The sequence below is a fragment of the Mesocricetus auratus genome, unplaced genomic scaffold, assembly GCF_017639785.1.
Source record: "Mesocricetus auratus isolate SY011 unplaced genomic scaffold, BCM_Maur_2.0 Super-Scaffold_100013, whole genome shotgun sequence".
Classification (NCBI taxonomy): domain Eukaryota; kingdom Metazoa; phylum Chordata; class Mammalia; order Rodentia; family Cricetidae; genus Mesocricetus; species Mesocricetus auratus.
This window is the reverse complement of record NW_024429196.1, coordinates 10788516-10913052: the sequence shown is the minus strand read 5'-3', so window position 1 is coordinate 10913052 and position 124537 is coordinate 10788516. Positions and strand designations below refer to the sequence as shown.

Sequence of the window (124537 nt, the reverse complement as noted above, 5' to 3'; positions counted from 1 at the left end):
TCTGGGCACAGTTCTTCATTGAGCTACCCATCAGACCTGGACCCAAGATATGACATATGAGAGTCACACCTGTTGCCAGGAGGTAGTGGCACACACCTTTAATCCCAACACTCAAGAGGCAGAGGCAAGCAGATCTCTGTAAGTTTGAGGCCAGCCTGATCTACTTAGCAAGTTCCAGGACAGCCAAAACTATACAAAAAAAAACTGTCTCAGAAAGAGGGGAGAGGAGAGGGGAAGAGAGAGGGAGATGAAGACGGAGAGGGAGGAGAGGGAAAGGGATAAAGATGTCACAGAACAGTAGATCAGGGTGGGATGTGTGTGACCCAAAGCAGTAAGTGCAGGTAGACAATTTCACAAGACAACCTGCCAGGAGGCTGAGACAGACCTCTAGGCCTACGGCTGAAATGAGAAGGAGCTCAGAGGAGGTCAAGGTGTCCTTGGCACTGAAATACCTTCAGGAATTAGACCGTCAGTTGTTGAGAACCTAAAGAGAGAGTCCAAGCTGAGTTGGGAGCCAGAAATTCCATACGCAAGCCACTGAGAATAAGATTGGCCATGGAGCCTGGCGTGGAGGCTCACACCTGCAGTCACAGCACTCAGGAGACGGAGGCTGGATGATTTCCACAAGTGTGAGATCATCCTGAATGCACCGTGAGATCTAGGCCAGCCTGGACTGCAGAGTGAGACCTTGTATGCAAAGGGAACCCTGAGCCAGGTGCACGACTTTAATACCAGCACATGGGAGGTGAACACAGGCCGGTCTCTGAGTTCCAGACTCAGATCAGCCAGGGCTGTATAGTGAGAGCCTGTCGTACAAATTAAATGTGAGTTGGGTGGGCAGGGAAGACTATATGAATCCTGGGCCAATGAGAGAGCTCCTGCCACTCAGCCTGAGTTTTACAAATTAATAAAATATGTAATAGGGCTATGGGATGGCTCAGTGGGTAAGGGCATTTGCTGTACCGAATTTGGTCCCCAGAACCCACATAAATGTGAAAGGAGAAAACAAACTCTTTTATGAAGTTGTCTTCTATCCTCCAAGTTAGTAGACAGTGAACATCTCTCTCCTTTTACACACACACACACACACACACACACAGGGGCTGGAAAGAAACAGCATTTGCTGCTCTTGAGAAGGATCCTAGTTCGGTTAGTCGAACCCTCCTTCATGCGGCTCACCACCACCTGTAACTCAGTTCAGAACTCCTAGCACCCCCTTCTGGCCTCCTCAAGTATCTGCATAAACGTGCACATGCCAACATAGAAATAATCTTTTGTAAAATGCATAATAATACAATTAAAATATTTTTGAGCCAAGGTCTCATTATGTAGCTCTGGCTGTCCTGGAACTCACTTATGTAGACCAGGTTGGCCTCCAACCATAGAAATCTTCCTGCCTCTGCCTCCTGAGTTCTAGGATTAAAGGTGTGCACCACTACATCTGACCTATTGGAAATTTACATGGAAAATTACAGTGGAGAATTCTAGTGATACTTTCTATTATGGATTCATGTCCTGAGAGACAATCCATGACTGTGACTTTGTCTATCTCTGGGAAGTTACAAATTTGGTAGTGAAACCTACTGAGAAAATGGATGGATCAACTGAACCTGAATCTTAGAATTATTGCTGCAGTTAAAAAAGAAAGCCAGAGGCCGGGCGTTGGTGGCGCACGCCTTTAATCCCAGCACTTGGGAGGCAGAGGCAGGCAGATCTCTGTGAGTTCAAGGCCAGCCTGGTCTAGAGAGAGAGTTCCAAGACAACCTTCAAAGCTATAGAGAGACCCTGTCTCAAAAATCCAGAAGAAAAAAAAAAGCCAGAATAAGGTCTGTAAAGGAAAGTCTGCATTTCCAGGACTGGGCATGCACAGATTACCAGCCTGATTATTCCCAGTGGCCAACATTTGCTGAGGTCACCCTCCAGTCACCTTCAGTCACATGTATCCTCAGAGACATGCCAGAGAGATTTTCCCATCAGGCAACTACAGTATCATCAAAGCAACGGCTGTGGACAGGTATGCAGGGGAGGGGATCCAGAAGATCCCCAGCTCAGCAACAAGACCTTCACAGCAAAAATGGTTAATGTAGACACCTTGCTGGAGCAAGAAGGTGTCTGTTCTTCTGTCAGAGAGCACGACTCACCAAAGAATTGTCCACTTGGTGATACACCCGTTCTATTATGAGATTGACAGCCAGTCCTCCACCCTCCTGGCCAAGTGCCTGGGGGGTGGGGCACACACTGCACTAGTCGAGCATCATCTTCTAAAGTTCAGGGCTATGCCTCACCAAGCAACCATGGTGGACTGGGTTCCCGTGCCTAGGCCATTTAGGACCCTTGAGTAAGCGCCTGCCTCTAATCCTTGACATCACTTGAGACAGCTGGTTCCTGATGAAACCCGTGGTCAATGGGCTTCATGAGGAAGGAATTGTCTTAAACTCAGCGTCCTACAGAATCTGATCACCATCTACCATCCTCCTTCTATTCTGTGTACTCCACACAGAAGGGATCTGAGGGATGCTGGGACTGAGTTCTGCTGATGAGCAGCCCCTGTGAAACCGAATGACCAAACCCTTAGAAACCCTGATTCTGGCCAGGCGGTGGTGATGCACGCCTTTAATCCCAGCACTCGGGGAGCAGAGGCAGGCGGATCTCTGTGAGTTCGAGGCCGGGCTGGACCGACAGCCTCCAAAACAATACAGAGAAACCCTGTCTCATAAAACCAAAAAAAGAAAAAAGAAAAAGAAAGAAAGAAAGAAAAGAAACCCTGATTCTGATCAAGTCCTCCCAGGCACCAATATATCCAACGTCTTGCTGGCCAGTGTTCTGCTGGCACTTGGTGGCCAGGGTCACTTGGTTGAGACTGGGGCTTGCAATCTCCTCTTCATGGGTTCCTCATACCTTGCTTACTAGATTGTGCCCATTTTTGTTCCCACACTCTGGAAGAGTCTGGCAGCCACTAAAAGTATTTCTCTAAGGACTCTGGGATCACAGACGGCAACTCTTACCTTGTCCTCTGCCCTCTGAGATGGGGTCAGCGCTTCTCCCACAGGATGATTGTCACTGCTGCCTTCCACTGTGCTCCAAAAACCTTCATTCTAGTGATCCATGACTGTGGCAGGTTGGCAATTAAAATTAGCCATCACGCAGGTTCACTGGAGTTTAAAAACTGTCTGGAGACCGTACCAGTTCCATTATACAGTGCCCCTTTGCTTTTGCCCAGTATTCTGTGGTCATACTCAATTTCATTCCACTCCACGGCCTTCACCAAACTCATCTCTTTTCCAGGTGTTTGTCACTGGCTGTGCCCATGCATAAATATGCTGTTATGAAGATTGTCCTGTGTCGGGTTTCTTGCCACGTGATCTCCACATCATGTCCCCAGAGAAGCATTTCCAATAACCCCTTCTGCTGCAACAGAATCACTTTCATCTGTTACTATGGTTACTTTTCATTACAATATTCATCACTAGATTAGATGGTATTTTCCAGTTATCTGATTTTCATCTGTCTCTTTTTACTGGAATGTAAGTTCATTGAACACAGAACCCTGCTGTGCCCAGTATCCTCATAGCATAGCATGTTAGAGCTAGAACATTGCATGGGGTAGTAGTATAACATATTGTAGATGTATAGTAATGGTGTAATAAATTAGTGAATAAAAGATAGAGGCCAGACATGGTGGTCCACACCAGTAATTCCAGCTACTCAGAGTCTGAAACAGGAATATCAAAAGTTCAAGGCCTACTTCGGCACATTAGCAGTCTGAGAAGGTAACTCAATAGTGGAGCATCTGCCTAGCAAACTCAAAACCTGAAAAACCAAAAAGGCAATTTCAATGGATGAGAAAATATAAAATTCTATCTGATCAAAATATTCTGCCTGATTAGAAATAGTTATTCTCTAAATGATGTATACTTACGTGACAGCTAACAAGTTATGGGACACCCAGGAAGCCCAGTAAGGAAATTCACATAAACAACATGGAGCTGAGGTCTTCTGTCCACATTTGCTAAGGAATGGAGGGTTCCTGCCAAGAGTGAGGCAAATGAATCTGGATGGAGACCCTCCTCCACACAAGATGATGACAGTCCTGTACCTTGATTGAAAACACCAGAAATTCAAATAAGTCATGCCCACTATTCTCGGGAAGATGGAAAGAGAGTTCTAGTTATTCCAGGTAGGGAAACAAGACAAAACATAGTAATGTTACAAGCAAAGTCCAACTTGGTGACCCAATTAGGTTTTTGCAGTTGCTTACAAGATTATGGGTGAAGGTTTCCTTAGAAGAGCAGAAATGACTCAAATGTTGCAATTCAAGTGACACTTCATGAAAGCTGAAAACATGGAGCTCAATACACAATTTGCAGGTGGCTCAACAGGTTGGAAAGTGTCTCTCTTCAAGTGCTCAGTTAGTCAGAGTGTCTTCCTGGTAAAGGCTCAGTCTAGGAAGCTTTACTTAAATGAGTCTTCTAGGCAGTTTTCAGGTGCCTTGGCTGTCTGAGAGTGTCTCCCAGAAGTCCTTCTGCTTATGTGTACTTTAGAGATCTGGTTATTGTTTCCTTTGGGTTTTTTGTTTGTTTATTGTTTGTTTTTCAAGACAGGGTCCCTCTGTATAGCTCTGGCTGTCCTGGAACTTGCTCTGTGGATCAGGTTGGACTTGAACTCAGAGGGATCCAGCTGTCTCTGCCTCCCAAGTGCTGGGATTAAAGGCATGAAGCACCATCACCTGGCTATTGTTTCCATTTGAAAATAAAGCATGACATAAGGAGATGTGATTATGTGTCAAGGGCCTGTGATGGCTAATCTTAGTTGTCAACTTCACTGCATCTGGGACTAAGACACAAGCTGCCACTAATTCCTGTGAGGTCTCTTCTTGATCAGATTATTTGTGGCAGAAGATCTACTCTAAATCTGGGTGACATCTGGTAACTGAGATAAAAGAACTTTGGAGATTGGAGAAAGAAACATTGCTTTTGTCTGTTTGCCTTCACTCTGACTGGTTCATCAATCTGTCCCATTGTTGTGGCATCCTTAACCATAATTAGAACCAACTTGTTAGTGATTCCAACAGAGATTGAAAACCAGCAGCTCCACAGGAATTCTCCAGACCTTCAGTGTCTCATTGGGACTACAGAAACATCTAGGCTTTTGGACTGAACAACTACTGGATTCCCAGTCTCTCTAACATAATTTATACGCACACACACACATATATATATGTATGTATACATATATTTTATAACCACTATATATAAAATGAATAATATAAATATAATTATAAATCACCATGCATAGGTATAGTTTTATAGTTGTATATATATAGTTATAAATTTTGTTAGATTGGCTTACAGGATGTGATGTAGGTAGTATAACAATGACTATCTCACAATGGAGAGACTAGGATATATATGAGTGTGTGTGTGTGGGTATATATAAAACTATATATATATATATATAAGACCTATAACTATATATACCATATGTATATGTATATGATTTATACATATGTGTGTGTATATTATACACACACACACACACACACACACACACATTCTATTCTGGCCCTTTAGAGAACCCTGAGTAATACAGAGAAGGAAGAGTTTAATGTATCTGGTCAGTTTCAGCGGCTTCCTGAGACCTTTGAGTTATTTACTCCTTGAGATTAGCAAGCTTCTCGGTAAGATGGAATGTTTCACCTCCCTGTAGAATATCCTGTGTCTTATTTAAATTTAAATTTATCTGAGAATTTCATACACAAGTACTCTATATTATTTCTACCCTTCCATCTCCTCCAACTTTTCCAGTGTATCTTCTTTGCTCTCTTAATGACTTATTCTTCTTTATTTATAATTGCTACATATACACTTAAGCATATTCATATACACACACAGCAACCTACTGAGTCCATTTAGTGTTTTTCACATGTATGTATTCTTTTTTGTTTGTTTTCATTTTTGTTTTTCAAAAGAGACAGGGTTTGTTTGTGGCTTTGGAGGCTGTCCTGGAACTAGCTCTTTGACCAGGCTAGCCTCAAACTCGGAGATCCACCTGCCTCTGCCTCCCAAGTGCTGGGATTAAAGGCGTGCACCACCACCGCCGCCGGGCTCATGAGGATGTATTCTAATCCTAACCCTAACCCTAACTCTGAACATTTGGGATTATATAACCTGTAAGTAGCCTCATGCCTAGAGAAGACTGATTCTCCTTCCCTTAGCAGCTATTGAAGGCCTGTAGCTCTTCATCTAGAGGTGGGACATTGTGAGACTTCTTCCATACACGATGATAGTCAACTGGGGTCAGTATGCAGGTCTTGTTGAGGCAGCTATATTGTTGAGATTTCATGGGTCACTTCCCTGTTTTATATAGAAGACACCAGCTCCCAGATGATGTCCTTGAGTTCATGCAATTTTTCATTTTTTCTTCTGCAGTGATTCCCAGCTTTAGCTGTTGGGGTTTCATTGTAGATATGTTAGTGTGGGAAACTCCCCAATCTGTTGTTTTCTGCATTCTGACCAGTTGTAGATCTCTGTAATAGTCTCCATCAACTGCAACAAAGCAAAACAAAACCTTTTGAGATGAGGGGCAAGAGATATACTTATCTGTGGACTTAGAATCCAGCTAAATATTATATTGGTTTAGGAAAGTGTCAGATATAGGATTTCCTCTAGCAAGGTGTGTGTGTGTGTGTGTGTGTGTGTGTGTGTGTGTGTGTGTGTGTGTGTCCCTATCAAAGGGCTTTGCTCTGTATTTATTGAACAGCACAGGAAGCAGCACATGGGGGACGGATGGGATACTTTACAGAAATCTTTAACAGAGTTTTACAAGGGATTAAGTCACAGACTCCTATTGACACTGACTGACCCAGATAACAGACAAATACCATGGAGCAATAGCTGTATGTCATCACCACCATTTGTGGCAGATGTTCATTTTATAAGATTGATTTCAACATATAGTTGCTGTTTCCAGTGTTTATTATCATAACATATACATACACATGCATTTTACTCTGGGTCCATGGGCATGAAAGAATATGTAATTTAAGATTACAGCTACATAATTTAATTTAAGATTACAGCTATTCATTACCTTAGATTGTAAAAGTTAATTACACGGGAAATCCAAGGTAAGAGAAGTTGGTTGTTACTAGTTCTCTTAAAGGCAGGTTAAATAAACAGGCTGAGTACACAGCATGATGGCAGTCTTAAGTGGCCTCACCATGTATTGTTAACTTTGGCTGTAAGGTCCAGCAGAAGTTCCAACGTCTTAGAATGTAGGAGACATTTGTGTAGTAATGTATTGCTACAGGGTAGCTACCCTCCAAGGTTTGTCTTGGAGGAAATATTTACACAGTGAGGTAGAAGGAGAGAACCAACTCCCCAAAGATGTCTCTTCTACTACTGTTAAAACACACACATACACACACACACACACACACACACACACACACATACACTCACTACTACTACTAGTAGTAGTTATTATAATTATAATAACAATAATAAAAATTTAAAAATAAAAGAAGCAATAACTTTAGTAATGGTAAAAGTATAGAAGTAGGAGCAAGGTCTTCTAGCTGGTCTTGTTTTGAGACAGGGTCTTACACTGTAACCCAGGCTAGCCTCAAATCTATTCAATCCTTCTGTCTCAAGCTTCTGAGTGCTGGAATTATAGGTATGAACCATTATGACTGCTTCTTTTTTTTTTTTTTTTTTGAGACAGAGTCTCACTATATAGCCCTGTCAAGACAAAAGATTACTCGGTTGATCAGGCTAGTCTGGAATTCACAGAGATATACCTGTTTCTGCTTCCTGAGTGCTGAGATTAAAGCTGTGTGTCACCATGCCTGGTCTGGCCCCGCCCTACTTTTCTTGTGTGTGCATAGTACTCTCAGAGGCCAAAGAGGCTGTTGAATCTGCTGGAGCTGGAGATAGAGGCAGCTGTGAGAGTACACCTCAGACTGAAGGGAGCTACTGTCCTGGAACTCCATCTGTAGACCAGGCTGGTCTTGAACTCACAGAGATCCACCTGCCTCTGCCTCCTGAGTGCAGGGATTAAAGACGTGCACCACCAACGTCCAGCTGCATTAGAATTTTTAAAGTCTCTATTTATGTGTTTAGAGACAGGGTCTCATGCAGCCCCAGCGGGCCTCACCTCCCTAAGTAACTGAAAATGACTTTTAACTTTTAACATTCCTGCCTACACCTTCCAAGAGCTATCATGGCTGACAGGCACTATTGTTGCCAATTGTGGGCATCACACTGGTTTGTGAGGGTTGAACTTGGGGCTTTTGCATGCAAGGCAAACATACTTCAGAGTTATAACAGCCAGAGTTCTCTGCCCTCAAAAGGAGTTTCTAGAAAGACAGGTTCAGAAATACACCTGCTGGACTGTTAAAATTTATTTTAATTTTATTTGTTGTATATATTTAATACAACAAAATAAACTCATGAAATAAAACCTTAAATTTTGGATATAGCTCAGTAATAGACCTTACCTTTTTCAGAAAACAGGTTTTGTTTTGTTTTGTTATGTTTTGTTTTCTATCAAAGGAGGTTAGCCTGCCAGGGGCCAATAGTCCACAAATCTCGACAACCTTGCAAAACCTTTTATGTAATTTTTTATTTCTTCCACTTGGTGAAATGTGTGTTTACATAAAGGCTTTTTTACATTCCCAGAATGATGACCCAGAGCAGTTGACCTCTTACCTCATTCCTTCATTTCCTGTTCTCCAATTATAAACTAACCAATTACATTAGATTGTGAGATAAAACTCCCATTAATGGGATAAACCACCTATGTCAGAATAAAAACAGAGTGAACTCCCTGTCTTGATGTGTTTGCTAGTCTGGTTCGGGTTGCATCAAGCCATTTTCACAAAGAGAAATAGCTTTGCCAGGTTATTATCACTTTTTTCCCCAGTGTTTCTTTGTGCAACACCAAGAATATTCTTTTCTTTTCTGGAGGGGTGGGGTTTCGAGGCAGGATTTCTCTGTGGCTTTGGAGGCTGTCCTGGAACTAGCTCTTGTAGATCACACTGGTCTGGAACTCACAGAGATCTGCCTGCCTCTGCCTCTTGAGTGCTGGGATTAAAGATGTGCGCCACCACTGCCCAGTCAAGAATATTCTTTTCTAACACCTCCCATGAGAGAGATGTTAGGTTCCATCTCCAGTAAAAGGAGGTGGATGGGGCTAAGAACATCGTCTTAGAACTAAGCATGCACTGGCTGGAGCTCAGAAATGCTCAGAGTTAATGGAAGAAAGGAGATACTGAAGGACAGCAGCAATAGAGCAGAGGGCTAGATAGATGACTGTGGGCCTTGGCTTGCACACAGTACACTAACATACATGCAGGCAAAACACTCATGTGCATGAAATAAAAATATATCTTTAAGAATGCAAAACAGAAAAATAAGTGTTTTTTAAAAACTGAAAAATGTAGTGGTATATGTCTTGAATCCAGCACTTGGAAGGAGAAGAAAGCAAAGTCATATCTGTGATTTTGTTTATGATCTAACATATAAAGCTTACCTGAGGATCAGGGTGTGATGGGGGATGTCCTTCTGTGTGTTGTGGACTATGTTTATCATATTGGTTGATGAATAAAACTGTTTTAATCAATGGACAGGCAGGATTTAGCCAAGTGGAAAATCCAATTAGGGATAGAGAAAGGTAGTAAGTGGAGTCAGACAGACACCATGTAGTTACCAGGAAGTTAGGATGCCAGGGCATTCTCCAACAAGCCAAGATACATAGAGATACACAGATTAATAGTTATGGGTTGATAATTGAGAGAGAGCTAGCCAGTAAGAAGCCTAAGCCATACGCCAAACAGTTTACAATTAATATAAGCCTCTGTGTGTTTATTTGGGACTAAATGGCTATGGGATCTGGTGGGACAGAAACCTCCTTTTACAAGAGTGCAAAGCTAGCCACACTAGTTAGCCTTAGAGTCACCTTTAATCCCAGCGCTGAGAGACAGAGGCAAATGGATCTCTGTTAGTTTAAGGCCATCCTGAGCTACACAAAATTGATTCAGTCTAAAAGAGAAACAGAGCTCATACAAAGGTGATCCTAGCACTTTGGGATCCAACACCTTTAATCCTAGTACTAGAGAGGAATACAAGGTGGGAGGAGACAGGAGCTCAGTGCGGACTGAGGCTTGGTGTAGATAGATACAGTCTGCAGATGCAGTCTGAGGACAGGATTGCCCATATGGTCTGAGCATTGGTAGAGGTGAGAGCTCTCTAAAGCTGTTTTGCTCCCTGGTCTTCAGCTTTAACCCCTATATCTGTCTCTGGGCTTTTATTATTAATACCAATTATAATTCGTGCTATATGTATCCTCTTTCCTGTACCCTCTAAATACTGGGGTTGCAATCATAAATCCTAATAGCTGACTTGTTTTGAGGCTTGTGCCTGTAAATTCTTAATTTTTGTTTGTTTTTAAAAATCACTGTGTAGTTCTGGCTGTGTTTGAACTCATGAAGATCTGTCAACCTCTGTTTCCTGGGTAAGCTTCTCTCTCTCTCTCTCTCTCTCTCTCTCTCTCTCTCTCTCTCTCTCTCTCTGTCTGTCTGTCTCCTTTTCTCATATGAGAAAGAACGCATAATATCTCAAGACTTACTCAAAACATCATATGTAGCCAAGGATGACCTTGAATGCCTGAATTTCCTGCCATGAAGGTCTTACTCTGCAGCCTTGGCTGGTCTGGAGCTCACAGAGGTCCTCATGTGCCTCAGTTGTCCTAGTGCTGAGATTAAAAACTTGTGCCTTCAGATCTCCTGAGCAGATTGGGAGCATTGGGGGAGGGGAAAATGAAGGGGGTGAGTGGGAGAAGAGGAGAGGAGAGGAAGACATGTAGGAACAGGAAGGTTGAGTTGGGGAAGAATAGAGAAAAGCAGGATGAGAGATACCATAATACCATTATAAGCTTAAGGAGAGTACTGACACTAGTGGGATTTCCAGAGATCTACAAGGATGACACCAACTGGCAAACTAAGCAATAGTGGAGAGACTACCTTAATTGCCCCTCCTGATAATGAGATTGACGACTACCTCATATGCCATCCTAGAACCTTCATGCAGTAACTGATGGAAGCAGAGGCAGATACCCACAGCTAAACACTGAACTGAACTCCTGGAACCCAGCGACAGAGAGGGGGGAGTGATGAGCAAAGGGGTCAAGACCATGATGACGAAACCCACAGAGACAGCTGACCTGACAAGGGGGAGCTCTTGGACCCCAGACTGATGGCTGAGAGGCCAGCATGGGACTGATCCAGTCCCCCTGAATGTGGTGTCAGTGAGGAGGCCTCAGCAATCTCTGGGGCCTTGGGTAGTAGATCAGTGTTTACCATGGAGTATGAATGAACTTTGGGAGCCCACTCCACATAGAAGGATGCTCTCTCAGCCTGGACACGTGGGGGAGGGCCTAGGCCCTGCCCTTGATGAAATGACAGACTGTGGAGATCCCCCATAGAAGGCCTCACCCTCCCTGGGAATGGTGTGGGGATTGGGTGGGGGGCTAGGGACCTGGTGAAGGGACAAGGGAGGAGGGGTGGGAGAGGGAGCTGGGATTGACATGTGAAGCAAGCAAGTTTCTAATTTAAATAAGAAATATATTGGAATAAAATAAAACAAAACGTGTGCCTTTGTGCCTGCTATGTGGTATGAAAGAAAATGGCCCCCAAAAGGAGTGGCACTATTAGAAGGTGTGGCCTTGTTGAAGTAGGTGGGGTTTTTGTTTGTTTGGTTTTGGTTTTATTTTGTTTTGTTTTTGTTTTTGTTTTTGTTTTTTGTTTTTTCGAGACAGGCTGTGGAGCCTGTCCTGGAACTAGCTCTTGTAGACCAAGCTGGTTTCGAACTCACAGAGATCTGCCTGCCTCTGCCTCCCAAGTGCTGAGATTAAAGGCGTGTGCCACCAACGCCTGGCTAGTAGGTGTGGTCTTGTTGGAAGAAATGTGTCACTGTGGAGGCAGGTTTTGAGATCTCATGTAGACGCAAGCCACACCAGTGAGACAGACCACTTCCTATTGCCTGTAAGATGAGGGCTCTCAGCCACTTTTCCGCACCATGTCCCACCGTGATGACAATGTACTGAACCTCTGAAACCATGAGCGAGTCACCCTGGTCACATGTTTTCCCGTTATAAGACTTGCTGTGACTCGGAAGGCAGAGGCAGGCAGATCTCTGTGAGTTTGAGGCCAGCCTGGTCTACAGAGTGAGTTCCAGGACGGGCTCCAAAACACCAAAACAATAAAGAGAAACCCTGTCTTGGAAAAACAAAAACAAACAAACAAACAAAAACTTGCTGTGGTCATGGTGTCTCCTCACAGCAGTAGAAATCTTTTTTTTTTTTTTTTTTTTTTTGGTTTTTCGAGACAGGGTTTCTCTGTGGCTTTGGAGGCTGTCCTGGAACTCGATTGGTAGCCCAGGCTGGTCTCGAACTCACAGAGATCCGCCTGCCTCTGCCTCCTGAGTGCTGGGATTAAAGGCGTGCACCACCAACACCCGGACAGCAGTAGAAATCTTAAGACACCAATTTTGTTTGTTTTGTTCTGGGCTTTGCATGTATTTGAGATAGGATCACACTTGGAGCCCTGTGGGTGGCCTGGAACTCATTAGAGCCTTGAACTCAGAAACCTTTCCTGCATCTGCCTCTGTTGTGCTGGGATTAAAACCTTGTGCCTCTTTACCAGCTCAATCCCAGGGCCTTGCACATGCTAAACTTTAAGTTTACACAGGGAAATTGGTCAGATAATAGTCTCCCCTCCCTCCCTCCCTCCCTCCCTCCCTTCCTTCCTTCCTTCCTTCCTAAAAAAAATTTCCAAAACAGGGTTTCTCTGTGTAGTCCTGGTTGTCCTAGAACTTGTTTTGTACTCCAGCTGGCCTTAAACTCAGAGATCTGCCTGCCTCTGCCTCCCAAATTAAAGGCATATGCCACCACACCTGGTTCACATAATGGTTTTTTTGCCTTCGTACCTATAATTTTTTTTTTTTTTTTGGTTTTTCAAGACAGGGTTTCTCTGTGGCTTTGGAGGCTGTCCTGGAACTCGCTTGGTAGTCCAGGCTGGTCTCGAACTCACAGAGATCCGCCTGCCTCTGCCTCCCGAGTGCTGGGATTAAAGGCGTGCGCCACCAACGCCCGGCCGTACCTATAATTTTAATGACTTGCCCTATGTCCCCAGCTTAAGGAGTTTAAAATTGATGTCATATCAATGAATTAAAAGGTAGAATTTTTTGTTCTTTCGATTTATTTATTTTATGTTGTATTAGTGTTTTGCCTGCATGTAAGTCTATATACCACTTGCATGCCTGGTGCCTGAAGAAGGCAGAAGAGGTCATCAGATTCCTAAAAACTAGAGTGCTGACAGTTGAGAGGTGTCATATGGGTGCTGGGAACCAACACAGGTCCCTCTGCAAGATCTACAAAAACTTTTAACATTGAGCCACCTCTCTAGTTTGGGTGATTTAATCTAATTATGGATTTAGTTTCTCACTGTGGCCTTCAGAGCTAATATGATTGGATAAAGTCATTAGGGTGGAGCTCCATGGGTGTATTCCCACCATGACTTTATAAGGAAAGGGAGGAGGCCCTATGTATCTCTAGTCTCTCTGAACCATCGACTCCTCCTGCTCAGGACCAGAAGAGATTTGAGACTTCAACACTTCACCGCTGGAGGCTTGACTACTGCTGAATTGGTATGGTAATTAAACCCCTTTAAATTTAAGTGCCCCACCAAAGGGTGATAGTGGTGCACACCTTTAATCCTGGCACTCAAAATTCAGAGGCAGGATTGGGGTGGGGGGATCCACTTGCTTCTGCCTCCTAAGTGGCTGGGATGTAAGGAATGTGCCTTTACTTTTTGACATATCATGTATAGCTGTATTCGGCCTGGAACCCATTGTGTAGGCAGACTGCTGATGTTGCTGACTTGGTTTCCCAGGTATTGGGAAGACAGGCAGATGCCCCCAGACCTGCCAATAGCGTTCCATTCCTAAAAAAACTGAGTGCACGGAAGGGAGTAGGATGCAAGCGGGTGAGTTTGAGATTTCAGTGGTTATTTCTGCCAGGTTGCCAGTGTAGCTGTTGTTCTGTACCACTGTCAGCTCAGATAGAAAACCAGTAAGAAAGACAAAGAGCATTGTGTATCATATTATTAAAATGTTTTTCGGAAACAGTCATGCTGTATAGCTCAGGCTGACCTGACACTTGTCTTTCTAAGTCCTGGGGTTTTTAGGAGTGCTACATCACACCTTGCTACATGAAAATGATTTTTAGTCTAGGGTCTACTGAAAAAGTCTTTAGGAGGTCTTGACATTGCACTCTGAGGATTCATGAATGAGTGTGTTGCTGCAGTATGATCATGAATTAAAGGCCCGCCTCATCTGAATAGGGAGTTTGAGGCCAGTCTGGGCTGTGTCAGACCTTGTCTCAAAAAAAGAAAAAGAAAAAAGAAAAAAAAGTACACTTTCAAGTGCTATGAGAAGAGAGATTGGTAGAATTTATTGCATCTGGAAATAAGATTTTATTTTGAGAAGGGGGTGGGGGTGGGGAGATGGGGGATGGGAGTGGTGGCACACGCCTTTAATCCCAGCACTTGGAAGGTGCAGTGGCTGGCGGATCTCTGTGAGTTCGAGACCAGCCTGGTCTACAAGAGCTAGTTCCAGGACAGGCTCCAAAGCCATAGAGAAACCCTGTCTCGAAAAAAACAAAACAAAGACCCTAAAAAAAGAAAAATCAGTTGTAAAGAAATATTTAGGTCTTTGAATTTGTCCGAGGGTAAAAATAACAGCCAGAGCTGGGCGTAGTAGTCATATACTTTCAATCCCAGCACTCAGGAGGCAGAGGCAGGCGGATTTCTAGTTCGAGGCCAGCTTGGTTTACAGAGTGAGCCCCAGGACAAGCTCCAAAGTGACACAGAGAAACCCCAGCCAGGAGTGGTGGCTTAATGGCGAGGCTGAGACAGGAAGATTGCTAGTTCAATGCCAGCTCAGGCTGTAAAAGGAGTACCAGGCCTGCAAGAGTCACCTAGCTCAAAAAAAAAAACAAAACCTCATACAAATGAAGCAAAGAGAAACCCTCTCCCCGTTGTAATTTGGGTATCAATAGTTGCCAAATTTTGTGGGTACTGCACCCCTTGAGCTCAGGGAACTGCGATTGCCTCATTGACAAGTATGCTGGGCAATGAATTACTTTGACAATTGATTGCAAGGGCTTCGCGATTCTCGAAGCGTGGCTCCCTGCGCTTGCCGTAACCTGGACTGGACCATTGCATCCTGCGGGTGTGTGAGTGCAAGAGTCTGGGAGAGCAGAGCGGAGGGCGTGTGTCGGGCAAAGCCCGGAGCCCTGGAGGACGACTGGCTCCCCGATCCCGACACCTGTCCGTCCTACTTCCCTGACCCCCGTCCTGCCCCGCGGCAGCGGCCTTGTCTGTACGGCTCCCTCGGGAGCAGGTGAGTGGCGGCGCCTTGCTCCGGGCACCCCCGTGGCACCGGGGTGGTGGCGGTGGCCGGCCGGGGAGGCGGCCTCGGCGCACAGTAATGGCAGCGCTGTGAGCCGGGGAACGCGAGCTGACAGCCGCCGCCGCCGCCCACCCTCAGAGCCGGGGGCTTCGTCCTTCACGCCTGCGGGTTGCCTCCCTCCCCGGGCCCTTGCCCTCGCCCTGCTTCCGCAGAAGGTAACCCCGCTGAAAGCTGGGGAGCCCGGCTGCGGGCGCAGGGAAACTTCCCTTCCCGGCGAATGGGTGGCGGGGATGGGGCGGAGGAACGGAGTTAGGGGCGACCTGGCGGAGGGGAGCGGGCTGAGAGCTGGAGGCCCAGCAAGATGGTGTCCTGTGAGTGACCTCGGCTCCTTCGACTGCTGACTCTTAAGCCAGGCAACCCCTGGATCGGATCCCGGGCCTCCCCGATCCACTGCCGGCCGCCCCTCCCTCGGCCTCATTTTCCTCCTAAGGAGGGAAGGTGAGAGTGTGCTCTCCCGCTTATTTACATGCGCACACGGAGACCACAGTCTCTATTGAAGGGGGTGGCATCAATCTCATACATCCTAGCCACGAGTATTTTCACTTTTGTTTCCGCAGACAGTGAAGATTGATAGCTTTGGGGAGGAGTAGTCTACGTGCATGCTGCACCTCCTGCCTCGACACTTACGGGCTGGTGAAATAAGAGCCACAGACTCTCTCCAGCACTTGTTTACGTACTAGAGTCTAGACCCTTCCCTACCATTACGGTGCATGCAAGTAGAACATCTTTGAATTTAAAGTTACCCTCTGTCCTCCTTGGTTACTATTACTGGCTGGATGGCAGTGCCCTCTGCGTTTCTATTTGAAAATAAGATGTAAAGTACTAAATTGGAGATATAGCTCAATGCTTCAGCATTTGTCTAGCATGCAAGAAGCCCTGGGTTCAACTCCAGCACCGCCTTCTGGAAAAAAAAAGTGTGGTGTGTGTGTCTGTCTTTACTGATTTCAATAGAAAAGATACTTGCCCTAAAACTTACCTCAAACCCAGCCGGGCGGTGGTGGCACACGCCTTTAATCCCAGCACTCGGGAGGCAGAGGCAGACAGATCTCTGAGTTCGAGGCCAGCTTGGTCTACAAAGAGTTCCAGGACCCTCTAAAACAATACAGAGAAACCCTGTCTTTAAAAGCAAAAACAAAACAAAAAAACAAAAACAAAAACAAAAAAAAGTGATCTAATCAACTAAACTTCGGCTCTTTTGCCCATATACAGTATTTGGAAGTCTCTTCCCCAAGAGTCACAAATGAATTTTAACAGTAGTGCACAGTTTTGTTTTGTTTTTTTAAAATTACATTCCCCTTCCTCATGTTATTTGTGAGTTGTTGGACTGTTTCGGTGGTTTTTTTTAGGGGGGAGGGGGTTGATTTTTTGTTTTCTTGCTTGCTTTGCTTTTTGAGACAAAGTCTCTCTATAATGTATTCCCAGCTGTCTCTGTCTTCCTAGTGCTGGGATTAAAAGCATGTGCTATCACACCCCGGTCTCTTGAAGGGTTTTTGTTGTATAGCCCTGACTGGTCTGTAACTCACTGTGTAGCTCAGCTAACCTCACATTCCTGGGAGTCCTACCTCACCAGGCCCTGCTTTCTTTTACCAATATGTTAATGTGTAAAATCATATATCCATGTCTTTTCATCTTTCATCCTCAGTAATTGAGCTTCAAGTGTATGAACCATCTTTAAAGTTAGTTTTCTGATAGGAAGAACTGATCCCTGTGCTAAACTGTATTGCAGGAGTTAGGGATATATCTATGAACTCTGCTTTCTTTAATGCTTCAGGATAGTGCTCCAAAAGAAAATAAGGAATTGTAGTGATTGGGATAAATTATTTCAGATTCTGTGGTAAGGAAAGGCATGTCTAAGGTGACATTTGACATATCTGAAAAAGCAGAAACCTTCTGAAAGAAATGCAAATGGATGAGCCCCGAGGTGGAATAGAATTTGAAGCTCAATGAAGGTAGACCCTGTAAGAGAGCTGGAGTAGCTAGGGGCCAGAGTTTAGTTTTAAAAACATTTTAATTTTGGAATTTGAAAGCCAAGAGTAATAGTCTGATTTATGTTCTATAGATTATGTTCTATGTCAAAAGTCACCCCCACTTGGGGTCAGAGTTTTGGCCTTGGACCATTAAAAGACATGTAACACGGTTTCCAGCTATGTTGAAGATGCTTGTTGAACATGTTATAGTTTGGATAAGAGTGGAGTTGGTGGAGATAGGGTGTCTTTTGGGTTTTAGAGCTCATGTACAGGGTTGGGGAAAAGGTAAGAGAAACATGACTTTATTTTATTTATTTATTTATTTTAAATGATTTTATTTATATTATACATACAGTATTCTGGCATTCAGGCCAGAAGAGGGTATAAGATCTCATTACAGATGGTTGTGAGCTACCATATGGTTGCTGGGAACTGAACTCAGAACCTCTGGAAGACTAGTCAGTGCTCTTAACCTCTGAGCCATCTCTCCAGCCCGAAACATGACTTTATATAGGATGGAGTTGGATTAGATGTCTTGAGTTGAGCAGTTAAGTGTTAGACAAGTGTAAAATTTAGTGCGAAAGTTAAGCAGTCATACAGTTCATTCATTGATTTGAGTAGTGTTTTTCAAGCAACAGCTATGGATCCATCAACTGGGATAGTGAGAGATAAGACAGATCTCTGCCTTCATGAAACATGGGGAAAGATGGGAGAGAGAGGTTTTAATCAGTCTTTAACTAGTGGTCCACTGAATATAAATAATACTTACATTCAAAATTGAAAATGTTCAATAGGGCATAGAATTAAAACCCTCTTGTTTCCCTGGAGCCAAACAATCTTAACTTTCTTACATGTTTCCAAAGATATGTTTTTGTGCCTTTAGGCATGTATGTATATGTTCTTTGCAAAAAAGAAAAAGAAAAAAGAAAAGAAAGAAAAAAAAGGAAGGAAGAAAGAAAGAGTAGCACACTTTACTCTGACACTTTGTATTTTTCGGAGAACTAAATAGTACTTTAAAAGTTACAAATAGGTGAGCCTAGGAGGAAATGGAGAAAACTGCAGGGATTTGTACCATTTTCTGATCTGCTATTTGCCACAGTTGAACGTTTGACTTACAGATAGGAATTCTGGGGGGAAGAGTATGCTTTTAATGCAGGTCTACCATATGTGCAACGTAACTCAGGCTGCTCTTTACTCTTGGGTATTTCCTGTGTCAGCTCCTTTCCAGAAGTACAGGGATTACTAGTGTTTTCACATTGCTGGTTCAGATGTTTGTTCTGTATGTTCTTTGAAGAATATTACTTAATTTACAAGAAACTTGTACTTTTCTACTTTGCCTGCCATTTCTTCAAATGTGCCAGAAAGTGTTTGATACTGATTAAAAGGAACATTTTCTTTCTTTCTTTTTTTTTTTTTTTGTTTGTTTGTTTTTCGAGACAGGGTTTCTCTATATTGTTGTGGAGGCTGTCCTGGCACTCGCTCTGTAGACCAGGCTGGCCTCGAACTCACAGAGATCTGCCTGCCTCTGCCTCCCGAAGGGACATTTTCTTTTTTTTTTTTTTTGGTTTTTCAAGACAGGGTTTCTCTATTGTTTTGGAGGCTGTCCTGGAACTCACTCTGGCTGACCTCGAACTCACAGAGATCTTCGGGCCTCTGCCTCCCGAGTGCTGGGATTAAAGGCGTGTACCATCACACCCCACACCTCCCTGCCTGCCTGCCTGCCTGCAGTTTCTTTTTTTTTTCTCCAGGCAAGGTCTCACCATGTAGCCCTGGCTAGCCTAGAAGTCTAAGAATCTACCTGTCTCAGCGTGCCTAGTTCTGGGATTAAAAGATGTGTGCCACCACACCTGGACCTGAATACATTTTTATTAATCAGATGACTTGGTCAGAGTGATCTGCATAGATTTCAATTTTAGTCATATATCATGTTAAATTGCAGAAGTTGGCATAATTTTTGTTGTTGTTGGTTTTTTTTTTTTCCTCGAGACAGGGTTTGCCTGTAGGTTTGGAGACTGTCCTAGAACTCTCTTTGTAGACCAGGCTGGCCTAGAAGTCAGAGAGATACTCCTGCCTCTGCCTTCCAAGTTCTGGGATTAAAGGTGTGTACCCACCACCACCACCACCACCACCACCTGGTAGTTAGCATAATTCTTGTGTTGCCATATTTAAGAGTTTTTGAAACATCCAGACTGGAGTTGTGGTTGGTAGAGTTTTGCCTAGTGTACATGAAGACCTGGGTTAGATCCTAACACTGCTGGGCAGGCCTGTATATAATCCCAGCACTGGGGAGATGGAGACCAGATCTAAATTCAAGGACCTGTGCTATCTTATCTTATCTAAGACCTTACCTCAAAAAAAGGTACATCTTAAGTCACTACTTATATTTAGTTTTTAATTGGGACAGACTTATTGGGATATTAGAATATTATGAGTCTTAAAGCTTTAGGACAATTATTACTGCTGAGGTTGTTGCTTATTTTTTGAGACAGGGTTTCTCTGCATAGTCCTGGCTCTGCTGGAACTCTGTATGCAGACCAGGCTGGCCTCAAACTTAGAAATCTGCCTGCCTCTTCGCACTGAGTCTTTAGATGAAAGACTTAAAATTCCTAAAAAAATTTTTTGGGGGGGTTTTGAGACTGGGTTTCTTCTGGCATAACCCAGGGTTGGAGAGTAACCTTGAACCCTCCCCCAACCCTCACTGACCCCAAACCCTCACCTCCACCTCTGAAGTGGGATATCCCAGCCTGCTGCCACACCCTGCCTGTCTCTGGTTGTGTTTGGGTCTCCTGGAATGTTGTTTACCACTTTGAATTCTGTCTGCTGAACATTTTAGAGAGGAGATAGAAGTTTTCTTTAAGTTGCTTTAAGTTTTATTTATTTTGATTTGAGACCTGGTTTTGCTGCACACCCAGGCTTGCCTAGAATTCATTATATACACTTGCCTAGCCTCACACCCATAACCCTCCCTGCCTCAGCCTCTGTAGTGGCTGGGTTTCAGGTGTGTGCAACTAGATGTTTGCAAAGTCTTATTATTTTGAAGAATTAATCCAGACTCCTGAATTGCATTTGTTCTTTATTTTATTTTTAACATTCAGTTAGCTGTCTTAGATATTTCTGTACAAAATTGATCTAATTTTTGAGACTGCTAGATCTCTTCATCCCCTCCCCCACAGTGGCTTGTAGTTTGAGCTGGCTTCAAACTCAGTCTCCTGAATGGTTTTATGACCCATGGTTTCCTACATGCTAGGCCAGCACTCTTACCAACCAAGCTTCACCCCATCCCCAAATGGTCCTAGACTAAAAACTATTTGGTTCATGTGGACTTTTTGTTGTTAACTGCTGTTACCTTTGCCTCATTTTGTTTTATGCAAGAGTTAAACAGTAAATTTCTAGGGCAGAGAAACAATCTTTGGTAGTATTTTTTTTAAGCATTAGACACCAGTGACTGTATAAGATAGGATATTAAATATGTTGTGTGTTATGCTTATAACACTCAAGTGTGCAGGTGTTAATGTCCACTTTGAAGGTTTCAGTTAATCAAAGGGCTTTTTTTTTTTTTTTTTTGAAGACAGGGTTTCTCTATGTAGCTTTTGGAGCCTATCCTGGCCCATGCTATGTAGACCAGGCTAGCCTCAAACTCAGATCCGCCTGCCTCTGCTTTCCAAGTGCTGGTATTAAAGGTGTGTGCCACCAACACCCGACAGGGTTTTCTTTTATATATGTAAACATTTACTGTTAACCATTGTTAGTCATTAACATTCGTTAAAAGTTTTCATAAAACAAGTTGACAGTTTCTTATGTTTATGTTTTATTTCTCTAATCTGCTATAAACTTAAGTTTAGCAACATCTCTAGCATCCTTTGGAAGTCTGGAATACACTAAATATTTAATAAGTATCTATTAACTCAGTAAAATCTTCGTTCTAACAGAAGCTTTTTTTTTTTAATACTGGGTGTGTGGTGGAGAGTACTTGATAAGACCTGATCTGTGAATGAAGCAGCAGCTTGCACTGCATTAGCTTTGGCATTATCAATTTAATGTAAGTTGCTTTTCAAGGAAGGAAATGCTCAAGTTACCATATTTATATATTTTGTTTGTTAGAAAGTATTATAGGGGGCTGGAGAGATGGCTCAGAGGTTAAGAGCACTGACTGCTCTTCCAGAGGTCCTGAGTTCAATTCCCAGCAACCACATGGTGGCTCACAACCATCCATAATGAGATCTGGTGCCCTCTTCTGGTGTGCAGACATACATGGAGGCAGGATGTTGTATTCATAATAAATAAATAAAATCTTTAAAAAAAAAAGAAAGTATTATAGGGTACTTTTTTAAATAATTGGAATAATTATAGGTATACAGAAAACTTAATAAAAGGCCCAAGTATTCTCATTAATCAGCATTTCCTATTATCTAACTGAAAAGTCAGTACACCCCATAAGCCTATGCAGCAATCCAAATCAGGCCAAATCAAACCTAATTAGAAAAAAAAAGCCCACGTTTAATGAATACAACGCTCTCAGATGGCCTTCCAGCTCCCAGAGAGGAGATGGGAAAGAGAGACTGGGAAACCAGGAGTCTGTTTTCTGAGGGACAGTTTAAATACCCTGTGAGAGTGGTCTTAAGCATCTCTGGGGGAGATGCAGCAGGGTTTGGAGAGAGATAGGGGAGGGGGCTTGGGTGGGACTTCCACCATAACACTAACAGTTTACCTGACCCAGGTCCAATGATCAAAACTTAGAGATTATACTTAGTATGATGATAAAGCCTCTAATTTCTGCTCTAGGAGTTAAGAGAATCATTCAGAATTCAAGGACATTCAGCGCCCCTTGGCTAAACTCTCGTCTGTCTGTCTGTATCTATCTGACTCCCCTCCCCCCCACATACACACTCAAGAAGTTAGGACTGGGGATGTTGCCCAGTGATAGAATATTTGCTACCTCTGTGGATTTCTGAATTTAATTCCTCATACTGTAGGCCAGGAGATAACATTGGTACAGTACTAGTAAATATGTTTCCTCTAATGCCCTTACTCTATTTCCAGATTCTATCCAAGATCAAGCATTAGTTTTGGTTGAGTCTTCTCAATGAGTTTCTTTTTATTTTTTGAACTTCAAGCTTGTGATAAATGCAGTCAGTTATATTGCAGAATCTTTTTCTAGTTTGAGTTTGGGTATTTCCTGTTTACATGAAGGATGTGTCTTTACATGGGGGACAGGGGCTCAGGGCTCAGTAAAAGTCTTGATCTCATTGTATCCCCTGAGCTTAGGTTTCAGGCAGTTGTGAACCACTCAACCTCAGTGCTGGGAACTGAACTCAGATCTTACTCCTTTTTGTGTGATTTACTAATTTTTACTTTATGATTATGAATGTTTTGCCTGCACGCATATGTGTGCACTGTGTGCATGACTGTTGAGTCCCTTGTAACTGGGATTACAGATGGTTGTGAGCCACCCGATGGGTACTGGGAATTGAACTCAGGTCCTTTGTAAGAGCAACATGTGGTCTCAAATCTTTTTTTTTTTTTTTTTTGGTTTTTCGAGACAGGGTTTCTCTATGGCTTTGGAGGCTGTCCTGGAACTCACTTGGTAGTCCAGGCTGGTCTCGAACTCACAGAGATCCGCCTGCCTCTGCCTCCCGAGTGCTGGGACTAAAGGCGTGTGCCACCAACGCCCGGCGTGGTCTCTAATCTTAAGCCACATCTCCAGACCCAGTAAAATCTTATATAGGAAATACAGACATAAAGTAAGAGAAAAAGTTAAAGACATATTGGTTTCAGCTGTAGTTTTTGTCTTTTTAAAAGATGAATGTGTGGATAGAAAAATAAGATTGCAGAGAAGAGCAAAAAACACCACCTTTGAACAATACATTTGATGTGTACTTTTTTCTTTCTTTTTTTTTTTTTTTTTTTGGTTTTATGGGACAGGGTTTCTCTGTATTGTTTTGGAGGCTATTGGTCCAGCCCGGCCTTGAACTCACAGAGATCCGCCTGCCTCTGCCTCCTGAGTGCTGGGATTAAAGGTGTGTGCCACCAACGCCTGGCTTGATGTGTACTTGTAAATATTGCTTTTTGTAATACTTTTATGCTGTTAAATGGAGAAGTTGCAGGAGCAACTAGGTGGGACCGGAAGCCTGTTGAGAGTATTACTTATATAGCCATCACTTAGCTCATGCATGTGTGTGCATGTCAGATTACCTTTGTGGAAGTAAGAGGACAACTGGAGTCACTTCTTTCCACCATGTGGCAATCCAGGGATTAAACTCAGGTTGTTGGGTTTGGAGACAAGCAAGTTTATTCCTGACACATCTCACCAGCCCACGACCTGTTTTTCTTATTTTGGTGGCCAGGCTGAGATTCTTCCTGCTGGCTTGGAGAGAGAGGGATCCTCTGTCTCATTCTGAGTAAAAAGATGAGTTTTACTTTGGAGCCCTGTCTGGAATTCTCCTTCTTCTCCCAAGTGCTAAACTTTGAGGTGTGCACTACCATTACAGTTCCAAAAGCGGCGCATGGCGAGGGCTGTGAAAAAATAAGAGCTTTGTGGAAGTCAGATGTGTTTGCTAGTTATGTGTAAATGTTAGTCTGTTTTGTTTGTTTATTTGTTTAATTATTTGGTTTTCAGGACAAGATTTCTTTTTGTAACAGCCCTACCTGTCCTGGAACGTTCTCTGTAGACCAGGCTGGCCTGGAACTCACAGAGATCTGCCTGCCTCTGCCTCCTGAGTGCTGGGATTAAGGTGAGTGCCACCACCGCCCTGGCTTTTTTTTTTTTAACAGTCTTGGATTGAATTCAACATGGCCTTGCCTATGTCAGACCAGTGTGTTACCACTGATAGAATAAATGCTCAGTCAAACCTGTCTGTTTATTTTTATTTATTATTGTTTTTTGCATAGCACATACATGTAGATTTTTCTTTTTTCTTTTTTAAGGAAAAGTGAGAAAGAACTCTTGAGTGTGAAGAGTGTGGGGCTCAGAGGAATTATTTCTGGTGGTGTTTGAAGACATGGTCTCATGGAGCCCAGGCTGTCCTCAAACTCATACTGTAGCTAAGGATGGTCTTAAATTCTTAAAACTCTTGCCTCTGCTTTCAAAGTACCAAGATTGCAGGAAGGGTCACCAGCCAGGACTTTTATCCTTTAAAATGGAAAGAATAATAGTTTCCACATATGACTTATATGAGGAATTAAGAGATAACATGTAATTAAGGAGTATATATGCATCATGTATATATACATTCATACATATATGTATACACATATAATGTCTGAAATATATGTAGTTTATAAGGTTGTTACTATTGTTATTAATGGTTCTGTAATGGTGAAGCTGCTCAGTGTCCCTCTGTTAGGAAACTCTGTGTGTGTGCTTGTGTATGTGACTAAGGATGTCACCAAGGACCTCAGGCTTGGTAGAGACTTAGTTTGCTGCAGAGCTACCTTTAGCTGGTCAGATTTCTTTTCATAACTTGCTATGTTGGATTGTTCTTATTTATTATTATTACTTTTATTGAAAATTTTCAGGATTCATTATTATTATTATTATTTTAAGACAGGGTCTCACTGTGTAGCTCTGGCTGTCCTGGAACTTACTATTTAGACCAGGCCTAGAACTTAATAAAGATCTGCCTGCCTCCATCTCAGGTGTTGGAATTAAAAGAGTGTGCCACTATGCCTAGCACTATTGTTTGTGGTTTGCCTCTGCGTGTCTGTGCACTGTGCATGTGGTGCTCACAGAGCCCAGAAGGTGTTGGATGCTCTGAAACTGAGTCAACAGGTGGCTGTCAACCCCAAGTGAATTCTGGGAATTGAACTTACACCCACTGAAGAGCAGCCAGTAACTGCTGAGCTTGTCTGTCTCCATCCTGTGTTTTGATTACTGTAGACTATGGGAGGGGGACGACACTATGTGCACATGAGTGTAAGTACCTGTGGAGGTATCAGATTCCTTGGAGCTGAAATTTTAGGTGATTGTGAGCTGCCTGACCTGGGTGCCGGGAACTGAACTTCAGTCTTGGAAGAGCTGCAAATGGTAAACTATTTCTCTAGTACCTTCCTCCCCTGATTTGTGTGAGGGAGAGCCTCATTATGTAGCCCAGGCTAGATTCAAACTTACCATCTTCTTTACTCTCTGATTCTGGGATTACAGGCAGTTTTGGTTTTAATACTTTATAAGTTATGTGCATGAGTACTGTGTATATTCCTGGTGCCCACAGAGGCCAGAAGAGGGTGATAGATTCTCTGAAACTGGAGCTATGGATGTGTATTGTGTGTTCTGAGAACTGAAACTAGGTCCTGCAAGAGCAGCAAGTGTTCTTAACCACTAACTAGAACAAGGGAGACATGTTTCAGAACTATTTGCCATGTGATGTGCTGATGGACTCTCCCACCTAACCCTAGTAAATGGCTTACACAGGGTTGCTAAAAATTGCATAAGCCAGTTAATGTATGAAAGCTTTATTGAATTATATTTTACTAATTCAGTGGCTTGTAGCTTTTTGTTTTTGTTGTTGATTTTTCAAGACAGGGTTTCTCTGTGTAGCCCTAGCTGTTCTGGAACTCACTCTGTAGATCATACTGTCCTTGAACTCAGAGATTCACCTACCTCTGTCTCCAGAGTACTGGGATTAAAGGTGTATACCACCACCACTTGGCTGTGATCTACTTTTGTATATTGTTATTTATCATGCATATTTAAATAGTGCTATAAGTGGAAATTTAGTATAAAAGTGTTATCAAATGTAATACAAAATTTTCTTTATGATTAGGGTTGATATTTTTTAGCAATAATTAAATATCTTTGTAGCTTTCTTTTTCTTTTTTTCCTTTTTGAGAGTCGTGCTATGTGACCAAGGTTGGCTTAGAACTCACAATGCTCCTTTTTACCTTCTTCAGTGCTGTGATTATAGATGCCATAGGCATATGTTACCACACCTAACTTAATTTGGAAATATTTGGAGCCTGTGATTTTATTTTTTAAGATGGATCTCACACTGTAACTAAGGCTAACTTGAAACTCATAGCTTAGACGGTCTATATAGTCTCAGCCTCTGGATTACATACAGGCATGTGCAACTACATCTGGGTCTGGAGGTTTTGTAAGGGCTCATGGTGCTCATGGGGCCTTGGGTTATATGCTGTTAAAACAAACAAAACAAAAAACTGCCTCACCAAATCAAGAATGAAATTCAAAAAAAGCTAAAAAATTGAATTTTTGCAGGCATTCAGTGGGACACAATTTTATTGGGAATGGGAAGTGTATTGTGGTCCCTATTAAAGAGCAAGAATGAAGAATTCACACAGACATGTATTTAAACTGTGTTTCAGCCAGTGATGGATTGATATGCAATGATGGTCCCTTGGAGATTATATTGCCCTGTGACATCATAGCCTTAGTTTGTGTGAGTATGCTCTATGATGTTCACACTATAGAATAGCCTATTAAATATTTTGGAATATATCCCTGTTAAGTGATGCATGATGGTATATCTTTGGAGATTGAGCCCAGGGCCTTTCACATGCTAGGAAAGTACACAGCCCATATTTATATAAGCTTTTCAGTAGCCTAGGACGCAGAAAATCGTATTGTGGTTGTGATTCTGATTTGTTTCTTTGCCCTGTCTCCCAATCCTTGTGTAAGTTTTCCATGAATAAGTCATTTAAAGGGTTTAGAGAAAATGAAGCAATTTAAAAAGGTGTTCTTTGAGGTTTTTAGAGGATTAAACCATCTAACAGATTATTTTTGCATGTTCTGTATTGGTTAAAATGTTTGGTGTTTCACTAGGTTGGTGGAAACACTGGTAGTTCTGTTTTTCCTCCACGCATGGATTATCACTTCATCACTACTACCTATTCTGAGCATCCGTCTCAGCAGGGAAGCCTCAGTCTGATTCTGTAAAGATAAATGCAGACTGCAGCCATTAAAATTACACTTTAAGGATAATTTTCATGCCTGGTGTGTATCTCCCTTACCAAGAAAGTTTGTTGTTGTTTTTATGAAGCAGAGTTGGAAATTTTATTGAAAGCGTTTTCATATGCTTTAGACAGAGAGGTTAAGAGAAAGAAGTGATGAGAAGAAAGTAGGACACTCGGTTGTGAGTCTGGACTCAGGGTTTCTTGAAAGTAGTTGGACATGGATCCAGGCTATATTTCATAGGAGTCTGGTGAATGTGTGTGGAGGGAGTATTAAGAAAAAGAGCATTTTAGGTAGAGAATCAGGAAGGATAAAGGCAAGATTTATGAGTCAGGTTTGTGAGTCAGTCAAGTGCCCTCTAAGCAGAGAAGTGACTAGATTACTGTGTCAAGAGAGAGCTCCTGCCAGAGGAAGTTGTAAAGCTGCCTTATCTAGGGCCTTTTCATGGAAGCTTGGAGTATCATGTTGTAAACTAGTCTAAACTGTGCTTCCTGTAGAGTGGGACACGGCAGGGAATGACTAGGTCTGGGAGTGAATCGGTCAACTTTTCACTTAGGTTATTTTATCTTTGATTATAGCAAGATCTAAAATCTTTTTAAAAAGAAGACTGTAACAGTTACGTGTTTAGGTGTGTATACATCCGAGTGCTCCTGCTCACAGGGTCTGGAAGAGTGTCTTGGATCCCCAGCACCAGACATGTGTTGGAAGCTGCACATGAGGGGAACTGAATTTGGGTCCTCTTTAAAAAAATATGCATTCTAAACTACTAACCTGCTTCATTCCCCAAGATCTGAAATTCTAATGTTAAGAATTTTGGACTAATATGTTTTGTTATCATCATAATTATTTTGATGGCTTTTTTTTTTTTTTTTTTGGTTTTTTGAGACAGGGTTTCTCTGTAGCTTTGGAGGCTGTCCTGGAACTCACTTTGTAGACCAGGCTGGCCTCGAACTCACAGAGATCTGCCTGCCTCTGCCTCCCGAGTGCTGGCAATAAAGGTGTGCGCCACCAACGCCCGGCTCCATTTTGATGCCTTAATCACAGTAGGCAAGCACTCTCCCACTGAACTTTGTTGGCCCCAGCCCAGAGCTCGGGTTTTTACAGTACATCCACAGAACCTGGAATGGTGAATGGGAATGCTAGGTATTCTCTAAAATTGGGAGTGAGGCCATCTAAGAGCTGAAAGAAAGGACCTAACCCAGGTGTTGCCTCCTGATGTTTCTCAATCTTCCTGTGACTCTTACCCAGAAGGTGGCAAGAGCAGTGGGATCTACTTGGTTTATTGGTAGGATTAAAGGAGTATGGTAGTTTATGTCTATAATCCCTGTAAATAGAAATAGACTGGGGCAATGTGAGTTTGAGTCTAGCTTGGGCTACAGAATTAGACCCTGTTTCAGAAAAAAACAAAAGTGGAATGTAGACTTAGGCTAATGTGGGGCTCCTATAAGTACTATACAGATGTCAACAAGGGTTTCTGCTGAGGGCTGGAGACATCAGCATTTGTACATGACATAAAAGTGGAGAGGTTCAGAAAATACTGAGAGTGTTGTAGTTGGCTAGGGTGTTGTCTTAGTTACCTTTCTTGTTGCTATGATAAAATACCTTCACAAAAGTACTGTAAGGGAACAAGACAGTCACTCATGGTTGGAAAGTGATGGTGGCAGGGCCTTGAGGCAGGCTGTCACATTGTGTCCTGTCAAGTCCTGTCAAGCTGAGAACTAGGAATGCTTGTGCTTTGTGTGCGTGCGTGCGTGCGTGCGTGCGTGCGTGCGTGTGTGTGTGTGTGTGTGTGTGTACATATGGAGGTTAGAGGACAACCTGTGAGCATTGCTTCCTGGGTCCCAAAGTCTTCAAAGTTCCTTCCTGCTATTTTTTTTTTTTTTGAGACAGGGTTTCTCTGTATTGCTTTGGAGGCTGTCTTGGAACTCGCTATGTAGACCAGAGCTGGCCTCTAACTCACAGAGATCTGCCTGCCTCTGTCTCCCGAGTGCTGGGCCTGCTTATTTTTTTAATCTTTAAAGTTTTTATTGCATGTTTGCCTGGATATATGTATGCAAACCACATGCATTCTTGCTGCCCATGAATACCAGAAAAGGATGTCATCCCTTTGAATTGGAGTTACATATGGTTGTGAATAGCCATGTGGGTACTGGGAACCAGGGTCCTCTGTGAAAGGAGCCGGAGCTCTTAACTGCTGAGCCATCTCTCCAGCTCCTCCTTGTTGTTTGGTTGGTTGTTTGGTTGGTTGTTTTGGTTTTTCGAGACAGGGTTTCTCTGTGGCTTTGGAGCCTGTCCTGGAACTCACTGGTAGTAGACCAGACTGGTCTCGAACTCACAGAAATCCGCCTGCCTCTGCCTCCTGAGTGCTGGTATTAAAGGCGTGGGCCTCCTGTTTGTTTATATAAATGTAAATGATCTTTTTCTAGAATATGTGTTGTAAGAAGATAAACCCTTTCACTGTTGATATTTTATATTCCCTTGTGTACTAATCATTGTCCAGATGAAGGACACTGAGTTAATGTCAAAGTCTTTATTCAGTGTCTTTGCCTGTTCTTTATGATGAGAGTCAGTCATGTTTACCTACCTAATTTTTTCTACAGCATATTAAATGAAGCTTATCAGTCTTTCAAACCACACACTGCTCAAACAATTTGACTGTGAAACGATGGTAGCTAACGTTTATTGTGTTTCTGAGTTCATTTTGTTTCTACTTCTTTTACATAGCATGCAGTTCAATTCTATGGGGCTTTAAATATTTTTATTATTTTTAATTGTGTGTATGTGTGTTTGAATATGTGCACATGTGCAGATGCCTGTGGATGCCAGAGGCATAGGATCCCCTGTAACTGGAGTTGCATGAAGTGGGAGCTATCTGTCGTGGGTGCTGGGAATTGAGCTCTGGTCCTCCACAAGAGTAGTATGTGCCCGTAACCTCTGAACCACCTCCCCAGACCAAATTAAGTGGTATTTTAAAAATATAACCACTCTTATTGGGATTCATGCTAACGTGGATTTTGTTTTTAATTAACAGGTTTCAACACTAAGCTTGCACAATGTCTTTAAAACCAAGAGTAGTGGATTTTGATGAGACATGGAACAAACTTCTAACTACAATCAAGGCTGTTGTTATGTTGGAGTATGTCGAGAGAGCAACATGGAACGACCGCTTCTCGTATCCTTTAGTAGAAGCTACAAGAAACACTAAATTAAAGCTTTTTTTTTTTTTTTAAATCAAAGCTTGTTAAATGAAAACAGGTTTAGAATCTTAGGTGTAACTGTTTTGGGATATATTTATGTTTATTTTATGGAAATCAGTTTTTCACAGCCTTCCTTCCATTTAACAAATCCTGAGTGAGTGTGTCTGGTACTACTGTATGTAGTCTTTGGGAGTGTAGCCAACAAACCAAACTATAGACAATAAACATAAAATCTTTAATGTAGGATCTCATGCTTTTAAACTCACAGGGTCTCAAAAGTGCTATTATTTTAGATGCAAGTCACCGTACCTGGCTTTAGCAACAACAAAAATCTGGTGTCAGCGCTTCTAGTAAGAAGATTTAATAGCTATTGTTGAGAAAAATAGAGCAGGGTAAACAACTGAGCCATCTCTTCTATCCCCCCGTACTGTGTTCTTTTAACCAGGTAATTTAGTTTATAAGGTTTATTATACTGCAGGTAACGTGTGTGTAGGTGATTTAACTGCCTGTGCTTTTATGGCACATAGCATGCTTCATTCCCAGGGAGACCGGAAAAGGATATCTGCCGCTGGAGTTAATAGACGGTTGTGAGCTATCGTGGATGCTAGGAACCGAACTCAGGTCCTCTGACAGCAGCAGCAAATGTCTTTCCAGCCCTTTCTATGTTGTCATGTTTTTCTGGTCTTTGTATTTAAAGTATAAATGCATGATTCCACCCTGTATTTTCAGTTTGTTTTTGCAATTTTGGTCTTGATGGTGTGCACCTGTATTCTCAGCACTGGAGAGGAGATGCAGGAGTTCAGGGTTACAGGGAACTGTGACACCCAGCTTGATGTTTCCTTTTTTGATGCCAAACATAAGTATCATGATTTGACTATGGGATCCTTAATAATCTATCTAGAGATATCTATGCTTTATGTGTAGCCTATCCCGAACCACTTGGAGAAAGACTTTATGCGGAAACAAAGACTTTTTTGGAAAAACACGTTCAGCATTTGCACAAGGTAAGTAAGGGATAATATAGTTGTGATACATATGCTTACAGCTGCAGAGTTATTTGACTAGCTCACTGATTTTCAGAGAAAAACATCCATCCAATTAGGGTTTTTTGATCTTGTTTTTTTTTAATTTTAAATTTTATTTAAAAATGATACAGATTTAAAATAATACACATGAAATTGACCAAACTTAAATTTATCTATTATTTGTTTGTTTCTTCAAGACAGGGTTTCTCAGTGTAGTTCTGACTGTCCTTGAACTCACTCTGAAGACCAGGGTGGCCTCAAACTTACAGAGACCTGCCTCTGCTTTCTGAGTGCTGGGTTTAAAGGCATGCCACCACTGCCTGGCTGACCTAAATTTCTTAAATAGTATTGTTATTTGGTTCACAGGGAAAGTCAGTTTGGTTCTTCAGGGTTTTTGCCTGATAATATAATGGAGTCATCATCACAAATCTCACTCATTAAACAAACTTCTGTGTCCCCTGCATGGTCTCTAAAGACCATCGGAATTGGAGGAGATTAATTACAGCCTAAGCTGGAATCTTGCCCTCTTCCTTGACTAGTAGCTGGGGGCAACCATCAGATCTCACTTAATGATCAAACAACACAGCCTCTTCCTTGAGAAGGAATAGATACCCTATTGAGCCAGAGAGCCGAACAATTAATATTTTCCTTAAGACATGTGGAGGAAATATACTGCTTTTAATGCATGTTTATTGTCCATTGCATGTACTCTTTAGTGTTTGAGTGCATGCATTTATTAGCATGGCAGTGGTTTTGGTATCAAGTTCTTTAAAATTGTTTCAATGCTTAATATGTTATATTGGGTCAAAGTTTGACTATTATAGTGAACTTGGCTATACATTGGTCATAATCGTGTAAGATATTTATTAATGTTGGAATTTGTTAAGTTAGGCTATTTGGTTTTGTTTTTTGAGACAAGGTATCATGTTATCCAAGATAGCCTCAAAATGCTAAGTAGACCAAGCTGACTGATCTTGAACTCCTGATCAGCCCTATCTCCCAAACTCTGGGATGATAGGAGTGTACTGTTTAGGTTATGTGGGCTTTATTGTTTGTTTGTTTTGTTTCTTTTGAGAGACAGGATCTCACTCTAGCCCTGGTTAGCCTAGAAATCACAGAGATTTGGATTAAAGATGCATGTCACCATGCCCAGCACAAATTCTTTGAGAATTAGAATTGAAGCTGCTTATGGCTCAAGCCTATAATCCCATCACTGGGGAGGGTGAGATAGAAGGGTTGCTGTGAGTATAAGGTGATCCTAGGCTTTCAAAGTGTTCTGGACCAGTTTAGCCTACAAAGTCACATTATCTTAAAGAATAGTTGAAGGCTGGTTTACTCAGTTGGTGGACTGCTTATCTAACATGAAAACTAGGTTTGATCGCCAGCAGAGTACACACTGGTTGTGCTGTTGTATACCTGTAAGCCCAGCTTAGGGGAGTGTCATTACAAGTTACAGGACAACCTAAGCTGTAAGAGGTCCTGTCTCAAAACAATTTTTAAAATAACTTCTATGCAGAAATCCATGAATATAATAGAATTGTTTTCGGTGGCTCCTACTTCACCTTGTATTGTAAATGGTCTATAGGCTGTCATTAAAAAAAAAGGTTTTCTATTTTATTTATGTGGTGCTACAAATTGAACACAGGGCTTTGCTCATGCTAAGTGAGCATGCTGCCACTGAGCTACAGTCTAATCCCATGTTCTCTATCTCAAAAAGAAAAATCTAGCTATGATTATTTGTCCTTTTATTTTGGAGAAATCTTTGGATAGTCATTTTCTATTCTAAGGCTCACATTTTCCCACAGTTTCATTTGTACTAAATATAACTAAAATATAATTTATGAATGTGGGTGGTAATGCTTGATTTATACTATCTTTAGAAGTTTGATTCCATATATTTTATAATTTCATTGTAATGAAAATGATTAGTACTTTCAAAGCAAAAATATTTTTTCTGTCTAGAGAGTTCTGGAGTCTGAAGAACAAGTGCTTGTTATGTATCATAGGTATTGGGAAGAGTACAGCAAGGGTGCCGACTACATGGACTGCTTATATAGGTGAGTGCTTTAAAATCTTGACCACTTGGCAGGCAATACTGCCTGCATTAATAGCTATTTTTAAGATTATTTCTGTGTATATGGATATTTTACCTGCATATGTCTCTAGCATTTACATGCCTAGTGTCCTGGGGCCAGAAGGGCATCAGATCCCTTTGGTTGTGGGTATTAGGACTGGAAGAGTAGCCAGTGCTCTTAATCACTGGGCTCTCTCTCTATACCAGTAATTTATTTTTAATTAGTGCAAATTATACTAATGGGTTTAATTATGAAGGAGTAATTTACAGTATTTCCCTTTGGAATATGGATTACTAATAGAGACAGGCAGGTACACAGACAGTTAACCCTGTGCAAAAGAAAAGAAGTAAATGTAGCTCTGTTTCTTCAAATTGTCTGGAACACATGTTCAGTTCCCACAGAGATGGGTGCAAAAGCTCAGGTTGGATGAAGCTTAGTGGGGTAAATCTAAGCCACGGTCCCACATACATTTCCATAATTCCATAAGACTGAAATGCATTTCAGGCTTTATGAGGCCACTGTTAAAATACTTGGTCTGGGGCATATTGATTCAGCCATAGTTGTGCTCCCCTGCTCTCCTTTCTTCCTGTCTTTCCCTCACTGCTCCATCTGGCTGCACTCTGGATGACTAATTTTGGCACATTCTTCTTATATTCCCCTTTCTAAATTTTCATCTTTTCTGCATCATCTCCAGTTTAGGTCTTGTATTTCCATGGTTCTCTGGGCTGCTCCTATTTGATTCAGTCTCTTAGACCGTAGAAATAAGAACAATTGTCTGTTGCATAAAGACAGAGCTTAGAAACATTCTAAGAAATGTTATTGTTTCAACAGCAAAGTTTGCGCATACATAAGCTAATGTGGCTGTGCTGTAACTAAGCACTGTAGTCTTAGGGATCCTTGTACAAGTAGTCCATCTTTGAATATGTCCATGACTATTGTTGAATAAAGCAGACATTTGTTTATTGTCTTAGTTAGGGTTTTTCTTGCTGTGAAGAGACACTATGACCACAGCAGCTCTTATAAAGGATGTTTTAGAGGTTTAGTTCATTATCATGGCAGGGAGCATATAGGCTGGGAGTATGGTGGAGTGCAGGCAGACACGGAGCTGGAGGAGCTGAGAATTCTGCATCTTATGGGCAACAGGAAGTAGTCTGAGACAATATTTTGAGCATTTATGAGACCTCAAAGCTTGCTTCCACAGTGACACAGACTTCTTCCAACAAGACCTCACCTACTCCAACAAGGCCACACCTCCCAATAATGCTGTGCCCTATGAGATTATGGGGCAAATTACATTCAAACTATCATTCCACTCCCTGGCCCCAAGTCCCCATAGTCTATCACAGTCTCAATGTTTAAAAGTCCAAAATTCAAAGTCTCTACTGAGATTCAGGCAATCTCTTAACCTTAAGACCTATAAATAAACAAACAAACAAACAGACAAACTGGGTGGTGGTGGTGCACACCTTTAATCCCAGCACTTGGAAGGCAGAGGCAGGCTGTACCAGATCACACCCTTCCAATATGTAATGGCACCAGATATACATTACCATTCTAAAACAGCTACCACATTTATTGACAGATAGTAAACAATTCCAAACACTGACATAGACATAAAGTACATGTTTCTCTTATTCTTGGACCTCGAGAGTCCACTATTACAATGATTATGGCCCGAGACGAATGCAGTGATAATTTTGCCCTGTGTTTTGTGGCTTGGGCCTCAGTGGACCCAAGTTTCAGTATGTCACTTTGGAGAAGCTCAACACTTGAGGTAGTTCTACAGGCATAGTCTGCCATTCTACCTTGCTCTGTGACAGTACCTACCATATTGCCAAAGCAGCTCTCAGTTCTCCTGGCTTGTTGGTTCAACGGAAGTATAGTTAGCTTAATCTAAGTTGCCAGTATAGAAACTGGGCTTCACAATGGCATAGTGGCTTTTAGAAGAGCCAAAATATAGTTAAAAACTCAGTTTACTTGGAGTGCAGGTTTATTGTGTTAATTTCCATGAAACACTTCCTGTGCATTAGACATCGCAAGATTTTATTAAGGTAATCCCTAGCTAGATTGTAGTATTGTGGGATTTGAAGAGTGAGTGTGCGTGCATGCTTTTGTCATTGTTTATGCACGTGGGCCTTTAGTGTGGAATATACCATAGCAAGTTTCCTTAGCTGAAGTGGTTTGGTAAAGGCTGCTTTTCTCCTTGTTAGTTTCCTTTGATGTAAGTTGCTTTGCAGTCCTATTCATCAAGGTGGATTGATAATTTAGTACTACTTAAATTCATACTTTTATGCTAGTACTAGTTATGAGCACCTGCACATGTAAAACCATATGAGATCAGCCAGTTGCTAATTGAGGCAGAATTTAAACTCCTTATCAGTCAGACTTCAGGGGTCATTCATTTTATTATTCTGTAGTCTTTCTACATGCCTATTTTGTTTTTAATTTTTGAAACAAGGTCTTATGAGGCCAGGCTGACCTCTGACCTCTGTAGACCAGTCTGTAATTGATTACTTCCCAAGCGCTAGGATTATAGGTGTATGCCACCATACCTGGGTTATGAATCTTATTAAAAGTATCCTTGATTGCTGTCTAAAATCCCTGACTTTCCGCTGTCTATAGCACAGTCATAGAGCTGATGCCTATGGGAGTCAATTAATTGTCCTTTGTTGTTTTGGTTAACTGGTGGTCATTCTTTTAATTTTACTGATAGGGTAATTAGTAATGAGATCTTTTCACAGATGCCATTGTTGAGACTAATCAGATGGAAACACATAGAGTTTTTCTTGGGTAGTATACTGGTCATGTCATCTAGGCCATTCCTTGTTTCTAGTCATAGTCTGTAAGAAAATGTATAATGAAATCAATATAAAGAGATAAGTACCAGTTTTACCAAGCAGTTTTGTTTGTTCTCAGTGTGTTCCCCAACCTGATCTAGAATTCTTTGGACACAGGCTTCCCTCTTGTTTTAGCCTTACCAGTTACATAATTTCTTTAAAATTATGTAAAATTATTTAAATAATCCACTTTAAAATTATTGTTACTTGTTTTAAAACAGGTTCTTGCTAGCTTAGCCTGTCCTTGAACTTGTGATCCTCCTTTGCCAGCTTCCCAAGTGCTATGGTTGTGAATATGAACTTACTTTCTTTTTTGAGTCAGGGTTTCTCTGTGTGACAACTCTTGCTGTCCTGCAACTTGCTCTGTCGACCAAGCTGGCCTTGAACTCAGAGATCCATTTGCCTCTGTCTCCTGAGTGCTGAGATTAGCATGTGCCACCATCACCTGGCTGTAGATGTGTACTCTTCAGCCGACATTACCAATTAATTGCTTATTTCTGGTATTTATGACTTTTACAGTCTGGCTTAGGCTGCTTGTCTAAATTAGTGTTCTAATGTTAACTGTTTCTAGCCCTGCAGTTTAGATTATTACCATTCATTTAAAATATATTAAAAAGGACTTTTTTTAGAACTTGTTATTTGCCTGCTGCAATTTTTTGATTGATGTAAGAAAAGACCCTTATTTATCCAGCCTTATATTCCAGAGAAGAACTGGGAATACAAAAACATTTGTCAGTAAAAGAAAAGGATAGCCAGGTGTTAGTGGCAAATACCTTTAATCCCAGTACTCAGGAGGTGGAGGCAGAGGCAGACAGAGCTCTGTGAGTTCAAGGCCAGCCTGGTCTACAGAGTGAGTTCCAGGACAGCCCCCAAAACAATACAGAGAAACCCTGTCTCAAAAAACCAAAAGAAAAGAATTGTATGTAGTATCAAGTACTGTGCAGTTGGTAAAACATCATTTTGTTTGATGTGGGAAGGTAAAGTTAATTCAGTAGATCAAGGCAGGTCTGAAAGGCCTGAATGAGAGAGGCCAGGCATTACAATCTCGACCACAGGACATTGTGGACTGTAGATTGATCATATATATAAAAATATTTGTTGTTGTTTGTTCGTTTTGTTTTCTAAGACAAGGTTTCTCTGGCTTTGAAGGCTGTCCTGGTCTCAAACTCACAGAGATCTGCCTGGCTCTACCTCTGGAGTGCTGGGATTAAAGGCGTGCGCCACTACTGCCCAGCCTTTTGATATCTTTTATTCCTGTATGTAAATCCTTGCCTTAGCAGAAAGGCATTGTTAGAAATACAACTTGAAGGACTGGATGGTGGTGCACACCTATCCCAGCACTAAGGAGGCAGAGGCAGGCAGATCTCTGAATTCAAGTCCAGCCTGGTCTACAGCTTGTTCCAGGATAGCCATGGGTACACAGAGAAACACTGTCTCAAAAAACTAATAAGTAAATAAATTAATGAATGAAAAGAAAAGAGAAATGAGCATTACAGTGAGAACTGAGGCAAAAGCATACTTTCTCCAGTACTGAGGCTTAAACCCAGGGTTGGTAGTCATACAGGGAAAATTCTTTTTGTTGTCTTAATTCCTGCTGCCTGAAAATGCTAAGTAAACTGTTTATGGTGTAATTCTTGAGGAAAGTCCAAGGTTAATAATATATTCTTTTCTTCATTTATTTCTAACTTGTATGTAATGGCCTTTGGAGTTATCACTGAATTAGTCTTTAAGCTTACAAATTACTATTCTAGATTCATAAATTATTTTCCTAACTGATTTTGAGTTTACATCCGTTGTACTTGTCTTTATTTTCAGATATCTCAATACCCAATATATTAAAAAAAATAAATTGACAGAAGCCGATTTACAATACGGCTATGGCGGAGTAGATATGAATGAACCACTTATGGAAATAGGAGAGGTAAGAAATTCTTTAAGTGATGCAAACATAAATTTGTTTTCAAATGTAAATTTGATTTATTGTGTGTATATGTGTATGACGTACATGAGTATCTGCCCCTTGGCCAGAGGACAACTCTGTGGCATGGTTTCTCCCCTTCTGCCTGTATGTGAGTTACAGGGGTTAACCCATCTTTGTCTAATACATAAATATTTAACAATCAGTAAAGGATTTTATAAAACAGCTATTTTAGTAAGATTTTCTGTGACTGTTAAAGCCATAGAGGGGGTGAGATGACTCTGTGGGTAAAGTTCTTGCCTCCTGACCATGTAAGGCTGGCAAGCTGGTTTGATCCCTGGAGCCCATCTAGTGGTGGGAAGAGGGAATCAGCTCCAGAAACTTGTGCTGACCTCCATGTGGGCACTCTAGCAACAACAATAACAATAGCAACGCTATGCAATCATGCAGGCACACACACAATAATAATGTTTTTAATCTTATAATTCTGGTGTGATAGCGGTTACTTTAAATGAAAAGTTACTTTTCCTTCAGTTTTCACTTGTATTTTAAAATACCAATAATATTTGTGTTGATGGATATTTCTGTTTTACAAGATCCTAGAATGAATGTTAAGGGAAAATCTACCTAATTCAGCCTTGATGATTTCTGTTTTTCCTGGCAGCTAGCATTGGATATGTGGAGGAAGTTAATGGTTGAACCCCTTCAGGACATCCTCATCCGAATGCTGCTTAAAGAAATCAAAAAGTGAGTATGGGGTTTTAATCTCAGCAAGTTAATGTTTAGTTTATTGACTGATCTGATATGTTGTTCTTTATTAGCATTTAGTGTTTCTGTCAATTCTGACTAATTTTGCGTTCACTTTAATTTCTTTCATCGGTTTTTCATTCTTAAGGTTTTTCTGATTATTTCTTAAAGCAAATACAAAATGAGATTACCTTCTTGATTTTTGATTCAGGTAGTTTGCTTTGGCCAACAACAGCACTACTGATTTCTGTATGTTCATTCTGTTCTGCAAATGAATTCAGTTACTTTTTTGATGTTGTATAAACTGTGATATATGTCCTGTTCCCCCAAGGTCATCTGTAAACCAATGCTTTTACTTCCCTCACCCCCCAGTTTGAATGTTATTTAGTTCTTCCTGTCTGATTGCACACCGTTTTCTATCAAATCACATTTATTGAGATGATTTCTAATGTATATTAGCTATAATGATGATGATGATAATTCAAAACTGTTTCAAGCTTCATGCCTGTGTTTTGACCTTGTAATTTTTTATTAGGGCATTAAGTTAGCAGCTTTTTTTGGCATACTTGGGTATAAGTCCACAGATGTCTGTGTTTTCAAGCATTTTTGTGTTATACTTTGTTTCAGTGATCGTGGTGGAGAAGACCCAAACCAGAAAGTAATCCATGGGGTTATTAACTCCTTTGTTCATGTTGAACAGTATAAGAAAAAATTTCCCTTAAAGGTAAAAAGTCTACTTCAAAACATGATGAGACCTTTAATTTCTGAAATTGTTCCAGTTTTTACTAATACAATTTTAATTGATTTTCAGTTTTATCAGGGAATCTTTGTGTCTCCCTTTCTGACTGAAACAGGAGAATATTACAAGCAAGAAGCTTCAAATTTATTACAAGAATCAAATTGTTCACAGTATATGGAAAAGGTAAAAAAAGCAAAAAGCAAAACCCAAAAAACTACCTCATGTACATTTACCTGTTGCACAACTGTTTATTTAGCACCATCGTATTTAATATTGCTTTAGTGGAAAAGATCTGTTGTATTATTTCTCCTAAGGAAAAAATGCTATTTTAGTTACATTATTAAAGTTAATATAATATGGGCTAGATAGATTCCTCAGTGATTAACAGCCTGTATACCTCATGTAGAGGACCTGCATTTAGTTCCCATAACAACCACTTGTAACATTAGTTCCAGAGGATCTAACGATGTCCTTTTCTGAACTCCATGGGCACATGTAGTCTGGTGCGCGCACACAAACTCTCTCTCTCTCTCTCTCTCTCTCTCTCTCTCTCTCTCTCTCTCTCTCTCTCTCTCTCTCTCTCTCTCTCTCTCTCTCTCTCATATGTACACATATTTTAAAAATAGTTTTAAAAAGTTAATATAAAGTGGATATTGTGCCACTGTTCAGGTGTGGTGATCAGAGAACAACTTGGTGGTGGATTTGATCTTTCTATCATGTGGATTCTGAGAATCAATTTTAGGTCCTTAGGCTTGACTGTGAATGCCTTGACTCACAGTCATTGCGAGACCCAGGTTCAACCCCTAGCACTGCATAACCTGGCATGGTGATGCATGCCTATAATGTCAGTATCTCCAGACAGAGGCAGGAAGAAAGTTCAAGGTTCTCAGCTATATAAGGAATATCAGGCCAGCCCTGGAAACATATGACTGTTTCTAGTATAAATAAATAAGATAAAAATAACAAAGTAGAAAGAAAAAGTGGAGAGAAAATAAAATAATCTGAGTCTTGGTAAGTCTTGATATCCTGAATCCTGAACATTGTATCAAACTTCCAGAAGGAATTTTCAACCCTATTAATAGTTTCATGATAATAAGAATGAATGATAAAGCCATTATAAAGAGACATGAGAAGTTTATCTAGATTTTGTAAGTTTTAGTTTCTTGATATTTTGAAACAGAGCCTTGCTTGGCCTTCAAGTCATAGCAATCCTCCTGTCTTCACCTCCTAAGTTATGAGATCACAGATGTGCATCTCTGTGTCTTGATTAACCAGCTTTTGGTTTGCAGTGTTAAGGTTCAAGCATTTTGGTAGTGAATGATTTTTGCTAGCTGGTTTAACCGGGAAGATAAAATATTGTAAGAGGACTAGCAAAACAACGTAGTGAGCACCTTTTAAAATCTATGAGACTTTATTTTCTCTAACTACTCATTACTCTAGGTATCCAATAGAATAGAGCCTCATTGAGTGTTCAAATGAGATATTTCATTGTATTTCCAATAATTCCCTGTTCTTATTTCCAGGTAGACAACCACGAGTCTCTAACAGCCCCATTTACATAATTCCTTGGGGTCAATTAAGTCCAGAAACTTTATTTCCTTAGCTTCACATCACATAGTGGTTTCCTAGTCACACAACTGTATATGTGTCAGCTAGCATACTCTTCATGGCTATAATATTGTAATTTTGTTTTGTTACAGAATTAGTCAGGTTCTTTACCTCCTATCTTTACTAACTTTTTATTGAGCTGCATTTTTATTTGGACTTGATTTCTTCCCATACAGAATAACCATTAATAAAAGGTCTCGGCTAACATGTTTGACTCACTAGAAAAGTCTTTAAGCCAGGCAGTGGTGGTGCATACCTTTAATCCCAGCATTCAGGAGGCAGAGGCAGGTGGATCTATGTGAGTTGGAGACTGGCGTGGTCTATAGATTGAGTTCCAGGACAGCCAGGACTGTTACACAGAGGGACTATCTTGGATGGGGTGTCTTTAATTTGACAGTTAAGGATGGTTTGTGTAGTTTGTTCCATTTCATAAAATGGAAACAAGAAGAATTTACTTTATGTATTGATCTTTACACTTTACTCCTGTTGGGTGTTGGGTTCCCAATACAGCGGATGATTTGGGCTGATTAGTGAAAGTAGTTCTCATTCAGAATGTAGTGGGGGGATGTTGGTGACAATCAGTAACCTAAGTAGATCGATCTGAAATGACTTATTTGAGTTGAAGTTGTGTTAAGCTTTTCCATAACCTTCTCTGCATTCCCCTAGAGGTAGTAAGAGTTGGCTGATGTTAAGCTTTGTGTCTTAGTTCATAATTGTAAGGATATATTTCTGTAGGTTCTAGGTAGATTAAAAGATGAAGAAATTAGATGTCGAAAATACTTGCATCCAAGTTCATATACTAAAGTGATTCATGAGTGTCAGCAGCGGATGGTAGCAGACCACTTACAGTTTTTACATGCAGAGTGCCACAACATCATTCGGCAAGAAAGAAAAAATGGTAAGTGCACCCTGTGGATATGTGAGTGGGAATTGAATGATACATCCAAGATTTCTATCGTTTGTTACTTACCTTGCACACTTTAACACTTCTAGATATGTTATATGTTCTTTTCTGACTCAATATAGTTTACACTTTTGGAAAAGCATTTTCAACGTACAGTCTAAAGTAAAAAGATGAACTAGGGACATGTGTTTATGTTTTAAATATCTCAAAATTACTTTGCTTAATTTGAGAATTCCTTATCTACAATAGGAAATCAGACTATGGAAAAAGAAGTATAGAATCATGAAGGATAACACAGGGATACTCAATCTAACTCAGTTTAAAGAAAAGTACATTGAAATACTAGCAACAAATGGTGGAAACACTTTTTTTTATACTCAGTTGCTGTGTAGTCAGAATAAATACAAGGCATATTAGGAAGCACATAGAATACCTGGAACTTCTTGTACCCTGATATGGGAATATAAACTGATACAGCCATATTGCAAAGCTAACACTGAATACCAAAGCAATATATATGCATATTTCATGGTCCAACAAGTCTGCTAGACTTGGGGCTCCTTCCCTATGCATACATACATGTGTGTACAAAAATTTACAAAGGTCTTCACAACAACATTCCTTGTAATGACTAGAACTAATCCACATGTCCAGTGATTCTTATACCAGAGACTGTTACAGAAGAGAAATGAACACACTAAAGCTAAACACAACACAGAAACATTGTGTGATTGTTTATGTTCATAGTTCAAGCCAGGTGAGCTCAGCCTGTGGTTACTGTAATTTGCAGAGGAGCAGTAGTGGTCAGGAGATGGCTGTAGGGCATTGCCAGGATAAGAAATGTATGTTTTTAAGCCTGGGTGTGCATATATGGGGTCTTGCACTAATTCACAGAGCCATATGGTTAAGATACAGACAGTTTTTTATATGTATATTAACACCCCAACAAGACATTTAAGATAAAGACGGTATACAGTAGCATTATTTCTCACTCGTAAGTGTCATAGGAGCTTCTTGTTTGGTTCTATGCTTAGAAGGATCTCCCTACAAGATCACAAACCGTAGCACTTTTAGGGTTTTATACTGCAGATATTCTTCCCCAGATTATTAATCACAACATCATTTCCCAGTAATTGTAATAGAGCTGTGAAATGTGTGTAATAGAGCTGTGGTTTATGTACCAGTACAAAATACTTAGAAGTTAAGATATCCTGAATTTGCCAATGGCACACATGATGCACAATAGCACTTGAGTAAAAGAAAGGGAAGAATATGTGTATTTTCTTGAATGTTCATCCATTGTCATTACACAGTAAGCAACAACAACATTGCCTTCTTGTGGGTAGGAGGTAAGGTGACTGGGAAGTGAGTATTTGTGTTCAAGTGGGATGTGCCTTTTATCCACATATTCCTTTTAATTTCCACATTTTAAAGCATGCATTATGGAATAAGGTTTGAGAACATAATAAACTCTTTTTTTCCCTCAGACATGGCAAATATGTACGTCTTGCTTCGTGCTGTGTCCTCTGGCTTACCTCATATGATTCAGGAGCTGCAGAATCACATCCACGATGAGGGCCTTAGAGCAACCAGTAACCTAACTCAGGAACACGTGAGTGCGCAGAGGGTTAGAGCATGCTCACTTAGCCAGATTTAGAGAGGTTTTTTTTTTTCCTTTTGTTTTTTACGAGACAGGGTTTCTCTGTATTGTTTCAGTAGAGAGGTTTTCTTTTGACCTGGATGATGTATAAAAAATGGTTTTGTTATAAGAAACTAAGCCATTTATTTATGTTCAAATGTTTTAAATCTCGAACTTAGTGAGTTCTTCTTGGGATTATTAAATTGTGAGAAGCCATTGAGAGCAGCTGCTTCCTAACAATACTGATTGCCATGCATTTGTTAACCTTCTGACAGGAAACCTTTTTCAGTTTCTATACAATTGTGTTTCTTGGTAAATGGCAGATTTACAAACCTTCCCTGCCTCTAGTTTGCCATTCAAAGGCCACCTCAGCTTCCCTATGTATCATCAGTGTTATTACTGGGCGTGCTCAAAATGTATAACTAGGTTTGCAGATTCAGAGTACTGAGGGACACTGAACAAAAACTGAGCCTCATTTTAAGGCTGAGATGTGAAAATACGAATTTATAGTCACTCTCAAACTCAGTCATTTTCTTTGAGAGGAAAACTCTTAAGTATTGTGTCCCTGTAGCTTGGGGGAGTTAACTCTGCCAAATTCCAGGGTCCCATTCTCCCAGTAGCAGGCTATATAATCCTCTCCTTCCAGTATTCAGTCTGCCTTTATGTAGCTGCCTTGTGTTGACAGGCCTGGGACTTAGGGGTTTACCCTGTGACCTTAAGGCATGGCGTTCCAACATAAGAATGTGTGGGTTTATGTGGCAGAGTACTTTTTAGACATGGTGTTGAATGGCAGTCCCATTTGATTAGTTTTTTTTTTTTACTTTATTTATTTATTTGTTATTTAATGTCCATTGGTGTTTTGCCATGGGTGTCTTAAAATACAGATTTGTACTTTGTATTTTATGTTTTTAGATGCCAACACTATTTGTGGAATCAGTTTTGGAAGTACATGGTAAATTTGTTCAACTTATCAACACTGTGTTGAATGGTGATCAGCATTTTATGAGTGCTTTAGATAAGGTAACTTTTAAACAAATACATGCCTATGCTATATGTACATGAAATTTTCTTTATCCTGTAATGAACAATGTTCAATTAAGCATCTTTCTTAGACATCTAAGTTTGAGATCTTTGAGACACTTGAATTCTCACTAAATAACCACTTTGAATTTGAGAGTCTAAATAGTTTTAAGTGGTTACAGTAAGCACCTATAGAGTTCCGTATGTCAGTATTACTGTTGTTATACACTGGTGTGCATAATACTAATGTCTGTTAGTACTCATACTTTCTTTGTATAGTCCCCCAGTGGTAGGACTGATACTTCTATATTCATTCTTGGTTTGAAAGACACCAGGAATTTGAATTGGTATTTGACATAGAAAATTCACTTACGGGTTGTAAAATATCAGAACGTACTGCTAACATTTCAGTGATGATTAGCAAATACCATCTTATAATGAGGAAGAGAATAGGTACTTTTTTTTTCTTTTTGGTTTTTTTTTTTAAAGACAGTTTGTCTGTGGCTTTGGAGGCTGTCCTGGAACTAGCTCTTTTAGAACAGGCTGGCCTTGTACTCACAAAGATCCTCCTGCCTCTGCTTCCTGAATGCTGGGATTAAAGGCGTGCACCATCACCGCCCGGCAGGAATAGGTACTTCTTATAACACTATTTTGGTTTGTGTAAGTTAGCTTTTTGTCAGCATGATAAAATACTGAGCTAAGCACAAGGAAAAAAAATTATTTTTAAACTCAAGATTTCACAAGTTTCTGCCTTACTAACTGACCATGTTGCCTTTGAGCGTCTCATGGTAGATGAAACTGCTCACCTAATGGTGACCCGAAGAAGCAGAGAGAGGGGGGACAGAAGGGCTCAGGCGTGCCAATGTCCCTTAACACATAGCCTTGCTGGGGGGAAATAAATATCACAGTCTTAGCACCTGTGTAAAAAAACTGCGTGGTAGTATAATCCCAGTGCTGGGGAGGTGAAGACAGACATCATGGCCCTGCTGTTGCTAGCTTAGCACTCTGTTCAGTAGGTTCCAGTAACAGACTCTGTCTCAAAACACAAGGTGGGTCGGCTCTTGAAGAGCGATAATAGCTAAGGTAGACCTTGCCTCCACTTGGACATGTATGTGCATTTTCCCTTAGAACAATACCTACGCATTCACACACTAGACAGAGAGAAAGACAGATGACTGAATCAGGTATTATAGACATGATTACAGCTGGCTCTCAGCCTCCTGTGTGCTCTTGCCTGCCTCTGGTAACTAATCAAGTGACGTCTCCTTGTTTAGGCCCTTACATCTGTTGTAAATTACAGAGAACCCAAGTCTGTTTGCAAAGCACCTGAACTGGTAAGTCTAGTTGCTTAAAAGTCATCTCATGCAAAGTCAGTAAAGGAAAAGTTAATAGACTGGCAAATTAATTTGCTTCATGTACTTTTTTCAGAAAATGAAAATTATGGGCATTATATACATTAGAAATAATGTACAAAATGCATCAAACCATGTGCCCTTTCTTAACCATAGGAGAACGTAATTTACAAATAGCTGCTGTTAAAAAGAAAAGTATACTGCTTATTATGGTCAGATTTTTCTTTTCTTTGTTTGTTTCTTTTTTTCTGTTCTAGTTTTTTGTGTTTTTAAAACTTACCTGATCATGCTTTTGTTTTGTTTGTTTTTATTTTTCTGGGATTAAAGGCGTGCGCCACCACCGCCCAGATAGATCATGTTTTTTGGTTTTTTTTTTTTTTTTTTTGGTTTTTCGAGACAGGGTTTCTCTGTGGCTTTGGAGGCTGTCCTGGAACTCGCTTGGTAGTCCAGGCTGGTCTCGAACTCACAGAGATCCTCCTGCCTCTGCCTCCCGAGTGCTGGGATTAAAGGCGTGCGCCACCACCGCCCGGCTAGATCATGCATATTTTACATCCATAATTTTAAAGCATAACTTTAGGACATAACAGCATACAGCTTCTGTTGAGGGACTTTGCTTTTGTGCTGTTACTGGTAACTATTTACGGTTTGTTCTCGTGGTTAGGCCCTTATATCAGTTTTGAGTGACCCACTTATTCATGTTTTGTGTTGCTACCTTTGAAGTGTCTGTCCCAAGGGCCCTTTGTAAGATTTATTACCAATTTCTTTTTTAGCTTGCTAAGTACTGTGACAACTTGCTAAAGAAGTCAGCAAAGGGAATGACTGAGAATGAAGTGGAGGACAAACTCACCAGCTTCATCACTGTTTTCAAATACATCGACGACAAAGACGTTTTTCAGAAGGCAAGCTAAACAAAATGTTCAGATTACAGTTATCAGCTTTGCTTTATTTTGAACTTCAGGTCATAATGAAAGTAACCATTTATATTTTTATGCAGTTCTATGCAAGAATGCTAGCAAAACGTCTAATTCATGGGTTGTCTATGTCTATGGATTCTGAAGAAGCCATGATTAATAAGTTAAAGGTAACACAAATCTTTAGTTGATAATATCATCAATATCGTTGTACCAACAGCCAAATAGTTCATTGTATATAATGACTGCATACGTCACAGCAGTCCAGATGTAAATGTATTTGCATACAATGCTACATGTCAGTATGAGACTCAAAGGACAAAACCCTTCTCTAGTTTCCTAATTCATCCCTGACTGATTATTTTCAGCTTAGGTTATATGTTTTGCAACTTGTTTTCCAGCAAGCCTGTGGTTATGAGTTTACCAGCAAGCTGCATCGGATGTACACAGACATGAGTGTCAGTGCCGATCTCAACAATAAGTTCAACAATTTCATCAGAAACCAAGACACAGTGATAGATTTGGGGATTAGTTTCCAAATATATGTCCTTCAGGTATGACAGTACTTCTTTACACTTATGAATTTTGACATTGTTATATAAAAGTTAGCAAATAACTCCTGATGATTCATGGTCAGCTGGTGAATTGTGGACTTGGAATAAAATATGTCTTGATGATGAAGGCCATGCCTTAGCACTGTCAGCATTGTGAGAAAGGGAAAAGGTCTGTCTCAGCTGCTTGCTTGCCAGGTAGATGTCTATCTGTTGAACCTTTTATTTCACTGTTCCTTTCTAGGCTGGTGCGTGGCCTCTCACTCAGGCTCCTTCATCCACATTTGCGATTCCCCAAGAGTTAGAAAAAAGTGTACAAATGGTAAGTGTGTAGGAAAGATACCAGTAAACAAAAGCATTGTACTGCCTCTGTGTGTGGATGTGTTGTGTGTATTTCAGTTTCGGGTAAGCCTACTGGTTCTTCAGCACTTGTAATTCATAAAAGTTTTGGTATTATATGAAGGCTTAGGGCTGATTTGATGAATGACTCAGTAGGTGATGGCAGTTGGTACCAAGCCTGACAACCTGGATTCAGTTTCCAGACCCCACATAGTTGATGGAGAGAACCAGCTCCCACAGGTTCTCACATTCACGTGTGGCCCATAACATGGACAACACTCCATTACCCCAAATAAGTAAATGTACATTAGTTTAGAAAAAAAGAGAAAGCTTCAGTGTCATTCTGCCTTTCCATTTCAACTTTGAGGCCATGTTTATGCTTCATTTAGTCCTGGTTAACATTCTACTTTTCCTGTAGTTGAGGCAAATGTCATATATAAAGTGAGATACCAAAAAAAATTAAAATAATAATAATAATATATGGAGTCAGGTGGTAGTGGTACACACCTTTAGTCCTAGCATTCTAGAGGCAGAGACAGATGGATCTCTGAGTTCAAGGCTATAGTCTGGTCTGCGAAGTGAGTTCCAGAATAGTCAGAGCTCTTACACAAAAAAACCCTGTCTTGAAAAACCAAAATAAATGTGGGGGGGGTGGGGAGGGGCACATATTCAAGTGAAAGTCTCTGTTAGTGAGACATAAATCCCAGAAGGCTGACCTCTTATAGGTTGATCACTGACTCCATGTATACAGAGATGGGCATGCATGCACACTTGCACACACAAATGGATAAATATAAAAATATATATTTTATTTATTTTTCAAGACAGGGTTGCTCTGTATAAAAGCCCTGGCTTTCCTGAAACTCACTCTGTAGACCATACTGGCCTCAAACTCACAGACATCCACCTGTTTCTGCCTCCCAAGTATTGGGATTGAAGGGATATGCTACCATACCCAGCAATTTTTTAAATTAAAAATGAAATATAAAATGTGAACTGGGATTATAGCTCATGCAGGAAGCCCTGGGTTCCACCCCATCATGAAACCAAGTGTGGTGGTGCACATCTGTAATCCTAGAATGCAGAAGGTGGAGGCAGGAAATCAGGTCAAAGTCCTTCTCAGCTATGCATTAAGCTACAGGCAGGCCACCTGGACTATCTGAGACCCTATGTAAAAAAAAAAAGTTAAGAAAATGTGAACAGTGTATTTTGAGGTTTTTTAAACATTCAGTTCAAGGAAGGAATTTTTAAAATTTCAAAGCTTTGATAAAATTTTTAAAGATTTATTCTATTTTAATTGTATATGTGTATCTAACATGAATCATCTATCTGTCTATGGGTATGTGCATGTGAGTGCAGGTGCCCACAAGTCAGAGGAGGTGGTAGAATCCCCTAGAACTGGAGTTATGTGCAACTATGAGCCATTTCTTGTGGGTGCTGGGAACCAAAATGTCATTTGCAAGAGCAGTATGTGCCCATCCAATTATAACTTTAAATGCAATAGTATCAACAAAAGGATGTAGAGAGGTACTTTGAACGCCACAGCTTTGTTCATGGATGTTAAATCATGGACCCTGTTTTGTATTAACTGCACATACATACACATTGGTTAGCCTGTCCATTATGGGAGTCTGTGTGCTGCTAAATGTAGGTATGGCTTTCATGTTGAAATGCATGTGATGGCGTATTTGATCTTTAAATAGAATCTATAAAGTCCAGAGTAATAGTGTTAGTAGGGATAAATTGCTATTGTTGTTATTTCTGATTTTATGTAAAGATGTAAAATTTGCAGGTACCGAGGTTTAGGGAAAACGGACTGTAATAACGAGCCGGAATGGGACCGAGGGGTTGGCACAGTGGGTGAAGTGACTGCTGCTCACGCATGAGGACATTGAGGACCTGCATTCAGATTCTGGTGCCCTGTGCTGGTCAGGGAGAAGATGCAAACACACCTGGCTGGCCAGTGGCAGCTGTCATAGCAAGCTCCAGATTCAGTGAAGGCCCTTTCTCAAAACAAACAATGTGCAGGAGCCATCAAGGAAGGCATGCCCATGTTAACCCTCCCCTTCACATACATGTACAAGCTGGGGTAGTTAAATAACATGCTGACATGTCTTAGTAACTCAGATTGTAGCTGAGAAATATTTCCATAGACTTGTCTATCCCTGCATAAGCAGTCAGTTGCCTGAGTTACTCTGCCCTTCCATTTTTAAAGCTGTTTACCAGAATGGCCTCAAACTCCTGGGCTCAAGTGAATCCCAGTCTTAGCTTTGTATGTCTCTGGGACTGTGAGTGCTCACCGTAGCACTTGACTGTCTGCAGGGATAGATGCTTTATGTGCAGGACCAGAGTAGTAAGTCACTGCTGACTCAGCAGATTCATCACAGCTTGATGCCAGTACGCCCACACAGCAGTTGGATTATTCATGATCTTGAGCAGGTACTCTGGACAAAGTATATCGTTAGGTGAACTAAGATGTATTTACCTTTTCAGTATGGTAATAAGTTACAGGACCTAAACATAGCTTGACATCTCTCTCTTTCAACAGTTTGAATTATTTTATAGCCAGCATTTCAGTGGAAGGAAACTGACGTGGTTACATTATCTCTGTACAGGTAAAGAACATTTAATTACTACTTGTTTAATGATACTTACCTGATTGTGTTAATTTACAACGATGCTTTCTGTAGCCTACTCTAGTTTTTAATCCATTTTTCTCCATTCTGTTTCTGGTATTGTTAAGGAAGAATGCCATCATTCACCTATGTTTATAGTGCTGGTGATAATGTTCCTTTTAAGACATCTTTTGAGTTTTATGGCAGTACATTTTTATAGCCAATCATTTTATAGATACTAGAGAAGTTATTTAGAAAAGCAAACTAGTGGGCTAGATATTCTTGAATAACTGTTCTCCGATGTCCGTAGCCCTGCTCTAACAGAAGCAGGTATTCTAAGATTGCCTTTCTTCCCAGTCCCCTGCAGATGTTCAGCCAGAGCAAAGGCACATACCCATTTTCTTAGGTCTTGGGAAGGGCTATAAGTCAGCTTTCCCTCAGTACAAGAAGCAAAGTGTGTGGCATCAGCTCATAGATGTGGAATGAGGAGAGACCCGGCATCCACAGGCCAGTCCACAACCAGCTGTAACCCCACTTCCATGGGTGCGACACTCTCTTCATGCCTCCACAGGGACAGGCTCAGTGTTGTGCAGGAAAAACATGCATAACATTAATCACATAAAATTAAAATCAGACAAGAATCAAAAGTGGTACAAGGAAATATATCTTGCTGCCATGACCTTTACTAGGAACCCCTTAGTATCAGTATAATTTGTCTTTTGCTTGATTGGTTTACATCTCAGAGTATGACTCACATTAATAATACTGCCCTGTTTATGTAAATTTATTAACTAATCAGGTGTTCTGATTTTTCCCTACTTGTGAAATATGTCTGATTTTTATATCTCATACCTATATATATGAAAATAAAATATAATAATGTAGTTTGTTCATATTTCTCTCTGTGCTCTATACCTTCCCACTGAACCTCTAATTCCCAACAAGTTTTTTTATTATATGTGAGTGTGCATGTTTGTGACTCGCTGCATTTAATTAGAAATGCAGGGATGGGATGGGGCCTTATGTGAGCACCTAATCCACTGGGAATGTTGATGAGTCCAGGGGTGTACAAGTCTGTAGCAGGTAGCCACTGCCAGTTCAGGGGGGCATGTCACATCCAGAAGAGAATGTGCAGAACACTCTTTCCCATCCACCAATTCTTCCTTTCCCTTTTGCTTCATTTTCCTTGAACCTTGGAGGGGGTACAGATGTCCACTTAGGGCTGATCACTGATAGTCCCTTATTCTCAAATAATTTTAATTGCGTACTTGTGTTTGAATTATGCATGTGTATACACATGAATGTGCTGGCCCTCTAGGTGCATGTATGGAGACTGGAATCAACATTGACTGACTTCTTCCCCTCTATTTTTTGAGAGATTACCCCTCACTGGACCTGTAGCTCACCAGATCAGTTAAAGCTACTCAACAAGTTTGCCTCTTGCCTTTTGTCATTGAGATTACAGACATGCCCTTGGGCCTATCTTTCTGTGGGTGCCAGGGATTTCAACTTGGGTCCTAGTACTTACGCAGCAAGCAAGTTACTCACTGGGGGGTTTATTGGGTTTTGTTGTTGTGTTTTGTTTTTTTAACTTTGAAAAATTGCCTGTAGTGGATGCTGACACCTTTAATTCCAGCATCTAGGAGGCAGAATTAGTTGAATCTCTGAATTTGAGGCCATCTTGGTCTGTATCTGTGTTTGTGGACTTGTGATGTACACCAGGGCGTGCCACATCTGGCATGAGGACATGAGAGGAATACCTTGGGAATTGGTTTTCTTCTTCTACAGCGTGGGCACTAAGGCCGAACTCACGACATCAGACTTAGAGAACACATAAGCAGTTAGTGGTAGGTCTTGGCGGTCTCTCTCTCTCTCTCTCTCTCTCTCTCTCTCTCTCTCTCTCTCTCTCTCTCTCTCTCTCTCTCTCTCTCTCTCTCTCTCTCGCTCTCTCTCTCTCTCGCTCTCTCGCTCTCTCGCTCTCTCGCTCTCTCGCTCGCTCTCTCGCTCTCTCGCTCTCTCGCTCTCTCGCTCTCTCGCTCTCTCGCTCTCTCGCTCTCTCGCTCTCGCTCTCTCTCTCTCTCTCTCGCTCTCGCTGTGTGTGTGTATGTGTGTGTTCTTCCACTCAATTTTGTCTGTCTCCCCTCCACTGTTGGTTCTGCTTTAGCTTTCCTGTTGCTATGTATGTTTCTGCTTTGACAACGTTGTAATAGGTCAGCTGTTACTATACACTGCATACTCAATACTCCAACATGGCAGTCCCATGTCCTGCAAACAAGAACTTTGGAATGCCCTCATAATAGCTTTAAGATGTCTTTGATTTCCTTTTTTGGGGAGAAACAGTCCAAAGTGTCAGTTATGATAGCTTTGAAATGAAAACAGTTTGGATGATCAGATACTGTCAATTTTTTGTTTTATTTGTAGGTGAAGTTAAAATGAACTATTTGGGAAAACCATATGTAGCTATGGTTACAACCTACCAAATGGCAGTTCTTCTTGCCTTTAACAACAGTGAAACTGTTAGCTATAAAGAACTTCAAGACAGCACTCAGATGAATGAAAAGGAGCTGACCAAAACAATCAAATCATTACTTGATGTGAAAATGATTAACCATGATTCAGAAAAGGTAACGTTCCCAAGAGACTTCAAGCTCTAGCAGATGGAGGTTCTTTTATGCGGTATGGGCCATTTTAAGGCTGTAGTATTATCCATGTGACTCTGTAAGTTAGCTTAGCAACTTTATCATGAGAAAAGTTCCCTGGCTTTTCCACAAGTGAACAAAATACTATTGGGGGCTCAAATGGATCCATCCAAGCCTTGGAAGCACAGCTTCCTCTCGAGTTGGCTCGCTTGCCAGCAGTGTGTTACTGTAGCATTTTTAGATAGAAGGTAGTATATGCAATGACTGGGTCTGCAAATAACTAGCTCCTAAATAGAAACTGATTAAAATTCTGGCAAATGTGAAATCAGAAAAAAAAATTTTTTGTTTTAAATATAGGAAGATATTGATGCAGAATCTTCATTTTCATTAAATATGAGCTTCAGCAGTAAGAGAACAAAATTTAAAATTACTACGTCAATGCAGAAGGACACACCACAAGTAAGTGCTTGTTTGAATGTCAGTTCTTTCTTTTTTTTGTTTGGTTTTATGAGACAGGGTTTCTCTGCATTGTTTTGGAGGCTGTCGGTCCAGCCCGGCCTCAAACTCAGAGATCCGCCTGCCTCTGCCTCCCGAGTGCTGGGATTAAAGGCGTGCGCCACCACCGCCCAGCGAATGTCAGTTCTTTTAGAAATAGTTAAGCAAAGGATTAAATGAGTCCATTTTATACTGAGATCAAGTATCCCTTTGCACTCTAAAATGAATAATAAAGTTTTTTTGGTTTATTCTTACATTTTTTGTCTTGTCAGTATGTTAATGTTTGAAAAATAGGCAGCTTATTCAAGGGAGCTTCAGTTATCTAATCATTAATTAGCACATATCAGTTACAAATAGTTTTGTTGTGAAATTTTTATCTGTGTGTACAGTGTATTTCTCTCTCATCCCCTCTCTCACTTTGCTGATACCATCTTCCCAATTGGCCCCTCTTTATTTTTAATGACTCCATAAGTGTAATTAGGATTACTTAAAGGAACTTGGGCAATTTACCAGTGTCTACACTACTGAGCAAACATTAACCGAATGAGGGCGAGTGGTTAGATGGGTGGGTGGGTGGGTGGATGAGTCAGGACTTGAAACATGCTATGTGAATGCTCTGACACTGAGCTATATCCCAACCCAGTATTGTAGCTTAAAACATTATAGTTGGGCTTGTGAGTGTAACTCAAAGGTAGAGTGCCTGCCTAGCATGTGAGCCCCTAAAAGAAACTAAAAGAAGGGAGGGCAGTAGGGCTAAGAAGTTTCTTTTCTCTACTTTCTCTTTAAAGATGCCTTTCTTGAAGTGATATAATTTCAAGTTTGAAACTCATTTTTGTAAAAGAAAAAAAATGAGAAAAATGCTTACCAAACTTGTACATGGCTACACAGCTTGCCCTACATGTTTTGTCTGGTGTGGTGTGTTGAACCAGTAGGAGCAAGGTTGAGACTCTTGGGCAAAGCAATGTGGTTGGCTTTTGAGTGTTTGAGTTCAGCAGTGATCATTGAGCTTCTCCATTTTCCATAAAAAACAGGAACTGGAACAGACTAGAAGTGCTGTAGATGAGGACCGGAAAATGTATCTCCAAGCTGCTATCGTCCGCATCATGAAAGCACGCAAAGTGCTTCGGCACAATGCCCTCATTCAAGAGGTAAAAGGGGAGATGCCCTCGGGATTCTGTAGTGCACCTTGTTAAAGTTTGGACTACTAGTACTGACCAAATGGCATAAAGAAATGTTGGTCTTCAAGAGTTCTCAGTTTCACTGGGAGAGCCAGCCTTATTCTTTTTTGAGCTTAGAGATCCTAAACTTGTCAGTTTGCCTGTCCCATCTGGAAAAAGGAAACACATCAACCAGTGTTTGAGTATTCATTTATTCCCTTTACACACAAATATCTGTGTGGGACAAAACACCCTAAGGCTACTCTGCAGTGGAGAGATCTTAGCTTAGATTGAAAGAAAAGTTTGTTGTATTAAGGAGAGCCAGGCGTTGGTTGCCCATGCCTTTAATCCCAGCACTCCAGAGGCAGAGGCAGGCGGATCTCTGTGAGTTCGAGGCTAGTCTGGTCTACAGAGAGATTCCAGGACAGCCTCCAAAATAATACAGAAAAACCCTGGAGGGAGGGAGGGAGGGAGGGAGGGAGGGAGGGAGGGAGGGAGGGAGGGAGGGAGGGAGGGAGGGAGGGAGGGAGGAGAGAGAGAGAGAGAATATGCATGAGAATAAAAGTAGAGTTATGAAATAGATGTGGAGGCATTGAGTTGTGTAGGTAGGTGATGACGTTGGTAATTTTGCTTATGCATACGTTTTACTATTTTGATGTATTTTATATTCTGCACTTTAATTCCTCTATAATGCAAGCATTAGGTTTTTCCTTTAGTTTGCATATAAACTTACTTTTCTTATCATGTAAAAACTGATAGCTGTGGTTAGTGGTCTCCCTGTGCACTACACTGTTCTATGTTAAAGTAAATGTTGCGTGGTGATGTGCTATTTGCTACATCAGGCCTGTCTGCTACAAAACCTTTTTTTAGGTCAATGTTTATATACTCCTTTCCTTTTGGGAGGTCTGTTGGAATCTCCAAAGTGATGCTCCTTTCCTTACAGCTAATGGGTTAAAAAATGTTTGCTTATGCTTATTAACTAGAGATAGTTTGACTCCCTGTCTCTCTCACAGGTAATAAGCCAGTCCAGAGCCAGGTTCAATCCCAGTATCAGCATGATTAAGAAGTGCATAGAAGTTCTGATAGACAAGCAGTACATTGAGCGCAGCCAAGCAACTGCAGATGAATACAGTTACGTCGCGTGACGCCCTCTGCTGGTGTTGGTGTGAGGTCATTGCCATCACCATTTGGTGTGCTCCTGTGGGAAAAAGCAGGCCTGTGCCTCCATACTTTGGTCATTTGGCAGCCCCTGCTTTTCTGCTGTTTACAACATCACCAGTGCCACGTCATGAGCGTCAAAGAAAATGCCTAGAGATATTTCAAGCTCATGTCATTATGACATTTCTTAAAACTTTATTAAAAGAATGAGTGAAGTATTGCTGAAATGTGGAATTTGGTTGGGTACCATGCTTTCTCCCCTTCACGTTTGCAGTTGATGTGTTTTTTTTTAATGTATCTTAAAGGACATAAAATAAAAACTTAAATATTGTAATATGACAGATAACCTAATAATTGTATCTACATTAAAATGACAAACATGATGTTGCTGCTTGTCAAATAAAAAAAAAATAAAGAAACAGAATGCCGTTTTCTATGTGGATGGAATATCAGGTTGGACAGAAAATACGACATTTGTAAATGTCTATGAGTTACTCAAGCAGCCAACAGCGTTTCGTCTTGGTGATAAAGCTTACTTGGGCTACTGTTTATTCAATTAAGACTTCCAGGTTATTGTTTTTGAATACATAAAGTTGCATCTGGTGTAAAAAAATTCTCTTGTGAATTTGAGCTAAATGGCATAAGCAAGTTTGCATATTGGGGATGAAATCCTGTCAGTTGCTTTTGGTGATGTGCTGTACCAAGAAACGGAGTGGTGGCTACTGTGCAGTGACTCCCAGCCTGGCAGAGGAGGGCGCTCGGCCTTGAGTCTTCATGATGCATCAGCCCTGGCATTGGCTGTTGTTGATTCCCAGCGTTGTAGGAAACTAATTCTAGTGACTTCCTTCTAGCTCTCCCTGCCCTCCACCAGCACTATTCCCCCTGTAAGTTGATAGCAGTGTCCCTCAACACCCCGACACATGACACCAGGCACCTTGTATGGGTACATGAAATCTGTTTATTGTAGATAACAGAGGCATTAAAGTACTCTGGTCTACCGTATTATCCTTCTGCCATCCCTATTTCACATTGCTTTTTAAACCAGAGTACTTAAAACATATATAATACAAATACTTTCATGTTTATACTCAATTTATATCTCTAACAGATAAGGCCTTAAACCCACAATGATAATATGCTGAAGAAATAAACAGTACTTAATTTACATTCTCATGTGGTTCATATTTAAATTTCTTTAATGATTGGTTGATTTGATTGCACCGTTTCTTGTATCTTAAATAGTTCAAAAAAATCTACTGGACTTGTAATTACTTGCGCTGTCTTTATTATTTTGTCTTCCTACCTTGTGAGGATAATGGCAACGCATATACTATTGTACATTCTTGGTCAAGAAACAAGGCCCTTGTTTTGATAACTTGTTGATAAGCTTTCCAAATTTACAAATATTAAATTAAGTTGGAACCTGATACTAATTGTTGAGAAATGTTATATTGAAAAGTTGGCAAAATACTGGTGATGAATTCAAGTTTTCTTCACATTTTCTCCTTATTTACTGACAATCAGAAGGAATAGAAAAGTTCAGGTAAGTCCTATGGAGGCTCCAGTGAGTAAGTGAAAATGTATTCGTTAAATCCTGTTTAGTACCCTTCTTCCAGGCCAGAGTTCCAGCTTGACCTTAGTGGCTCAGTAAGGTCACCTGTCAGGTTCACTGCCACACCGGTGCTTTGGAGCAGAGTAGATCAGCTACAAGAAGAGAGAGAAGGGGTCTTTTTAATGTTTTATCCCCCCACCACCACCAAAAGTAAGCAAATTCTCAAACATTTTTAAAAAGTCAGTTCTTACTCTTTAAGATGACTCAGCAGTAAGTTGGATTCCCAAGACCCATGTTTTTGTAGGGAGAAAACCAAGTCCCACAGTTGTCTTCCAACTGTCTCTCCCTCTCACACAGACACAAGCACACATGCATCAGTGCACTTCAAAGATTAAGTCATTAATAGTAATATAATGTCTTTTTACAACAGTTTACAGCTCATCAGTATTCTATTCTTTCCTTTGGAAATAACATTTTGAACACTGGGTGTAGACTTATAAGCTGAACCTCAATCAAGTATTATTTAAAGCCATAGACTACTTTCAATCTCTGTAGACTTAGTGATAAAATAAGTTCATCTGGATGTGTGATGAGAGCCTATAATCTCTGCACTTGAGAGGCAGGGGCAAGCAGATCTCTAAGTTTGAGGCCAGCCTGGTCTACAATAGCAAGTTCCAAGCCAGCCACAACTGTGTAGTTTCTGTCTCAAGAGGGGGGGGGAAAAAGCTCCATTTCATACTTGTGGAAAAATTTCTGACTTTTCACATGTTTTCTAGTTAAATCATATGTGATCTTTTATACTTAAGATGTTATATGTATCAGTGGTTCAGTAAAAGTTACCTGTGAGTTTAATATTTTGTAAATGTAAAACTGCAAAGTTTATTTTATAATGTCCTTAATATCCTTAAGCTATCTTAAAAATTTGAAGTATTTAATAGCAAAGATAATTTTTTGGCTCTTATTTTTTTGTTCCAAGGAAAATTGCTGGTTGAGCAACATCAGGATGAAAATGAACTTGAAAATTACTAGTGCTAAAAGCTTGTGAACTTAGGTTATGGCTAAGTCACAACTGACTGGAGAAATAAAGACCAAAGCCTTGATGAGGTAGTCAGTACCTAAAAACATTAGAGCTCAGCTACACTGACTGATGGGGAGGAATGCTGGTTTTCATATACAGTGCCTGGGTTCTCAATTTTCTCCTACCCAGTCTTGGGTCATTCCTTCCTTTGATCATCTGGCAGATTCTGCTTCATGCCAGTCTACCATACTGGCTCAATAAGCAACAGGCATGGTCTCTGTTCATTTGGGAGCTGTTTGGTAACAATTGTAAACCTCTAAATGTAGGTAAGTAATAGTGGAGAGCCCCAGGTATCACGAGGGGGGTTTCTAAAAGGAGGCTAGAAGGATTGAGATGGAAGGTGGGGGCATGCTCTGTACAAGTAACAGCAAAATCCGGTGAAGAACCATGAGAACTCAAGACCAACAGACCAGTGTGGCTGAATTCTGTACACTGAAGAAGTAGGGGAATGGGTTGGTTACATTTCAGCTAAAAAACTATTTTTATAGCTCCAGTGGTGTGAATAGTTTGGAGACAGGGCTTCACGATGTAGCTCAGGATGGCCTGGAACTTACGGAGACTTAAGTTTTTTTTTTTAAGGGGTGGGACACAAGCATGCACTTGTCTGAGTCTATACACCACATGCATGTAAGAGCATAAGGAGAGTCACATGATGTTAAGTCACATGGGATGGGCAATAAATGGTTATTCAGGGATAAGGTATTTGTTCTGCACCTACACCATTTCAATCTGCACCATCATTGAAGTTCTAATCAGTTGGTCAGTCTTTACAGAATGTTCAGTATAAATTGTGGGTGGCTTCTTTCTAGGAACTTAATGAATTACCTACAGTAGAGTGAGTGGGGAGTGTGAAAGTAAGTAGACCTGGGTGCTAAGGGACAAAATTGGTGACTTTCCCATAAATTAGTGTATTGGGTTGGGGGTTGGGTGACTGGGGAAGAGACAAGTAAAAATGATACATGGGATTGGGATGATGGGTGTACAGAGCTCCAGCGAAAAAGAATTTTAGATTATTATTTTATGTGAGTGTTTTGCCTGCATATATGTTTATGTACCCTGTGTGGTTGGTGCCCACAGAGGTCAAAAGTGAGGATCTGATGCCTGGAACTGGAGTTACAGGCAGTTGTGTGGGTGCTGGGAATCTAACCTAGGTCCCCTGCAAGAGCAACAAGTGCTCTTAACTGCTAAGCTATTTCTCTAACCCCAAGACAATTCTTTTTGCCCTGTTTGGTTCTCAAAAGATTGAACTATGCACTGTTTTAGGGAGATGTGGACAAATGCCTGCTGAGCCCAGGTACTGTACCAGCAGCAGGCCAAAGTAAGGATGCCTCCAAAACCCCATTTGGTGAACCAGTGAGTTTTATTGGAGTAAAGCTCCATCACTCTAGCCTACCCCAGGATGCCTTACAGAAGCTGGAGACCTGCACTGTACAAGTGGTAGGTAGCTCTGCTGGGCTCTGCTTCTCCGGGTGGTTCTGGTCTGAGCCTTTTCTAGCTCAGCTTGCCTCAGTTCATTGGAGTCTCAACATTGGGGGCTTATATGTGTTTGGGGGAAGGTGGGATTCTTCCTGTGGATCCAGTCGCTTAGGGACTTAGTAAAGCTACTGAGTTGTTTATTTCTTGAACTTAGCACACTTCCCTGAAGGGTGGAATGTTTTACCTTTCCCTTAGAGCAGTGGTTCTCTATCTTCCCCTCTCCCCAACAAATTTATTTCCTTGCTCTTGCATAACTCTAACTTTGCTACTGTTATGAATTGTAACGTAAATATCTGATGTGAAGGATATGCCACCCTCCAAAGAGGTCACCACCCACAGATGAAGAACTTTAGAGCTTCCAGTGTCTAAAATGAGTTTTTATAGGATGGAATGTTTTACCTCTTGATAGATCATCCTGCCTAAACATCTAGCTTTCCTGAAGGTTATTGTTCCTTTTAGGATATTATAACTCCCACTGTGGGTGGGGCACAGGACACCTGCTCAGCTAGCTAGTCAATATGCTAAGCCATCCAGAACACCTTCTGATTCTAAGAAAGTATACTTAGCTAGGCATCTTAATATCCCTTGGTCCACTCAAGGGGACATGTAAAAATAAGCATTATGTCTAGGTTTAATACATTGGTTATAATTTGTTCCTATAAGTATGTCAACCCAAAATTCATGTCCCATTAGAACCTTCGACTGTGGCCTCATTTGGAAACAGGTTTATAGATGTGATTGAGATTATACTAGATTAAGGCAGACCCTAATATAAGGACTGTTATCCTCATAAGAAAAGGGGAATTTGGACATATACCGAAGAGCGTCTGAAGACATTCTGGAGTAATGAAGGCACAAGCTGAGTAACTCCAGGAGTTTCCAACAACTACCAGAAGTTAAGAAGAAGATGAGGTCTTCCTCTGGAACCTTCCCTAATAGTATGGTCCACCTCACAACTTGAGTCTGACTTCTGCACTCCAGAATGATGAGATAATTTATTGTTTTGTTTGAGACAATGTTTCACAGTATAGCACTAACTAACTGGCTTGGAACTCACTATGTAGACTAGACTGGTCTCAAACTCAGATCCAACTGCCTCATGATTCCTGGGTACTAGTACTACACCACGTTAGGTTAATATCTGAGTTTTTAGATTTATTATTTTATGCATGAGAGTTTTGCCTACATGTGTGTATATGTACCATCTCCACGCCTAGTATCAACAGAGGCTAGAAAAGGGTGTAGGCCTCCTGGGATTGGAGTTTCTGTTGGTCATAGGTTATCATGTGGATGTTGGGTATAGAGCCAGGGTCCTTTATAAGAGCAGCAAATGCTCTTAACCGCTGAGCCAACTTTCCAGCCCCTAATTTCTGTTGCTTTAAGTCACTGAATTTGTTGATCTTGTTGGCTGGGCTGGACCACACATTAGAGGGACAGCAGACATACATACTCAGTGTAGAAACCTAGAGATGCAGCTGAAGAAGGCAGGCTAGCCTGCCTGTATTGTAACAAGAATTGCCATAGAAGCCTGCTTCACTCATTTCCAAACGAGAGAATCCAGTGCATGGACACAGGGAGGACATAGGCCTTTAGCCAATGTAGTTGCCAGACTGTTCCCAAGCCTTGTGTCTTGTGGGCCCCAAAAGAGCTGAATTGTCTTAAAGGTTGAACTTTCCAGGGCTGAGTCAGTAGAGTGCTTGCTATACAAGATAGAGAGAGCAAACAAGGAAACAACCTGACATCAACCTCTGGCCTCCATGTGCATAGACTTGAGGTCACGTGCACACCTGTGTACACACTCCATACCTCCTGACACAGTTAAGCCAGCCATTCCTACACTGAAAAGGCTTAGCAACCTAACTAGCAGCATCTGGCTCTGCAAACCTGTGCAGGATCCTGAATCACCATGTCCTTAGTTGTCTCTTCAGTTAGCTCTCACTTAGTTTCTGTCCTGGCTTTCTAGTGTCCCCAGTTGTGCTCCCTGTTTTGATCATATATACCTACCTTCTCGCAGCTAGTGTGCTAGGGTCTCCATGAATCGGTCTCAGTCCAAAGTACCTCTGTGCTTCCTCACTTCATCCACTGTGCGGGGACACTAGGCTGGGATCTACTCCCTCAGTTCCTGGCAAGCTACCCAGATACCTTCTGAGTGTGGACCCTAGTGCACAGCCCATGATGTGAACTAGATAGGGGCACACAGGGGCTATCCCTTCTCCCCAGGCCACCTGTTCTCCACATTCCATTACCATCAGTTGTGGGTTTTTAGAAAGGCCCTGGTGTCCCTGATGCCTGGACACTTAGCCAAGTAACTTCCTTACTGGCACTGAATTTACTCTAACCTCTGACCCTGGGTCCTGAGCTGGCTGCAGCTCTTGCTAGAGGTGGATTACAGGTATACTGATGGTTTTCTGTTCTTGACCCTGCCAGTTGTCCCCAGACATCTTTGGTGCCTTGCTTTCTTGGTGCTTCATGCTCAAGACCATTGGGTCACTTTGGTTCTCTGGATCTGCAGAGAACACTTGTGATTCCTGTTGCCTTGCATCTGTAAACTGTGTTCCTCTTTAACAGTGGCTCCTCCATCACTTTTTGCAGCAGGGATCAAACTCCTGGGAAGTACCTGTTGCCCATGAGCTTCCTTAAGAAGCACATGACTGCCTCTAAGACTAGAATCCAGAAATCAATGGCCAAGGCTGTGCCAAGATGGCTTATGACTTAATGGTATAGTATAGGTTCCAGTTCCAGCAAAGTTTGTCTTGGAGTCCTGTGGGGACACCAGACCTAGTCCCTCTTCCTTTCCTCTACCCCAGTCCCTTTCTCCCATCTCTCTTCTGGGTCAGTATACGGCCCAAGCTGGCCTGCTACTCACATACCACACACTGGCCTCAGACTTTCAATGCTCTTGCCTCAGCTTCTAAATTGTTGATGCTACAATCAGCCTGGTACAGGATTTTCTAGCATGTGTAGGTAAAATACACAAATCAGTTTGGCATCCAACCTATTTAAGTCTTTCTCTCTGAATCCACTTAAAAGAGCTTCCAGAATTCACCTAGGAGTTAATATGTGAAAGTCAACAGATGTTGTCCCCCTTTTTCTAGAAGGATGAAGACTGAGGACGTGTACTTCCTCATTTCAGGCTCCCATTGTCCAGGCAGCTGGGAGCCTGTTACCTAGAATGAAGGCCTCTGTGCCTCGGAACACAAGGTCAGAAAAATGTAGGACCAATTCCTCACAATCATCACCTTTACAAGAGTCTACAATTTCTCTGTTCATGTTGATTGCCTTGAGTTTGAAGCTAGCCTGGGCAACAGTGTGAGAACCAGAGAGAGAGAGAGAGAGAGAGAGAGAGAGATCTTGTCCCTTTCCCCTTCTTGGGGGTTCATGTATGTCTTAGGGTCCTTCTTGTTTCCTAGTTTCCCTGGAGTTGTAGATTGTAGGCTGGTTATCCTTTGCTCTGGAGGAGGGGGTAAGGAGGTAAGAGAAAGAGAAGGGGAGAAGGGGGAGGGGAGACTAGAACATGAAGGAAGGAAGGTCAAGTTGGGAGAAGAACAGACAAGGAGAGCAAGGAAAGTGATACCTTAATAGAAGGAGCCAGTGTTGGCTCAAAGAGAAATGTGGCACTAGGGAAATTCCCAGGAATCCACAAGGATGACCCCAACTAAGAATCTAAGCAATAGGGGAGAGGCTACCTTAAATGCCCTTCCCCTATAATAAAATTGATGATGACCTTAAATCCCATCATAGAGTCTTCATCTAGTAACTGATGGAAGCAGAAGCTGAGATTCACAGCTAAACAACTGAGCCGAACTCCTGGAATCCAGTTGTAGAGAGGGAGGAGTGATGAGCAAAGGGGTCAAGGCCATGCTGGGGAAACCCACAAAAACAACTGACCTGAGCAAGTGGGAGCTCACAGACTCTAGACTGATAGCTGGGGAACCTGTGTAGGACCAAACCAGGCCCCCTGAACATGGGTGTCAGTTGGGGGGCTTGGACAGTCTATGGGGCCTCTGGCAGTGGAACCAGGATTTATCCCTAGTGCACAAGTGGACTTTGGGAGCCCATTCCCTATGGAGGAATACTCTCTCAGCCTAGACACAGCAGGGAGGGCCTAGGTTCTCCCCCAAATGATATGGCAGACTTTGATCATCCCCCATGGGAGGCCTCATCCTCCCTGGAGAGTGGATGGGAGGCTGGAGGGAGGGTATGGGAGGATGGGAGGGAGAGGGAACTGGGATTGGTATGTAAAATAAGATTGTTTTTAATTTAAATAAAAATTAACCTTAAAAATTTAGAGCTGGAGGGACTGTTCTTACAGATAACCCATGCTGGGTGTTTCACAACTGTCTAAAACTCCAGCTCCAGGAAATCTAATGCCTCTTCTGGATTCTGAGGGCATCTGCAACTTCACCTGCATAGACCTAGACACACATATAGTTAAAAATAAATCTTTAAAAAAATCAATCAATTAATGAAGCAAATTTATTTTTTCTTTCACAAGTCCTTTGAGGGTATAGATCAGTAGGGGAGCAAGGCCTGGGTTCCAGCCCCTGTTCAGAAAACAACAATGAAAGTTAGAAAAAGTGCCCCTTGTGTCTAGAGCATCATAGTTTTTAGCTGTTGTACAAACTGGTTTCCTGAAAGTACTCCTACAACTGAAGGAGGGCTGTCATTTCTTCAAGGCAAGCCATGCTTCTGCCACGCTCAGTTAGGTCCAGCCTGGACCTCTGGTTTAGAACTGCGTGTATAACATTCAGTTTGATGGAGATTACTAGACACTCTGTCATTGACAGGCCAGAGAGTGCCTGGGAACAGGAGGGACAGCAAAGGCTGGGGTTCAGGGAGCAACTGGATTTGGAAGCTAAACTACCTCCACCTAAGTCCCCAATCCTATTACCACCTCACCCCACCCCCACCAGGCTAGAGATCCTTGTCTCCCTCTGATGGAGGCAAGCAGAGTAATTCATCTACTTAAACAGGCGATTTTACTAGAGAAATGAACTAGAATGATAGTATTTGTATCATTTTGTTATGGTAATCAATGCAAAATCAGGCTGCAAGAGCAGATGCTACAGAGCCTGGATTGTTCAAAGGAGCTGTAATTCTGCATCCAGCCCATGGTACAACAGAGGTAATTGCAATGTATTGAACGATTTATTTCTACTTAGTAGCCGGTAAAAATTGGCCTTGAGAAAAATGACTTAGTATTTCTCAGTGAACAGAAGAAGCTGTAGCACTGTGAATAGTCTATGTCATTTCCCTAGCTCTGTGCCTAGTATCAAGCAATGTTTGCCTTTGGTAGGCTCATGTGCCACGGGAAACAGTAAGAAATACTGCTGTAGCTTGGTGTGTGGTACACATGTGAATCAGGCACTTGGGAGGCTAAGGCAGGATTGATTTCAAGGACAATTAAGATTTGCCTTTGAGTCCATTTCTTTCTCCTCCTTTTATTCATCTCTCTCCAGCCTGACCTCCTTGTGGTCACCTCCATGTATTCACTATGTTTACTAATTGGCCCGCCTATTAGATCTCCCCATCACAGCCTCTCTTAGTTCTAGGATTAGAAGTACACACTACCAAACCTGCCTTCAAAGAAGTTTTCCTGAGTACGTGACCAGAATACCCAGGAAGAAACTTCAAGGATTGAGGGGAAAAAAACCAAAATGTTTCAGAGCGTCCTTGTGAGACAAAAAAGCCTAAATCTCCAGGATTCAGATAGGCCCTTGGCATGTGCAGAGTGAAGACATGCTTCAGGGGTGTGGACAGGGGCTCACCTTGCCAGTGGGACTGGAAATGTTCATTCCTGAATGGAGGCCAGATGCCAGCCTCTGCCCTTACAGTCCAAGCGTCTGGAGGAAAACAAAAACCTCAGCCCAAAATGGCTTTCTTCCAGCACCTTTCTTCAAAGTTTAATGTTTCTTTTTCTACTCAATAGTTTTCTGAGGGTATAACTCAGTTTTAGGTACATGCCTACCTGAGGGGAGGGGAGAGCAAAGCCAGGAGGTGGTGGCACACACCTCTAAACCCAGCACTCGGGAGGCAGAGTCAGGTGGATCTCTTGAATTCGAGTCCACCCTGGTCTACAGAGTGAGCTCCAAGACAGCCAGGGCTACACAGAGAAACCCTGTCTTGAAAAACAAAAACAGAAATAAGCAAAATGAAGGAAACGAGGGAGGAAATAGACTGGGTTCTAAGGCATTAAAATCTCATACTATCGTGCAAATTGGTTTCCTTTTCTGAGAGCAAGGTACTTTCCCCGAAGTTTTGCATTCGACAACACCAACCCTTGTGGGAAAGCTTAGTGAGCTTATAAGAAAACCCAACATCAGACCCAAACATTACCAAACTTCTCTCTTTGCCACAAAATGGATGTGTGCTCAGCCTTGCACTCGGGTGGCTGGGAGCAACCCCACACCATTGTATTTTACTATAGTTGTTTCCTGGGATGGGACTGATATCCAGAGTCACAGACAAGGAGCTTGAGACTAAAGCAGAGTCCACTCTCCAGGAAATTAGGTCCTCCTAAGGACAGTGCTTATGTCCTAACCATTAGGGCCACAACCTGAGTACATGGCAGCTGGCCCTCACTGTCTGGATTCTGAGCACCTCTTAGAATCCATTCTGAGCATTCATCTATGTTTGTCAAAGCAGGCGTTTTCTTCTTCCTTCCTCTGGGATAGTCTATATATAGCTTCCTGTATGGCCTGTTTGGGGTTTCAGTAGCACACAGACACTGTTAGGAACTGCAATATGGCCAGTGCACTTTGTGTGGTTGTCCCTGACTCAAAGAATAAATAAACACAGGAGTCTTATTAAAAAACGTATGACCAGCATTTAAAAGAAGCAGAAAATAAGTATTTTCAGGGGAGATGAAGACCAGCTGTGGTGTAGGGACTACTACTAGATGGAATTTAGAAGGTGAGCCTAAGGGAGACAACAGAACTGGCACTGTTGCAGAGCAGATGGATTGGGTCTGGCGTGGCCGCTTCCTTGGTAGGCAGACCCACCGCAGCAGCAAAGACGGGGTGTGTTTGCTGATGCACCAGCAGATTACAGCAGCCAGCAGGTGGACTGGCTGGGCTGCTGCAGCACCTGGCATTTAGTGCACAGGTGGCTTCTGGCTCCAGAGTGGCTGGTTTCACCGTCAGCAGTAGTGTGCCTCAGGCATGTGACCTGCTGATGTGTGGCCCTCCAGAACTAAGGATGGGAAAGATGTGCTAAGGATGAAGGCAGCTTGAGATGGAAAGTGATAGTGACATTGCAGAAGAAGATGACTCTCTCCCAGGAAGGTAGTCTCCTAGTCTTTCCCAAAGACAAAGGAGAATCACAGACCATATCCTGTAAAATGACTCTACCCAGACCAGGGTCCAGTGATAGCTCCTGCAGTCTTCCCCTAGAACGGCTTGTTCGGAACTGAGGCTTCCTTACCCTTTGACTCTGATTCACTGGCTTCTTTGTCCTTCAGCTGGGTCAGGCACGTATGCACATGGCGGCCAGATCTGAGGGCATGTTCAGAAGCAAGCAGGCCATCAGCTAGTTCAGAAAGGACAGGTCTGAGGAGAAGCCTGGGCCTCACAGAGCGTGGCTCATTCACTCTGAGGACAACTGACCCTCCACTGGGTCTCAGCAGCAGGGCACACTCCTGCAGAAGCAGACCCTAGAGAGCCACCAAGGAAGGAGAGACAGAGCACACTGATTTCTCCTTGGACAAGTGAGCTGGGAAAGAGTCAGACGCCAGTGTTGACATGCCTGAAATAAAGTCGGTCACATTGGTGCCCATATAACATGGAGAAAGGGAGGCTGGCCCTCTGGAATAGGCACAAGACACCCGGACACCAAATTCTTGGCACAAAGGAAGTTTCTTACCCTGGAGGGACAAGCAGGGGTGGGTATGGGGGTGCGGGAAAGCTGAAAAACAGCAGCAACAAAAGCAAGCCGGAAGGGAGCAAGAGCGAGACAAGCAAGGGAGGGTGCTTTTGCAGGAGTGGATTTTTAAGGGGAAAGGGGGAATCTGTGCTAGTGTGAGACGGCAAATCCTGATTGGACATATTAGCCAAATAGTGAATTTTGATGTCAGACCTTGGTGCTTTGGCTCTGAAATGAGTCAGTGGCCAAATAAGAGAATTGACCTTAGGGTCTAGCCTTAGGAATGTAAAATAAGGGAACAGACCTTAGGGTCTAGCCTTAGGAATGTAAAGGAGAGGAAATGAGGTAAAAGGGCAAAACTTGTCTGCAGTGTTTGCTGTGCCCTGGCCTGTTAGAGTCCTTTCGCTGATTTTCCCTGTATTTAAAGTGGCCATATGCTGTAAGTTTTTTCTGGCCCATTGTCACTGGTCAGTGAGGTATCTGGGGAGTGTTCTGCTTTTGTGTGATGATGTGATCCAATGTAGGGTCTCACACATGCCAGGTGAGTGCTCTGCCACTGAGCTGCACCATGCCAGTGATTAATTATAGGTTTCCCCACCATAATACGTTTCTCCACAGACACAGTAAGTCAGATCAAACAGATATAACAACAGTTTCATTGAGGACAACTCCAGGGAGGGTCCTTCGGTCCCTGAAATTGGGGCCAGGGGAGTCTCACTGCAAACACAATGGCAGCAGGAGATTTTATGGGCTGTAGGTGAGAGGTGATGATGTACTAAACAGGATGGGTTTGTGTCTAGGTATGGTCAGAAACTTAATGTTTAGGAAGGTACTTGGGTATCTGGCAACTTTTTAGGGGAGGAAGCTGCAGTAGCAGCCAAAAATGTGGAACTGGGGAAGTTCTCTGAGCAGGCAGGGTTTGGAGAGAAGAGGGGAGGGGAGGGGAGGGAGGGGAAGAGAGGGGAAGAGAGGGGAAGAGAGGGAGGGGAAGAGAGGGGAGGGAGGGGAAGAGAGGGGAAGAGAGGGGAGGGGAGGGGAGGGGAAGAGAGGGGAGGGGAGGGGAAGAGAGGGGAAGAGAGGGGAGGGGAGGGGAGGGGAAGAGAGGGGAGGGGAGGGGAAGAGAGGGGAGGGGAGGGGAAGAGAGGGGAGGAGAGGGGAGGGAGGGAGGGAGGGAACCATGTAGGTATGGGTGAGCCAGAGGCTCCAATGAACAATTAAGAGTGCCATTTCACTCTTGAAAATGTCCTGGATTTTCCTCTAAATTATATAGTCATACTGCCTATGTCACCATCCTCTGTTGTTTGGTGCCTTACCTCTTCTCTAATCCCTCATCTCCTTTACTCCCCAGAGTCCCAACTCTTTCTCTTTGCCAGTGGTCCCAGTGGCTCAGCAGAGCTGTGAATTCACTGTCGACTCCCTTGTCAGCTCGCCCACTCAGTCTGATGATCTTGGCCAATGACTAGTGAGCCAGTGATCGGACAGGTTAACATTGTCTCAACTGTGTTGGGACATCACAAGTTATCTAGAATTATGGACAGAGGACAGCATTCAAATACTCCTAAGAAATCAATGTCCACTCTCGTCAATTCTGTAGTCATTCCTCCACAGTGCTCTATGTACCTAGGGATTGCTGACGCCGCCTCCTTTATTCTGAAAGTTTGCCAGCACAAGAAACAGCGCCGGGAAGGACACTGCAGAGAGATCTAGACTGGAGGTCGGTCGGTCGGCAGCCTTCAGCAGCTCTTCCCCGCTTCCCAGTTCTCCCAATGACTGCTGAGCCTCACTACTGCCCCCAGGTGGAGGAAAGGGAAACCTTCAGAGCGTTATTTTATGAATAAGATCATGTGAAGGCTAGAATTCACTGGGATAAGAGCTAGTTACTGAAAATGAATGAATAGCTAGTAAATGTCTGTGCTCTACGTACATCCCATAATAACCTTTTCCCGTGACTTGTCTGAAGTGAGTCACAGGCAGCTGTTCAGGGACCGCTGTTCACTCTCCATACTGGCAGGCAACATGGAGACCCCATGCTCCCCAGGAACAGCCCCTTCAGGGGCCCCAGACAGGCAGAGCCTGGTACAAGTGCTGGTTGTGAGAGAAGCTGCCGGGCCTCCTCTTCCCAGTGCCAGTGGCTGTGATCCCAGAGTTCAGCTGAGAGTTATGCTGCCTCCAAACCGTATGCGCGTCAGTCCTGTTGTGTCTAGAAGGCCATGTTTCATGGCTGTCCTCCATCTCCTCTGGCTCTTAGAACTATCCCACCTCCTCTTTTGCACGGTTCCTGGAGCCCTGAGGGGAGGGATTTGCTGGGGGAGCTCCTATTTAAGACTAAGTGTTCCAGGGTCTCCCACTCTCTGCACGCTATCCAGTGTTTTTCCAAGTCCTTAGTGTAAAAATCCAAGATAATGTTATAAAACTGGAGTTTAATTCTCTATTTTAAACCAGGATTTTCTTAAGTATTAGTCTGCTCTCAGTAAAATTTGCAAACAAGCAAAAAACAAAATAAAACACCACCCTAATACCATCAACAAAACTAGCCTTAAAAAGCAAGGGTTTTTAATTCCAGGACTCAGGAGTAGGCAAATCTTTATGAACTTGAGGCCAGCCTAGTCTAAAGTGTTCTAGGCTGTCTAGGGCTACATAGTGACAGGCTATCTCAAATCAAGCAAAATACAACCCAAACCCCAAAACAACAAGGCTTCTGTCTGGACTTGGTGCCTCATGCCTCTACTATCAGCACTTGGGATGTGGATTGAGTCAAGAGTAACAGGGGTTTCAAGGCTAAAACCAGCTATTATATGGAGAGGGTTCCAGTCCAGCCCAAGTTACATAAGAACCTGTTGAAAAAACAAAACAGAAACGCATGAGGATTTTATGTCTTTTCAAGATAATTTTTTTATTTTCTGTGAGTTTGTCAAACTTTTAACTACATTAAAAAATTAAGTCTTAAAGAAAATTCAAATTCATTTAAATGATTGCTATATAACTGATCAAAATTGCATTTATATTGTTACATTTAACACCATATATATGTGACAAAAAGTGTCCAAACCCTTCAGAGCTGAAGATGTTGTGTCTGAGTGATATACAAGGGTTAAAACTAAAGCCAAAACCTACTACTTCTTCTAGAATAACAAAACTGTCCTTCTGGGTGTTCAGCCAAGGCCAGCCAGGATAAAGGGGCTAAGAAGACCATATATTGACCTTTTCCCAAAAAAAGTCAACTAGGATACAAAGAACAAGAGGATCCTTCTAAAAGAGTCAACTCCAGTAAGTCATGTGTCTGCCTGATCAGAGATGCCATGGAGAGAACTGAGGATAGCCCCTACCCAGTGCACATCCTGCAAGAGGCAAAGTCCCTGAGGCTTGAGTCACGTAATGAACCAGACCCTGACCCATCCTAGCAGATGGCACACTGGGAGAGGAAAAAGGGAGCCAGGGGGCTCCTCACAAGTTACCATCCTCAACTAAGTTTTATGAACCTAATAGAGGGTTAATTTTTTTAATTATTTGTATTTTATGTACATTGGTGTTTTGCCTGCATGTATGTCTGTGTGAGGGTGTTGGAACAGGTGTTATAAATAGTTGTGAGCTGTCATATGGGTGCTGGGAATTGAACTTGGGTCTTTTGGAGGAGCAGACAGTGCTCTTAACCTCTGAGTCATCTCTCCAGCCCAGAAGAATTAATCGTTGGTCTCCTCTAGAGTCTTAAAGACCCAACAAGAAAGTAGAACCAAGAATGAAAAAAAGGAATTGTTAATTCTAGCACAATACAAAGTTAGATGAGCTCTAAAACCACGGCTCTGAGAACTAGCCCAGATATTATAAAGTCTACTCAGAAACATCACCAGTAGCCACAGTACTCAGGGAGGAAACTGGGAAATCCCCAGTTTCTGGTACCCCTGTAGCATCTTTTGTTTAGATTTTTTTATTTTGCTGACCATAGTGGTGCACACCTTTAATCCCAGAACTCGGGAGGCAGATCTCTGTGAGGGTGAGGCCAGCCTGGTCTGTGTAGTGAGTTACAGGCTAGCCAGAGCTACATAATCATGACCTGCTTCAAAAGCAAAAGAAAACATAAAACTTATTTTTGTGTGTATGTATGTGTGTCTGTATGAATGTATGGCACATGTGTGCTGGTGCCTGTGGAAGCCAGAAGCGGGCACTGGATCCACTGGATCCACTGGTTATGGACAGCCCACCATGCTGAAAACTGAACCTAGTGAAGGAGAAGACTTAGGACTGCCTCATTAGCCACATGGCACGCTAGAGGCGCATACAGAGGTAGTAATGATAGGGCGGTGCTAACCACACCCACTTTGGACATGACTAGAGACAGGGCTGTGAACTACGCCGCTAGCCAGGCCCACTTTTGGGTGTGGCTAGAGGCGTAGTTCATCACCTACTTCCGTATGCGTCTCTAGTCATGCCCAAAGTGGGTGTGGTTAGTGGCATGGTAAACCGCCCTATGTGCCTGTAGCGCACCACGTGGCTAATGACGCAGTCCTAAGTCTCCTCCTACAACCCAGGAACTCTGCAAGAGCAGCAAACTTTGAACCATTGAGCCACTTCTTCAGCTCATTCCCAGCGTCTTAACCCCCTCTCTATGTAAGTCTACAGCTTTCATAGACTACGGTCCCACTAGATTTACAAAGAGGTACACTACATTGTCAGCATGCCAACGAGAGTTCAAGATAAGGCCAGTTCTATGCATGACGCATGTTGCACGCTCAATGGGAAGAACTTTAGAGAACATTACATTGCTTTTACAGCTCAACTTTATTCCTGAAGTGACTCTTACAATTACACACAGCTTTTGTCCATATTGACTGCCCCTAGCTGGACAGGCTCACATGTGCCAGACCCAATGTAGAGGTAGTGGCCAATGGAAGGTCTAAGGAGAGCCATGTATACACGGTGACTGCAGTGGGATGACTTCCAGGCCATTCCTGCAGGAATCATACTTAATTACTACAATCTTGACTTCATCCCTCCCAGTCCACCTTCGAGCCTTGTGGAAACGCTGAGCAATCCTTTAAGAAAGTGACCATGGTTCAGACATGGTTAACAGAATGAAACGACACAGAGCACACTTCTGGTCTTCAAATTGTGCATTGCACACTCTCAATAGTGGGTGTGTCACAGCTGAGTAGAGGGAGCTCCCTACCCCACTGCATTTTGTTCTTCATACCCTGGGAGGTGACAGCCGAGCAGCTTATCTGGTAAAGAGCCTGGGACTAGACAGGAGCTCTGGTTTAGGAGGACCTGTCTGTTTGACCACAAAGTCTGTATCCCTAACTATTAGGACCACCGCCTCAGGACACAGCAGCATGCCTCCTCCACTGTCTGAATTCCTTGGGTCTCTTTCAACATTCACATGGTCTCTGCGAAGCCAGAGGCTTTCCCTCCTGGAATGACAGGGATGTAGCCTCCCTCAGGACCCATGTGGCCTGCTTGGGGCCTCGGTCCACAGGAGGACACTGTGAGGCCCAGACTTCAAGACTGATTTATGCATGTTAAACACAAATGAACACTAGGAATTTATTAAAAGAAATACTTAATAAAGTAAATATTGAGAAGAATAAGGAAAGATAAAAGAGTATTTTTCAGGGGAGAGCAAGGCCAGCAGTGATGGTAGGACTGTTGTTGGGTGGACTCCACAGGACCGGCTGTCTGCAGAGTGGCTATGATGGACCACCAGAATAGGAAAGGGGGTGGCAGGGCCATTCCCCAGGAAGGTAGACCCATCGATGGAAGGTGGGATAAGTGAAAGTTGCACTGTGCCTGTGAAAAACAAGTAGAGGCGAATGCTGGTGGGTCAGAAATGCAGGTGGACAGTGCCAACGGCATGCCTGTCACAAGTCACAAGGGGCAGCAAGCAGACACAACCACCAGGACCGTGTGTTTGAAAAGTTCCTCCAAAGTGACCAAACTCCCTGATTTTCCCTGTATTTAAAGAGATTTAGGCATGTGACATGACTCACTTCCTTAATTTTTCTAACCTGTTGTTCCAGTACCGTCATTGATATGTTCTGATAGTTGTTTTGCTTTTGTGTGGTGGTAGGGTCCATTTCAAGGTTCTACTCATGCTAGGCAAGTGCTGTAGCTCTAAGCTACAGCCTCTAACCAGTGCAATTACTGAGAGTGCCATGTTCAGTGTAGAAAACTCTCTGGATTTTTTTATAATTTGTCCATGTCCCCTTCCTGTGGTATTTGGTGCTCCACCTCTTTTTCTGCTAACCCCTCCTTTAGCCCCTCCCTCCCTGAAGCCCCACCTCCTCATATCCTCTCAGTGCTTGTCTTTCTGTGTTGTATTAGTTGCTTTTCTGTAGCAGTGACAGAATACCCAGACAAAAAGCTGTTGAAGGGAAGGAAAGGTTTATTCAAATTTACAGGCTACAATGGGTCCATCATTAAGGGAAGTCAGACAGGAACTCAAGCAGGAATCTGAAGCAGGAACTGTGAGGAACACTCCATGGTGACTTGATTGCAGGCTCCGTCTAGCTACCTTTTTACATAGCCCGCATATGCATAACCTGGCTAGTGATCATGTCACCCACAATTAACATCAAGTCACAGTCAACACAATCACCTGTGGCCACATCCTCAGTCCAATCTGATCCAAGCAATTCTTCCATTGAGCGTGTCTTTTCAGATGACTTTAGGCCATTGGTTCTCAATCTGTGAGTCTGTTCCCATCTCGAGGTTGAATAGCCTTTTCCCAGAGATTGCATATCCGATATTCTGGATATCAGATAATTACGCTACAATTCATAACAGTAACAAAAAATACATTTATGAAATAACAACAACAAATTTTTTGTTTGGGGTCACCACAATATGATGTTGTAGCATTAGGAAGGTTGCGAACCAATGGTCTACACTATGTCCAGCTGACAATTAAGATTAACGAGGCCCTATGACTAAGCACATTTCAAACAGTAAGGCACTAAGAGCTACTCATTTCTGTAAGTTGAGATGGTCATGATGTTTTATGACAGTAATGAAAAAGTAACTAATATGAATATTAAGGGGAGAGTGGGAAGATTGGTCACACACTGACCATGACAAGTCACAGAAATAAGTCTTAAAGGCAGGATAATAGCTGACAACGATAAAGTAGTTTTTAAATATTTTTTCCACTTTTGGAAGATTGCCAACACATGTGGAGACAACACGATGTTTAAGTCAATAGCATTCTCCTTTAGAGATATTTGTCATTGTATACAAAAATAACTAATGCTTATACAGAATGCCTACTTTCTTATATGAGACATCAAAACTGTATCAGGGATATGAGTACCTACAGTTCTCAGGCAATCAAAAGAATGTTGTCAGAATTTTTAACTATTATTTCACTTGTGAAGACAAAATTAAATATAAGTTCTTTAGGAACATTTAAAAAATCACTTGATAGTTGACCAATTTGGGTTTTGTTTTGTTTTGTTTTTGTTTTTGAGACAGGGTTTCTCTGTATTGTTTTGGAGGTTGTCCTGGAACTTGCTCTGTAGACCAGGCTGGTCTTGAACTCACAGAGATCCACCTGCCTCTGCCTCCCGGGTGCTGGGATTAAAGGCATGTGCCACCAACGCCCGGCTTGGTAGTCGACCAATTTGTAAAGGATCACTTATTAGCTTGCTGGAACCCCAAATGTGTGTGGTTCTTCATACTCATTTTTCAATAAGCTTTAAATGTGTTCTAAAGAATCAACTGTACAATGGGTTCACATAGAGGTAACAATGCAAGCGGGGAGAACAGCAGGCATGAGTTTATACATTTAGACTTTGATTTTGCATCCTGACTCTGCAGCCTCCTAGCTATTAAAATTAGGCAACTTGTTTAGTTTTTTTCACCTCGTTCTGCTATTCATCAAAAAGTGGAGCTATGGAGGGCTGAGAAAGGGAGAGGAATGGAATATCTCCATCTGCCAGTGTGCTCACGCTGCCACGTGCTCACAATCCAGAATAGTCTCGACCATGGCTTCCACGGAAAGTTCCCATTTGAGAAAGGCATCAAGCAGGTGTATATGTCCCTGCCTTGTGGTGAGGAAGTTGATGTCAGATGTATCTGAATTGATGGGACTGGAAAAAAAATGTGAAATATGCCTGCTTCCACAGACTGTGAGGCCAAGGGTGAAGAGTGTTCTGAATGGAATTCTGATGGCTCTCACACTTTTTAGTTTGTAATCTCTAACAGCGACAAGTACCTTGTCCCTGATGCCACATTCAGGACCTCTTTAGCAAAGAACCTAACAAGCTATGTGCCAGCAGCAAACAATTTGAGGCACACCTCTGAGTGGATTTGTGAATGATGAGTAACCAGCACGAATGACTTGGGAGGGAAAAGGGATGTCCTTGTTGGGGACAGGTGGGTCCCTCTTTGGTTGGCCTGCCAATAGCTTCCCTGGGCCTAAGGATCATGCTACTATACTCAGCCAGACCATCCTGTAGAATGCTAATCCCTGACTTTCAAAATAAGCTAAGAGAAATCATGACAGCCAGGTTAGCCCTACAAGATTTGTTTAAAGGAGTGCCATATCCAGAAGTGGAAACAAGATGGTTAATGCCATGACAGCACTTAACAGGATAGATCTTGCTAGAAGAGTGGATACATTGAGAAACAAAATAATCAAACATGTCTCACTAACTGCCAAACCTCAAAGGCCATTCAGAGGAAGACTTGGCCAGAGAACATTTAAAATAACAAAAGGATGGGCACAGTCCAGACCTTTGTGGCAGGTACTGGGTGAGGGAAACCTGAACCCATAGCCCAGGGTGCATGGCACAATGCCAACCTGGACTCAGCCCACACTGAGAAACCCAGAGTCTCTTCCAGGTAGAGAGGCAGAGTCCCAGGCAGTCAAATGTCGGCTTCCTCATAGCCCTTTCTCAAAGACTCTGGTTGGCATGGGGTTGGAGCAGAGGAGGCACAGAGCTGGTGCTCTGTGTCCTAGCAAACATCCCCCTGCTCCTCATGCCACCTATAGTAGAGTGTGTGTGGGGTACACTGGGTGCAGTTACCCTAATATATAGGTAGTGGCCCCATCAGGCGGTGCTGTCTGTTACTTGAATGGGTTTCTCTAATATTGACTGTTACGTAGTGGTGAGGGGCCTGGTGCTCTTCTCCAGGTGCAAGTCCAGCAGGGAGGGGAAGAAATCATAGCACCCGCTGGAAATTAGTGTCTCATGACTGTGCACTGTGTGAAATGGGTTGGACACACCTAATGTAGTGAGGCAGAGGCAGCAAAAGTTGGGTTATTTCTTCCTCTTGGCTGCTGCTGTAGGCTTACCTCTCCAGAATGGGACCTTAGACCTTAACCATTGAACAACCTCTACAGCCCTAGGGTTTGGGTTTTTTCTTTTTTTAATCGTCTTCCCCTTTCTTGTTCACATTGTCACTTTCCTTAACATTGTTGCTACGTCTGATATCTAACTTTCATATCTTCCGCCCAGCTCTATCCCTAGAACTCAAGCCATCCACCCTATCATCTGCTTCTCACTCAGCACCTGCGTTTGGTTATCCAATGGGCACCTCACAGTTGTACCAAATATCAGCTTTTGACATTATCCCCTTTCATTTATTCTGGCTCCTTCTCCTCCTTCCCATTTCTAAAATTTTACATTTATTTCTTTGGGAGGCAATCATGTGCCGTGGGGTTCAGAGGGCAACTTGTGGGAGTCAGTTCTTTCTTTCTACCATGTGGGTTATGGAGATGGAACTTAGTCAATGGGCTTGGTGACAACTGCTTTTACCCACTGACTGAGCCATGTAGCCAGACCCTCCAGTCCCATTCTGTTAGTCTTCACAACAGTTTTTACCACTCACAACTTACTGATATTATTTATTTACTTAGGCATTTCTGGTCTCCCTCTAAGACAGTGGAACTACCATCTTTATACTTTTCTGGACAGAACTTGTATCATGCTCAACTCTCAAACACAATGCATAACCTGTTACTATCATCTTCAATGCCTCTTGGTATTCATGGGTGATTGGATCCAGAAATCTTGTGGATGCCAAGTATCTTCTACAAGATGATAAAGTATTTGTGTATGACCTTTACATACCTTCCTGTACACACAGATCGTCTTTTGATTGATTATATGCTTAAATAACAGAAGTGCTGTGTACATTGTTGCCATATCAAGATGCTTAACAGTAGGTCTGTAGATGGTGCTGGAAAGGTGACTCGGTAGTTAGAGCACGTTTTGCTCTTGAAGAGAACCTGGGTTTGGTTTCCAGAACTCAAGAAGCTCTCTCCTGACCTCCAAGGGCACTGCACACACATGGTGCACATACGCATGTGAACATAAAGTAAAAAATAAGTAACTCTTAAAAAGAGTCCATGGGGGTGGGGAGAAAAAAGTCTATGTAGGGGAAGGGAAGAGGAAAAAGAAAAAAAAAGCCTATATCAGTTGGCTACAAATGCAAACTTTCAAACTAGAGTTTGCTCTGCATTTAGTTTAGTTGATGGATACAGGACTCAGACACAGCGGGCTGACTGTAGATAGAGAACTCACCACTTCTTACCACTTCCCCCGTAACCATTCTCAACCTCTGCCTTCATCTCCCACACAGACCATAGCAATGCCCTCCTGCCTGTCTCACTGTTCTCTGTACTCAGAACACTGGACAGAGGGATTCTTTTAAAAGCCAAGTCACATCCTTCCTCTGATAAAAACCTAGCAGTCCATCTCCAATCGAATTCCAAAGGAAAGCCAGGTGCTTATTATAACAAACACCTATGTTTTCTTTGTCCTTGTTGTCTGCCCCCTCTCTGTTTGCTATATTCTGGCTAGCTCTCTCCTTACTGTCACTTTTGGTGTTTTCCAATTTCTTCTTATCATTGCCCGGAGCAGGAGAGTTTAACAGCACAGATGCTTTTCTTATCTTCTGCATCTGTATCTCTGCCACACACATCAGAAGACTAAGAGTTCCTTTGAATTCTCCAGGAATGAGTTTTACCTCTGTGGAATGGCGTTTTCCAGCTGAGAATGCTCTGACCTTTAGACATGGCTCTACCTCAAAGCATTGAGACTTATTGTACACTCTTCCAGAACAGGCTTTTGTGGCCATCTTCCCTAGTCTCTCACCCTGCTAGTCTACCAAAACGGTCTATTAGAGAGACCTCTCCTGGGCACTATTTTAAAGAGCATCTATTTTCTTTGGTTACACTCTGTGTGTGTGTGTGTGTGTGTGTGTGTGTGTGTGTGTGTGTGTGTGTGTGTGTATGTGTGGGTGTGTACATGTGTACCTGTGCTTGTCATATAGACATGTGGAGGTCAGAGAACAACATGCGTGATTCTGTTTTCTCCTTCTACCACATGGATGGGAGTCAGGGGTCAAATTCAGGTCGTCAAGCTTGGTAGAAGTCCCTTTTCCACTGAGCCACCCCACCAATCCAGGAGCACTCTATTTTCATTTGCTGAGGACCCCTATTCTCCCCTAGTTCTATGCATTTCACTACTTGTCACCACCTGGACCCTCTAGTTCATTTGTATCTGCCTCCCTCTGCTAGAAGGTATGTTCTAGGAGGTCTTCATGGTCACCAATACACCCTGCATGTGGTCTACCACATGCTCTGCTGGTGGTATGCCACCTGCTCTGCTGACATCTGTTGCTTGTTATTTGCTACACCCTCACATTTGTCCCTGCTGTCACCCACCTGAGTCCACTTCCTAGCATCCCCTGGTTTCTTTTCTTTTATCTACCAAACCCCATCTTTGCTTTCTGGCCAAGTCAGGCGCCCATTTTGTGGTGCTATATTATTTATGATTTATTAGAGCTTGCCTGAGAATTCAGAAAGCAAAGTCAGCCACAAGCTGTAGAAGCCATGCACACACCCTTAACCCCAGGAGCCAGAAGCTAGGAGGTGGTGGTGGTACATGACTTTAATCCTAGGACTCGGGATTAATAGGTAGATGGATATCTCTGAGTTCAAGGCCACCCCAGGGATACACCAGAGTGAATCAGTCTAAAAGAGTGACAGATCACACTCCTTTAATCCCAGGACTAGAGAGGTATAAAAAAGACAGAGTCTTCAGGATTCAGTAGGGGGCATTGAGTCTCCAGCCACACTGAAGACAGGAAGACTCAGCATCAAGGGGGATAGGAAGACACGCAGTCTCAGGATTCTCTAGCCATACTACGGAGAGGCAGCAGGATCAGCCCATTCAGTCTGAGGTAGAGGTAAGAGTTAATGGCCCAATACTTTGCTTTTTTGACCTTCAGCTTGAAGTTTGAACCCCAATATCAGTCTCTGGGTCTTTCATTTTTTGTGCAACATACTTCTTCACCCTCTTCCTGGTTTTAAATCTTTATGTGCATTGAAAGCTTTTCGGTTTTTTTTTTGTGTGTGTGTGTGTGGGGTTTTTAAAAATTTGTTTGTTTGTTTGTTGAGACAGACAGAATTTCTCTGTGTAGCCCTGGCTGTCCTGGAACTCCTGCTATAGACCAGGCTGGTTTCAAACTCAGAGATCTGCCTGCCTCTGACTTCTGAGTACTGGGATTAATGGAGTATGCCACAACTGCCTAGGTGTATTGTAAATTCTTTTCTTTTTTCTTTAAATTAGAAACAAGCTTGTTTTACATGTCAATGCCAGTTCCCTCTCCCTCCTCTCCTCCCCGTCCCCCACTGACCCCCTATTCTATCCCCTTTCTGCTCCCCAGGGAGGGTGAGGCCTTCCATGGAGGATCTTCCAAGTCTGTCATATCATTTGGAGCAGGGCCTAGGCCCTTCCCCATGTGTCTAGGCTGAGAAAGTATCCCTCTATGTGGAATAGGCTTTCAAAGTCCGTTCGTATACTAGGGATAAATAATGATCCACTACCAGAGGCCCCATAGATTGCCCAGGCCTCTTAACTGGCACCCATGATCAGGGAATCTGGATGGGTCCCACATTGTAAGTTCTTATCCCCACACTCCTGGTAGGAATTGTAGTATTAAAATTTATTCTTGTATGTAATGTAGAAATACTAAGGTAATATATAGAATAGTAATATATAGGTATACACATAGGTATATAATATATTGTATATGTAATATATAGACATATATAGATAATAACATAGAAAACTGAGATCTTTAGGGTTCTGCTTAACCTGCTTGATGATTTGGAAGAACCCAAACATGACTGGTTATGCTTGGAACTTAGAGTTCACATGCTACTGGAAGTCCAAAGAAGCTTCCTAATTGTTGGGGCCCATAGCAATGGTTCTGCTTCATCTTGACTTAAGGTCAGAGAGTTCAAACCCACTATTGCTCCTCCAAGGTGAAACAGCAAGGATGTCTGGCCTAAGATGTAAATGAAACAGGATGTCCTACCTAAACAACAGAGTACTTAATTCAGGATGTAGTTACTTAGTGTTTTGGGTACTGAAGAGGTAATTACTCTGTTCCTAGTATCATTGGAAAGGAAGTCTTTTGCCTTCTCTCCCTCTTTTGATAGGGTATAAAAGATCTTTGAACAATAAAGTTGGGCTGATCCTGGTGTCTTCCTGACTCTATCTCTTGTCTATTCCTTTCTTCAATCCACACTCCCCCTCAGGTCAGCTGGACCCAACAGATGCCCCTGCAGTATGGTTTCCTACACCTAGTTGGATATGTGGGCACTGAGAAAGGAGGGAGCCCATTTGTCTCAGGCATTTAATATAGCTTTAAATGTTTCAGGTAAATCTAGTTGAATTTGCTGGTAGAAGCTAAGATTGTATTTGCGTGTGTGTGTGCTGGTTTTTAATTCATCACATCATTTAACTCAGGGGCCTCAGGAAGTATGACTTGGAACATTCAATCAGTAAAAGAACATTTTCCCTGTGTAACAAATGCTAAAGATCAGGTTGACATTTCCTGAGCTCGGATTATTAAATGAGAAGCAAAAGGGAGGAAGCAGTAGAGAACATTTCTGACTCCAACACACACGTTGTGACTTTCCTTGTTTTAAAAACAAATGACCCTTATGATAACCTAACTCTTCTGTGTTTATTCATTTTCTTATGTGGTCAAAGGTCAGCTCTCAGTAGGACAGAAAGTATCTGTCTATTTCTCCAGATTGCCCTCGTCTTGGTGGGTCTCTTCCTCGCAGAATAGAGGTAAGCTGGGCGTGACTGCTACCCTCATCTCTTCTCAGCTGCGGCACCAAGATGGACTATCCCTAGGCTGAAGTATTTTCTCCAGCAACCCCAAGAACTTGATCAGAGAGTCACTCACTCTAAAGAGACCAATGATGTTAACATGTTGCCTACGACATGGACCAAGAGCCAGTGATACAGCTATGTTTGTGGGGGTAGACTTTTCAAAAGCCAATATGGAGGCTGTTAAGTATAGTTAGGAGTAAGAAGAGTCATTAGCATTGTGGTGGTTTGAATGAAATTGGCTCATATATTTGCATACTTAGTCTCCAGTTGATGAAATGTTTGGAAAGGATTAAGAGGTGTGGCCTTGGCCTTGTTGGAGGAGATGTGTCAATGTGAACAGGCTTTGAAGTTTTCTCTCTCTCTCTCTCTCTCTCTCTCTCTCTCTCTCTCTCTCTCTCTCTCTCTCTCTCTCTCTCTCTCTCTCTCTCTCTCTCTCTCTCTCTCTCTCTCTCTGCCTGCTCCAGAGCCATAACTGTCTGCTCCCCACCATGATGATAATAGACTGACCCTATGAAACTATAAGCAAGTCCCAAGTTAAATGCTTTCTTTTTTAAGAATTGCCTTGGTCACGGGTTTCCTCACAGCAATAGTAACTCTACCTAAGACAGCATCTTCCCAGCTAGTCTTCCTTTTCTCTATTTTTCTGGTCCTGTCTCCAGTACCATTAGTTCCTTACACCAGTGGCTAATCTTTACAAGCTTATGGAATGGTTTTAGGGAGATAGTTTATTTAAGCCTCATAACAGGCCTGGGAGTCAGGACTTGTCAGCATTATCTCCATTTGACAGACGTGGTAATTGATTGTAATTGGCCCCTCTAAACTCATAGGGAGTGGCACTATTAGGAGGTACGGCTTTGTTGGAGTGAGTGTGGCCTTGTTGGAGGAAGTGTGTCACTGAGGGGGTGGGCTTTGAGGTTTCTTATGCTCAGAATACTGCCCAGTGTCTTAGCCCATTTCCTGTTGCCTGCCAGATGTAGGACTCTCAGCTGCTTTCCTGGGACCATGTCTGCCTGCACACCGCCATGCTCCCCGCCATGATGATAATGGACGGAACCTCTGAAACTATAAGCGAGCCATCCCGATTAAATGTTTTTCTTTATGAGAGTTGTTGTAGTCATGGTGCCGTTTCACAGTAATAGAAACCCTAACTAAGATAACAGATGAGAAAACCAACAACACACTGGTGTGTCTCAAACCACACAATCTGGAAAACACGAAGCTGCCCAAGAGCCTTAAATTCCATAGTTTTCTCATGAAATGTGATCAAAATAACTGTCACACATCGAGAGCATTTACTCTGAGATGGCTAGAGTGCTCAAACCTTGCATGTGATGTCAGTTTTTCTCTCTAAACAGCTTCTGAAGTGGTTCCTGTCTCCCATTAAATTCATTGCTGCTAAGGGAAACAACAAAGATTATCATTACAAGAATCACAGACTAGTGAGCAGTGCTTTAAAGCTTGTGCCGTTCATCACCCTAGTCCATCACCTCCACAGGGTACTCAAGAGGAAACAGTTTGGGAACCGGTAAGATACTTAGTTGGTAAAGGTGCCTGCCATCGAGCCTAATGACCTGAGTTAGTTCCCTAAATCCCACATGGTGAAGAGAGAGAGAATCAATTCCTATAAGTTGTCTTCTGATCTCCACACAAGTGCCATGGCATGCATATGTGGGGGGGGCACACGCATGTGTAAAGAAAAAAAAGGAGGTGCCTTTGGTGGATGTGGGGCCAGGAGGTTTCTAGGCAAAAAAAAAAAAAAAAGCATTACTATTGAACCAAAACTCAGAAGCCAGTAATCATTATGCAAACCAATGCAGTTACTGAAGAGGCACTCCAGAGGCAAGAAAGATATCAAGAGAAATATCAGTTAACTATTCTAGATGGTTCTCATTCAGCTTGCCAAAACACATTCTGTCAACTTATTAGGGACTATTACACTTTGAGTCTAGATGACCCCCAAAGGTCATGCCCCGAGGCTTGGTCTTCAGCCTGTGTCACTGTTAAGAGGTAGCAGAACATTTAGAAGATGGGTCGCCGCAGGGGGAAATTAGGTTAGTGAGGCATGCTCTCAAAGGGGATATTGCTACCTAGGACCCTCCTGTCTCTGCTTCCTGTGCTACATAGGCTCCCACCATAAAATGCAGCCTTGCCCCTGGCCCAAGTGACACAGGGTTGAGGACTGTGGACCAGAGACTCCAACACCATGAGCCCAAGTGAACTTTCCCTCCTTTAAACTGTTTCTTAGGTGTTTTGTCTCAGGACTTGGAGAGTCCTTTGGCTGAGGAGCCTGTCAGCAGGGATAGGCTCAGATGTCTGTCTGTCACAGCTTCTGCAGCTCATTTACAATCTCTGTTTGGGAGAACTTGGTGTCCTACATAAGCCTATGCCCAAGGCTTTCAAGATTGGTCTCCAGTCAGTAGCAATCCCTGGGAATTTACTCAAAATGCAAGTTGGAAGATAATCTTTCAAACCTGCCAAATCAGAAACTCTAGGAACGAAGGCTTTTGATTGCTTTAATTCTCTCTGCAGGTAAAGCATGAGAAACTCTCAGGTAGCTCTCGGACAACTTGCAAGGGCCAGAAACAAAGAAAGGCCTTACTTTAACAGTCTCTCAGCCTGTCCAGTGTGATCAAGTGGAACAAGGGAGCTTAGCTTTCCCGAACTGCTGCCATGTGAGAATTCCCTTCTCTGCTGAGTTCATCTTGTAGCTGAGGATTCTGCAGCCTGGAAAGCTGAAAGAGGCCTGACAAAGCCCAGAGCCAGAGCTACTTTCAAGGCAGTGCTCAGTCCGGGCTCGTTTGCTGTGCCCCACTGCCTTTCTGGCCTCCAGAGCAAGGTCGGGTGGAGAAGCTGCAGTGTGAGGGATCCATAGCCTACTGGAAAGGGCCACCAGATGTCATGGCTGACCTCCTTGTTGTCAGTCTGCATGATGAAATTATCTTCAGGTTCTTCTCATTGGAGTTTCCCATTTGTGGCCCATGAAAAAGAACCAGATGTGGAACAGGGCACCGTTCTTACAGAACTGTGTTCAATATCCAGCACCCATACTGGGTTCCTCACAACTTCCTGTAACTCCAACTCCAAGAGATCAGACACCTTCTTCTGGCTTCCACAGGCATCTGCACTCAAGTGCATGTACCACATCACATGCCCATGATTAAAAATAAAAATTAGCTGGGTGGTGGTGGTTCACGCCTTTAATCCCAGCACTCGGGAGGCAGAGCCAGGCAGATCTCTGTGAGTTCGAGATCAGCCTGGTCTACAAGAGCTAGTTCCAGGACAGCCTCCAAAACAATACAGAGAAACCCTGTCTCAAAAAACAAAACAAAACAAAACAAGCATGTAAATAAGAAAAATTAATCTGAAAAATAAAAAGAGAAGCACCATGGGGTTTTCCTTCCATGGTCGCCTCTTTTCTGATTGATGGGAGGCTGTGTTGAATGAAAGCTTGATTTCTACTTGTTCCTGTTTATGAGAAAAACAGAGAGGAGAGGTCAGGCCAGGGGCTCCCCAGACAACATTTTTCCACAGGAGAAAGCCACTGTCTGAACAGGAGCCTGCTCATTAAGTCAGACGCTGGGAAAACTGACAGCTACCCTGGCAGGCAGGTTCCTCCAACAGAAAGCTGAAAGCTAAGAAACACCCGAGTCTCATTCTTAGAGATCCTTACTGCTGACTCACAGGGACAAGAAATGTGAGAGCAACAGCGATTGAACAACCAATGCAGAGCCTTCTTTCTCTTTCCCTCCTTTCATCTGTCTCCTCCCTTCCATTTCCTTTCTTTTCCCTCTCCTGCCTCTCCTCTTTGCCCCTCCTTTCTCCTTTCATCTTCCAACATATTCCATATATTGCTGCAGGAGAAGGAAACTGGCATTTCTCAATGAGTCTTGAGGCCCTTTGTAGCTTTCCAGACCTTGGGATGGAAGCTGGTGTCCTAAGCCCATGACAGCTGATGTGACCCCATGGAAGTCCCCTGATTGACTCCTTGTTTCCTCAGTGTAAAGTCAGAGAGAGATTGACAATTTCCATCATCCAAACAGTTCTAGATGTAACCCTTCCATAGCTCTTGGTACCTGATGAACATGTTGATGGATTCGACCCCTTTAGGCTGGCAACTACTGTAAATCTGGAGGCTGGGTTTTCCTGTGAGTCTGAGTCAGGCTTTCATGCACATCAGCACAACCATGCTTAGCTGCAGGAAATGTCATTTCATTTTTCCTTATGGTTAAATAAAACTCTGTTGTATACATGTACTACATTTGCTTCATGCATTCATGTGTTGAAGGTCTTTTAGGCTACTTTTATTTCCTAGCTATTGTGAATAGAACAGCAATGAGCATGGGTGTGTAAACCTCTCTGTGCTATGGTGACTTAGAGTCCTTTGGGTAAATCCCCAAGAGTAGCTCAGCCATACTGTAGTTCTCTTATGATTTTATTGAGAACCTCCATACTGAGACTGGGCATCAGTGGTGCACATCTTTAATCTCAGCACTTGAGAGGCAGAGGCGGGCAGATCTCTGAGTCTCAGGCCAGCCTGGTCTACAGAGCTAGTTACAGGACTACACAAAGAAACCTGTCTCAAAAAAAAAAAAAAAAACCAAAAACCAAAAACAAACCCAAAGAAACAAAACAAAAAGGACCTGCAAACTGGTTTGCATGCCTGTAGTGGTTACACTCCTGCGAACCATACATAAGGGTTCCCTTTCCCCGCACCCTCACCAGCACGGTAGTCATCTGCTTTCTTGATGATGGCCATTCTGACTGGGGTAAGATGAGCTAGCAAAGCAGCTGTAATTTGCTTTGCTTTGAGGGCTCAGGATGTTGGCCATTTGTGTTTCTTCTTTTGAGAACTGTCTGCGTAGTCCATTACTCTATCAGAAAATTCGTTTATTTGGTGCTCTTTGAGTTTCGCATTTCTTTGTATAGCCTAAATGCTAACCCTGTCTGACGCACAGCCGACTGCCACTTTGCTCCGTGTATTGTCTCCTTTGCTCTGCGATTACTTTTTAATTCTGTGTAATCCCTTTGACCAGTCCTCGGGAATATTCCCTGTGTTTTTGGATTTCTCTGCCTATGCCTGTATCTTAAACTGATTTCCTCTGCAAGTGCCAAGCCTTCAGTTTAGGTCTTTGTGTACATTGTGAATTGATTTTGTACAAAGTGGTAGGGATCTAGTTTCGTTCTTCTACATGTGGAAATCCAGTTTCCCCAGCACCGTTTGTTGAAGAGGCTTTCTTATTTCCAAAGTATATTTTGACACCACGGTTGAAAACGAGGTGGCTAGAGCTGTGTAGAATCTTTTCCTAGGGTCCGCTACTGTATTCTCACCATCAGACATTAGAAGGGTTTATTTTTTCTTTTTCCCAACAACGGTTACTACTGTCATTTGTAGTGTATGAAGAAAGAACGTTTTCTCTACCTAACACACAGAATCATGATTGCTTCCCTGAAGCTCTAAAAGCTGGTCTCCTCTTTCTCTGAAGTCGTTGAATGGAAGAGACACAGCTTTGATCAGCAGCAGTGACTCTGGTTTTCCAGCTGTGCACTGCTTGCCTGTCACCACAAGGGGGTGATAGAGACCTACAAAAGACATCTGGCTGGGCGGATGCCTGCCCGGAGAATGATCGTTTTATTCTTTGGAAACAAAAAGTGGTAACAGATACCAATGTTCCTGTGTTGACTTAAGAAAGAACGGTTACCATGGCAGGGCTGGGGTGGGGGGGCGGTGCTTTGTAGCCCCAGCCATCCTTTAACTCCGGCTCAAGCAATCCTCCTGCCCCAGCTTCCAGAGTAACCTGGGACCAAAGGTGTACCACAGCACACCCAGATCTCGATCAGTTGTTAGCAAGTGGTAGTTCACAACCTTGGGGCATGATTAGTCTTCAGAGAATAAGCACTTATTTTAAATAAATTGAAAGATGTCTCCCACCCCCTGCTTTGGTTTTCTTGTGACATAGTCTCTCTATGTAAGTCCAGTCCGGTTTTAAACTCATTGCCCTCCTGCTTCTGTCTCTCAAGCGCTGGAACTACAGGCTCACACATCCAGTTTGAATTATGGACTGGTAAGAATTCAGAGATGTAACAAAAGAGGATCGTGTTTCAGATGACTTGACACAAAACCCCTGTTACCAGAGCTGGTGGTTTTGTCCCAAGGCTGGGTGGCTCGCAGGACTTTCAGGGGGGTGGAGAGGGCAGTGACAGACAGTGTTTTCAGAAGAGAAAAGCTGCTAGACTGTGTTTGCTACAGTTATTCTGTTCCTGCCTATGGAGGTCTGGTTCTAGGGCCTCTCAACTGTGCTTATCAAAGAATAGAGTGTTATCAAGAAGCAAGAGAATGAACGCCGCTGTGCTTGAGAGCAAGCCGTCTGGGGGAAGGACTCAGTAAACTCCTGTCCACACGTCCGAGGCCCTGGGTGCCATCCCCAGCACTAGAATAAAACAAAATAGACCCACTGGATAGTCTTCCTCATTCTGCTGTTTTTATCTGGAATTTTCTGCTGTGAAATGACTCATGCAGAGGGGAGGCAGAACCTGCCAGGCAGAATTTGTCTTTATTCCCATAGTTAACTCGGAAAAGAATGCATATGAAGAAGTATCTTCTAGACACCTGCCTGGGGGTCATGCATAAGCTTGCACATGCCTCAGCAATATAGGTGTGGGAGAATCCGTATCCATTTCCAGAGTGTCTCCAAGTTTACTTGAAACCCTGGATCTCAGCTGTCTTAAGGGACACATGGGCTCTCTGTAGCCCTGCCTGTAATTACCCACCAATGAGCTCTACTTATGGTAGTAGGGGTGGGGCCACGGTCTGGGAAAGGCCTTTGCATGCTTTCTTTGTTGGTTAGACAAAGTGGGTTAACAGCCCTAGCCATGTGGGTTGCATAGCCCTTTCTGAGTGAAAAACTACCTTGTTTTCCAACTCAGCTCCCATAGTTGATCTTGAGGGGCTCAGGGGAGTGACCTTTGGTTTTTCCACCTTCCATGAATGCGCTGCTCATTCCTAGTTACAGAAAATGACACAGCACTGTCATCTATATAAGAAATGATTACTAGATACTGTAGCCGTAATCACTGCACCATGGTGTTGAAAGAGATTTGGGAAGTTACAGTTACTATGTATGTCCCTTGCTGGACTTGTTGGTCACTTGGGAATCCTAACCTCTCAGGCTACCTGTCTACTCATACAGCACCAATTTCTGGGAAGTCCTCCCTCCCTTCCTTCCTTCCTTCCTCTCTCTCTCTCTCTCTCTCTCTCTCTCTCTCTCTCTCTCTCTCTCTCTCTCTCTCTCTCTCTCTCTGTTCCTATTGTGCATAACATCATACATGTTACACAATGACATTTTCATTGAAGTATATAATATACATTGGGCACATCCCACCATCTTCCTTGCTCTTACTTAACTCTTCTTATGTGGTATCCACTGGTCTGTGTGTCCCTTACAGTATATAAATGACCCCCCCTTTCCTTCTTGTGTGTTATTTGGATGGGGCATTAAATGCCTCTACCAACTTGGTTACTCTATTTCCTCAATGATCTTCTAAAAATGTTTAAATTAAATTTTTATTTACTTCTTATGTGTGCATGGATGGGGCTACATACAACAATTGTGTGGATCTTGGAGAACAAGTTTCAAGAATTTGTTCTCCTACTGTTTGAGCCTGGGGGTAGGTCTCAGGTCATCAGGCTTGGTGATATGTGCTTTTATCCCTGAGTCATTTTTCCGGCTCATCAAAGACATTTTAAAGGGCCAAACTCAGCCCCAAATTTACATTCTAAATAGTCCTTTCTGTTCCATTTCCAGCAGAATAGTCATAATTTTGGACTAGACATCATTTTATCAGTATGTGTGTATACTGTATACGTTTGTGTGTATTCACATGTTTTCTGTACACACGTGTGCTAGCTCATGTGTTGACCTGAGGCTGACATCAGGCATCTGCTAGGATTACTCTCCACTTTGTTCATTGAGGCAGAGTCTCTCAGTTGAAACCAGAGCTATTGAACATGGCTATTCTAATTAGCTAGCTTCCACCAGGGATCTCCTCTGAATGCAGGAATTACAGGTCGGCCAACACATCACAGGTATTTACACATGTTCTGGGGATCCAAACTCCAGGTCTCACTCTCACTGCTTCCAAGGCAAACGGATTAACCACTGCCACCTCTCCAAGCCCTGACCCTCCTCTCTAGCTCAGACTGGACTTTGAACAGCTGTTCACACCAAGCTGCTGCATTGTAACTCAAGTCTTTTTAAGGGATGAAGTTCCTGGAAGATGCAAGGAAGCCAATGGCCAATTTTAAAAGACCTTCTAGAAACTTAAAAGCAAGCAAGCAAGAAAGCAAACAAAACCACAGATCATTCTACTTTATTGGATTTGGCAGAGAAGTCGATATCACTTGTTTTGGTCTCTCATTTCATTTTTGAGACCGCCTTTCACAGGACCTGGAAAGATTTTTATTTTTAAAATTTTTGTTACTTACTCCTGTGTATATATTAGTGTCTATGGGTGACAAGTCCCCTGGAGTTACAGGCAGTGGTGTTGGGGCAGTGGTGTTGGGAAACGAGCTCGGATTCTCTGCAGATGCAGCAAATGTTCTCTCCAGACATCTCATCCCCTCGACCCCCCAAAACCCAAGAGCCACCCTCCCGCCACAGGGTTTCTCTTGGAGGTCGGTCTGTTAACTCTTTCACGGATGACAAGCAGAGGGCTGGCTGGAGACAAGACTCCGAGCCAGTTAGGAGCATTCACTGACTGTTCTTCCCTAGGACAGCCAGGCCTGCTCTCCACTCCTAGATCCCTCTGCAACTCCAGTGCTGGGGTACCTAACACCCTCTTCTGGCCTTTGTGGGCACCAGGCAGGGCTATGGTGTACCTACACATTCAGGCAAAACGCCCGCCCTCACCCTCCCCACAAAGACAGGCAGAAGTCTAGAGAGGCGTGGTGATGTTTGGCTAAAGTCACAGGTGGGTTTGTAGCTGAGCCCCACGCTAACCCTGCTCCACCCCACCCTCACACCACCACCCATCAGTGGGTCCCTGGGTTCAAGAGCTTGTGCCCCACGGTAACCTCACAGAAGACTTCTCGTATTTATTGGTTTGAATTTTCCAAGTTTCCTAGTAATTAGAAATCAGTCAATCAATGGTTCAAGCAAATAAAAGATAAATGGTATTCAAAACAAAACAAAACAAGAACAAATACATCTCACTCTGTTTCTGAACCCAGAATGACAGGGAAATGGCTATTCTGTCTCTTCAGACTCCTTGAAATTAAAATTTCAGGTATTCCATCTTGGAGAAAAGTTAAGGTTCAACAGAGCCCTCTCTGCCCACCACACTTACACCCCGAGCTTCCGGGTTGTTTTTGAAACCTCTTTTCAAATCCCTTAGGATTGGAGGTGTAGCTCATGCTACAGGCCTAGCCTAGCCTGTGGGAAGAAGCCCTGTGTTTGCCCCCCCCACCCCCACTGTAAATCTCTGAGTTAAGGTGGTGAAGGAAGCCGGCGGGGCATGGGTAAAGTCGAACCACAGCCTGCCAGTCAAAGCTGTCAGTTGTCTCAGAGTAGGGAGGGCAAGGACTGGTACCATTTGGGACCAAAATGCTTGTCTCTCCTCCGCCCCCCCTTTTTAATAGGTTCTGTACAGTGATGGCTTAAATCCTTATGTGAATTGGGAAACATCTGTCCTCACCAAAGCGTCTGTCCAAGTTTTATCCGGGTCGCTCGCTCTTTTAGTGGGTAGAGAGGTGTGCACCTGAACTTGAGGGCGACTGGGTCTGGGCGTCGCAGCCCAAGCGGACCGAGCCCCGGAAAGCCCCGGAGGGCGAGTGCTCGGCCGGGGAGGAGCCGAGCCCGGCGTCTGGGTCGGGCTGAGTGAAGTAAAACAAAGCGGCGCTCCTTGGCGCCTCGGCACCATTACCTTCAATTATGATAATTGGTGCTCTCCAGCGTGCGCTTTCCCCCAGGGAGCTTGCCACGTCTCAGTCCTTCACTTCCTCGCTCACTGCTGGAGGCTGAGCATCTGTCTCCCGGCCCCTCTGTCCATCGTCTTCTTGGACAAGGCGGGATCTGTTGGTCTGTTTGTCTGTGAATCGGGTGATGACTGGGTTAAGCGCGCTGCGGGCTGCTACTTTTTGCATTTTCAATAAAAACTTAGAGGGACCCCATGTAAGCTTGCATTTTATAATTAATATCTACACATTCCTTCTTGCATCCTAGTACAGAAACCAGGGGAGAGAGAGACAGAAAGGCAGAGCGACAGAGAGACAGAGAGAGACAGAGAGAGAGACACACACACACAGAGACAGAGACACACAGAGACAGACACATGCACAGAGAGAGACAGAGAGACAGAGTGACAGAGAGACACAGAGACACAGAGACAGACACATGCACACAGAGAGACAGGGAGAGAGGGGGAGAGAGAAACACACAAAACACACATACAGAAAGAGGCAGAGAGACAGAGATGGAAAGACAGAGGCACACAGAGACACCTGGAATCAGTTCTCTGGATGCCTGTGCTCTTCTTCCTCTTAATTCCTTCAAACCTTTTATTTCCTTCTCCGTGTCCTAGCTGGGGCTGGATTGTAACTGCATGATGGAAAGATTGGAGATCTGAAAATGCTTTGATTGTTGCCTTTACCCATGACCTCTGATGATATCCCAAACCACAGTCCACCACCTCACCCCTAACCCCCACACTTAGAAGGTCTAGTTCCAGGAAAAAACTACGGATATTTAACCTTTAAGAGTGATGGTTGAGAAAAAAGAGTATCAGGTGCTCACTCCCACCCCTTTCCTCAAACCTGCCTTAAAACTAAATAGTCTGGGATTGGCAGCATAGCTCAATGGTAGAGGGCTTCCTAGCCTGTGAGATGTCCTGGGTTTGATCACCCCATGACACCAAATAAAAATAATAGTTAAGAATTTCTAAAAATAATAAAAGTGGAAGCCCCTTAAGTTGAGGCAGGTGGATTATAAGCAATATGAGGCATGACTCTCTTCAGTAGTTTTAATGACTGCAGGCTAGGGATGGAGTTCAGATGGTAGAGTACTTGCCTAGCATGTTGGGGGCTTTGATCTCCAATACCATGTAAAACAACATAAATGTGCAATGCCACTTGGATGTTGAGGCAGGAGGGAGAGAAGTTCAGGGTTATCTTTGGCTACAAATTGAGTTCAGGTCAATGGGACTATGGTTTGGGCTATATGAGACTATGTATTTTTTTTCAGAAAGAAAAAATACAGGACATGTTCAAGCAAGTATGCCCTTAATTAAATATGACTTATTGTGTAATGCTTCTGACAGTGAATAAGCAACATGAGACTGTTTAAAAAAAAAAGTCATAGAATGGGAAATGGGTATTCCAAGAGCGTCCTGCTACAGGTGGGAGATCCTTCACATTTTCCCAGTTTAGAGGCATGAATTACAGCTGCCTGTGAAGAGCTAAGCATCTTGCATAATGGTAAGTTAGCTGACCAATTTGTCTTGCCTGATTCTTGGACTACTACCAGCTGTGGGAGCAAATCTTCCTTGGCAAGACTCATGCCCTCTAGAGATACCATCACCCTGTCCCAGCTGGAGGCTGGGTTGGCAGTGGCATTGTTCACACTTCAAATCATCGACTCAAGGGAGGAGAAAATCCTAAAGCCATCTGGGAAGTCCCCAGGCCATCATATATGCATTCAGATGATTAGACATCACTTTGAGCAAAGCCTTTGTTTCCAGGAAAATATCCTTTACTTTCTAGAGGATTTTGAAGATAGCATACACTAGTATCTGAATCTGCACTATTGGGAATTGCAGGGACAGGGTTGGGTGCCTACCACTCCTAGCCTCCTTATTTAATGGGAGAGGATTCTGAGGCCCAGAGAAGGGTGTTTGTTCTGCACCTTCCCCACACCACAACTAGATGAGCATGTACAGTTTCCTGTCTTCAATTTCCTACTTTTGACTTACTTCTTCATTTATGAAGTTATGCCAATTTTGGTTGTTTGTATGTCTGGTTGTTTTTTTTTGAGCCTGTTTTGGAACTTGCTCTGTAGACCAGACTCAAACTTACAGAGATCCAACTGCTTCTGCCTCCTGGGATTAAAGGTATATGCCACCGCTGCCTGGCTGTTATGTCTATTCCATTCAACAGTAATTCATTTAAAATAAAATTATGCAGGACTACAGTGTGAAAGCATCAACAGGAATAGAAGTGTGTGTGTGTGTGTGTGTGTGTGTGTGTGTGTGCTGGGGGAGGGGCTTCTAAGCATCAAACTAAGGGCCTTTGTGTGTATGAGGCACGTGCTCTACCAATGAGTTGAGTCCCAGTCAGATAGAAATGTTTGCTTATCATGAAGGGCTTTAAAATCTCTTTGAGGAGCCAAGTGGAAAAGGAAGTTGGGTAACTGTGTGGATTTCTTCAGAAAAGTCTTTTATACTCCTGAACCTTTATGAGATTTGCCTAAGTGGTACAGGGCGGGACACAAAGGATGGAATCCTGAAGAGATAAGTAACTGGAAAGTTGGTGCATTTTGCTCATGTGTTACACATAGGTTGGCAGGGAGTGCATCTGCCCTCCCAGCATCCCATAAACCCACACTGCACCAGTGGGAAAAGTCAGGGAGATTATTGACTCCAAATACTTATCTGTCTCAGGAAACAGTGGAAAAGCACTTTTAGTTTTTCTAGCCAATTAAAAAGTCAGGGCCTTGGAGATTGCTGTTAGTACAGATAGCCCACAAGTCCAAAGTAGCCCTAGACTCTGAAAAGTTCTGCATCCTCACCTGTGACATCATTTATTTTAGATGATGGCAGACGCTTAAAAGACAAACTTGTATACACAAAGCTGGGCTGTGGTAGCATGTGCCTTAAATCCAAGCACTTGGAAGGCAGAGACAGGCAGATCTCTGTGAGTTCAAGGCCAGTCTGGTCTACAGAGTAAGTTCCAGGACAGCCAGGACTACACAGTGAAACCATGTGTTGAAAAACCAGAAACCAAAAACTAAAGCCAACCAACCAGAAAAAAAAGCAAAACAAAACAAAAAACCCACCTTCTATACATATAACTGTAATGTCAAGTGAGTGGAGTTCACTTACTACAGTTTTCTTTCTTTACAGGATAGTTAATTTTGTGTGCAGACAACCTGTCCAATAGTACAGAGCCATCTTCTTCCTTGTAGTTTCTGGCCAACAGTCTGATGGAGCAGTGGCAGCCATGTTTCATATCAGCTGAGTCCTTTATCCTAGCTGAACAAGCTATGCAATGAACACTTTAGGGTGGGCTCTCCATTAGCTGAACAGCAACCTGTATCACTTCAGTACCAGAATGACCTTCTGAATTGGGAACTGGGATAGCAAACTGATGTGATAGTCTGCAGTAGCCACAGAAGACAAAACCATCTTCTCATGACTTCTATGAAAGGGGCTGATAACCTGGTAAAGGCAAGCAAAATGGGAGAGAAAGCAAGAGCTAGAAAGAAAAAAAGGATGAGCTTGAAGCAAACCACATGGAGAAGAGTAGAACTGAGTCTTCTCATTCCTGGGTTCTCAGAGGCTGGCTTCTAGCCAAGGAACAATACTTGGAAATTGCCTATGGGTTGTATTTTTGTAGTAAGCCTGTTGTAGCCAAACATCAAACTTCTTTAAATTAGCTAACCTTTAGTAGGTCTTTCTTCTTCTTCTTCTTCTTCTTCTTCTTCTTCTTCTTCTTCTTCTTCTTCTTCTTCTTCTTCTTCTTCTTCTTCTTCTTCTTCTTCTTCTTTTTGGTTGTTACGAGACAGGGTTTCTCTGTATTGTTTCGGAGGCTATCGGTCCAGCCCGGCCTCAAACTCACAGAGATCTGCCTGCCTCTGCCTCCCGAGTGCTGGGACTAAAGGCATGCGCCACCACCGCCCGGCGGTCTTTCTTCTTTTTAATTAAGCAAGCCTGACTAATGATAAACTATATATTCATCTTTGAAATGATGTCTTTGCAATCAGGCTAAAAATGTAGATAAAGGCCACTGTGAATGGGAACACTGGAAAAGGGTATTTGGAGGGATTCAGAGCTGAGCAGACTCTTTGGTTAGTTGATGAAATAGGACAGAGAATGACTTTGAAAAAAGGTGTCACAACTTCTTGCCTCAAGGATGAAAGCTTATTTGCTATAACCCCACAGACCCTATCAGTCTTGGCCCATAGGATGAATCTTTCTGAGATGCTGCACTGTTTGAAGATATGATTCTTTGTCTGGCACATCAGTGTTATTGTGCATTTTGATACTTTGTAGATGATAAAGCAAGATGATACTTTATCATTGGTTAACTTCTCAGAGATTATTATGTGATGATATTAAAGTGGCTCGTTTCTGGAAAGAAAACATTCCAGTTGAGCATGGTGGTGTGCACCTGTCATCCCAGCTACTTGGGAGGCTGATGCAAGAAGAGGTTAAAAGACTGACCAGATGACATGGTGGTATTCCAGCCTAAAAAGAAACAAAAGAACAGCAGGCATGTAAAGTCTCTCTCCACATCACCAACCAGGGAGATGCAATTAAAAACCACAGTCTGGTCATTTCTGTGAGACGGCTATCACTGAAAGAGTAAAGGACACCAAGTGTTGGTTAACTTGTGGATAAAGCAAGATTTCTTGTACATGGTTAGTGGGAAGGCCAATGAGCATTGCTATGATAGAAAGTATCATGGAAGTTCTTTAAAGTATTAAAAATGTACTGCTGGGGCCTGGGTGTGTTGGTGCATAATGATAATTCCCGCACTTGGGAAGCAGAGACAGGCAGATCTCTGTGGATTCAAGACCAGCCTGGTCTACATAGAAAAAGTCAACTAGGGCAATGTAGTAAGACCCTGGCAAAAGAATAAAAATAGAAAGGTATTATTGGGCTGGAACGATAACTCAGCAGTTAGCAACATGTACTGTTGTTCCAGAGGAAAGAATCTGAATTTAATTCCTATCTGCATCAGAGATTCACAATTACTCATGATACAAGCTCCAGGGGGCTCTGACACCTCTGTCTTCTCTGGGTCCCTTTACTCATATTCACCTATATTATACATGTATACATAATTTAAATAATAAAAGCAAAATGGTACTACTGTACTCTCTAAAACCCCAATACACCTCCCCAAAGGAAATGAAATCATTCTGCAAAAAGATATCTGTTCTTCCATGTTAATTGCAACCCAAGTATTCATCAAGGAATTAGTGAAGAAAAAACACATATATACATATACACATATATGAATACCATTCAACTCTAAACATGCAAGTACTCCTATGGATGAAATAGAAGGACACTGTTTGGTGAAATGAATCAGGTATAGAAAGATAACTACTAATTGATTCCTATGAGTAATACAAAAACATAAATTGGATGAGAAATACAGAAGGAGGGGTTGGCAAGATGGCTCAGTGGGTAGAAGTGTTTGCCCCCACATCTGATGGCCTGAGTTAAATTCCCAGGGACCACACGGTGAAAGGAGAAGATCACTTCTCATCAGTTGTCCCCTTACCTCCACACATGCACATATAAATAAATATGCAATTAAAGATGTTTTAAACAAGGAAATTATGAGTAGAACCATGTTTGCTACAAGCTAGAATGGTTAGGAGGGAGGGAAGTTGGGAGATCTTGGTCAAAGGACACAAAAATAGATAGGTAAAATAAATTGAAGAGATAGATTGTATGGTGTGGCAGCTATAATCAGTGACAATACATTGTAGTCATTAAGAATGCTGGGAGTAATGTCCTCACAAAAATGATAACTATGTGAGGTGAGTCGTTTGTCAATTAGCTAGAATTAGTCATTCCAGAATATATATGTGTGTGTGTGTGTGTGTGTGTGTGTTAAACAATTATGCTGCATACCATGAATACATGCAATTTTGCTGGCCTATTAAAAAATTAACCTCAAGAATATTATAGTGAAAAACACGATAGCAGCCACTAAAAAAAAATGTGATGACAAATAGATTTGCAAAGTGGCACTTCGAAAGGCCTCAATTTCTCATGTCAGTGAGGTTTTAGTTTGCAGACTACAGGGGCAAAAGAAGTCACTATTGGACCATCAAAGACAAGCCTGAAGAGGCAGGAGAGTGGGCAAAAGGAAATAATGTCAAATTTCATCTGATGTCACAAGGATCTAAATGTTTGGCTAGCTCACGAAAATATCAGAGTTCTCAGATTTCAATAGCCTAGACATTTAATCCTAAAATAATAATAATAAAGTGCTAGCCACTAAAGGGAAGGAATAGATGGATCCATGTTAGTTCTCCATTGATTAGGAAATGATTCAAGGTGATTTGTCAACTGTAAAGGATTGATTCAGCATTTTAGTTTAAAACAAAAACAGATTCAAATTCACTATTTGACATCAGGTAGGTCAAACCATCAGGCCACTGAATACTTTTTTGAAAGATCATTATGTTGATTGGTGGGTCGGAGGTGATATTCTATATAACCCAATAGAATACAGGTGTTTTCAGGGACCAAGGATGACACAGAATATAGTCCATACTGTTTGACTGAATAATGCACATTACCAAGTTCCCAATGATCTTTTGGGAAGATTTTATTGTACCACAAATTTAGTATTCTGTCGTATTTGTTTATTTACTTAAAAACTTAGCTCAGTAACGACTCACTTTTGTAAGACCCCCAAGCATTTCTTGATCCTATAAGAACACATTGGAATGTAAATTGAGTTTCAGTCTCTGACTTTTTTTTCCAGGTCTTATCATATTACCACTCAGACTCTGCCACCAGCCTTCTGTAGGCATCTGTCCCTAAATCTCTTTTTCCATAATGGAAGAAAAATGAAAACCCCAAATTAAACAGACAACTAAAACACCCTAACCTCATAGTTGTTCCCTTCATCTGAACTAATCTCTTTCTTTGAGCTTATTCTCTTGAAAACAATTTTTAGATCTGAAAGAAAGTGATTTTTTAAAAAAATACAAGCAACTATTGGGAATTCAAAGTGGATTGTTAGCAGACAGAAAACTACATAACAGGTGAAGCAGCGGCGTTATCTCCACCCTGCCATTCCTGTATGTACGTGGGGTGCAGTGGGCGCCGTCTCTACACTGCCATCACTGTATGTGGGGAGCAGTGGGCGCCATCTCCACACTGCCATCACTGTATGTGGGAAGCAGCAGGCGCCGTCTCTACACTGCCATCACTGTATGTGGGGAGCAGCAGGCGCCGTCTCTACACTGCCATCACTGTATGTGGGAAGCAGTGGGCGCCATCTCCACACTGCCATCACTGTATGTGGGGAGCAGCGGGCGCCATCTCTACACTGCCATCACTGTATGTGGGGAGCAGCAGGCGCCATCTCCACACTGCCATCACTGTATGTGGGGAGCAGCAGGCGCCATCTCCACACTGCCATCACTGTCTGTATGTGGGGAGCAGCAGGCGCCGTCTCTACACTGCCATCACTGTATGTGGGGAGCAGCAGGCGCCGTCTCTACACTGCCATCACTGTATGTGGGGAGCAGCAGGCGCCGTCTCTACACTGCCATCACTGTATGTGGGGAGCAGCAGGCGCCATCTCCACACTGCCATCCCTGTCTGTATGTGGGGAGCAGCAGGCGCCGTCTCTACACTGCCATCACTGTCTGTATGTGGGGAGCAGCGGGTGCCATCTGTACACTGCTATCATTGTCTGTATGTGGGGAGCAGCGGGCGCCGTCTCCACACTGCCATCACTGTATGTGGGGAGCAGTGGGCGCCGTCTCTACACTGCCATCACTGTATGTGGGGAGCAGTGGGCGCCGTCTCCACACTGCCATCACTGTATGTGGGAAGCAGTGGGCGCCGTCTCCACACTGCCATCACTGTATGTGGGAAGCAGTGGGCGCCATCTCCACACTGCCATCACTGTATGTGGGGAGCAGCAGGCGCCGTCTCTACACTGCCATCACTGTCTGTATGTGGGGAGCAGCGGGTGCCATCTGTACACTGCTATCATTGTCTGTATGTGGGGAGCAGCGGGCGCCGTCTCTACACTGCCATCACTGTCTGTATGTGGGGAGCAGCGGCGCCGTCTCTACACTGCCATCACTGTCTGTATGTGGGGAGCAGCGGGTGCCATCTCTACACTGCCATCACTGTATGTGGGAAGCAGTGGGCTCCATCTCTACACTGCCATCACTGTCGGTACGTGGGGAGCAGGGGGCGCTGTCTCTACACTGTCACAGTTGTTTGTATATGAGTGAGGAAGCTGAATGTAGAAAAGTAGTTAAGTGAGTCCTGTGTAGAGCACAAAACAAAATTCTGTAGAGAAGCAATTGTCATTAAACATCTTAAATTGAATCTAAATTGTTGTCTGTTCTCTTGACTATTGATTGACATGCTATCTCTAACCCAATTTTGATTTCCCTTATTGATTCAAACACTCTCATTCACCCAGTTGAAAAGCCCACTAAAGTACAAGCTTGTTTCTGTTAAAACTAATTTCTAGCCACTTAAGAAGCTTGACCATAGCAATAAAAACAAAAGAGTTGAAATCATTGTCTGAAGAATGAATCCCAAGTTCTTATTCTGAATTATACTTGAACCAATATAGAAATGTAAACTTTAAAATGTAGATATTAATAATATTACCACATGTGTAATACTAAAAGGCAAATACTCATTTGAGTAGAGTTTGAAAGGGGTCCTTTGATATGCCACTGGAAGAACTGTAAGTTAGAAAGAGTTTTATGTACTGGGATGTGGCTCAGTGGAAGGACAACCGCCTAGCATGAGCAAAGCCCTGGGCTTGATCCTCATATCACAGAAATCAAAAGAGAAAATTAGTGTTTAAAGCAGGCTGTGGAGGGCTTTAGTTCAAGGGCAGCCTGGGGTATACAACAATTCCATGTTTTATAAAACAAAGAAAGCAGGGGGGGAGGGCGGGGGATGAAGACTTACTGAGATTCTGGCAGTTTTTCAGGCCTGGTGAGTCATGAGTATAATCTCAGCATTTAGGGAGTGGAAGCAAGAGGATCATGAGTTCAAGGACATCCTTGACTGCGTAGCAAGTTCAGTGCCAGCCTGGGGTACGTGAGACACTATTTCAGCAACAAGACTGAATGCTTATAAAGTTAGTTCAGTAGGTAAATGCCACACAAGAGAGTCTAAGATCCACAGAAAAGCAAGTGTGGTAGTGAGCAATGTTATCCGAGTAGAGCTGGAACTCTCCTCCTTTGGCCTCCTATGTTCCCGACTCCCACATGAGGAGATGGGAGACTCCAGAAGCTCAGAGACCAGCTAATGGAGATCAAGCCAGAGCATACCTCAAACATGATGGAAGGAAAAAACTGACATCTGCAGAAAGGAAGCCCACTGAGATTTAAATCTTTGCCTCTTGGCACATCTCCCTCATTTGCCTTTTCTCTGTAGGCAGATAGACTCCAGCTGTCCCCTCATCTCTACTTTCCACATCTTTCTTGAAGTAGTCTCCAGAGCATGGCCAGCATCTCTGTCCAAAGGACCCAATAGGTTGTGGGTTGTGCGACTGGTTCCTGCTGTCCTTCCCAGTGTAAAAGGGGACATTAACTGAAACACTGGGAGTATATACTCCAATCTGGTGTTCACCTACACGTTTCCGTACATCTTCTCCAATTGATAAAGTATTTATCTGCAACAAAGGTAAATGGAGTTAGTCCTCAGCAGATTTTAGTCCATTCCTTGCTCTGTATTTTCTGTCCCAGTCACAAAGAATTGCCTGCAGTTCCATTTACCCATCTCTTCTGTACTTCCTCTGTCTTCCTCCACAATTAACTCATTTCATCCTTAAATTTCTGTGGTCCTCTGTGCTTGAAGTGGTCTTCCTCCAACAGTAGGAGCCAACCTCGATGTCACTGCTTTCAGGAGACCATCCCTGGACATCTTCACCTTGTTAGGCTGAATCATAATAATATTATGCACGCAATTCTGTGCCACTGTTTGACTTGTGACATATTGTCTAGATGCCCAAATCTTTGTGATTCTGGACATTGTAAATCTGGTCTACTGGTGGGAACTCTGAGGTGGCTGAATGAGTCTGTTCTAAAAGATTCCTTTTAGCTAATGATTGACTCTCCAAGGTTAAAAGAGTGTGTCATTACCTGAATACCCAGTCCACAGGGCCCTTTACATTAACTCCCCAAAGTTCTACTGGTCAAGAACAGACAGGGAAAGCCGATGATATTCTCTTCCCATTCCGTGTGTGTGTGTGTGTGTGTGTGTGTGTGTGTGTGTGTGTATTTATTTATTTATTTATTTTATTTATTTATTTTCGAGACACGGTTTCTCTGTGGCTTTGGAGGCTGTCCTGGAACTAGCACTTGTAGACCAGGCTGGTCTTGAACTCACAGAGATCCACCTGGCTCTGCCTCTGGAGTGCTGGTACCAACAACTGGCTTAAATGTTTAATTTAAAAAAAAAGTAACACCCTTGTGTCTTTCTATCTGCCTATAGGTGTAACCTGCCTGGGCTTGTGTGTTTATTTTTTGAGACAGGGACTGGATACGTAGAAAGGCTGTCCTCAAAGCTGCAATTCCCCTGCCTCTACCAGCCAAACGGTGTGATTATAGGGTACATTTGAAACTTCCTTCCCTCTTTATACTTAAATTTGTAAAATTTTATTTTGTGTTTTGTTCTGAGTCAGGGTCTAGTTGGCAGTCCAGGCTGATATGGAAAATCACTACAGAACTATGGCTGGCCTCTAACTCTTGCCATTTCTCCAGCTTTTGCTACCCAAGAACTTCCCAAGTGCTAAGATTCAAGTGTGAACTTCCTGCCCTCCTCTTGAAATGCAATTTTGACATAAGAAAGTGTAAGAGTATAAGAGTATGGGATTACTTACTTTTTCTACACAAATCATCCTTTTTTCGAAGGTAGCTTCACTAACTTCCTGTGTTTCTCAAGACTTCCAGCAAATTTACTAGGTTAGGTGTTTAGAAGGCTCCTCCTAGATTTTCAGTCCATAAGACATCTCCCCCCTCGCTTAAGTGTTTGTTTGCCTTGCTGTGCTGGCGTGGGACCCAGGACCTCAAGTGCTAGGCCAGCGACTCTGAGCTAAAAGCTGGCCTCGCAGCTTCTTAGTTTTCACATCTGCCCTCCCATTCTAAATGACCTGACTTTTATCTCTGGCCGCTTTAAACGTTGGCTGACCCTAAAAGTGAATTTTGCAGATGGTTTACTTTTGCTTGGGGGAGGGGATGTAAAAGAGCATTCTCTGTGATAATAAAATCCTTAAGCCCATTTCTCCCTCAGACAAGCAAACAGCATCCCATTCCATTTTAGGTTCCTTGGGGCGGCTGCCCCTCAAGCCCTAATAAATGACTTAGTATCTCAGGAAAGAGATCGCTGTGGGGCTGATATTGATCAGGTCAGCGGGTGTGTTTGCCTGCGATTGTTTGGGGGGTGGTTAATTGAGTCTCGGCCAGTGTCGTCTAGCTGGCGCCGGTTGCTTTTGGATTTGCTAATTTTCGTTAAGTGTCTCTAGCAGGCTCCCGGTCCCCTGTCTACCCGGGAGAACCCAGCCTCTCCTACTGATCAACAGTCTGTCTGTCTGGGCTTTATTGATCACAAGGCGGCCGGCTCGGGGCGGATGAGCCCGGGGGAGCCAGGGAGCCGGCAGAAAGCCGACTCCACCTCCGGGCCGCCCCTTCCTGGCTCCCCACTCGACTTCTCCTCGGCCACGCGCGGGCAGGCCGGGCCCAGAGGCCTGGACAAGGCCATTGTCCCTGAGGGTCTACAGGACTGGGTGGCCGGGACATGGTCACTGTTCCTGGGAGTTTCCGGCCTCGGAATCCGTGGCATGGCCACTGTGCCTGTGGAGCTCCGGGGCTCGGTGGCCAGCCAGAGCATGGTCAGTGTCCCTGGGGGGCGGAGGGGAGTCCGGGGCTCGGCAGCCAGGGCATAGCTACTCTCTCTGGGGGATTCCGGTACATGACCACTGGCATTGTGTCTTCCCTTGCAGGGTTCAGGTGAGACAAAAGCGAAGCCACGTGCTGGGGGCCGCTGGCAGGAGACTGAGCAGTCAGAGGGTGCCGTAGCAAAGTCAAGAGGCTACCTAGAAGCGGGGCTTCCCGGCGCCCCTGAGGCTGTACTAGCAGACGTCCGCTAGGGGGAGAGCTGCCGCCGGGTCCGCAGTGCTAGACGTCGGCGCCAGTGCGAGCCGGGAGGCAGGTCGGCTCTGCTCCGCGTCTGGCCCCGCCCCTTGCTGCTTCGCCACGGGGCTGGAGGCGTCAGCCAATCGGAGAGCGGGGATGGGGCATCGGGCGGGGCCGCGCTTGGCTCGCTCCCGGCGCCGGGCGCTATTTACAGCGCGGACGCGGGCTCTTTGGCCGGTGCAGTCGCTGCCCGTGGGTTCGTTCTCCTCGAGTCCGCTGTTTGTGGCTAGTGCACGGGGTTGCGAGGCAAAGGAAAGACCTCCGGGAAGCGTGCGGGGCCGGGAACGTGTCCTCGGTAGTCTTGGTCCCGCTCCATGCTCCGGCTCCCGCCCCGCCACTGACGGCGCCCGGGCTCGTGCGCGGCGCGCCCCGGGGGTCGTAGTGCAGCCGGGCCTGGCTCCCGGAGCGACGGGGGCGCGGGGCGTCAATGGATCGCCACTCCAGCTACATCTTCATCTGGCTGCAGCTGGAGCTCTGCGCCATGGCGGTGCTGCTCACTAAAGGTGGGTGCCGCGAGGCTGAGCGCCGGGACTGCGGGGCTAGCTGTCGGGCTTCGTGAGCGGTGGCGAGGTTCCCGCCTGCGCCTTTGCCGCGGTTCCCTCCGCTGTCCCGGGCCTGGCGCGTTAAAGGACTGTCAGACCTCGGGGCCAGGAGAAGGCCGGATGCCGCTGGGCTCACGTCCCATGACGGGACGCTCCCGAGAAAACGCAGGTCCTAACTGGGCCGGAACGGAGTCTGATTTTACTGGGTACCTGAATGTCTGGGCGTGTGTCTATAGTGTCCTTAAGTTTGCCGGTGTCTGTTTCTGAGCTGGGCTTGTCTGCGCTCTTGACTTTTGTGCTTCTGGATATCTGCACATGCGTCTGATTATTTCTGAGTGTTAGTGCCGTTGTGTATCTTCGCATGTCCGAATGTCTCGGAGTGTGCATGTCTGTGTACCAACCAGTGTGAGGTCTCCCTGGGAATATAGGAATCTGAGGTGGCCGCTGAAGTGTGTTCTCTGCTCTAAACCCGCTGGGAAGAGTAGGTAGGCACTGCCACCCACTCCATATTTTTACAGACACTGCTGGCAAAAGGAAAAAAAAGTCTTTTTTCTTTCCAGAAGGGCTCACCTTTAGATGGAAATTCTCTTAACTCCTAGCTTTCAAGGCTTTCCTCGCCCCCAACCAGGGCTCTACCTCCTGTTCTGCGAACCCATTTTTTTTTTTTTTTAATGGGAAGCATTATTTAGTCTCTGACCCTCACTCCCAAACACACTTTCCTCCAATTGCCATGTAGCAGGCCTGGGGTTAAAGGATAAGCCAGCCCAGCAAGGATGAGGTGCTACACTATTTATTTATTTTGGAAGGAAGGGTGTAATTAGCCCTAAATAACAGCCCTCGCAGCCTGCAGAGGGGAGCCTCCTGGTCCTATCAAAGGCAGGCAGAACAGGGAGGGACTGGGGCTGACATGAAGTCACAGATACCGAAACTATGTGCCTGATAATGATATAATTAGGGGATCAGAGATTTCTGGCTGCTGCGGACTTCAAAAGCTTTATTTAAAAGAAGCCAGCAGCCTCTGCTGTAGCCATCTTGACTGAAGTAGACATTTTTGTTTAATCACTACATACAGTAACTAGAAAGGGGCAAACAGAAGAGCATTGTTCACTGTTTTAAAATACCAGTCCCCTCGTGGCCTTTGCATGCCACAGGAAGAAACCTTATGAAATGACAGAAATATAGTTTTAATACAGTAATACAAAAGTCCATTCTCCTTGTTGAAATGTGGCTCCAATTTTTTTTTTTTAAGTCTTAGAACTTTCCCAGTTACCTGTCAAAATTTTACTGAGAGTGTTTCAGGTCATTGAAAATACAGCATTTTAAATAGGCTCTCATAAACACTGGAGCAGCATTTTACTTGTATTTGGTTTCCCCTTTCTGCACCAAATCTGAGCCTAATAGGCTCAAAGTAGACTTTTAATCTGTTTTATTTCTACTTTAAATCTGTATAGAATTTGTCAGGCCAGGGATATGCAGTCATTATCACCTAGGACTGGTATACTTTTATGCAAAGAGTAGGCTGAACTTGGAAGGAGGAGGAGAAAGCTGAAAGGGATTGCTGCAGAGTTGAAAGTTCTTGCTGCAGTGGAGGAGGCGAGAGAGGGACCCGGACCCCACCACTGGGATAGCAGAGTTTGGACTGGCTGACTTTTCTTCCAGCTGAAGTGTGAGCAGCCTGGGTGAAAACTGAGCGCAGCGTGTGGTGGCCTGGAATTTGGACAGATAATTAAATGAGACACCTTACTCAGGCATTCACAGAAAGGAGGAGAGAGAGAGGTGAGGTTGGGGGGAGGTTTGGAAAAGCTGCAGTGTTGAATGTCAGAGTGGAGGTTTCAATAACTAGACAGATCTTCCGATTGGGACCTGGGACGGGGCGTGTGCATTCATTTGGTGTACAGTAGCTTGAGCTGTGGCAGCCAACAGTGATGGGCGTCCACCCCGTTGGGCATCTCAGTTTCTCGTGATAGATAACTTTCAGGTCCACATCCAAGTTGAAATCTTGCATTGTGGCAAGATGTTAACAGAACCTTGCAACTCACAAAGTGAGTTTTATAAAGGAAACTTTAATCACTTCCTGGAGAAAAATTTGAGGTTTCCTTAAGGATTTTTCCTTCAACCAGCAGAGGATTTTCAGTTTCGAGTTTCCCCTTTTAGGTCACATGTTAAATTACATGTAAAGCTGAAGAGGAGGGGGAGGAGGTGAAGTTACCCTTGCAGTTTTACATCCCCCACTTTTATGACTTTCCATTTGGGCTGAAAGAAATTGACTTTGGCAAGCAAACCACTAATTGTAAACTGCCTAGTTCCTGTTTTACAATGCTCAGACTAAAAGCTCCTCTGCGTGAAAGGATCTTTATAGGCAAAGTTTGCCTTTTCTAGAGAGATCGCAGATAGCTGCTTGTTGCATAATTTGAAAATCCCCTGACCTGTGCAGTTTCTACATTGTTGTGTGTCTAGTTAATAACTTTATAAGGTGTCAGCTCAGGCTCTTAAAACTTGGCTCAGTCCTTTGGGATGCCTAACAATTCAGTAGTTCCGATCAAATATTGATATAGATAAAACCCTGAAGCCTGACGTTTTTATATTGTGTGGCATAAAAATGCATAATTCTACCTTATAACAAAGGCAATATAGCGAAGAATCTTTGCCTTCAAACCACAATTTCATTACTCTTAACTCATCAGAAGTCTGTTGTTGGGTTTCATATATTCCTAACATTTAGCTCGATGGAACTTAGGACACTGCCTACTTTGGGAGCATTTCTGTCCCCTTGGGCTGCTGTTGTCAACACTCATCTTGAAAACCTACAATAAGTGCCTTTGAGGTCGGGGTTCAGCCGATGCTTATGTAGTTTCTTTGTTTTCAGGAGAGATCCGATGCTACTGTGATGCCGCTCACTGTGTGGCAACGGGTTACATGTGTAAGTCTGAGCTGAGTGCCTGCTTCTCCAGACTTCTCGACCCTCAGAACACCAATTCTCCACTCACTCATGGCTGCTTGGACTCACTTGCCAGCACAGCAGACATCTGCCGAGCCAAACAGGCCCAAAACCACTCTGGCCCCGCCATGCCTACGCTGGAATGCTGTCACGAAGACATGTGCAATTACCGAGGGCTGCACGACGTCCTTTCTCCTCCCAAGAGTGAAGCCTCAGGTAGGTCTGAGCTGTCCTGACCTGAGGGCCTGCCTGATCTATAGGCCTGTGACAGCTGCGACTTTGTATGTCTGCTATTGATTTTGTTGTTAATGTAATTAGAGACACCAGAGGGAGAGCATGGCTGGATGGCAAAGACCGTCTCTAACTGAGCGGCTTTTATGTCTGCCTGAGCATTAGATGTCTCTGCATAATAGGCTTTGCCTGTTATTTCAACATTTTGAGGACATTAAAAGACCATTACATCCAAGTAATGACAGCCTGTAAACAAATGCATTTGTAAGCATCTTTGGTTACTTTTGTAACATGTCATTTCTTGAGATGCTTGGTAAGTTGCTGTTTAAATGGGTTTTCTTATGGGAAGTGGTGGTATGTTTGTGCTTGCTTCTAGGAGAGGGGATCACCTGGCTTAATTGACCATTTTCTTTGTACTCCCTTAGGACAAGGAAACCGGTACCAGCATGACAGTAGCAGAAACCTCATCACTAAGGTGCAGGAGCTGACTTCCTCCAAAGAACTGTGGTTCCGAGCTGCAGTGATAGCGGTCCCCATCGCTGGTGGGCTTATCTTAGTGTTGCTCATTATGTTGGCCTTGCGAATGCTCCGAAGTGAGAACAAGAGACTGCAGGATCAGCGGCAACAGATGCTCTCTCGTTTGCACTACAGCTTCCATGGGCACCATTCCAAGAAGGGGCAGGTTGCGAAGTTGGACTTGGAGTGCATGGTGCCCGTCAGTGGGCAGGAGAACTGTTGTCTGACCTGTGACAAAATGAGGCAAGCAGAACTCAGTAATGAGAAGATCCTTTCACTCGTGCACTGGGGCATGTACAGTGGTCATGGGAAGCTGGAATTCGTATGACAGAGTCGTAGCTGAACTGTAAACTGAACCCTTGAAGGTCTTCTGAATTCTGCTGGACAGGAGGAGCACTTTTATCTGGAGACAAACTAATTCGCTTAGTCATCTTGGAGAGACAAAAATGACCTCTGCAAAGAGAATCTTGGGTATTTTCTTCTGAAGGATTATTTGCACAGACTCATACAGTCAAATGGATTAATTTGCTTTAAAATTGTAAAAAGCAAAGAGAGGACTCTGCACACACTTTCCCAGGGCTCTTTGTGTCCCGGAGAGCCATGACTGACTGAAATAAACAGTTGTGCTCTCTGTAAGCTCCTACATCTTCATTTATTGTAAAGATTTTTTAAAAAATATATATTTTTGTCTGAAAATTTAGTGGTGTCTTTCATAAGTTATAAACTTAGATTGGGGTGGGGGAGGCTGATGGTGGTGTAACACAATGGTACGATGCTGTCTAGTGTACGTGAGGTGCCCTGGGTTTGATTTTCCCCAGCACCACGGAAAACTAACAAAACATTTGAGTAGGAAGTATAAGAGTGTAGTTGTTAAATTACACGAATGAAGGCCTGTTACTTATGCTTTTCCAATGTAGCTTTTGGCTTCATTTTGATCTTGTTCATTATTACACAAACCTGTGATTAATTGGCTTTGTGTAATGACCATTTTCTAGTGTCTCACCCATGCTGTTTTCCAGAATGATCCTGGTTTTAGTTTTCATCTAAGAACTATTTTTTTTTTTTTTTTGCTTGTGCTGAGGGTTGTCTGTTTCTGGCCCCTAACACGACAAGCACACAGTCCAGTCCACCACTAAGCTATAGCCCAAGCCCTAAGAATTCTTCACTTACTGTGCCAGACCAGATACAGATAGGACTTGAGTCTCTGAAGCTGCCATAACAAAAGGAATGTTTTATCGGCTCCATCCACTTGCTCTGTAAGGACCTTTTAATTATGTCTACCTCCCTCTGACTGAAGAATGTCTTTAGTAAAGTTAACCACTGTCTACTTTGACAGTTTATTTTGTCTCGAACCAAATTAAATATTTTGTCTACCAAATTAGCCAAACTTTATTATGCAATGCTCCTGGTCTTTAAACATGACTATACTTAACAGTATCTGTTTCTAAATGTCTTTTCAATCCTTAAGAAGGGTTTCAGTGGTGAATGTCAGTAAATTGACATTTTAATAACACAACTATTATGTTTCCCCCTCAGAATGACACTTTTGCTAATATAACCAAATAGAACATGACAGAACATGATATTTAGCCAGGAAAGTAGCATTTGCCTCCTGTAAGACTTTCTTTACCTTGTTTATAGACCTTTCCCTCAAAGCTCTTGTTTATCTTTAATGTGAGAATTTGCCAGTTTTTTTCTCAATTGTTCTGTGTGTCTTTTTATTATTATTAAATTGAACCTGAAGCCCCATGTTTGAGATTTTTTTTGTATTTTTGTATATTTTCACTAGGACATTTAAGCATAGTTTGAGACTCTTAGTTAAAGAGAAGTGCCAAGTGTGTGGAATAATCTGAGTGGAAATGACTAGCAAAGAAATGAGTACCTAGATTTTACCTAGGTTCCTCCCACCCCCCACACCCCTTGGGACAGGGTCTCACTATGCCACCCTGGCTTTCCTGGAACTCACTGTGTATACCAGGCTGTCCTCCAACTCACAGAGATCCATTTGCCTTTGCATCCCAAGTGCTGGGATTAAAGGTGTGTACCACTACACACAGTTTATACTTATTTTATTGTCAGTAGATAATGACCCAAACAGGTCAGACTCTGGAATAAATTTCTATCTTAATAAATGACAGCGTTGGGCTGGAGAGATGGCTCAGAGGTTAAGAGCACTGTCTGCTCTTCCAGAGGTCCTGAGTTCAATTCCTAGCAACCACATGATGGTTCACAACCATCCATAATGAGATCTGGTGCCCTCTTCTGGCCTGCAGGCATACATGTGGGCAGAGCACTGTATACATCATAAATAAATAAATCTTTAAAAAATAGAAAAGAAATGACAGCGTTCTTATGCTTCTTGAGATTGACTGCTCTTTCTGCCACACACACACCTGCAATTCTTTCAGAAAATACTCAGGTTTTATGCGTGCTGTCTGCCATCCTGTTATGTCTTCATTCCCAGGTTTGTCATTTCAAGGGACCAAGGACTTGAACTTCACCATTCAGACCCAGCAAGAGAAGAGAACTGATTGGTCAAAATTGGCAGGTGAATTTCCCACCCTCCCCCTCACTTTTGCTCAGGTTGCAGTCACTTGGTTGCTCAGAGACTGAGGTGTGGGCACCTCATTTCTTCTTTCCTTTGTTGCATCATACAAGATCAACAATCTCTCCCGCACCTCCATCTTTTTTTTTTTTTTTGACATAAAAATCTCACTGTAGCCCACAGGGTACCCAAATCACCATCCTGCCTCATTCAAGTGCTGAAAATTTAGTCCCTCACTGCCATGCTTGGCTTAGGTCAGTGATTTTTTTTTAAGTCAATGCTTCTCAACCTGTAGGTCATATATATTAGATATTTACATTATGATTCATAACAGTAACAAAATTACAGTTATGAAGGACCAGAGAAGTTTTATGGTTAGGGGTTACCACCACAGAACGGTATGAAAGGGTCGCAGTAGCAGGTTGAGATCCCCTGCTTTAAGTAGTCATCCGTTCTATTAGTGCTATACAGGCACATTTTCCTCTACTTGCTCCTTGTTCATGAATTTCAAGAGACTTTGAGTCAGTTAACAACTCAGTATCTCATTAGGAAAAAAAAAAACAAAACGGAGGAAGTCTTGAGCTTTGAAACACTGTAGCATCCATGCACACCTTCCTGTAGAAAGGCGTGGGTCTGCACAGTATGAACGTTTACTGGAAGCTGAGTGCAGTGACTTGTGAATCTGTGTTTGCTAACCTGCCTCCTGTTCTTCCTGGGCACTCTTGAGTCTACTCCAATCTGTTCTGTGGGCTAGGGACTCATGGCCCCTCTGGTTTTTCTGGGGACTCAGTTTTAGTCACGTGACACGCTCCCCTCCCCCCCCCTTTTCCTAAGAGCAAAACCTGTGTTTACATTTGTCTTCGCTGGTCGGATCTCTCCGCAGCTTGCCCTGTCAATGAAAGTAGGGCAGGTTTTTCTGTCTTTTGGGTTCCTGGGCACCGCATTTAGGCTGGCTCTGGCTTCCCTGGGAGAGGACTGCACTCAGCAGGAGGCAAGGCTGCCTATCTGCTTTGGTGATCCAAGAATGGTGCGATGATTGGTTCATTAGTTCACTTTTCTCTTAGAGGGTTGTGCGCTTATTTTGAGGCGGCTGTGTAAGATTGTGCTTAAAACGACACAGAGCACTCCCCCAAAGTAATGTTCCTTTCTAAATGGAAATTTGCTCAAACCAGATGCAAACAGGCCTATAGATGTTTCTGTATCTATACCCCTTAAGTCCTACCCGTTTTGAAAGAAATTGATCCGTACATGATTTTGTCTTTTATGTTCTTTGCCCTCTTATTTCAGATGGCTCAGAGGCTTCCTAGAAATTGGCTGGTGTGTCTCTAATTTCTGTTGAACTGATTTTATTAAAAACACTGCACCATAGGGGTTTGACCTTCTAAAATACTAAACATGTCTGCTTTAGAAAATCACAAAGCTCGCCTCTGAAGCGCCCCGCCCGGAAATCTGGTTTCAATATTGGTTGATTATAGGCTAAAGGCTTGAAAGCAGTGGCATCTAGTATCGTAGCTGTAGAAGGGCCCTTCTCGGGGCCAGGGCAGCTTTTTCCCCTTATAATGTCTAATTGGTCCTCTTCTGTGCCTCTTAGCCTAAATAACTTTAAATCTTCATAGCTGTGTGAACTTCAGCAAACTGGAAACAAGATGAACGGTCTGTTTTGTTGCCAGGAAAATGGGGACAATAATACACCTTCAGAGGATCACTGTGAACAACATACTATCAGACTTTATGTTCAATCTCTCAGGGGTAACAGGGAGATGCTGTAATTATTTCCCTAAGAATAAAAGATGCTGGATAATTCGAGCACTTGGGAGGTAGAGGCAGGAGGATCTCCATGAGTTTGAGCCTCATCTACATAACAAGTTCCAGGACAGTCAGGGTTCACATAGAGACACCCTGTTTCAAAAGAAAAACAAAAACCAAACCAAAGCAACAACAACAAAAACTGAAAGGAAGTATAAATAAATAACACCCACAACAGAGCATAAACATGTCAGTCTCACTGGTAGAATACTTGACTAGTATGTATGAGGGTTCAATCTCCAGGATGAAGAAAAAATGTTTCTAGAAGAAAGAAAGGAAGAAAGAAAGAAAGAAAGAAAGAAAGAAAGAAAGAAAAGAAAAGAAAGTGCCATTAATGCTGGACACACACCTTTAATCCCAGCTCTTGGAAATCAGAGGCAGGTAGATCTTTGTGAGTTCAAAGCTAGCTTGGTCTACATGGTACGTTCCAGGTCAGCTAGGGCTACATGAGACCTTGTCTAAAAAAAAATGAGCAAGATGGCCTCAACTAGCATTTTCTAAAACTTGGGAATGAATGACTTTTTTTATATGGTTTTAACTGATTTTGTACTGTCTCAAATTTGCATCTTCGAGATGGGCAACTTTTCAGTAAACTGGATTTAGCATTGTTAGTATTCATGTGCTGTGACTGTGTATGCTTTTCTCAAGTTTATTGGATATTTCAGTTTGTAATTGTTTCCTTTTTGGATAACTGTATGGCTACCAGAAGGATATTTAATCTTGTGTCCTTATTTCCTTTTTGAGTTGCAGATACACTGGTTAATGTCAGGGAGGTGCAGATAGCATCTCAGTAGTACTTGGATGCTGAGTTCATTTTGCACAGTGACCATCATCAGTTAAAACATGCCCATTGGTGCTTTCAGCAAAATACAAGGAGCTGCTGGTTTCTGGAATTTTGTCATGGAGCAGGGGTTCATAAGAGATGAATTGTTTAATTTCTCAGGAAAGTAGTGCTAGTCTTGCATGTTGCTCTTTGGGCCACAGTTATAACTGAAAAGCTAAGTGCTGCTGGGCTGTCAACTTACCCTGAGTCCCTCTACCCAACTCATTCTATATATTCTATATTCTATACCCAACTCTATATAATTCTATTCTATATTCTATACTCAATTCATTCTGTCAGTTAGCTGACTCATAAAGGTAGTCATTGGTCTGAGAAGTCAAGATGCCATTTACACCCTCTTCTAATTTTAGTGACCTCTTTATTTGGAGTGGCTTACACTCTAAACGTGTCCTGGATTTGCTAACAATGATATGTACTGCAGCTTACACTGTGATTTGCTTTTCTTGTTTGAGAAATTTGGAAAGGAGTGAAGCTGAATTTAACTAGGTAGGAATTTATTTCCTGCAGCAAGACAATTTTCCAGTGATCTTCTTTGTAGGAAGTCTGGAAGCAGGGGTGGCTCAGTGGTTAAGAGCACTGGCTGTTCTTCCAGAGGACATGATTTGGATTCTCAGCATCCACATGGTGGGCTCACAACGACCTGAAGCCCCAGTTCCATGGGCTCTAATGTCCTCTTTTGGCCTCCACAGGCACCAGACATGCACCTAGTACATAGACAAAATGCTCATACACATAATGTTAATTTTTAAAAATAAATAAAATTAAAATTTAGGTGTATTTGTCACTAGGGGATTCTGCCAGCATGCGTCTGCAAACTTTTTCCATTCTATAAATGTGGAAAGGATAGTTGGAAAGGGATAGATAAGCAGCCACAGGGGATGCTTGGATGCTTTCTAGGCAGTTAGAGCATATCTCAAGGCATTTGGCATTCCTTAAGACTGTCAGGAGACCAATTCTACCTAGTAGTCAATGACTAGATGGCCTCAAGGGTGATTTTACAAGGTAGATTAGATTGCTTTGAACCAAATCTGAGGAAAACTCAGGAAAGACTAGCTGATCACCGCACTGCATGCAGTCCAACCTCATAGTGCTAATCAAGTAGGCTTTGTGGTCCTAGACTAATTTTATGTTGAACAATTTTTAAAGGAGTGCAAAAGTAGATGCCAGAGCTTGAAGGAAGTTGGTTTGTTTTTAGGCATGTGAACACTAAGCTAGATGTGACGAATTAATAAACTGAGAGGTGTTGTGCCAACTCTCTCTGAAGACGCTTACATTACAAACCTAATGGAACAAAAATTGCTTTAGCAGTTAAGTTCATAAGAAATCAAAAGCTCTTTATCCCTGATCTCTTCCCCCTTGGACTCTCTTGAGGGAACTCACAAGATGGTAGGAAGCCTCCACACTTCTAACAGCAGTTTCTCAATTTTTCTTTTCATTTCTTCTCCTTCTCTTTATCCTCCTCGTCCTCCCCCTCCCCCTTTGTGTGTGTTAGATGTCCATGTTAGAGCAATTTTTACTAAATTGGGTGACTGTGGTTTTGGTAGCCTGGAAAGAGGCTACTTCTTATTTGGATTAAATGGTTAAACTGGCCTTTGACCAGCAAGCCATTATGACCAATAACCTCTACATTTCTATAACCCTGAAGAGAGAACTGGAGGAAAAACAGATCATGAAGCTTTCTCTTCAGGCGTTTGGATTCGTGTTGTCAGTAAATATAAACCACTGTCCCTTCCCTTTTGTTTTTCCACCCAAACCTATTGTCTTACAGGTTATAATTTGTATTGGAAGCTGAGGTGGAGTTCTGGCAAAATCCAGCATGCTCCAGGCTCTGGGTTCTCTCTCTAACACTGCAAAAATTGTGTGTGTGTGTGTGTGTGTGTGTGTGTGTGTGTGTGTGTGTGTGTGTGTGGTGAGCCTAAAAGAGAACAAATTGCTAGTTAAGGGAGTCAGAAAGAAAAAAAAAATTAAATGAGCCTAAAAGTTAATGAAACATTACCACAAAGCCAAATAGGCCAGCCTATCTTTTCAATTTAGTGCAATTTCCAAGCTAGTGTAAGGAAACATATAGCTAATATTCTTTAAACTAAGAGTTGTATTTTATTTAGAGAACTTTATTATGTCCAAAGTTGTCATCAAACTCCCCTAGAGAGTTAAGAACAAACCGCTGAGAATTTCACAGGTCAAAGCAGAAGACCCTGCAACCTGACTGTGTACTTCAACCCCCTGGGGCTTCCTGACTCCCAGCCTCCCCAGGAGGACTGGTACAATCTCTTCTCTTGGAGATAAGCCTCTGCCCAGGGGCCACAGCAAAGGCAGAGAGAGTAAAAGTTACAGGTTTCCTCCCAGTATTCCAGGAGGCCAAGATGGAAGAGCCTGAGTTCAAGACCCATTTCAAACAAAACAAAACAAAAACAAACAAACAACAACAAAAACCCTACAAATTTTCTTTCCTTAACAAATCCAGCTTTAAAAGATTACCTTCAGGGATAGAGAGGTTCTTGTTGTGGTTTGAAAGAAAATGGCCCCCAAAAGGAGTGGCACGATTAGGAAGTGTGGCCTTGTTGGAGGGAGTGGGTAACTGTGGGGATGGACTTTGAGGTCTCCTACTCCCAGTATCACAGTTCACTTCCTGTTGCCTGTGTAGAACTTTCAGCAACTGCTCTAACACCATGTCTGCCTGCAGGCCACCTTGTTACATCATGATGATAATGGACTAAGCCTCTTAAACTAAGTCACCCCAATGTAACATTGCTATTTTATAAGAGTTTCTGTGGCCATGGTGTCTCTTCACAGCAATAGAAACCCTGACTAGACAGGTGGCTTAGTAGTTAAGAGTACTGGTTACTTCTGGAAGATCTAGGTTTGATTCCCAGTGCCTACATGACACATGATGGCTCACAGCCATTTTTTTTTTTCTTGGTTTTTCGAGACAGGGTTTCTCTGTGGCTTTGGAGGCTGTCCTGGAACTCACTTGGTAGTCCAGGCTGGTCTCGAACTCACAGAGATCCGCCTGCCTCTGCCTCCCGAGTGCTGGGACTAAAGGCATGTGCCACCAATGCCTGGCTGCCATCTTAACTCCAGTTCTAGGTAATAAGTTAGCTTCTCATCTCTGCCGATACTAGGCATGAACATGATGCACAGATGTACGTGCAGGCAAAACACACATACACTTAAGAAATTTACCGCCTACTTCGAATCTCAAATGATTATTTAGACTTTTATATTTTTATTGAGACAGGGTCCCAGGTAGCTCTGCTGGTCTGGAACTTGCTATGTAGCTAAGGATGAACTCCTGGTCTTCCTGCCTGTCTTCCCTAGTGCTGGATTTATAGATGCTGAAAGTTTACAGGGTGTTCTGATCAAATCTAGGACCTCAAGCATGCTAGACAAGTGCTCTGCTAACCAGTTGCACACCGGCCCTACGTTTTTGATAAACCAGCCTGCTCCATCTTGGGCTTGAAAACTGTCTTTTAGTAAAGACAATCTAGGTTCATTACTGTTTATGATTAAATCTGTTTCTCAAAGATTGGGCATTGCCCCACCTGTAACCTTAACCACAAATGGTTCTGTACTGCTGGTTCCCGGAAACACCAACCATGCCTTTGTTTCAAAAAGTTATTATGACTCCCCTTGTAACCATGTCTTTGAGAAGGTTGTTATGATCAGTTTGTTATGCTTATGTTCTGTTCCTGTAATCCTTCCTGTTTGCCTGCCAACCCCCCCAATTTGGAGACCCCTACTCCTGAGATATAAAAACCCTTATCTTATTCATGTCCAATGCTAATCTCTTGAACCCCACCTTAGGGAGAGATAGCCCATCTGTATACCAATAAAAAAAGCTTGTCTTCATTAATTTGGCCATGATTTGGGTTGGTGGTCTTTCTCCTCACATCTGTGGGATTAACATTTTCCCTTATTATATTATTATGTAGTATTTTATTAAGAAAAATACTTATCTCATAGATGACTTTAAGTAACTGAGTTTTTGAAGTTTAGAGGCCTTTTTTTTGTCCTTTTTAATTTTTTTTTTGACATAGGATATCATTATGTTACTCAGGCTGGCCTCTGAGGGTTAGGATTACAGGTATTTGCTACCATACATGGATCAATCAAACATAAATTTTGGAAAAATAATGCACATATGCACATTGGGGAAGACTCATTACTTCCTGATTTTAGGTTATTTCTACTTTCTTGTATTTCTTTCATTTATTCATGTTTTTGGTTTTTCTTTTCTTTTATAATTTATTTTATCTTATTTTTATTTTTTATTTTATGTGCATTGGTGCTTTGCCTGCATGTATGTCTGTGAAGATACCAAATCTCCTGGAATTAGAGCTACAGACAATTGTGAGCTGCCATGTGGGTGCTAGAAATCGAACCTAGGTCCTCTGGAAGAGTAGTCAGTGCTCTTAACTGCCAAGCTATTTCTCCAGCACCCCCTTTTTTGGGGGCATTTCAGACAGGATTCTCTGTGTACCCTAGGCTGTCCTGAAACTCCCTCTGTATACTGGGCTGGCTTTGAACTCACAGTGATCATCTGCCTCTGGGATTAAAGGTGTGCATGTTCACCACCTGGCTGTTCATGTATTCTTAAATTCTATCATCTGTCTATCTTCTGTTAGCCCTGACTCAAATGTCAATCTGTTTTCAGTGTTGATTACAAGTATGAATAAGCACAGGTAAGAGCAATATCTTAAAATGCAGGTGCGGCAGGAGGTACGTTTAGTGGTACATCACCTACCTAGCAAATAAATATTTCTTTGCTGATAATGCCATCCCTGTCCAAACAAACAAATAACTGAGGAAAATGGAAACTTTTCCCCCTAAGAATAAGAAAGTAGGTTCTCTGTGTAAAACCTGATGCCCCATTGATCACACTTGGCCTTCAGCCTGGTGTGGTGTGGGTCTTCACATGGGCATCCTAACTAGGAAGAAGCAGCTCTCCATCCTCCGGGACTGCGAACAGTCAAGGGTGGTTTCCCCCATCCTGACACTTGATTGTGAAGCAGGTTGTGAGTTAAATCCTTCCAGAGACTGCATTCTGCTCAACACTGGGTGTGGACAATAGAACCCAAGGTGCCTCACCTCTGCTCTAATTGTGGGAAGTTGTTTGCTGACATTTGTATGAAAGTTGTAGTGCTGGGCTCCCTGGCTGCTCTGAAAAGCTGAATTTGTTTGTCTTGTTATGGGAGCCTACCTTTTCTCAGTAGCGGATTTATGAAGTTCTTTTCCGTGGCTCCAGGAAAAGTATCAGTGTCCCTAGGATTCCCTCTGGGGCGTGGGGGGTGCTTCCATAGCAGAATAGCATTGTACAGAAGACTGGGGACCTGCGGGAAGTCACTTGCCTTCAGCAAGGCTCTGCAATTCTTTCCAGACTCTCCTGGCTTCATGTGGAGCCATCACAGCAACAAACACCTGAACAGAACAAGCGAAACAAAAATAAGTCTTCAGAATATCCATCACATACATATCTTGAGCAGGGGAAAAAACATGAATGGGCTATTTTCTTTGACCTGTTCTTCATCCTGGCCTCAGGAAAAAGCACCTCCCTGCTAGGCTTGAAGTAGGATCCACCAGGAGCCCTAACTTCAGTTATCTGTGGTAGAACTTCATTTAGTCAAAAGTACTGTCCAAATGCTCTCTGTTTGTGGATATAGGCAATTTTTGTTTCTAAAGGACCTGGGTTCAAGTTCACACATGGCATGCTACTAAGGGTATGATCTTGGTCTAGTTAGCTCTCAGTTTCCTTGTATAATGGAGATTAGTAGCTACTGCTGTACTTCTTTGGGAGGATGGTATGAAATAATACAAGTAGAGCTTACTATAAGCACAGCTCACCAGGCATAAACAAGACCCACAGTGGCAGGCATCAGCAGCTGCTTTTCGTAGAAGTAAGAGCTAGACCAGCAAAAGGTTAAAGATCTAGGGTTGACAAAATGGCTCTGTGGATGGTGGGGCTTGTCACCAAAACTAATGGCCAGACTTGATCCTCAGAACCCTCATTGTGGAAGAGAAGCAACACAAGCAGTCCTCTGACTGTCACACACATGCAGTGGCACACACATGCCCACACCCATGTGCTCCCAAGAATACACACACAATACAATAAATGAGTATGTGTGTATAGACATATAAGCATACTTATCATTAAAAATCTAGCAATATCTAGGTTTCTTCCAGGTTCTGGCTATTACAAATAATGCTGCTATGAACATAGTGGAACAGACATCCTTGTTGTATGAATGGGCATCTTTTGGATATTTGCCTAAGAGAGGAGTTGCTGGGTCTTGTGGTAGGTTTATTCCCATTTTCCTAAGGAATCTCCATACTGATTTCCAAAGTGGCTGAACAAGTTGGCACTCCCACCAGCAATGGAGGAGTGTTTCCCTTTTACCACATTCTCTCCAGCATAAATTGTTGTTGGTGTTTTTGATTTTAGCCATTCTGACAGGAGTGAGATGGTATCTCAGTGAATGCCCCTCAACTGAAGAGTGGATAGAGAAAATGTGGTACATTTACACAATGGAGTACTATTCAGCAGAAAAAAAAAAACAATGGAATCCTGAGATTTGCAGGCAAATGAATGGCACTAGAAGAAACCATCCTGAGTGAGGTAACGCAGTCACAAAAAGAGAAACATGGCACGTACTCTCTCATATATGGATTTTAGACATAGATCTGGGGAGTGCCAGCCTACAATTCCATGGCCAGAGTGTCTGGGAAACAGAACCTTCATTCAGTGGCTGATGGAAGAAGAGGCAGACTCCCACAGCTAAGCACTGAGCTGAACTCAAGAAATCCAGTGACAGAGAGGGAGGACTGATGACCAAAGGAGTTAAGACTGGGCTGGTTTAACCCCCAGAAACAGCTGACCTGACAAGGGTTAGATCTTGAATCCCAGACTGATGCCTGGGAATTCAGTATGGGACTGATTAAGACCCCCTGAATGGGGGTGTCAGTGAGGAGGCCTAGGTAATCTATTGAGCCTTGGGTAGTAGATCAGTATTTATCCCGGTATACAAATGGACTTTGGACTCCCATCCAACAATGTGAAATGCACTCTCACCCTGAACTCTTGGGGAAGGGTCTAGGCCCTGCCCTGGATGAAATGACAGACTATGGACATCCCCATGGAGGGTCTCACCCTCCCTGGGGAAATGAGGGGATATTGGGGGGTTGGGGGGAGGGCATGGGAGGAGGGGAGGGAAACGGAGAGGGACCTGGAACTGACTTGTGAAGCAACCTTGTTTCTAATTTAAATTTAAAAATAAATAATAAAAAAAGAAGAAGAAATCTAGTAATATTTTTAAAATATTCATTTATTATGTGTACAGTGTTCTGCCTGCATGCCAGAAGAGGGCACCACATTTCATTGTAGATGGTTGCAAGCCACCATGCTGTTGTTGGGAATTGAACTCAGGTCCTCTGGAAAAGCAGCCAGTGCTCTTAACGTCTGAGCCATTTCTCCAGCCCCAGATCTAGCAATGTTTAAATTAGTTTTAAAATCTGTGAGTCTTTAATGTACTCAGTTTGACTTTCATGTAAGGGAATGGTCCATTTTGGTTGGGAAGTTCTGGAACTTCAAAATCCACTGCAGAAAAACAAACAAACAAACAAAAACCAAAACAGAGCAGTTCAACAAGCTTCAAAACTAAGAGGGACATTTTGTCTTCCCTTCTGCAACAAACACCTGGCTTTTATGGCTTTGCGCATCCTGCTAATGAATGCACACCTTCTTGCTTATTGAGTTGGCAGAGTACCAAGCTCCACATTGGGCTCACTTGCCCCTGTCTATGGGGTCAATCAATGGGGACTCTAGGGGAGGGAGAGAGAATGGGGGACAAGAGACGCAAGAGACAGACACAAGACAGGATTCTGATCAAGTTTCCTTTACTAAAAGTATCAACAGGGCTTAAGTAGGGCAGGTGGCAGAAGCAGGGGGGGGGGTGAGGGGAGGGAGGGGGACAGAAGTTCTCCTTGGTAGGATACTTTTCAAGGAGACAAGTCTGCAGCTGGGGGAATCTGAACTGCAGGCCTTGAAAATATGCTGTACAGGAAGATAAGCAGACACAGACAAATAGAAACTTAACTAAGTGTTAGTCTCTAAAAATACAGTAGGAATATTAAGATGGATTTTATTATGCTATCCTTAATTAGGGCCCTCCACACATGTGCACAGGTCCTTCATGTGCTCAGTGTGGCTTGTTGTATGAGTTGGTGGTTCACATGAGGCAAAAGCCATATGCATGAGAGGAAGAGACAGAGTAAAACACATGCCGTACCATACCTGTAACCTGATGAGAACTGTTTGCACGCAAATATGTGTTTCTGGGATCCTCAGGTAAAGGGGCTTGGCATCAAGCTCAGCAATGGTCTGTATTTGTTCCCTAGGTCCCACATAGTGGAAGGAGAGAACCATCTACCGCTAGCTGTCTTCTGATCCCTGTGTTCATCATGCCCCCGTCCCATTTTAACACACACACACATACACACACACACACACACACACACACACACACACACTAAGTAAATGTGAATTTAAAAAGTTACCAAGAACTTGTGCTTCTAAGACATTTGTTAGGTTAAAAACAACAGAGTTTTAGTAAGAGAACAAATTATAATTGCACAGGATAATTGCTCTTTATGCATGCATACATGTTACATATGTGTGATCTTCTATGTTCTTTAAGTCATTCTCATGATTGTTAGGTAAGATATTGATGTATCAGTGGGGTTCCCCAAGCCCAGGATTTGACACATAGGTCTCTCGTCTGCCCAGCATCTTCTAATAGCCACTCCTGGGGACTAATGGGGCACTCATGTGGGACACAGAAGGCACTCATATTGCATTTCTCATCTGTGTCTCTCTCCTTGCCGTTTTTTTCCCTGTCCTCCTCAGGTATGTTTTAGTGCTGATGACAACATTACACCCTAAATGACACCCCTTGGCTTTATTTTTCTTGCTTGTGACTCTGTCATTTAGGCCATCTCTCAAGTTCTGTTTTAGGATCATTTTGCCTGCTTCTGCTCTGGTATCATGTGCTTTCTCTCTTCCTATGACACATTGGGGATCTGAGCAGAGTTGTCCCTTGTCTTGTAATGACTGGATTGGATATGGACTTCTGACTTTGACCTTTGCTTGGAAGTTCTCATGTAAACACTGGTACCATCATATCAAATTTACAGGCCAGTCCTGGGCCAGCTCGGTTAATCCTGCCCACCTGGGACCAAAGCACTGGCCTCTTGCTATTTAGGAACAGCCTCGGCCACACATTATCCTGAGTCATAATTTAATTCTCACCAACAAGCTCCAGTGACACCCATGACCCTCTACTTCCTCATGTGACCTTCTTACCCAGCAGAAATATAGAATTGGTGCCCATAGATGTAGAGATAGTGAATCGAGCTGGTGCCATGGTCCAGATAATGTCTGAGAGAAAGGACTTAATTGTTAAGACTGAAGGAACACAGGCTAGGTTTTTCAACTGGCCTCTGAGCTCTGATGTAGTCACCAACCCTGGAAGATGACATATGTTTACTATGGGACATTGCCTGACAGTTTCCATTCTTCTCTTGTATAACTGGCTTCAGAACAATGTATGAACACCTATTGTTATAGCTTTGAAACACCCTAGCTACATTTCCAATTCTCAGTCCTTCACTGTGGGGAAGTCGAGGCAGGAATTTGAAACACCTTGCCGTATTCAAAATTGAGAGCACAGAAAAATGAGCATGTGTCGTTGTTATTCAGCTCTCTTTATCCTCTCTTATATAGTCCACGATCCCAAACCAGGGAATGGTACTTCTCAGAGTGGGCTGAGTCTTTCCGTGTCAATTAATATGACCAAGATAATCCTCCAAAGACAGGATCACAGGCCAACCTGATCTAGAAAGCATCCTATAGACCCTCCTCCAGGGCAACTCTGGGTTGTGCTAAATTTACAGTTAAAACCAATCATTAAGCCTTCTCTTTGGTTCTTAATGAAATAGAAAGGAAGACACCTCTAGTCTATTTTAGTCTACTGATTGGGCTAGGGACATGAACATGGCTCTTCTATTATTACTGGAGAGGTTCAAGAAGGAAAGGTAGATCCCAGGGAGAGCTGTGACTAACAGTTGCTATATGAGTCTTACCATGTGCTACATGCTGTATCTCCAAGGAACACAAATTGCCACTTACTACTATGATAATCTGAATTAATAGGATCACTTAGATGTCTGCTTGAAAAGGTTAGCTGGCATTCTGGCCAAACTGGTGCTCATGGTGGCAGCTAGAAGTCATGTTGGTGTCACTTACTCCACTTGGGCTAACTAAGGTGATGTCTCCAGAGGGTCATTGGGACATCTACAGGAAGGATGTGCCTGTGCTCTGGGGAGAGTTGCAAGCAGCAGCCTAAGGCTACAGGGAAGAATAGCAGTGTGTAGCTCTGACGATTGCAGAGTTTCCATGCACATTCTGGACAATTGCTTATATGACCAATGGCACAGGAGAAGCTGCCATGGCATATGGGATCAGGACTTCTTTCTTGGCTCATGGTCACTACTGTGTGATTGCAA

General features: G+C 42.9%; 2 protein-coding genes across 8 annotated transcripts; both read left to right on the top strand.

The window, feature by feature from the left end:
• Nucleotides 1-15294: 15294 nt before the first annotated feature.
• On the top strand, nucleotides 15295-57751 carry Cul2 (cullin 2). 6 transcript variants are annotated; one of them, XM_021235992.2, is made up of 22 exons: nucleotides 15295-15458; nucleotides 16085-16239; nucleotides 30430-30570; nucleotides 31497-31599; nucleotides 33583-33677; nucleotides 38348-38453; nucleotides 39115-39197; nucleotides 39825-39921; nucleotides 40009-40119; nucleotides 42280-42442; nucleotides 43936-44060; nucleotides 45000-45107; nucleotides 46382-46441; nucleotides 47230-47358; nucleotides 47454-47540; nucleotides 47772-47924; nucleotides 48166-48243; nucleotides 50809-50875; nucleotides 53297-53499; nucleotides 53872-53973; nucleotides 55041-55157; nucleotides 56180-57751. In XM_021235992.2, exons 3-22 carry the CDS (start codon nucleotides 30452-30454, stop codon nucleotides 56309-56311), a joined length of 2238 nt encoding a protein of 745 aa, XP_021091651.1. In that variant the 5' UTR covers nucleotides 15295-15458; nucleotides 16085-16239; nucleotides 30430-30451; the 3' UTR covers nucleotides 56312-57751. The 6 variants fall into 6 exon arrangements, with proteins under 6 accessions (XP_021091651.1, XP_012980011.1, XP_012980012.1 ...); XM_013124558.3 differs by lacking the exon at nucleotides 15295-15458 and adding an exon at nucleotides 15519-15682 and having other exon boundaries at nucleotides 16085-16233; XM_021235991.2 differs by lacking the exon at nucleotides 15295-15458 and adding an exon at nucleotides 15519-15682.
• A 46391-nt stretch (nucleotides 57752-104142) lies between these two features.
• On the top strand, nucleotides 104143-109478 carry Bambi (BMP and activin membrane bound inhibitor). Of its 2 annotated transcripts, none has more exons than XM_040755357.1 (3): nucleotides 104143-104251; nucleotides 107964-108251; nucleotides 108692-109478. In XM_040755357.1, exons 1-3 carry the CDS (start codon nucleotides 104158-104160, stop codon nucleotides 109108-109110), a joined length of 801 nt encoding a protein of 266 aa, XP_040611291.1. In that variant the 5' UTR covers nucleotides 104143-104157; the 3' UTR covers nucleotides 109111-109478. The 2 variants fall into 2 exon arrangements, with proteins under 2 accessions (XP_040611291.1, XP_005085230.1); XM_005085173.4 differs by lacking the exon at nucleotides 104143-104251 and adding an exon at nucleotides 104692-105058.
• The last annotated feature ends 15059 nt before the right edge of the window (nucleotides 109479-124537 follow it).

Excerpts from the sequence above, each read along its gene's own strand:
- Bambi (XM_040755357.1), top strand. The coding sequence starts at position 104,158 with ATGGTCACTGTTCCTGGGAGTTTCCGGCCTCGGAATCCGTGGCATGGC. Across the intron at positions 104,252-107,963 it reads CGGTGGCCAGCCAGAGCATG|GAGAGATCCGATGCTACTGT; the intron begins GTCAGTGTCCCT and ends CTTTGTTTTCAG. Across the intron at positions 108,252-108,691 it reads TCCCAAGAGTGAAGCCTCAG|GACAAGGAAACCGGTACCAG; the intron begins GTAGGTCTGAGC and ends GTACTCCCTTAG.
- Cul2 (XM_013124557.3), top strand. The coding sequence starts at position 30,452 with ATGTCTTTAAAACCAAGAGTAGTGGATTTTGATGAGACATGGAACAAA. Across the intron at positions 39,922-40,008 it reads AGAAAAAATTTCCCTTAAAG|TTTTATCAGGGAATCTTTGT; the intron begins GTAAAAAGTCTA and ends ATTGATTTTCAG. Across the intron at positions 47,541-47,771 it reads CCATGATTAATAAGTTAAAG|CAAGCCTGTGGTTATGAGTT; the intron begins GTAACACAAATC and ends CTTGTTTTCCAG.